Source organism: Monodelphis domestica, chromosome 2 (assembly GCF_027887165.1).
Source record: "Monodelphis domestica isolate mMonDom1 chromosome 2, mMonDom1.pri, whole genome shotgun sequence".
NCBI lineage: Eukaryota > Metazoa > Chordata > Mammalia > Didelphimorphia > Didelphidae > Monodelphis > Monodelphis domestica.
This window is the reverse complement of record NC_077228.1, coordinates 224824581-224968759: the sequence shown is the minus strand read 5'-3', so window position 1 is coordinate 224968759 and position 144179 is coordinate 224824581. Positions and strand designations below refer to the sequence as shown.

The 144179-nt window shown below is 36.8% G+C and overlaps 1 protein-coding gene across 1 annotated transcript; it reads right to left on the bottom strand.

Annotated features, from left to right (window-relative positions):
• Positions 1-45376: 45376 nt before the first annotated feature.
• On the bottom strand, positions 45377-140579 carry RGS9 (regulator of G protein signaling 9). The gene is made up of 17 exons (XM_007482755.2): positions 140224-140579; positions 127860-127956; positions 116433-116483; positions 114080-114189; positions 113165-113216; positions 111947-112005; positions 110991-111067; positions 105192-105273; positions 102649-102711; positions 86450-86479; positions 85571-85632; positions 73830-73943; positions 69772-69887; positions 66557-66644; positions 63522-63660; positions 56293-56378; positions 45377-52533 (listed from the first exon to the last, which is right to left on the bottom strand). Exons 1-17 carry the CDS (start codon positions 140278-140280, stop codon positions 52362-52364), a joined length of 1455 nt encoding a protein of 484 aa, XP_007482817.2. The 5' UTR covers positions 140281-140579; the 3' UTR covers positions 45377-52361.
• Positions 140580-144179: the final 3600 nt, after the last annotated feature.

Sequence of the window (144179 nt, the reverse complement as noted above, 5' to 3'; positions counted from 1 at the left end):
TGAACCCAATATTCTGTCCCATACTTCCATGCATTTACACAAGTCATTTCCCATACTTGAAATATATCGTATCTTCATTTTCATCTTGTAATAATTAAAATGTTTTGGGAGCAAGGGAAATATATAACAATTATGACCGCTGAAATATGTTTTCTACTGTGTCTTGGTTTTATATAAATATAAGATGGTCGCCAGGGAATATATTCCCAATTTATGAATATGCCCAAGCCAACTGGGTTTTATAGAGAAATTTAATTTATAATACACTGATTAATCAATAGAAAAAGAGAGAAAGTAAGAAAGGAATCAGAATGAATAAATCAGTCAGTTGGTTTATCACTCACCCAAGATCTCTCTAGGTAAGGCTTCTCATGCCAACCTCAGGCTCCACCTTCAAGAGAGCCTCCTTTCAAGAAATGTTTCCAGAGAATTCTCCTCCTTCAGAGCCAGCCTTCTCTCCTGGTCCTCCAACAGAGCAACCTCCTCAGTCCTCCTTCAGAGCAAAACTTCTCAGAGCAAAACCTCTGGAACCCTCTCCTCAGACCCCGCTATCTTTAAGGAAACCATCTAAGTCCCCTCCCCTCAGTTCTCACATCTACCAATCACTGCCGATGTCTCCCCTGTGCCAATGGTGGCTCTAGCTTAACCCAGGACCACCCAGAGGTCTGTTTCCTTTGCACATGTCTGTTGAAAGTCATATTCTCAAATAATTAAATCTTGATCTTTGCTGCAGCCCTTCCTAAATCCTGTTATTCTGAGTAGGGTGGGGATTGTAAGTTCCAAGCCCTGGTTCTGTCATTCCAAGTATCTCTATTGTATCAATTCTAAAATCAATCATGACTCAAAGAACTTCCTGTTCTATGCTTAAGCATAGGTCAAAGCCCTTTCCATTGTTTAGCAAAAGGTTTCTGTCCTAAAGTAGTCTTAAGTAGGGAGGAGAAGGACCCTCCCATGCCAAGGGTTTTCACATTCCAATAGAGTTCTTACTATCAGTAGGAAATTTTTCAAGTATGAAATTTCCCAATGGTGAAATTTCCAACATTCATAAGTCTAAGAAATTTTAAGGTTTACAATCTTTCAGTATCCTTTACTTACTTAAAGGCTTAGCTCAGAGGCTGTCTCTTCCATGAAGCCTTCCATAATGTCTTATTATTAGTATTCTCTCTCATCCAAGCATTCTTAGAATTCTTTGTCTTATTTCCTCTTACCCCACTTATTACCTGTATTATTTAAATCCACTTTAAATGTAGGCTCTTTGAAGGAAAATGACTACTTCATTTTTGTCTTTGTAACTCTCCTAGTACCTAGAGCAGAGTATGTAAGGATTGGGATTGGTCTTGTGATTTCTTTAGTATAGTGAACTCTCAGGAGAGGAAATACCCTGCATCAATGCAAACTGGCATCTTTGTAGTAACTTTCCACTAATCTCTTTGTTCCCAAATTCAGTGGCCTTTTCTCAATCCTCATTCTCTTCAAGATCACTGCTGATCAGTCTCCTTCATCTATTCTTCAAAGTTTTTTCTCTCTAGTTTTTCACTCTCCTGATTCTCCTCCTACCTATCTGACCACTCCTCAGTCTTTTTTCCTAGATCCTTAAACTGAGTATATCCTCTAATCATAGGTATCCCACAAGGTTCTGTCCTGGGCCCTTTTTTCTTTTCTTTCTATACTACTTTACTCTGTGATTTCATCAGCTTCCATGCATTTAATTGCCACCTCTAAGTTAATGGTTCTCAAATCTACCAATCTTGTTCCAATCTCTTTGCTGACCTCCAATCTCATATCTACAACTGCTTTTCAGACATCTTGAAGTAGAAGCCCAATAGATATTTTTTAAATTTTATTTAATTGATTAATTAGGAAAATTTTCCATGGTTACATGATTCATGTTTTTCCCCTCTCTTCCTACCAGCCCCCTCCTGTAGCCAATGCACAATTCCACTGGGTTTTACATGTGTCATCCAATAGATTTTTTAAGCTCAATATATCCAAAACTAAATTCATTTTATTTCCCCCTAACATTTCCCTCCCCTATGTGATATGGAAATCACTTTAAAAGACTGATATATATTAATTTAAGGTTGCCAAGGAATTCAGCTATGTAATTCCTAAATGAAAACTCAAGTCAGCAGTCAACCTTTTATGGAGTTTTTAATTACAAACAGGAGGAAGAAAGGTATTAGAGAGAGAGAGAGAGAGAGAGAGAGAGAGAGAGAGAGAGAGAGAGAGAGAGAGAGAGAGAAAGGGGAGAGAAGGGAATAGGGCTTAAATACCCCCTCTGCTTAGGCTGGGCCAAAGGCCCAAGCCCTTAGATAGCTGAGACAAAGAAAAGAGATCAGTCCCTATCACTCACGTGACCAAAATGAAGAAACAGTCTCAGGGGCCTCCACCTCCAGCCTCCTTCAGAGCAAGCCCTCCTCTCAGATCTCTCCAGGAGCTCTCCCTCCAGGATCTCTCTCTTCTCAGACTCCTTCAGAGCAAAACCTCTCAGAGCAAAACCTCCTCCCCTGTCCTCAGCCCCCGCTATCTTAAAGGCAACCATCTAAGTCCCCTCCCCTCAGTTCTCACATCTACCAATCACTATCAATGTCTCCCCTGTGCCAATGGTGGCTCTAGCTTAACCCAGGACCACCCAGAGGTCTGTTTCCTTTGCACATGTCTGTTGAAAGTCATATTCTCAAATAATTAAATCTTGATCTTTGCTGCAGCCCTTCCTAAATCCTGTTATTCTGAGTAGGGTGGGGATTGTAAGTTCCAAGCCCTGGTTCTGTCATTCCAAGTATCTCTATTGTATCAATTCTAAAATCAATCATGACTCAAAGAACTTCCTGTTCTATGCTTAAGCATAGGTCAAAGCCCTTTCCATTGTTTAGCAAAAGGTTTCTGTCCTAAAGTAGTCTTAAGTAGGGAGGAGAAGGATCCTCCCATGCCAAGGAGTTTCACATTCCAATAGAGTTCTTACTATCAGTAGAAAAAATTTTTTTCAAGTATGAAATTTCCCAATGGGGAATTTTCCAACATTCATAAGTCTAAGAAATTTTAAGGTTTACACCTACTCCTTACTTCCCATATTACCATAGATGGCAACATCATATTCCCAGTCCCTCAGGCTCATGACCTAGGTGTCATCTTCACCTCATCACTACATTTTACCCTTCATATCCAAAGCCTTTCAATTTCACTTTTGCCATTTCTCTCAAATACACTACCTTCTCTCCTCTGACACTGCCACCATTCTAGTGCAGAATTTCATCATCTCATTCCTGCTGGTGAGTCTGCCTGCCTCAAGTCTCTCATCACTCAAATCCATCTTCCATTTAGCCATTAAGGTGGTCAAGTAAAAAATGGCAATTCAACCCAATCCATACATAACAGCTATTGCCTGATTTCTTTAATACCCATTCTAAATTGGACAAACTAAAAAATGACTATATGAAAATATAATATTAACATCTCAGAGGTTCACATTTATGTAGTTCTTTATAGTTACAAAAGCCTTGATTGATCCTTATGTAACAGAATTCTGAAGATTAATATTCACTAGTAGAAAGAAATTCACCAATGTTAGTTTAAGTGACCATCTGGGGAGTTATAGAGATTGTAACTGGAAATTTAGTCTCTCTCCTCTCATCTTAAGGGAGAATGAGAACAAAGAACAGACAAGATGGGTACAGGCAGAGTGGAGTTGTGGAAATGGAGCTGCGACCACCACAAGTTATGCCTATTCTAGGTGAAAGACTAGACATTGGGGCCCTGGAAACAGCCTTGCCAAAGATCAGGAAAAGAAAATCAAGAGGCATCACTTCAGAAACAGAAGAGTATTTATCATGGAACTGGGAGAAGAGGCTCCGTGGCCACCAAGGTCAATCTTGATTTTACTGAACTCCCTCAAAATGGCAGATACGAAGAAATAATTCCATTTCCTTTCTTTCTGGGAGAGTATGTGTTTGTTCCAAAAGTTAATCTGTAATTCTTTAAAGTCCATTTAAATTTTTATTTATCTCTTTTTTGAAGTCATTATTAAGATAAAGTCACACTAAACCATTATATTGTTAATTTGTCTATGTTTCATTGTTTAAAAGCAGATGAGGAAAAGCCAATAGGTAATGAAGTACATAGTGGGAGGAGAAAGAAATAGACAGAGAGAAATATTTTATAAATTTTGGTATTCCTGGACCTTTCCTGACAAAATGGGAGCCCAGAACTGAAAAGAAATTTTACTGATTCATATTTTTATAATTACCCAAAAGCAAGGGATGGCTAGACAGAGGAGTTTAGAAATCTTTGGTGGGAAAAGTTTGTAAGCAAGATGGGAACTACTATCACACATGTGGTCATCTCAAGCATTTCTTTCCCTTATATTATCACAGGAGATTTGAAAAGAAATCTATTCTCCAGAAAGACTGAACCAAGGGAGTTAACTAGAAAGTCATTTTTCTCGGGTAGGAGCCAGAAAGAGAGAACAACTACCTCTGTCCTTAAAGCCCAACAGCATCTACCATGCACATTTATCTCAGCATTATTAGACTCACAATAACTATTTAAGTATTATTATTTCCATTTTACAGGTGAAGAAACAGAATATCAGAGTGATTGTTACTTATTTAAGGTCCCAGAAATACTAAAATTGTGAAACTGGGACTTGAAGCCAAGTCATCAAGCATTTAAGCTCCTGCTATGTCCCAGGCACAATGTTAGGTACCAAGGATACAACAAAAGGCCAAAACAATCTCTATTCTCAAGGAACTCATGAACTAATGATGGAATTATTTGCAATTAACTATAAAACAAGATATATACTACATAAATTAGAGATAATCTCAGAAGGAAGGCCTTAGTATTAAAGGAGATCAAGAAACTTGGTCTTCATATCACAAATTCTGTGCAATTTCCACCCCATAGAGTCTTTCACTAATGGGACAATGTGCCCTCTTTGCTTTGCCTAAAGATTTGACTTCTTATATACACAAACCCCAAATGCTTTAATCCGTACTATAGCAAGAGAGAGAGATGCATTGTGATATCATCATCATCATCATCATAATGTTGTTCAGTTGTTTTCAGTTGGGTCTGCCTCTGTCATTCCACTTGGGGTTTTCTTGGCAAAGATGAGTCTATCCACTGTGCCACCTAGCTGAAGAATAATTTTAATTTTGTCAAATACTTCGGATAGTTTTGAACTATTAAAGCTCAAAACTACTCTAGACCATGTACATCTAATGCCTTTTAAAATATAATAATATTTGCAAGGGACTTTAATGAATAACTGAAATGCTCATTCTTAAGAAATCATATGCTGGTCAAATCTGGTCACCCAGATTTTTTCTGTTACATGTCATGAAAATCAAAAAATCATTTACTGAAATACAGAGTAATAGATCCAAATCAGACCCATTTCTATGAATAATAAAGACTTAGGAAAGTGTATGTAGAAAGAGTCTTCAGTGAACCTGATATTTCAAAAGGCAAGAAACTGTTTCTTTGAAATAAGCCATTATTTCTGGATTTCCACCTCTCTAATGGGGCTGGAATCCAGGTCTCTGAGATAAAGAGAATTCATCCAGCAAGTGAACTGCAGAACTTGAAGAAGGCAGCTTAAAAATGAGCCCTTGCTAGAGACATAAACCCAGATTAGGAATTACCTCAATTGGGGAACCAATGAAGTTTTAAATTCATTTCTTCTCTTACTTAGTCATGACTCCAGAGTTCTCTCTTAACTTCTTCCCTGTGCCTCAGTTACTCCAAATAGAAAATAAAAATAAAAATAATCTGCCCTAAATAATTTCAAAAGGCAAATGACAATAGCAAAGTGCCTGAACTGATTATGAATTTGGAACTCTCTGGAAGGAATGAGTACTATGATCAGAAGAATTGTATCTTGCCAAATGATTGAACTATTTATTGGATCTGCATATAGCCTTTCCGGAGATACAATTAAACAACCACTATCTTACTGTTGAATAACAAATTTATTGCCATCATTGCCTAAATCTAGACTCTGATGAATCCCAGGAATTCTGTCAAGACAAGCTTGGTCTTAGTGGCAAATAAGATCACCCAGAGGCAAAATTGCAAAGCAAAAGCTCATAGGATTCAAAGATAAAGAGGACTTTAGTGTTTATCTAGGCTAGTATAATACTTTCATTTTACAAATGAGGAGGCTAAGACCTAGCAAAGCTAAACAACTCTCCAAAGGTCACACAGGAGGAGGAAGCAGCAGAGCCAAGTCAGCTGGCTACAAATCTGATGTTCTTTCCATAATGCCATTCTATTTTCTATCCCATTTCCCTCCTAGATTTAGGGGTGAGGGCAGAGGGGAGGTTGGGTATACCATTTCAATAAATGCCTTTGCTTTAAGCTAATTGGGTCATTTGGTTGACTATTAAAGGTGAATGCCCTGGTTAGAACTTGTGAACTATATATAATATATATGTATATAATGTATATAAATGTTCTCATATAGATAAAACATTTCCCAAAAACTTTATTGTAGTATTAAGCAGTGGTGGCTTGAAACAAGCTGTCCCTGTCTCATATGATATATACTTCAGAATACCTTGAACCTAGAGTAATCATCCCCTAAAAGACTCAACATGTGTGAGCTGGGTGGTAGAATGGGAGCTATGATAATTTAAGGAATTTAATAGCTGAGAGGGATCATGAAAGTCTTCATGATCCATACCAAATAATTGGTATCTGATTTAAACTTTGATGAAAGCTCAAGATTCTAAGAGATCAAAATGTAAGGATGTACTTCAGGCACAGGGAAAGCCTATGAAAAGGCATAGAGTCAGGAGATATGACAGGAATGCATGAAGAGGAGAACATGAAAAGGTCTTGAAAGACCAAGTTAATTATATATTGTTTTAAATACCAGACTGAAGAATTTGTATTTCAACCTAGTAGCAAAAATACTCAATCAAAACTTATTAATGATTTAAATTAAAATAATTATTAATTTATTACATTTAAAGTAATTTATTTATTAATTTTTTTATTTATAAAACAATGTGGTTAGAACTGTCTTAGGAAAATTAGATGCCAGATGTGTGGAGGATGGGTTGAAGTAGGTGTTATAATTAACATTCTCAGGAGGCTATATCTTAATTTTATAATTATTTATTAAATAATCAAAATCAGACCAGAAAAAGGGAAAGAAAGAGGTATGTGCTGCTTGGATGGTTAACTGGGAGTGTGAGAGCCTGGAGCTGCCCAATGTGAAGATAGGATTAACTCTCTCCTTGCCTATTTTTAGCTAATCAAATCAAGAACTTAAAGTACCCCTACTTAACACTAAGTAAGAGAGTTCAGGATTCACTTACTAGAGTAAGCTCATACCTCCAAAGGCTACTGCCCCCCCCCTTGGGCAGTGCTAGGCAAAATGAAAGACTGTCATTGGTTTCTGTGAAGAAGGGGGAGTGACAGGAAGTGACATGGAAAAGAGGATGGTCTTGCATTCATTCCTTTCCTGGCTTCTGGAGAGATTGGTCTGAAAGAGTCATTTCTTCCTGGAGTTTGGAGTGAGTGACTGAGATCCCTGCCTTGGCTTGGAGGAGACTGCATTGGTGGAACTTTGGCTGAAGATACCACAGGACCTCTGGCTAAGGATTACCAGGAAATCCACATGGAGATCAGACTTAGGGAAGCACTTAGGGGGTAGACTAGACAATTCTCTACCTTCTCCTTACATTTTTCCACTTTCATTCTTTCTACCTCTTTGTAAATAAAGCTGCTAAAAGTCATTTTGACTTAAGCTATAACATTTTTAAATTGGTGACCACAATATTACTTTAGAATTATCATATTTAGTTAAAACCCCTAAATTTAACTCTTAAACCAGCCAGCCAACACTTCTAGCCACATGAGCAGCTGAGCAAGCACAGAGCTTGATCACATACCTCCTAAGTCTACGGTTGCAGGAAAAACGACCTACTTGCTGTCATGTCCATCAATTTATGCACTTCATAATGTACCTTTCCAGAGCCTCTTTGATTAAAGGACTCAGACATAAATCAAGACAAGAGGTGGATTTTCTGGACTCCAAGAGCATCATGTAGGAATCCAGGATGGCTACACAGGCATGCACACTTTCCCCCACATGAGTCTGCCTAGCTCACTTAATTATTTTACCATCCAAAAGACTTCTTATTTACAGATAAACACCTTGCCAATCTTTGCCAAACAAAAAGATGTAGACAAAAGAAGTGAGGATTCTGCCTATGGCCTCAGGGAGATACAGTTCAAGCGTTAGCCCTAAAATCAAACTGAGCTTTAAAATCAAAAAGTATGTTTTTGGGGGACAAAAAGGGGTAAAAATTAATATTAACTTTCCATATTTCCCCCACCTATGACTCATTGGGAAGACAAACTAGTCTCAGTGGATCGTTCCATGTATGATATCTATACATTTCAGAATGGTTTTATCAGGATACATAAGAGTCCAAAGGTATATATTTCATGGAGGGTCTAACTATGGTTGGATGTTTCTTAATATGTTAAAAATGATTGATAGATGCATTGATGGGGATTCATTAAGAGACATTCCCCTTTTTTGGCACAAGGATTTTACAATCAAAATATCAGGGAATGGGGGGGGGGAACCAAAGGGGGTAGGTGACTCAACCCCCCATAGTTTAGTTCATTATATCCAAGAACTCAATCAGGTCTTATGATGCAAGGTCTTGTTTTTGAGGCATCTTCTGTTGCTATCTTCTTGGGCTGTCTTTCAATAATGAGGGTCCTTTCAGCATTTTCTCCATCAGATCTGTTTTCCCAGTCCAGGTCATTGATAACATCTTTCTCTAAAATTGCTTACAAAATGGATCTCAATACAAAGAATCTATGAACCTTTAGCTAGCTTCTTATAGGAACAGATTACGAGTAGACTGGCCATCTTGGAGGGTTTTGCAATAGTCCAGGCAAAAGGTAATAAGGAACTGAATTGGGGGAGTGGCCATGAAGGTTGAGGGTTGGGGACAAATCTGAGATATATTGTGCAGGTAAAATCAGCAAAAATTAACAACCGATTCCCAAATAAACTTGCTTTTATAGTAGATAACACTTATATACTGCATTTACATAGGCTTGCAGAGAACTATATAAATATTTTCTCATATTCTCCTTAGTCTTCAAAACTAAAGGATAATTGCTGGTATCATTAAACTGACCAACCCTTATCACTAGTAGGAGTATACTTCATTTTTTTTTACTTTATATTTTTTCCAGATTACATATAGATACAGTTTTACAATTGTTTCCAATGTTTTGTGATCCACATTGTAACATATTTCATTTAAATGGGGGACATGAAAAACCACTGAATATCTTAGTAAATAGGTGACACAATGATAATGGTATATTAGAAAACTTGCCTAGGCATAGATATGAAAATAGATGGGAAGGGAAAGATAATAAGGGGAAGAGACTAATTAGAAAGCTATGACAAAAGTGAACAATGACAAAGATACAAAGAATCACAGTCAGAATCACACAAGGCCTGGCAGCCACAACTAAAAAATATGATATTCCCAAAGGCTAGTAACTAAATTTTAAAACCAAGAATATCTTACCTTGTAAAACCATGCTTCAGCTTATAGACCAGCCCACTTAACTCACTCTATCTATTGGCTGGATTTAGACCTAGTACCCTACTTCAGTGTCACATTCCATCTAACCTTCCACTCAAGTCATCTCACCTGTTATCATCCCCCCACTGTCTTCCCACAAACCTCTATGCCCAGATCCTCCTGAATCCATGTCCTAGACCCTATTCTTTCTTTTCTGTTCATCTTTGGACCTTCTACTCTATGGCCAAGCCAGATGATTGATAACTGGGCATGTACAAATGAACTCACTTAGACTATTAGATTTTCTGGTTGGTCCTAGACACCAGACCATGTACTGGTTTCACATTCCATCCAAACATCTACCCTGATCAGCTGCCTGTGGCTATTGATCTGCCCCTTCCTACTTCCTACCTCTCAGAATTATCTTCCCCAAACCCCTCTCCATTTTTGAACTCCCCAAAACAAAACTTCCACTCCAGATTACCTTCCCACTCATATGTATTGTCTTTTCTTATTAAAATGTAAGTTCATTGAAAGAAAACACAGGAGTAAAAAAAAACAAACTTCAAAGAATAAATATATTTGAGCAATTGGAAGGGACTATACAATGAAATGTTTACATTCAAATACAGAGATAAACATGTGTTCCTTCAGAAATCTAATGTTTTCAAGGGCCATAAAGGGAGTTAAATAAGACAAAGAGAGGGAATGACTATATTCTATTTGTATGGTCTTAGGAAAATATAAAAAGGGAAGAAACAAGATATACATTAGGGAAGAAAGGAGATGGAAGCAGGGTGGAACTTACTATCTCATATAATCAAGGTTCATAAAATATATTTTTATTTATTTACATATATATTATAATGAAAGTATGAAGTATGCAGATACAAACTTGGAAGAAGGGGAGAGGTCAGGAATTCCATGAACTTCACTTTCATCTGAATCAAAGAGTTGAATACACAAACACACACAGAGTTTGATGTGGAAAAACAAGGAAATGGGGGCAGGGATTAAGGGAGAGGGTACAATTGCAGTAGTATCAGGCAGAAGCAAAACAAACCAACTCTGGAGGAAAGATTATTAAGTAAGGAAAAAAGGGAAGGTAGGAAGAAAGAATGACAGCAACTTGTCACCTATCTGAATTTTAAAGGGATTAAAAGGATCTGGTAATTCACAGAATGCATCTTGAGTGGATCCTTCTAAGCCCATGCCAGTATGACTATTCTACAGCCTCTTTTACTGTGGACTTTAGGGATTTTACAATATTCTCAGCTCTGAATCTAGTCTATTCCAAATATCAGTAATGAATATTAATGCATATAAAATGACAGGACTTTTCAAGTTACTCATCTTTTCACAATATTGATCTATAATGCCAATCTTTGACCATCAAAGGAAATTGTACTAACTGATCCATTTTATATTATATAGAATCTTAAGCAAGCAACAATAAGATTCATATGGAAATTAGAGTCAATAAGCACATTGATAGGCAGTTCAATAATCATATCATGCTTGGCACCATTCATTAAAAACAACATAAGGATGCAGTAGGCAAGCACACAGAAAACAAAAAACAAAAACAAAACAGAACCAAAATAAATTCAAAAATAGAAACTGTATTCTAAACAAAAATCCAACTGAAAACTTCAGTGAGAGAGAAAAGAAAATAAACTATACTTCAAAAAGAGACAAAATTATTTCTTGCCATAATAAATCCAACAGAAACAATTTATGTATTTTCATCAATGAATAATAATTCATACACAAAGAAGTAGCAAAATGTTAAACTAAATTCAACTTCATTTCTAAAGCTATAAAGGAAAAAATGGAATGAAGTAAAAGAAAGAAATGAAAATTCAGAATAAAGTTAGTTCCATTTTTGCAATCTCTGATGCAACAATGCAGGAAATTCTGCTTTTAAAAAATCAGGAAGGGAGAATTTATATGTATTTAAATCCTCCAAAGCAAAAAATAAAATGAAAGATTTTAAAAAATCCCAAAAATAATTTCCACATGGAGTCAGGTATTAATCAGGTGTGTTTGCCCAACTCCATCTCCTCTGATCCTTATCCTTGGAAATGGACATCAACAATTTTATCCAGTCACTCTTTGTCCAGTTACCCTCTTGCCAGGATTGACCTACTCCTACAAAGGGTTTTCTCTGTGTATGCACAGAGAATGCAGAAGGCAAGGTGACCACAATAATGTACAGAGCCCCACCATCTCACCAACCAGGAAATCAAATGCTGTTTTTAGCTCTTAAGGCAGAAGATCCAAATCTGTGCTTATTCCTCTTCTCGAGTTTTGTAAAAAATAATTTAGTGTGGGGCAGCTAGGTGTCACAGGGAAATATATTGCCAAGTTTGGAGTCAAGAGGACCTAGGTGCATCCCTGAACTCAGAACAATTCCTAGCATTATAATCCTGGGCAAGTCCCTTCACTCTGATTGCCTAGCCCTTGCCACTCTTCTATCTTAGAACTGATACTAAAACAGAAGGTTAAGGTTTAAAATAATAATAATAATAATAATTTAGTGCTACTCAGGACTCATTCTCCAAGAACAAGACCAGCTACATTTCCCCTCAGGATTTTAGGAGCACCCCTGAAGGGTTAGGAGGTTTCTTTCTCTAATGCCATGGGTTCAAGCCCCCATTCTGATATGTTCCATATTATTACCTGTCAGTTATTGGAACCCAATTCAATTTAACAAGTTCACATCAATTTGCTTTTATAAAGAGATATTTACTTTTAAGGTATAACAAAAAAAAAAACAGAAGTGTAAATATCACTCCCAATTCTGCTTACATCAGAAGAGAAACTGTGCTCAAACTTAATGTAGTTTTTACAAAGCATTTGCCCCACTAGTTTTACTTCTAAATTTATCATGATCAAGTGGGCGGCTGAATCTGCCTCACTACTATTAGATTGGACAGGTACATCAGGACTTTGATCCTCACTATTTGACCTCAGGAAAATCTATATTTGTCTTTGGGAAAATCCATGCATGGACTCTGCCCAAAGACTTCTGGTGACTTGATTTTCCAACCTTTCATATCTCATAAGCTTACAACTATTCCTTATTTCCTTCACCTAAAACAAGAAAGAAAAACACAAATTGAGGCAAAGAAAGAGGTCTATATTCATGTGCCTTATATTGGCCAACAGCGAGGCGGCCCTGAGGCTTCTCCCCTTTTAGGTTGGCCTCTTACCACATGTTACATCTGGGCAGGAAAAAACACCCACCAGATCCTAGCTGGTTGGGGCTTTTTAAAATATACCTTAGTACTACCTCTCCAGCCAATCAAGAATCTATCTTCATCACATAGTTAGCAGATTGGAACCAGCTATAAAGCATCTGGAAATACTCCAATACAAATACTTGGGGAGCAAGACATGTCTATTACACATCATCAAGCAGCCTTCCCAGCCTATTCCATGTGAAGGATTATAACAATCTCCCCATTACAATAGGAAATCAATGTCAATAAGATTTTCTCTCTTTCATCTCCTGAGCCCCCAGTTAAGGAGTGAGGGAATAGAAGGCAAGGCAAGGAAAAAAACTCAGATCATCTGTTCTCTGTCTTTCTTTGTAAATACTTGCCCCTCTTCCTTCCTCTTTTCCAGCTCCCTGGTCACAAATAATAATGCATGGCACCTAAGCAGCCATGATCAGTCAATTCTTTGTCTAAGTCACCGGTAGTACCAATTAAAATAGGAAGCATAAATCAACTTTAAAGAACAGGAAAATCTCGAACTCAACCTCCACCCTCTCAGAAAGAGAAAGGGAGAAAGTAGACACTTAAACTATCTGATACCTATTTTCCTAATTGGAAATCCAGCCACCTGAGTAGCTGAGACAATCCCTTTTGGGGGCCTCAGGCTGGCCCATCTGGTCACTGAAGGTGGCACATGAAGCTGCAGTAGTGACCTCACCAAGTTCCCTTTCAACCTATGTTCTCAGCCCAAAGTAAAACCTAAACTGGTCCTGCATGCATTTTCTATTTCTGCCACATGGAGGAACTCTGACCAATGCTCTGTGCCTATAAGTATGCACCTCTTGAGAGCTCCTCCGACTTTTGCAGGGTAGGGAGAAAAGCCACATTATTCCTTTAAGGCACAGATCCTCTCCATTCCTTGGTCCTAACATGCTAAAGAATTCCATTCCTCCAGGAGAACCTGATTCTACAGTGCAAATTACTATGTCAAGTAAGTGCCAGACTATATTAAAAAAAAATACTATACAACATATCAACCTGTACTTTCAAATATAATCCTCTCTTTCTATTTTTCCTTGGGTATGGAAATGAATTTGTTTGCCCAATTCATAATAACATAAAACAAGATTTTTAAAATAATCATTTGGTCATGAGAGCTGTGAAAAACTAAGCAGGTGAACAGTCCACCCAAGCTAATAAGACAAATGGGAAGTTCTGGCCAAGGTAGCATTGCTCTAGGAGGAGACCCAACTGAGGAGGAAGAAAATATAAATTGGGAGTTTGGAGGACAAAGTGACTGGGCATGATCAGAATTGAATATGGAGGTATAGAAAGCTAGAGTTCACAGGATTACTATAAACAGACTCAGCTAATGCAGGTCTATGTGTCCAACAAGTAACTCAGTGATTAGCACCCTGCCTGGTGGTTTGTATAGTTGAAGGGGAAAGAAAGAAAGAAAGAAAGAAAGAAAGAAAGAAAGAAAGAAAGAAAGAAAGAAAGAAAGAAAGAAAGAAAGAAAGAAAGAAAGAAAGAAAGAAAGAAAGAAAGAAAGAAAGAAAGAAAGAAAGAAAGAAAGAAAGAAAGAAAGAAAGAAAGAAAGAAAGAAAGAAAGAAAGAAAGAAAGAAAGAAAGAAAGAAAGAAAGAAAGAAAGAAAGAAAGAAAGAAAGAAAGAAAGAAAGAAAGAAAGAATCAAGCACCTGGTACCACCTTTGGGTTGATAAGCCAATATCTTTAATCTTTTTTTTTTCTTGATGACTGAAGTCCCCACTCTGTGTGCCCTTCGGCTCAAGCCAGCCACACTGGTAATAGTGATGAGACTTTGATGTCCCCCTCATTCAACAGACTGTTGTTTAGTTCAAAGGGAAGAACAGAAGCAATTCTTTGCTCTTAAATTATTAGCTGCCTAAGTCTTCTGTAATGGTATAGTTTGACTGAAGTGTGCAGTTTATTAACTACATAAAGACGATATTATTAGAGCAAGAGAAAAAGTGATTGGAAGCTTTGCCTTTCAGCTCCCCAGCAGGGGTTTTCTGATACTTTGATCTCCATCAATACTAAATGTCTTTGTGAGGCAGAGGGAGAAGTAGAAATTACCTTTGGCATGGTGGCTCCATCAATTATGCAGGCCCTTTTCTTGCTAAATTAAAGTATTCTTCAACTTTTACCCCACCTGGGAGTTCTGGGTTTAAGAGGATTTGGGAGTGTGTTTTTTTCCTGTCACGAGAAAGGCACTTGGAAAAAAATCTCCCCACACTAATGGTAAATCAGCTGACCTTATACAAATCTGTCCTTCCCATCCCCTCTCACATGTACCTTCCTCTGCCCTCAAGCTCATGTCTTCTCCCAGCTGACATAAAGGATTAACCAGAAAGAAAGGGGGCATTGTTCGAATTTGTCTACTGGCCAAAATGATCAGCAGAGGATAATGAAGTGGCCCTTAAAGAAATTTTGGTTTTTAAACATAGATGAACAGAGGGAATATGCAAGTCATGGCAGAAATTGGTCATTGTGTTTTTAGAGGTGTGGTTTGATTAGCAAGTTGACCTTCTAAAAATGAAATAACATTTGCAAAGTGCTTGGCACTGTTCCTGGTATGTAGTAGGTGCTTAATAAGTGTTTCTTTCTCTTCTCTCCTTCTAAATCAAGTCCCCTTTCTTCTCTTCATCCAAGTTCCCCTTTATTCTCTTTTCCACTTCTCATATATTCATTGTCTAATAAAGTGTAACATTTAAAAGAGTGGGAGCCATAAACTGTAAGAGTTAAAATGGTTGAAGGCTTAAATTGTGGTAGATTAAAATAGTGGATGAGTAAATTGTGACTGCAGAAATATGTTTTCACTACAGTGTCTTGTTTCAAATCAAATATAAGGTGGTCAGCAGGGAAATATTCCCAATTATTCAAATATACCCAAGTTAGCTGGGTTTTATAGAGATTTTAATTAATACAAATGAGGAATTAAAGAAAGAGAGAAAGAGAGAAAAAGAGGGAATAATGAGAAAGGGATAAGCCGGCCCTGGCCAGTCCTGGCCAACCCAGGCCTAAGCCCTAAGAGAAAAGATCAGTCAGTCCTTAATCACTCACCACAAGATCTGTCCAAGAAAGGATTCTAGTGACACCAGGTCAGCTCCATCTCAGCTGCCTTCACCAGCTCAATCCTCAATCTGAAATGTCCCCGAGAGAGTCTTGAGAGAGACCCTTCAAGGCAGCCTTTCCCAGCTGACTGTTTTTAGAAAGAGCTTTTCCTCTCCTTTTAAAGGGCATTTTCTCCTATGTCACCTCTCCTAAGTTCTTCCATCTACCAATCACAGTAGACGTTTTCCAAAGGACAGCCCATTCTGAATTCACACCTGAGTAGACTAAACTTTTGAGTAATCCACACCTGAGTAGACTAAAATCTCTGAGTAAGTTCTCACCTCTTTGTTCCTTGTAAGTTCACAAGTTGCCTGACCTTTATAGGTACTTAGCACCCCTTTGTATTAGTTCTAAAAATAGGCATGGCTTAAGTATGGGTTTAAGTATTTTTCATTGTTCAGCAAGGAGTTTTCTCCCCTAAAGCAGGCTTAAGTACGGGTGGAGTAGAGGTCTTCCCATTTCTGATCTAAGTAGAGTTCACTGCCCAAATGGGGAATGGTCTTAATTCAATCTTATGAAGTAGGGTCTGGGAATTTTTAAGGTTCACAAAAGGGAGAGATAAAAGTTATCCCCACCTTGACATATTCTATAAGGACTTGAAGGAAGTGCCCATATTTGAGGAGCATGTGCTATAGTGGATAGAGTGTTAGACTTGGAGTTAAGAAGACAGGCTTTCAAGTTTCTGATATTATTGGTGTGACCCTGAGCAAGTCACTTAAACTCATCTATAAAATGAAGGGATAGACCCTTAGTAAATCACCTAACTTCAGCTTCCTCATCTATTAAATGAAGAGTTGAGTGAAGTCATCAAAAAGTCATCAAAAACCTGGTGTATTGACTGAACATGGGCAAGAGAAATCAGAATATAGGGATTTTGCATTAGAATGACAGTGAGATTGAATAAATATAAATTCTTAATTTTATATTTAAAATAAATGTTTAGTGATTAAAAAAAAAAAAGACCTCCTCCCTTCCTGAACCTTGTGACTATATTCACACATATTGTCCAAATCATTCACTGGCTTTGCTCCCCATGTTGTATGCTGCTCAGAGGGATCCCATTCTTTCCCTAAGGAAAACACTATTGCTCAAGAAAATCAATTCCCTTTTCCCTCTAGCAGGTTCAATGATCAAATTTTTCAACTTGGGAAATATCAAATATATGGTTACCCCCAGACCTTTCTTGAGCTAAGCATACACACACACACACACACACACACACACACACACACACACACACACACACACACACACACTTCTGCCATTTACTTCTGCTGTATCTCTTTCAGGATCTAGACGCCACCATCTCTTGCACTGGGAAAGTCATTTCTCAGATCTCTCCACTCTGAGTACATATACGCACATCAGTTCTCCAACTTTTGTATGCCTGTGCCCCAAGGCAACTATTTCCAATTCCCGGTAGGCAGGAAACTGCAAATAGATTGCTCTGCCACCCCACATTCAGAATGCAGAATAGAGTCTATTTTGTGTTGGCCTGTCTTCTGAACCCTGGAAGACAAAACAAACAAATTCAAAAGAGACAGAGAGTTGGTACCTCTGTTTTTAAATCAGAGGATAGCTTCTCCCACAAGAGTCCATCCTCATGAATCCCAGGCAGTTGGTTACCTTAGAGGAAGCACTAGTCTCTGACACCTATTTGTAATTCTATATCCTCTCATTAAAGAACCAATAGGCAGAGTATGGTCATATTCCTTTGGGAAGTGCTCTTCAGATCACTCCCCTCAATGTCCCACATCTCCTTGTAATCTCATCAAGTTCATTGGAGAACCCATCAAAGATTCTCAGGGCTGGGGGGGGGGGGGTGCATCTGGGTATCTCAGTGGATTGAGAGCCAGGTCTAGAGACAGAAGGTCCTAGGTTCAAATCTGACCTCAGATACCTCCCAGCTGTGTGACCCGGGGCTAGTCACCCCCATTGCCTAGCCCTTACCACTCTTCTGCCTTGAAACCAATACATAGTATTGATTCCAAGACCGAAGGTAAGGGTTTAAAAAATAAAATAACAAAAAGATTCTCGTGATCAACACTTTTTTATTTAAATATACTACCTCTATAGGAATGATGCTCCTTGAGGGTAGGGACTATTTAATTTTGTCTTTTGTCCCAAGCACCTAGCACAGTATCTTGAAATTCAACAAATACTTATTGTTGTTTCTTGTGAACCTACTTTGTGACCTTCGGTGTGGTAGGAGCTTTGAAAAAATATATATGTATATACTGTGAATTTCAAAACTATTCCACCCTAATCAGACCATTCTTTAGAAGATCTGATTTAGCTATTTCCTGATCAATAACAATAGAGATACTTGGAATAACAGAATCAGGTCTTGGAAACTATATTTCTCCTCCCTTCTTAGTTTAACAAGATTAGGAAGGTCTGCATTAAACTCAAGATTTAATTATCTGAGAAAATGGCCTTCAACAGACATGTGCAATAAAAAGGACAGACCTCTGGACTGTCCTAAATCAAGCTTGAGCCACCATTGGCACATGTGAGACGCAGGAAGTAAGGTAGAGAACAGCCTTTGGAGTTCTCGGGACTTCCTGTGGAGAGGGCTAGAGTTCAGTTCGATCCTGGAGCTTGAGCTTGGAAGAGCCCGTCAGACAGCTTTCCTTCAGACCTGTCACGGGAGTGATAAGGACTGACCCCTTTCTCTGCCTTGGTTTTCCAAGGCCTTAATGACCGCTTTGGCTCAGCCTGAGCCAGAGTGGTTCTGAGTTAAACTCCTTTCCTTCTCTCCCTCTTTCCTTCTCTCCGTCTCTCTCTCTCTCTCTCCTTCTAATATTTTTTTCCTCCTGTTGTAATCAAATCACTATAAGAATTTGGCAGCTGACTTGGGTATTTTATTATTTGGGATCTCCCTTGGCAACCATTTAAATTTAGATTTTTTTCAGTCTCAACCATAATATTCACCCTTTACAATACACATACGTCTGTATGTGTATTATATAGATATATATGTATATACTTTGAGGTATACATATATAATTTGAATAAACATATATCAATAAAATAAATAGCACAATAAAGCAAGTCATACATTTTTTTGTTTCTTGTTACATATAAAAATTATGTTTACACTATACTAAAGTCTATTAAGTATGCAACTATTATATTTTTTTAAACCACATACATGCCTTAATTTTAAAACAATTTATTGCTAAAAAATCTAACCATCATCTGAGCTTTCAGTGAGTCATAATCTTTTTGCTGGTGAAGAGTCAGAGTGGCTGTTGTAATATCTTAAATTAAGACATAATTGAAGTTTGCTGATTTGATTGACTCTTCCTTTCCCTTGAACACTTAGAAGACATAGTAGTATTATTAAATAGTCTAATTTCAATATTGTTGTGTCTCAAGGAATAGGGAAGCCAGTGAAGAGAGAGGGAGAGGGAGGAAATAGCACAGTTTTTCAGCAAAGTAGTCAGAACACATACAACATTTATTGATTAAGTTTGACTAATGTGCTCAGTTCACGGCACCCCAAAACAATAGTAATATCAAAGATCATTGATCATAGATCACTAAAGCGGATATAAAAATAATGAAAATATTTAAAATATTTTGAGAATTACCAAAATGCACTGCAGACATGATATGAGCAGATGCTTTCGAGGAAATGGTCCCTATAAACTTGCTTGTCACATGGTTGTCACAAACCTTCAATTTGTAAAAAAGGCAATACTTGTGAAGCACAACAAAATGAGGTATGCCTGTATATATAATAACTGTGTTTCAAGGATTCAAGCAAGAATCCTTGTTTTAAGAAATTTATAAACTGATGGGTCAAGATACATGGACCAAGACTATATAGCATTGACTGCTACAATGTATAAGCATAATAAAATGTTCTAGTAAAAAGACAGGAGAGATTCATATAAATTGGCATAGGATCATATGGTATAGATGGAAGTTACATTACAAATCATTTAGTCTAACCCTTTTACTTTATAGAATACTTGTAAGGGTTACATTAGTCTCCTCTACAAAAGCCCTCAGGGAAGTTCAAAACAAAACAAATTTTTAAAAAACCTTGAGTTACCTTATTAGAGTAAAACCAGTAATTAATGGCCCAAAGATCCCTTCAGTTTGCTCTAAAATTCCCAGGAGTCTTCCTTTCTCACAACCAGTGTAAATCATCACCAGTCCACAGGCCCCTTCCCCTGTGACTGGGCTGGCTAAATACAGAAGAGAACCTTATAAAAAAAACCCACTAGACTTTACTGGTCTGCAGGGAGAGAGTATGCCATTCCCTTCTGGGATATGTGTTGATTGATAGCAGGGTCTCTAATTCCATTTAGGAGATCCAGAATACCTGACCTGTTTCCATCATTCTCTCTTGACTACTGTAGCAAGGGAATTGTGCAAGGCTGACTGGCAGCCTTCAAACCAAGATTTCACAGAGCTGGCTGGGTCAGTATTCTAAGGCAGTTGGGGAACTGGCAACTGGGACTCTCAATCTGGGATGCAGACAGAGGCTGTGTGGAAGTGTCTCCAGGAAGGAAACTAACTTTGGAGTTGCCAGAGACTTGGATCATCTTTAAGGAGAGATTGAGTGAGTGTTCCCTTTCACACTGGTGGACAGTGTGAGTGGGTGTGAACCTCCCCCCTTCCTGAACCTTGTGAGGACTATTCATCTTGATACTACAGTTTGACCCAACCAAGGCTAAGATTTTAATATCTGGGTTGGCAAGAAATAAGTCATTCCCTGATTCCCCTTCCAAATCCCTTGTCCCGTTAGGTAATAAACCTGGTTTTATATATTTTGTTAGTGATCCCTTCTGTTTAACCTTCCTTACAAATCTCACTATAACACTTTTTGTTTCTTATTGTTTCTTCCTTCAATAAAGTTGACTAAGTTGCCTTACTATTTTTTTTTGGTGAGTTCTGTATTTTCTCATTGAAGACTTTCATATTCCAAACTTTTTAAAGTCTGTATTAAGGTAGGAGTAAATAAGGTCCAAAGAGGGGAAGCAATTTGTTCAAAACAACATGGTGAATAAGCAACAAAGATTTGAAAGCCAAGCATTTTATCTCTATCACACCACATTGAGGCTTCAGTGAGATAACAGAATTTGAGCTGAATCCTTAGGAATGAATGAATTTGAGGTTAACAGAAACATAAGGGAGAAAGCAGTAGTAAAATATTGCTCAAATGATCTGGGATTTCTGGAAAGAAATCTGGAGAGGGTTTGACCTGACTGACACAGGTTGACAAATAATGGGACATAAAGTTAGATCAGATTATGAAGAGATTATATTTTGTCTGTTCTACTTAGTAGACGTCAGGATAACTGGATTATGACAATATTATTGTCATTCTTTCATTTGTTAAATTTATGATTGGACTGAATATTTAATTGGTCACCAGAGATTTAATTTTTAAATGCCAAAAATGAATTACTAAAGTAAAATGGAATTTATGGTAGTTTATTTTTACAAAGAGGGAATATATTAAGGAAGAGAGAAAAGGAGAGAGAGAGAGAGAGAGAGAGAGAGAAATAGAGAGAGAGAGAGAGAGAGAGAGAGAGAGAGCTCCATCTTCCATTGAGCAAGGTAGAAATTCTAAGGCCCCAGCCAGGGGAAAGGAGTCTCCAGACAATGGGCCTTTCCCAGAGGCTCACGCCTCCAGAAAGGGAAAGGAAGGAAGTCAGCCTTTACATGTTCAATCAGCAAATTCTTTTATCAGCAGGCTCCACTCCAAGTGTATATCTTTCAAATTTCAAGTGTCCCTCTTCACTCCAAGTGACTCTCTTCCCTCCAACTGTCTTCACTCCAAGTGACTCCCTTCAAGTGTCTCTGTGTCTCTCTTCACTCCAAGTGTCTCTCACTCCAAGTGACTCTTCTTCCCCAAGTATCTGTGTTCACTCCAAGTGTCTCCCTTCAAGTGTCTGTATGTGTCTCTGTTTCCACTTTTAAAGACCTTTTTCTCTTGTGTCACTTCCCCTAAATTTTTACATTTACCAATCACAGCTAATGCTCCACTCTAGGACTGCCCACTCTTTCACACATGGGTCACAGACCTCCCACTCAATGTATGAAATGGGTGTTCACATCTTTTTGTGGTAAAAATTCAAAATGGGTACAACCTTAAGTACTATGCTTTACACTTTGGGGATTAAAATCTAAAAATAGGCAGGGGATTACAATTTAATCTTCACAATCAAGGAAGAGCTAATTACCTTCATTGTTACAATCCAGAGAGAGCCAAATCCAATATTCACACATACTATTTGTTTTAACTCTTCCAATAGTTTAGGATTACCCTGTCAGTTCTCTATTTGAGGGCAGAGGCTTCCACCATTAATAGGGTGGATGAGGCAATAAAAATTTATTCAGCACCTGCTATATACCACCCCAGGTACTGTGCTAAGCCATGAGGATTCAAAAAGAGGCAACAGGAAGTCAAAAGTCAGGACTTGATAATAGGATCCAGGTCATTTGAATCTCTCACAATCCATCTGACAAAATTAAAGAGTGACAACAAGGTTTTAAGAGTTGGCATATCTTGTGAACATAGAATAGTCTACCTGTTAAATCTATGGAGAAGGGAAGAATTTAAGGCTAAAAAAGAGATAGAGAACATTACAAGATGTAAAATGAATAATTTCAATTATATTAAATAAAAGATTTTATACAAACAAAACTAATGCAACCAAGATTAAAAGGGAAACAACACACTGGGGAAAATTTTTTATAACACATTTCTCTGATAAAGGTCTCATTTCTCAAATATATAAAGAACTAAGTCAAATTTATAAGAATGCAAGACATTCCCCAGTTGACAAATGCTCAAGGGATATGAATATGAATACCTCAGAGGAAGAAATAAAAGCTATCAATAATCATATGAAAAATTGTTCTAAATTCCTCCTGATTTGAGAAATTCAAATCATTATATTGAGTTGTCGACCCCTGGTGAACTAAGGCTTTGCTCACCTAGCATGTGAAGACTGCTTCGGCGGAACAGACCGAAGAAACCAATAAGAAGGTTCAATGGCTGAGAGGGCGATGCAGCAAAGCACTGTGGAGTGCTTAGGGCATGTTGGAGCACAAAAGACAACATGGCCATCCAATGCAGCTGAGGAAGTCTCCAGGTGTAATGATTTTTCATGCCAATTGACCCAGGCTTCCAACACCAAGAGAGTGGGACTGTCTCTGTGCATCGACTTTTCCACTAATGCAATGCTGGTTAAGTTGTAAATTGATCCAACCATTCTGGAAGACAATTTGGAATTATGTCCAAAGGGTTTTAAAAGAATACATGCCTTTTGATCCAGCTATACCACTACTAGGTCTATGTTGCAAAGAGGAAAAAAAATGGGAATGGACATGTTTGTACAAAAATATTCATAGCTTCCCTTTTTTGTGGTGGCAAAAAATTGAAAACAGGATGTCCCTCAATTGGGGAATGGTCAAGCAAATTGTAGTATATGATGGTGCTGGAATACTATTATGCTATAAAAAATGATGAAATTATTGATTTCTATAAGAACTGGAAAGACCTACATGAACTGATGTGGAGTGAAATAAGTAGAACTAGGAGAGCATTATACACAGTAACTGAAACATTGTGGGATGATCAAATGTAACAGACTTTACTACTAACAGCAATACAATGATCAAGGACAATTCTGAGGGACTTATGAAAAAAATGCTTTCCATATATAGAGAAAACTGTTGGAATAGAAATGCAGAAGAAAACATATGATTTCTCATTTGTTTATTTGGGTATGTGATTTGGTTTTAAAAGATTACTCTATTACAAAAATGAACAGTTTGGAAATGGATTTTGAGTACATGTAAAAAAAGAATTGCTTGTCAACTACCAGAGAAGATAGGAAAGAGAGGAGGGAGACAACATGAATCATGTAACCTTGGAAAACATGTGTAGATTTGTTACTGGAATCAAATAAAGAATTTTTTTTAATTTTAAACATTATTTTATTTGGTCATTTCCAAACATTATTCACTGGAAACAAAGATCATTTTCTTTTCCTCCCCGCCCCCTCAACCACCACCTTTTCCTCTCCCATAGCTGACGCACGATTCCACTGGTTATCACATGTGTTCTTGACTCGAACCCATTTCCCTATTGTTGGTATTTGCATTGGAGTGTTCATTTAGAGTCTCTCCTCAGTCATATCCCCTCAACCCCTGTAGTCAAGCAGTTGCTTTTCATTGGTGTTTTTACTCCCACAGTTTATCCTCTGCTTGTGGATAGTATTTTTTAGATCCCTGCAGATTGTTCAGGGACATTGCATTGCCACTAATGGAGAAGTCCATCACCTTCGATTGTACCACAATGTATCAGTCTCTGTGTACAATGTTCTCCTGGTTCTGCTCCTTTCGCTCTGCATCACTTCCTGGAGGTTGTTCCAGTCTCCATGGAATTCCTCTACTTTGTTATTCCTTTTAGCACAATAGTATTCCATCACCAACATATACCACAATTTGTTCAGCCATTCCCCAATTGATGGGCATCCCCTCGTTTTCCAATTTTTGGCCACCACAAAGAGTGCAGCTATGAATATTCGTGTACAAATCTTTTTCCTTATTATCTCTTTGGGGTACAAACCCAGCAGTGCTATAGCTGGATCAAAGGACAGACAGTCTTTTATCACCCTTTGGGCATAGTTCCAAAAAGAATATTTTTTTAAAAAATTTTGCACCTCTGTAAAAAACAGTCTATATATTTCATATCACTTCCTCTCTCCATTCTCTTTTGGCAGAGAGGTGGCTGGTGGCAGCATGCTGGGCATCTTGGCATCTTAGCGTGGCTGCAGCTATTGTCTGGGTTGGGTGGTAAGCATCCTTGATACAGTAACTGGGGGAAGCTTAATATTGTGGGTCAGGTGAGGCATCTTCCCTGAGCTCTCTCAGAATTTAGGCTGATTCCTTTTTTTCTTTACCTTTCCTAAAAACGCCATCCTCCTAGGAGGCCCCTCATCTTGGAGGAAGCCTGGTGGCTGGAAAGTCTCTGAATTCCACTTGGCTCAGGCTAGGCTGGAGAAATCTTATACCCTTTTCCCTCTCTCTTCTTAATTCCTTCCCTTTATATTAATTAAATCACCATAAAATTCCCAAAGTGACTTGAGTATATTTTATTGGGTTTTGAATTAATCCCTGGAGAGCAACTAAATTTATATTTTAGTCAAAAACCCCTAAATTTACCCCTTACACCTCTCGGACCCAGAGAGGTTGTATCCTTTTCTTTAATTAAGAAAAATCAATATTTTTATCTTGAAGTAAGAAAGTTGATGCAATTAATTCAAAACAAAGACATTAAATATAGTAGTAACAAAACATTTTCTCCCTAAACCTAGGATTCACTCTCCCACAAATATATACATAGGCAATGGGGAAGTGGACACTCACTAGTAGAGAGATGTGTAGGGAATGTATATGGGTAAAGTAACTCATACCTCTGGCATTATAGGGCCCTTATATCTTTTACTCTTTTATGAACAAAATGTTCTATTGGGCATATCTCTCTGCTGGACTTCTTAAACCTGTTACTTGTCACAGTTCAACAGATTTTCTTAGCTAACACTCTTTTCCATTCATCATAGAGCTTTCCAACTTGCATTTTAAAGGTCACCAATGATGTGGCTGACCTTTCTGCAAGCCACAGGCTAGCCACCCTATAATTCCATCAAGTCTGATTGGGGAACCTCTTCATACCTCCTAAAAGAAAAAAGAAATATTTATACTTCCTTTACAAGCCACAAATGTACCACTTCCAATTTCTCATTTTTTAGAATCTATGTTTATAGGTCACTTAGGGCTGCCATTCAATGATTGAAACAGAAGGAAGTCTAAAATGGGCTTTGCCTCAAAGACTCACATAACCGCTTAGCATAGACAAGCTTCTGGAGAAAATTAATCTCTTAAAAAATATCTTGTAGTAAAATAAAGATTGTAAGTTATTTAGGTATATCTTCATAGGAAGATTTCTCTTTTGGAGGCTATTATGACCCAGTTTGGTCTTCAACTTTTCTGATTCATAAGCTTGATTGTTTCTAATATCCCCAGAAATGGGTAGGTTTATTTGGAACCTTTTTGCTAAACCATCCCTATTGGTATCACAAAATTTTAGAGTTAGAAAGCCACCTGTTTCAATTAATTCCTTAAGAATAATTCCCCCAACAATAAATCTGACAAATGATCAGCAAATGTGACCTACTCCTTCCCAAGGCAGACTATTGCACTTTTGCATACCTCTAATTGTAGGAAGTTTGGTTTGTTCTTCCTTGGTTTGTTTATTTCTTAGATCAAGGATAAACTTACTTCTTTGCAACTTATACCTGTTTTGTCCCTTGAGGCCAAGGAGAGCAAATTGGGTGCAGGGGACAGCCTTTTAGTACTTGAAGATAATCATCATGTGCCCAGCCTCCTCTCAACCAAGTCTTTTTCAAGTTGAACATTCTCAGTTCCTTCAACTGACACTTGTTTAAGAATTGACTGGCATCCTGAGATACATAGTTCAGAGGAATCAGAATTCCCTCTCAGTCCTTGAGAGGTATTGAGGGATTATCAGAATAATCAAAATCTTTGAGGCAAAAGGCAAGACAAGTCCCAATTGGGAATTTTTAAAGAAGCACACCGAGTCTACAAGAGACCAACTGAGAGGAAGGAGTGGGAACTTAGTCAAGTCCACTTTGCCAGATCCAGGTTCTCCTCCTTCCTCTGTCATTCAGTAACCTTTCTTCCTTTGAAATTCATGCTATTCATATTTATCACCACCCAATCAAAATCCTGGTAATTGTTGTCTATAGACTCCCCAGGATGCTCCCTTACCCAGGGTCACATAGCTAGAAACTATCTGAGGTCAGATCGGAACTCAGATCCTTCCAACTCCAGGACTAGCACTGCATCCATTGGGCCACCTACCTGTTTTAATCTACTCACCTCTGATAAGATTTTCCTCCACTCCACCTCAACCACACATGAATATGGTCATACCTTTGATCTTGTCATCACCTGCAAATGTACCACCTCTTTGTTCAGGAAGTCTATAATCATCTTATGCAACCATAATATATTGACTTTTTTCTTCTCCCTCTGCCTTCCCTTACCAAGCATCACCCTTCCCTTTTACATGTAAAAAATAGACTCGAATACAGGACTACAATCCCCATGAGCCTTTGCTCCACTTCCCCAGGATGCCTTGTAATCTCACCTGGGCCGAGATCGAGAAGGTATTTAAGTGGATTCAAAGGCTTTTGAAAGGGGGCTTGGCTTTTCTTTTGGACTTCCGTTTTGGAGCAGAGGCTCTCTTCCATGATGTGAGGTTATTTTGTCTAGGCCTCTGGCCTAGGCACATGTTTCTTACTTGTATATTCTTAATCTTTAACCTTTAATAAACCTCTAAAAAATATAATACTCCTTGCAGAGAGAAACTAATTTCTACCTGTCTCAGATGCCTCAGTCTCTCCGTCTCCCCTAAATTTTAATCTTTACAGTTGGCGACCTAATGGAAAAAAGAACTTTCAGTCTTCTGATTTCTTTTCTGATCTTAAATTCAGTTTTAATATCTAGTACCTAGAAAAAAAAAATTTTTTTTTTTGAGCCATATCTCTCTGGCCAAGGTTTTCTACCCTCAAAAAGCTGCTACAGGCTCCGGACCTGCCCCGCCACTTCCTGCCTGCAGCCTGCAGCCCTGATCGTCCTCACCTGGTACCTGGTCCCGGCCTTGACCACCCCCGCAGCCGCTCCTGCTCCTGGCCTCTCACCAGCCCGCTGCCTGCCTATTTCTGCGCCCCAGACCCAAGAGCACAACCCCAGCGGGCTCATCACCCAGATCCTTGGAGCAGATCGCTCAGGACTCATTGCGACCAGCTGGTAACAGTGTTGGCCACGTGGGCGGAGAGGAGAGACTAGAGGGAAAGGAGAACGGGCAATTTTCCCTTAGGCTAAGCCTCCACGTGGCTGGGGGTATTGGCCACAGGGGTATCAGAGAGGGGAAAGACAGAAAAGACTAGAGAGAAGAAACAGATCTTTTCAAACAGAAACTTAATAGCAATGGGCTGTTTAAAAGGATTTTTGACTCTTCTGGCAATTTCATTGATTTTGCCTGCCTGTCAGGGAGCAGACTCAGCCAAAAGATTCAACTTTAACTTTGGGGAGGAAAATGGGTGGCCCAGCGAACTGGAAGCCAGGCCCAGAGACAGGAGGTCTCTAGTTAAAATCTGGCCTCCGATGCTTCCCAGCTATGGGACCCTGGACAGATCCCTTGAACCCCATAGCCTAGCCTTTACTACTCTACCTTCGGACAATAGACATTTAAATGGATAATTAAAAACAAACAAAGAAACAAAAAACCCCAAGGAACTTTGAAGAGACTAAAGGCTATATTCTAAGGCATTTCAGACTCCAGTGGTTTATAAAAATCTCTGTATTCTATTGCATTTTTTGTTTAAGATAACTTTGTGATTTTAAGTTCATATATTACTGGATTGAATATTATTCTGTGAACTGAAGGTTGATTGAATTTATTTTGAATGTACTGAGTTTTGAAATTCTGTTGTTTTCCCCCTATAACTGTTGAACAAATATTATTGTGAATAAGCCCATATATGAAAAAACAGCTTTTTTCTATTTTGCTGAGGATAGATGGACTTCAGAACTGGTTAAAATTGTATTAACAACCTTTGGAATTTTAATGTGCTAAATACCTCAAATGATTTGATTTTAAGGGTTTTTTAAATATGATTTTTGGAATTTTTTTTAACAATCTGGTTATTTTTGCCTGCCCCTACCACGAGGTAAGGCCCATTACAGTAGCTGAAGTGAAATGTATTTTATAACCCCCAGCCTTCCCACATGTGAATGGAAGTTGGGCAGTTAATCTCAGGGCATTTGTATCCCTATAAGCCTCCAAGAAAAAGGAGCACCCCTTTATTTATACTCTTCAGCTCACTACTTTACTTGCACCAGAATGATATATAGATTCTTGATTATGTTCTAAACCCAAGATGAGTTTTACTTTGTTTAAAAAAAAATATGTTTAAATACCAAGGTTGAAAGATTGCTACGTTTGTAAAAATTGTGACAAATGTCCATCAATTCATAGGTTTTAAAAATGTCATACAGCAACTTATGTGAAATATGAAAGTGTTTGTTTGCTATTGTAATTAATTGGGCTATTGAGAATTTTGGGGATTTTGATATCTACATATTTGTACTACTGTATTTTTAAAGATGAAAAAAAAATTGTTAACCTTGTTCAATTCATTTGCCTTCTACTCACAGTGATCATGGCCAGATACAAAGAGGAAATGGATCTCATTTTTTGGTGAGAAAGCCTTGTATTTTATATTTTCTTAACTGACACAGAGTGTCAATGGTTATAAGCTATATTTTTGAATTTTTTAAAGCTCTTTTATTGTTATATTTTTCTTGCATGTGCAATATACTTTTTCAGTTTTTTTAATTATTTTTTCTCTCCTTTTTATATTTGAAGCACATGTCACCAGTATTAAGATTTTCTTTAACCTTTTGATTTTTCAGTACTACAAGTGTAAGATACATTTGTCAGCATGCCCAAAAAGCTTGTGACTGTGAAAATGATTCCACTAATTATTTAAATAAATTATGGGACTTTGCTTAATGATTCTGTCTGATTCCAGGACAAGAGCTACACACAAGAGCCATTTCATAGGGCCAAAGAAAGTCCAATCTAGGATGGATTGATGCACTTCTAAGCCAATACAAAGGTCTTGAACCTAGAGTGAAGACTCGAGGTTACTATGTTTAACATGTGTTAAGACATAGGCTTTCCTTGTATCTACACTCACTCTGAAGATACTCACAGATGAGTATCCCCAAAACCTTGGCTCCTACTTGGCTTCTATAATCTGGTCCCTTTCTTTTCTGCCTCTCATAGTGTGGTACCTTTCTGTAGTCCTGGCACTGATTGGGTAAATGCATCATTACTTAGATCATTTTGATTGGGCCCTGATTGAAGGACCTGTTATAGATTTATTTTTCTTCTACTTGGAATTTTTACACATAAGACTTTGATAGTCTATATTTTCATCCAGAAATTTTTCTTTCCTTTTGATTTTTCTGATGTCTTTTTAATATCTCTTGCCAATTGATTCATATACCTCATACCTCAGCCATGCATCCCTAACTGATTCTGAATCTTTCAATCACCCACAACACGGGGGAATATAAAAAAAAAATCATTATTTAAATTGCAAGTTTAAATTCCTTTTGAGAAGCATTTTAGGTAAAGAAGATGCTACCTCTCTGAATCCAGAACTGAACTGTTGGAGAAGCCATCATGAAGAAGCCTCCAGACCACGAACTGCACAAAATGAACTTTGGGTGTGGTTAATGAACATTTATTTGTATGTATACTTTTATGCCAAAGGGGACTGCCCCCTAATGGCTTTTTGTCAATGTGTTCAGCAATTATTGGTTTTATTCTTTTTTCTCTTATCCTCACATTATTGTAATCTTTAAATTGATTATGTTTTCATGATCCTTTGGAAAAAAATTAATTTTTTTGCAAATGATCACACGGGGGAATGTAAAAAATAGACTCGAATACAGGACTACAATCCCCATGAGCCTTTGCTCCACTTCCCCAGGATGCCTTGTAATCTCACCTGGGCCGAGATCGAGAAGGTATTTAAGTGGATTCAAAGGCTTTTGAAAGGGGGCTTGGCTTTTCTTTTGGACTTCCGTTTTGGAGCAGAGGCTCTCTTCCATGATGTGAGGTTATTTTGTCTAGGCCTCTGGCCTAGGCACATGTTTCTTACTTGTATATTCTTAATCTTTAACCTTTAATAAACCTCTAAAAAATATAATACTCCTTGCAGAGAGAAACTAATTTCTACCTGTCTCAGATGCCTCAGTCTCCCCATCTCCCCTAAATTTTAATCTTTACATACAACACCATGACCTTCAGTCCCTTGACCCCTCAATTGTCTCTTGAATTAGCCAATCTATTCTCTTTTCCCTCTCTCAATCCCTTGGTGAGACAATTCATCTCCATATTGTCTTCTCTTCTCTAGCCCCCTTATGATATTGCTGATTACACCCAGCCAAGCCTCTGCCTTGATCCTTCCCACCACTTACTACCTTTACTCTTAGAAACATGCTATTGAACAAAGATGAAGATATTCAATTTGGTCCAGGTCAATTACCAAAAAAAAAAAAATTATTACAAAACCTCACCTGCTGCTATGCAATCCTACTATACCTCACTAATCAACTCACTAACTCACTCTTCACAGTGGCTCTTCCAAACCTTTTCAACCCTCTTTAAGCCTCCCATAATTTCTCTCTCCACCCCACTCTCTCAACTGAGAACCTTGTCTCATATTTTACAGGAAGAAAAAAAATGATACCATTTCCTTTGAGGTCCCTCTTTTCCCCATTTCTTTATCTCCTGTCACTCAGATACCTTCTGTCACTATGTCACTATCTCCTCCTATTGTAAAAATGGAGACTTGAATCCAGGACTCCAGTCTCCAGAAGTCCTTGCTCACTTCCCAGAATGCTTTGTAATCGCACTGAATTCTTACCTGGGCGAGAACACGAATTATTATTTAAAGAAGTTCTCCACCTACTGAGGGTCTTCCTTTTCTACTTCCGCTTCGGAGCAGACGCGTCTCTCATGACATAAGTGAAATTGAATTGGGCCTCTTGGCCCACCTAGCACATGCCTTTCTTACTTGTATTTTCTTTATATTTTAATCTTCAATAAACCTCTAAAAATATAATACTCCTTGCAGAGAGAAAACCAATTTCTACCCTGCCTCAGTTTCCCCCTAATTTTTAATCTTTACACTATACCTCTGTCTTACAAGATAAAGTGACCTTACTTTTTATTAAGCCTAACTCCTCTATTTATTCAAGCAATCACATTTCATCCCATCTTTTCTAACAGATTGCCTCCTCTGTCATCTCCACTCTTTCACCTATTTTTCAATCTTCCGGACTACTGGTTCATTCCCTGCTGCCTACAAACATGCCCATGTCTCCTCTCTTCTGAAAAAGCCTTCACTTAATCCTTCCATCCAAGGATCATCCTATGTCTCCTCTGTCTTTTGGTCACTAAACTCCTTGAAAATGCCATCTATTATAAGTGCCTCTACTTTTCTCTCAGTTCCATCTTAACCCTTCTCAATCTGGCTTCTGACCTTATCATCACACCAAAACTACTCTCTCTAAAGTTAGTTGTCAAATCCAATCACTTTGTCTCAGTCCTCATTTTCCTTGACCTCTTGGAAACCTTTGACACTATTGATCATTCTTTCCTCCTTGATACTTTCCTCCTTCCAAATTTTCTGGGCACCATTCTCTTCTGTTTCTACTCCTACCTATCTGACTGCTCATTCTCTATATATTCTTTGCTGGATTTCCTTCTAAATTACTCCCTCTAACTATAGGTGGTTCTGTCCTGGACCTTCTCTTTTGCATCTACACTACTTCATTTGGTGATCTCATCAGTTCCCATGAAGTTAATAATCATCTCTATGCTGATGATTCTTAAATGTACTTTTTCTGTTCCAAACTCTTAGCTGACCTCCAACTGCCTTTCAGACACCTCAAATTGGATGTCCAGTAGATATTTTAAACTAAACACCTCCAAAATAGAACTTATTATATTTCCCCCTAAACCTTCTTCTATTCTTACCTTCCCTGTTACTGTAGGGGTCAAGAACATTCCCCAGTAGTCCCTTAGGCTCACAACTTATTAATCATCCTGGATTTCTCTTACCTCCCATATCTTATCTGTAATCAAAGCCTATTGATTTTACTTTTGTGAAATCTCTCAAATATTCCTTTCTCTTCTCTGACACTGCCACCACTTTGGTACAGGTTCTTATCACCTCACCCTTGGACTATCACAATGGGCTGCTGGTGAGTCTGCCTATCTCAAGTCTCTCCCCACCACAATCCATCCTCCATTCAGCCACTAAGGTGATTTTCCTAAAGTGAAATTTATGTGTGCAATAAAGTATGATTATGTCACACACACACACACACACACATGACTCAACAAACTCTAATGACTCCCTATTGCCTCAAGGATAGACTACAGAATCTCCTTTTTCAAAGCCCTTTATAACCTAGCTCCCTTCTACTTTTTCAGTCTTCTTACTTCTCCAACAGGTACTCTTCAATCCAGTGACACTGGCTCTGTAGGAGCCACTAACAAGACCCTTGTAAAAGTGGGTTGCAAAAGGGAAAAAAAGATGGAATTTTGCAAGAAGAGTTGAGTAACAGCAATGATGGTTGGAAGCAAAGAGAAAGAAAAGAGACTAGGCAAAGATCCATGGAGAATTCTGGGTTTTTGGAGCAGAGACCACAAACAAGCCCGAAGCCTTTTCCTTGCTGGGGACCTCGCCAAGAGCCATAAAAGGATTTATCAATTCATTGTCCAGAAATTACTTCTGAGGAATCATTTCATCTATCTGATACCTCAAGGACCATCTCAGTAGAGGATCAGACTCTTGAGAATCGAGAGGGTCGAGGACTCTATGCCAGAGCGCCTGGCTCTCTCCTTTAGCCTCTTTGCACCTGTTCTGTTTATTCCTTAGCCCTATAATACTGTAAATAGTTTGATAGATTTTGTTGGGACGGGATGGAGAAACTCAAGTTGGCTGGACTGCTACTTGAGTGATAGACTGTATTTAGGGGGACAAATCAGGGACCCAACTCCCTCTTTCCAACTCCATTTACTGGCCTTATTACCATAGTCCATTAAACATTTTATTTAGCAGTCAGCTATCCTGGTTTATTCTCAGAACTTAGGGAAGATAACTTGTTGGAATAATAAATCAGCCTTAAGAGAGAGCAACCAAGACCCTTCCCCTGCTGAGTCAAGGACTCAGGGGAGGTTTGTCTCCCACATTTCCTCTTGCCAGGAAATTTGGGGATACCCCTCATCCATCTGATAGGGGAGAGACCTTCCTTCAACTCCCTATCTCCCTCTCACAATAGGGGATCCCCTTTTACCTGTGTTGTCAGCCTCACTCAGGGGAAGTGAAGGAGAGTAGGAGCCAGCTCATTAAGGGTCCTTTCTCACTACACTCTGCTGCCTTTCACAACAAGCTCTCTTTAGGACTTCACTATAATAACAACTAAAGTAAAGTAAATATACAATCTTTACACCCTCCATCTCAGGTCCAGGCATTTTCTCTTACTGTTCCCCCAGTCTGGGAATGCTCTCCTTCCTCATCTCCACCTAATGACCTCCCTGACTTACAACTAAAATCTCATCTTCAACATGAAGCCTTTTACAACCCATCTTAATGTTAGTGTCTTCCCTCTCTTAATTACTTTCTATTTATCCTATATATTAGCTTGCTTTGTATGTACTTGTTTGCACATTGACTTCCCTAATAAACTGTAAACAACTTGAGGACTGATACTGTCTTTTGCCTTTTTGTATCCCAATGTTTAGCACAATACTGTGTACAAAGTAGGTGGTTAATAAACCATTAGAGACTTTGACACACCATTTTTACAATCAAGATGCAATATGACATTTTCCAGATTTATCAGTCTATTGTGACTTGATGGCCCCACTGTGATGGTCAAAATTGGTTAACTAGCTGGCTGGAGTATTTTGTTCCTTTCTCCCTTGTGGGAACAGGAGTCAAATCCTCTCAGATCATTCCTGTCTCTACCTACCTGACAGGTTGATTCTACTTTTACTAAAGTGGAATTTGAAAGGAAAGGTCCCTAAAGACTGGTTACTCTGAGTTGTTGTTTAGTTGTTCAGTTGTTTCTGACAATGTGATTACTTTGTCCATGGGGCTTTTTTGGCAGGACTTTCTCTTCTGGTTCCATCCTTCTCTTTGTCTCTCATCCTCCCTTCTGGGAAAGGGGTGGAAATCTTGCCTAAGGGGATCATGCATCACATTCTCTTCTGCTTTCCTTTCTCCCATTAGAATTCTGTAGGTTCTATCATCTGCACATTATTACAAGCAAGGTGTAGAAACAAAAGAAAAATACTTAATTCAGATTAAAATTCTGCCTGTTAGATTATAATAAAAATGAATAGTTTATCATAGTCCCAGGTAAAGGTCTTGGAATCTCTGCCCTATCTTGTGTAAATTATAGGTAGTCCATGTATTTCCCCTTAACTCTCTAATTCAGCACACAAACATGCAAACACAGCTTCCATTGTCAACCATAATTTAATGTGAAAAGGAAAACACAATCAGAGCAAAGGAATAACTTCAAGCATTTCAAAGAAATACCTCAGGAATGGACACCAGGCAATGCCTAAGGGGAGAGTTGGAGAGAGAGAAACCTTGTTGACCTATCTCAGTTTCTTGCAGAGAGGAAAGTCATTTCCTGGCAACAAATATTCTGAATTCCTTTTGTTTTCTGATCAATTCATAATTGTGGTCAGCATAGCAGCTACTAAACTCCATAGTTCCCTAGCTCCTTTGCAGTTGCCACTACTCTGTTTTCATTCTGTTTCATCCTTTATTTTATTTTTTTTAAACCTTACCTTCTGTCTTGAAATCAATACTGTGTAGGCAATGAAGGTCAAGTGACTTGCCCAAGGTCACATAGCTGGGAAGTGTCTGAGACCAGATTTGAACCTAGGACCTCCCATTTCTAGGCCTGGCTCTCAATCCACTGAGCTACCCAGCTGCCCCCTCTCTTGCTCCTTTAGAAGAACTCAAAGCTTCCTAATGGCAGCACATCCCTGTTCCAGACTAGTCAAAATTGCTCAAATTGTAATCTTCTCCTGGCATAAGAGCAGAGAAGAGGTCTGCAAATTCCAGAGTTTTCAACATGGATTTAAATTAATTCATCTGAAACTATCCAAACATCTTTTTACATTTTTAAAGAAAAGAAATTAAATTGATTCATAAATTTATTCAATATTATTAGGATTCTAATATGCACCCATAAATACCCATGCAACCCTCTGGTGTGAAGACTTGCTAAACCCTTTTCAGGGCTGCTTATCCTTCTTTGGTGTTCATCTTTTATCCAACTCTTGCCTGTGACTCCACAAGCTGTGGCACATGCAGCAGCCACATCCCAGTATACCATCTTGGCAGATGGTCCAAAAACATGATGAGGGAAACCAATGGGTCACAAACCAGTCAGTCAGTTAGGGGTGCATCTACCCCAAGAATGTGAAGACTTTTGTGTGAATTTATTATAAAATTCTTCATTCTGTTTGAAAATCATGAGTCCTTTGGAATAGTTTTGGATCATTGTATTGCAGAGAATAGTTGTTATTCACAATAATTAATTGTAAAGTATTCCTATCATTGTACAATGTTCTCCTGGTTCTGTTTATTTGATTCTGCTTCAGTTCATGCAAGTCTTTTCTGATTTTTCTGAGCTCTTTCTGCTTCTCATTTATTATAGCAGAATAGTATTCCATTACAATCATAACTTAGTCATCCCCAGTTGATGGGTGTCCCTTCACTTTCCAGTTCTTTGTCCCTCTAAAAGGAGCTGCTTTGCACTGCGGGGTTTGTACCCCAAAGAGATAATAAGGAAAAAAACATGTACAAGAATATTCATAGCTATGCACTTTGTGGTGACAAAAAATTGGAAAATAAGGGAATGCCCTTCAATTGGGGAATGGCTGAGCAAATTGTGGTATATGTTGGTGATGGAATACTATTGTGCTCAAAGGAATAATAAAGTGGAGGAATTCCATGGAGTCTGGAACAACCTCCAGGAAGTGATGCAGAGCGAAAGGAGCAGAACCAGGAGGACATTGTACACAGAGACTGATACACTGTGATACAATCGAATATCGACTTCTCTATTAGTGGCAATGAAGAGATCCTGAACAACTCTGAGGGATTTACGAGAAAGAACACTATCCACATTCAGATAAAAAACTGTGGGAGTAGAAACACCAAAGAAAAACAACTGCTTGATTACATGGATCGAGGGGGATATGACTGGGGATATAGTTTCTAAATGATCATCCTAGTGTAAACATCAACATGGAAATAGGTTTTGATCAAGGACACATGTAATACCCAACGGAATTGCGCATCGGCTACAGGAAAGATGGGTGGAGGGGAGGGAGGGAAGGAATATGATTCTCATAACCAAACAATAATGTTCTAAATTGATGAAATAAAATTAAAATTAAAAAAATTAAAAAATTAAAGGAGCTGCTTTAAATATTTTTGAACATGTAGGTCCTTCCCCTTTCTGTTGTTGTTGTTGTTGTTGTTGTTGTTTTTATCTCTTTGGATACAAACCTAGCAATGGTATTGTTGGGTCAAAGTACATATGATGTTTTATAGCCCTTCAGACTTGGATCCAAATTGCTTTCTTAAATGATTGAATCAGTTCACAGTTCCCCCAACAAAGCATTCATGTCCCAGTTTTCCCATATCCCCTCCAACTTTTGTCATTTTCCTTTTCTCATAATAGCCAATCTGATAGATGTGGGGTGGTACCTCAAAGTTGTTTTAATTTACTTTTCTCTAAATAATAGTGACTAAGAGCATTTTTTACATGACTACAGAAAACTTTAATTACCCTTTATTTGAAAAATGCCTACTCATAGCCTTTGGCCATTTATGACTTGTATTCGGATATATTCAATTCATTTCTCTATGTATTTGAAAAATAAAGTCTTTATTAGAGAGGTAAAAAAATTGCACCATTGTAATTAGTGTATTACTTTCATTCCTATTTAGACCTGGTTAGTTTCTGACCTCCACCTCCTCCAGCATGCCCCTTTTTCTATCAATTCCATCCCCCTTCTCTTATTCCCTTCCCTTCCTATTTTCCTGTGGGGCAAGAGAGATTTCTACACCCAATTGATTGTGTATGTTCTTGCCTCATTGAACCAAATCTGATGAAAGTAAGGTTCATTTGCTCCCCTCCCCACCTCCCCCATCTTCCCCTACACTGTGAACACTTTCGATTCACAATTTCTCCTTCTACCTGACTGCTCCTTTTTTATATCCTTTGCTTCTAAATTACTCCCACTAGAAGCAGTGAGGTGGCTCAGTGGCCAGCCCCAGGGATTGGAGTTCCTGGGTTCAAATCTGGCCTCAGACCCTTCCTAACTGTGTGATCCTGAGCAAGTAATCTAACCCTCATTGCCTAGCCCTTACTCTTCTACCTTGGAACCAACACTCAGTATTGATTCTAAGATGAAAGATAAGGGTTTAAATAAATAAATACATTATTCCCTCTAACTGTAGGTGTCTCTCAGGGTTCTGTCCTGGGCCTTCTTTTTTTCATCTATACTACTTCATTTGGTGATCTTATCAGTTCATGCCTCTTTTATGTGCAATAATTTACCTCATTCTATTTTTCGCTCCCCCCCTTCCCAATTCATTACATTTTCTCATGCCTTAATTTAATTTTTATATCATCCCATAAAATTCAACTCACAGCCTTGACTCTCTATATGTATACTCCTTCTAACTGCCCCAATAATGACAAAGTTCTTTGACATTACAAGAATCATCTCTCCATGTAAGGATATATACAATTTAACCTTATTGAATTTTTTATCTTCTTTCATATCTATCTTTTTATGATCCTCTTGAGTCTTGTATTTGAGAGTCAAATTTTCCTTTCAGTTCTGCTCTTTTCATCAGGAATGTTTAAAATCCCGTATTTCATTAAATACTATTTTTCCCCTAAAGGATTATGCTCAGTTTCACTAGGTAAGTGATTCTTGAGTGAAATTCTAGCTCCTTTGCCTTCTGGAACATCATTTTCCAGTCTCTCCCATCCTTTAATGTAGAAGCTGCTGTATCTTATATATCCAGATTGTGGTTCCATGACATATGAATTGTTTCTTTTTGGTTGCTTGCAATATTTTCTCCTTGACCTGGGAGTTTTGGAAATTGGCCATAATATTGCCGGGAGTTATCCTTTTGGGATCACTTTCAGGTGGTGTTTGGTGAATTCTTTCAATTTCTATTTTGTTCTCTGGTTCTAGAATATCAGGGCAATTTTCCTTGATTTCTTCAAAGATGATTTCTAAGTTCTTTTCTTGATCATGACTTTTAAGTAGTTCAATAATTCCTAAATTATATCTCCTGGATTTATTTTTCAGGTCAGTTGTTTTTTCCCAAGAGATATTTCACATTTTCTTCTATTTTTTCATTCTTTTGACTTCAATTGTTTCTTGATGTCTCACTGAGCCATTAGCTTCCAGTCACTGTGTGTGTGTATGAGTATGAATTTTAGTCTGACTCTGTCTTTCTCTCCTTTTCTCTCTTTCTCCCCCTCTACTTTCTTATCTTTAGTGTTTGCCTACATTTACTGTAGCTATCTTACTTCTGGTTTTCTGTTCCTTTAACCATATCTGTCTATTCTCCCTTAAAGGCTCAGTTCAAAAGTAAAATTCATATCTGTATCACCATTACTTAATTATACTCAGTGTGTTATCAGTGGCTCTGACAAACTCAAAAGTTTTCACTCCCATAAAGATGGCATAACCAAAACCCCCAGATATATGATGTCAATGTTGATGTTTGTACTTATCAAAAAGACAAAAAATAAGAACTAAAGTATCAAAAAGACAAAAAATAAGAACTAAAGTCTCAATTTTTAATCTTGCCAGGCTACCTCTGGTCTCTACACTATTTTTATTAAGCATTGATAGTAGAATTATCTTAATCATAACCATCTTGCGCCTCAAGTTGGTATTGTATTAAGGATAAGGTCATTTTTTTCTACCTTTAGGATCCAAAACAACCCTTGTCTTCACCCCAACTCCATTTTCCGAAATTAATTCTTTGGAATTCATCTTTCCACATACTAAAGTTGCATTATAGCACATGAATCATTCAAATGCCCATCATCTGTCCTGGGCTAATCTTCCATAATGCTTTTTGGTTCTTTAGTCTCTGGTGAAAAATTCTGGTCTGCTATTCCACTGTGATGTAATATTATAAATAATGGTGTGGAGAAAGCATATTCATATCTGTAGCTATTTCTAGTATTTCAAATGGCTTTTTATTCCAAGATAATTTATCTCCATTTATATCCTTCTCGATCAACATCAACTTAACACTATGAAATGTCTTCACCTCTGTGAAAAGTTAGCAATCAGACTTCAATTACTTTATGAGACTCTTATTTTACTAGGAATTTTAAGAGCTCCTACATCCATAGACAATTCTTGGGAAATTGGGCATCATTGCCTTTTTTTTTAATTCTCTTAAAACTTCAAATTTCCCTCCATGTTCAATAGAATCTTATAAAATATCCTCAGATATCTTTATTTCTTAGGTCAGGTAATATTCCCTTCTGTGTGATTCTATCTGCATAACTAAATCCTTGTGCTCTAGACATACTATATCTGGATAATTCATATTAATATCCTTACCTAATACTATCAATAGGTATTAGTACTTAACCTTTCAAATAATCAAAATTATATCACAGAAAATGACCTGATTAGTGAAAGGAAAAAGTATTCTAAATAAGCAATTTTAAAAAATATTTCCTTCTAACATATCCTTATGACACTAGGATATTCTCAAAATCTCAGAGAACCTCTCCAATGAAGGCTTGTCCATGCAAAATGAACTCCCAATGAATCCCTGATGAGACACCAGGATAGAGGCCAAGTAGGACCACTAGCCCATTTGTGTTGGTAGTGAAGCCTTTGGTATGGGATTTAATATGGCATCTATATTCCCTTTCTTTCTCTCTGAAATGGCTTATGTACCTCCATTTGTGTTCATGTTGACACATCTGGGGGTCCCACACTTTAAAGGTAATGGTAGTGAATCACACATGTAAAAACAACATATGGCAAGCTCCCTGCTATAGATTCATGGCTTCATATAAAATTCTATTTTTATGTGCTTATATAGAAAAGTTCATGATTGTTGAAGACTATCAAGTTTATGATTTTTAAAAATATTTTTAAAATATTGCATCCCTACAGACAATATAGACACATTGTGTATTTTCTTCCTCTTCTCTTTCTAGTCAATTTCTAAATACAATTTCTTCAGTTACAGGCCTATCAGATTCTCTGAAATCTAGAGAGGAGAAATCTCTTTCCTTTGTTGTTTAATGTAGGAATTAGAAAATTTTTTTCTCTAAAGGGCTAGATAGTATATATTTAGACTTTCTCAGTTAAGTAGCAAAATAAAAAATATTTAGATATGAGAGAGAACAAATTTCCACAAATACTTTATTGATAAAATTCAACATATAATAATAATAATAATAATAATAATAATTGAGTATGTTTCTGTATCATACAGGTTGACTAATGAAAAAAATGGAGTTCTTCAGGAGAATCACATTTCACTTAAATGTGGTTCAGAATTAGTATTCTCTGTTATCAAAATCAATTGCAAATATTCATTTGTTAATACTAATCTGTATTGGGATTTAACATAATTCATCTCTGAAATGTCATTTCACACAAATAGGTACTGCCAAATACTGATATCAGTCTATGCTGTTGTTTTGTGGTTTGAGTCAGTCTGACTCCTCATGATACCATGTGGGTATTTCTTGGTAAAGATATTGGAGTCATTTGCCATTTCCTTCTCACTCATTTTATAGATTAGTGATATTTCCTCATTATCTAAAGTCCCTTTTAACAGAATGTAATTACCTTCCCTATCCCTTTTGATCAGGTCTATTTTTGCTTTGGCTTTATCAGATATCATGATTGCAACTCCTGCCTTTTTTCTGTCAGTTGAGGCCCAGAAGGTCTTACTCCATCCTTTAATTCTTACCTTTTGGGTGTCTACCTGCCTTATGTGTGTTTCTTGGAGACAACATATGGTAGGATTTTGGGTTCTAATCCATTCTGCTATTCGTCTACGTTTTATGGGTGAGTTCATCCCATTCACGTTCAAAGTTATGATTGTCACTTGTGGACTCCTTGGCATTTTGATATCCTTCCCTAATTCTAACCTTTCTTCTTCAGCTCTAACTTTTTAATCCAGTGATTTATTTTAAATCAGTCCCCCTTGTCCCCTCCCTTGATATATTTCCCTTTCTAGCCCCTCCCTTTTTGTTCCCTCCCCCACCCCCCTCTTCTTCCCTCCATTTTTATGTTCCCTCCCCCCTACCCCCTTGGTTTTCCCTTCTCCCTACCCTTGTTGGGTAAGATAGAATTCAAGATCCCAATGGATCTGGATGTAGTAAGGTTTAAGTAAAAACTCTCTTCCTCTCCTTCTTATAGGAGTTTTCTTCCCTTCCCCTTCCCGTGTGAATCTTTGTGTGAGAAAGATTATTCTATTTGGTCTTTCTTTTCCCCCTATTTACACATTACATTTTTCCCAAATGTTAATGTACATAGATTGATATAAATATAGTCCTTATAGAAGAGAGTTTGAATAAAAGAAAAAGATAACATTTTTCTCCTTTTCCCTTTCCTTTGTATTTCCCTTTTCAGGTATCCCATGATCTTTGTTTTTCGATATCGAACTTTCCACAGAGCTCTGGTCTTTTCTTTGCAAAAACTTGGAAATCTTCTATTTTGTTGAATGCCCATACTTTCCCTTGGAAGTATATAGTCAGTTTTGATGGGTAGCTGATTCTTCGTTGAAGGCCCAGCTCTCTTGCCTTTCTGAAAATCATGTTCCATGCCTTACGGTCATTCAGAGTGGAACTTGCAAGGTATTGTGTGACCCTGATTGGCATTCCTTTATATCTAAATTGTCTTTTTCTGACTTCTTGTAAGATTTTTTCTTTTGCTCGAAAGCTTTGGAATTTGGCGATTACATTCCTGGGAGTTGTCTTTTGGGGATTTAGTGTAGAGGGTGTTCTGTGAGCTCTTTCAGGGGCTGTATTGCCCCCTTGTTCTAAAATCTCTGGGCAATTTTCTTTGATTATCTCGTGTATTACGATGTCAAGTTTGCTGTTTATTTCTGTCTTTTCTGGAAGTCCAATTATTCTTAAATTGTCTCTTCTCCTTGTTGGTGAGATATTTTATGTTCTCTTCTAATTTCTTGGTGTTTTGGCTTTGCTTTATTAATTCTTGCTCATTTTCTTCCAGTTGGCTGATTCTTACTTTTAAAGCCTGGTTTTCCTTTTCAGTTTGGTCAAACTGGTTTTGTAGATGCATGAATTTCTTTTGCATTATTTCCTACTTTTCCTCCCAGAAGGCTTCCATCTTTTTTATCATTTCTGATTCAAATTCTTCATGGGTTTGTGGAGAATTTCTGTTTCCTTTGGAAGATTTCGGAGCATTTGCTTGTGTTTCCTCTTCTATTTCCTCTGTATTTTGTATTTTTGCTCCATAAAATGAAGTCGCCCCCTTCTTCTTGTTTTTATTGAAGTGCTGTGGTTTTTCTGTGCTGTTTGCCATCTCTATCTGAGTGGGGAGGTCTAGCTTTTCTTATCTCCGTCTGGTGTTCAGAGGCTTTAGCCCCAGGCAAATTGTCCGTTCATGGGTGTTACTGCTCTCAGTTCCCTCCCGATGCTTCTTTGTTGCCTTACTCCCACACTCTGAGCCTGGCTTTGCACTGTCCCTGAGATATCTCAGAGCCTTTGTGGGCCAGAGAGGCCTGCACTCTGAGGGGGGAGGGGCCAAGGCTTCCCAGTGCTCTGAGGGCTCCTGATAGGATTAACTTCAGTTGGGTTGGATTGAGTGTGTCTTAAAGCAGGGACCTTCCCTGAGACTCAAATGGAAGGATCCAGCCAGGGGGCTACAGGCTCCCCTTTGTCTCTCTCTGTTTCCCGGCTTTCTGGGTGCCTCTGTGACTGGCTGAGGTTGTTTTCAGGATGTGGCCTTCTGAAAGGACCCAGCCCTGGGGTCCTTTTGCTGGCTCTTAGGTTCCCGCTGCTGCCTTGGACTCAGCGCTCTGGGTTGGGGGGGATGGGTCCTGGGACCTTCCTTCTGCCTATCCCTTAGATCCAAGTGATCTTGGGTTCTGGCTTTTGGGGGGCCGTACCTTTTGATCCAGGTCCAGGAGGAGGGTTCCCTGGATCTATCCTGTTGTTTGTTTTGAACTTCGGTGTCCTAGGAGCATACAGTTTGAGATCGGTAAGGAAGGGGTTTCCGGAGATCTGAACTTTAGCTCTCTCTAAGCCGCCATCTTGACCGGAACTCCAAAATGTTCTTAATTATTTCTTATTCTAATATTATTATTGATTGGAATTTGTTGTCCAGAGCACCAAAATTGCTAGTTCTAGTTCTGTCTTACTGGGAAGGAAGGCACATAGGAAATTAGAGAATGGAGGGAATCTGTCCATGGGGTTTTCCTGAAAAAGATATTAGAGTAGTTTACCATTTCCTTCTCCAGTTTTATGCAGGCAGGGGTAAAGTGAGTTGCTCAGGGTCAACACAGTTGATAAGTATCTGAGGAATATTTGAACTCTGATCTTTCTATCTCTAGGTCCAATGCTCTATCCACTCTATCACCTATTTGAATGATGCAAGGATATAAAAGTTCAAAAGCACTGAATTTTTAGTTGAACTAACATAGCCCCCTTCTAATATGAATTAGCCCCACTAATATTAATTCATATTCATCCCATCAGGTATCAAGCTGAAGGTTACCTCTGTATGGGTCAGTGGAAGAAAAAAATGGATTTGAGAAGGAAACTTAATCAAAGACGATTACAGGTAAGTTATTATTTGATTTGAGAAAGTAGATTTTTTTAGATACTTAAAACTAGTTTTGAAACAAGTCTGAAAAGAATTCAAATAATTCATTAGCCAATACAAGTTACTATATATATGAAAGGAGAAAAATTGCTTTTCTTGCTCCCTTCCTCCCACCAAATCTATAATTCCAATTATTAATTCAGACTCTTTTTTTCTTCACCATCCTCTGATTATCAGGTTGAATAATCCTCCCCCTACAAACACACACACACACACACACACACACACACACACACACACACACACACACACACACATACACACACACACTCAGCACTTCAATGAAAGACTAATTGCTCAGTCATTTCAGTTGTGACCCTATTTGGGTTTTTCTTCACAGCTGTACCGGAATGGTTTGTCATTTCCTTCTGCTCATTTTACAGATGAGGAAACTGAGGCAAATGGGGTTAAGTGACTTGCCCAGCATCACACAGGTTATCAGTATCTGATAACAGATTTGAACTCAGAAGATGAATCTTCCTAACTCCAGACCCAGCATTCTAATCTCTGAACCACTTAGCTGCCCAAGGAAAGACTACAAAGAGTTTAATTAAATTAATAATCACTCTTCTCCATTTATCTAACCTCAATTGTTTCTTCCTCTTTGATGATTATTATTAGCCCAGTTGGCCATGAAAACTCTATGCTGGGTAAAATTCCCATACTCCTTCTGCTAGGGCATCTGATGATCCCTAGCTTTGAGCACAACTTGATTCTATGTTGTGAGACTGAATATACCAAGTTTCTCCCTCCAGCAGCAAGGCAGTGATTTTAAAAAAAAAACATGCATAGCAACAAAAAACAGCAGAATGGAAGAATAGGAAAAAGCATTAAAACAAACCAGAAAAGGACCTTGTTTCTTGACTGAATTCAGTTTTATTGTACAAGCAGTGCAAAAAAGAAAAAAAAGGAGCATGATATAGAGAAGGTAAAATGACATTAGAAGACTTTAATGTTTAGACACAAATTCACATGGAAGGTAAAGTATATTGATACCTTGAAAATGCTTTATTTAATTTCCCAAGATGTAACTTTGCCTATAAAGCTGAACTCATCTTTGGAGCAACCTGAGACCCCAGCTCCAATTCTATGCCCAGCTGCCAGGGCAGCAGTACAAGTAGACTCCCCACTTTAGTCCCCATCCCACTCCATTCCCTCACACCACAGAATCCCCCAATAAACAGACAGATGGGAGGTAAAGTCTCAACTGAAGCTGATCCCTACTTGTGAATATTTCTTTCCTCCTACCAGTGGCTCTTATTTCATCACCTCTCCTATAGCCTCTTTTCCCAACTAGGGTTTTCCTAGCCAAAAATGACCCTCAGCACTTTATTTTTTCAAAGACATGAATATGAAGAACTGGATTGACCAACCATGACACCAGCCTCTCAGACTACCCTTTCATAAGGAAGTCCTGAGTGAATGAATGAATGATTGAAAAAAATTATTCAGCATTTACTATGTTCCAAGTACTAGGTTAAGTGCTAAGAGTAGAAAAAGAAAAACTGGGATAGCCCTTTCTCTTAAGAGGCTTAAACTCAAATTGAGGAAAAGAACATATAAAAGAAAGTTCAGCTGGAGGACTGATGGCAAAACCCAGGAATCCTTAGGTTTATATATCTAAGTAGGTCAGATGAAGTATTAGGGGATGTAAATGATAATGGTGTCCTGCCTTCACCTCAAATATTTCTTTATTCTAGTAAAAGTAGAAATGGTAACTCTTTGCTAGGCTTTAAGAAAAGATAGCCATTTCAGTCAACTTAGGGAAGTGGAGAAATGGCAAATGCTTCATACATAACAGAGGGAATATCACAGGGGGCTAGATGATGTGAGAATAAGAGACTGACCCAAAATCCATTTGTAATGGGTTTGAAAATTCTGTATAAACACCTGAAAGAAAACTTCCATATATTGAAATAGTATATGGGATGAACTAGATGACCTCTAAAGCCCCTTATAACATTACACAGTTACTGGCTTCCTTTTAAGCACATAGTGTGTGCTTAAAAAGTGCTTGTTAATTAAAATTCTATAATTCTTTTATTTTAGTGAGGAAGCTGTATAACTGGAGGAGAAAAAAGTATAATAAAGCACTGGTGTATTGAACAGTGAAAGAAAGAATATGACAAGTATATCTTGTGTGATTCAGCATTCCCACCATAAAGTGAACCCTCAAGTATCTACACTAATATAGAATAGTCTTTCCAAAAATACAGGTAACCCCAAAACAATTTCTTTTTAACTATGGAATGTGTTATAGACATTCCTTGTTTTCCAGAAAAGCAATGTCAAAAACAAATCTATTTTAAAGCAAATTTGACTGTAAAATAAGATTAAGTATATTCTATTTTCCTATTGACTTTCATTTTAAAATGTGGTATATATTGCCATAGACTGGAAAATCTCCCTTAAACCAATTAAAATGGCAGTAAGACCCATGGAATCTTGGAGATTCCCTGGTATGGGGTATGATTTTCTAGCATTTTTTTGGTTCTGAAGTACCTTCTTATCATTGCCAACCTAACACTTGTTTTTTCATAAGTCATTTCTTCCTGCCCATATATACCTGACTTCACACTTCCAATTCCTCTAATTTTTCTCCTCTCATTGCCCTTTAATAAAGAGGTAATAATTCTTCAATTAGGTCACAATACTTCTCCCATGGATGCTACATTGTATTCTGGCAGTCCTTTAGTCAGAGGTTTCTATTTCTACAAAAAAAAAAAAAGTGTGCCTCCATTTATTATGTACATTTGAAATTCCATCATATGAGATTACTAAAAATAATGGATATCTAAGGTTTGGGGGATTTCTTTTCCTTTCTCTCATAATAGCATAGAATCGCTGAATGCAGAATCCTAGGCATCTAAGGAAAGAACTTCAGACTGCATCTAATCCAACTTTTTTGTTTTCCAGATAAGGAAACTAAGATTAAGAGAAAGAAAATCACTTGTATATGTTTTCATAGCTAGTGAGTGAAATAACTAAGACCCAAAAGCCTTTTGGTTCCAAGTCCAGTGCTTTTTCTTTTTTCTTTTTCTTCCCCAATATTCTTTCCTCTTTATTCTATGACCTCTCAAAATCTGAACTATGGTTCTAGTTTTCCATTGGAGTGAGAGGGCAGGACAGAGAAGGGTATCCAGATCTATGATTTTATAAGTTTAGGTAACTCCTAGTGTTTGAACTTCCCTCTACTAATGCAAATCAGCATTTTCCTTAACCTATAGTTTTGAAGAGTTGCCTGGGAATATTGAGAAATTAAGTTATTTGCCTAGGATCACACAGCTAGTATTTTCTCAAAGAAAAGCTTAAACCTAGTGGGGCAGTTAGGTGGTTCAGTGGATAAAGAGCCAGGCCTGGAGACAGGAGGTCCTGGGTTAAGAACTGGCCTCAGACACTCCTTAGCTGTGTGGCCCTGATCAAGTCACTTAACTCCCTTGCCTAGCCCTTACTGATCTTCTGCCTTGGAACCAATACTTCATATTAATTCTAAAACAGAAGGTAAGGGTTCATCTAAGAAAAAAATGATAGTAATAAAAAAGACTTGAACCCAGCTTTTCCTTTACCTTATCAACCTCACCATACTAACTTTCTCTCTCTCAATTTAAATCAAGGTCTAAAATCAAGATCAGTTTTCATTTCTGAATATGCATTGGCTCTGCAAACTAGGGTCTCAAACTAGGTTTATAAGAATAGCTCCCCTTAATTCTGTACATAGGATTTCACAGGTGAAATTCCCTGTGCTGAAAATGGCAGCAATCTAGGTCTGTGTCTACATAGACAAAGCAAAATAGATAATAGAGAGTGTGATTCAAATAATCCTTAAAATGATAAGAAAAGAGCTGGAGTAAACATTGTGAATGATCATGGCTGATCATTGATCACGCCCATCTTCTACAAACAATTGCTGAACTGTCTACCACTGTCTTGGTCCCTGGTTGAGAGTAGCTGAACAGAAGAGATGGGTATTGATGCCCGAAGACCTATAATTAGTGGTCAAATCTCCTGTAAAGTCCTGCCAAAGAAAACTGAATCATGATCCCTGCAAGCTAGAAATCTAACACTGAGAGTGAAAAATGACAGGGGACTTAGGAGTAAAGATTAGTTCCAATTCTTGTTCCTTGTAATTACAATAGTATTAAAGTGGAGATCATGTTTGTGCTTTTGGTCTGTGTAATTACAATATCTTCATATAATTTTTCATGTATGTATGTGTGTATTTTTATGTGTAAATATGTGTATATTTATTTTAATATTATACGTACATATTGTTTCATTGGTCCTACTCCAAATAAAATTTAAGTCCCTTGAGGGCAGGGAGTAATTTTGGTGTTGATTTTATTTCTCCACAAGCATACATAGTGTTTTGTTTTTAAGAGGTATTTAATAAATGCTAGAAGATAGTGACAGAGAATAAACTGACCAGAAGGTGACAGATAGTGTATTTCTAAAAGCACAGCATCAAAAACAGCATTCAGAGACCTTCCCCATATCTCCATGGAAACTTCCAAGTCTCTCAGTGATACAATTGGTTAGAATTTCAATGACTGCTTTAAAATGGTTGCTTGACCTAGAAACAGAATTCATAGGATTGGCCATCCATTCCTTCTGGGCATAGATTCCCATCCTTACCCTCACCAAAAAAATAAGAAAGAGAAAAGAAAAAAATCCTTAGATTACAAGAATACCAATAGAGGGATAGTATTCTATCTCTCTTCTTTCATACTATCCCAAACCCCAGCCAGCCCACTCTTCTCATATATTTCTGGTGTTTAGAAAATATGCTTCATTCTCCCCTATTTTGCCAGATGTATACATTCAGGACGCAGAATTGTCTGGAGCTAAAATTGTGATGAGAAGCAACATGGAACATGCTAACCTTAGAGTCAGGAATCCTTGAATTTGAATTACTTTACCCTGGACATCCAGGTTGTGTGAACCCTCTTGGTGCTCCCCAAACAACTCATTAAGACTATAACTGCAGAATAATTTTAGCAGTATAATACCATCCCATATCTTTCCATACTATACCAAGCCATATCATAACACACATATCATACCATACTACCAGTTGGAATTGGCATAGGGAATTTTTTCCCCTAGAAGTTTCTTATACATATAAAATCACAAGTCCAAAAGTTTGTAAATGAGTACAATGTCAGTTTGCATGAGAACTTTCACATCTTTTAGAGTAAAGGAAAATAGAGCTTGTCTAGCTATATTTTTTAGAGTATTTTTCTTTTTTTTTTTTAATTTCCCCACTTTGCCCAGGTTGAAAGTCCAGAGGCCACTCACAGACCCAGTTTCACTATTTACTTATAAGAGCTTTAGCCCATTGCATTTTCAGATCTGGCCAACTCCTCCATGAGCAACTCCCAATTTGAGGGAGTTCACCCATATTGGAGCTGGATTTATTCCCAGATTCCAATCAGTTTAGCACACTAAAGCTCAGAATTCCCAAGCTCAATCTATTAGGCTCAGTATTCTCAGTGGCAGGAATTACTGGTGTGCCCCACCATGCCCACACATCATATTTTCTAAGAAAGTAATACTTTGATAAAAGTGGAATGAACAAAAAAAAGGAATAAACAAGTGTTTAAGGTCATCTCATCTCCATGAATCCAATGGCCACACATATAAAAAGGTTGGTCCCATATTTGCTTCTTTCATTTGCCTTCTTGGTGTCATAGAAATGATTAGCTCATCCTTGACATTAGCCTCCCAGTCATAATTGTTGGGTCACTCTCCTGCCTCAATTGACAATTATCATAAGCACTAAAGCTATAGCAGGGGAAAAGCCAGAAGGATCAAGTAATAGTTAAGCTGGAAAAAATCAGAATTACCTATATCTTGGTTTGGCTGCTGCTAGCCTGTTGGGATTATCACTAACTCTAATTATAGATCAATCAACCTACTTTTTTCATGTCATCCATCCACTTTAGAAAAGACATAGCTGCATAGCCCCGGCCAGTATCAGTTGGCAAGAAGACTTTAAAGATACTTTCTTATGATAATATATGTATAACCCCTTGAAATTGTTTGTCAATTCCAGGAGTGGGGAGGGAAAGGGGGAGAAAGACAGCATGAATCATGTAATCATGGGGAAAAAATTAAAAGTAAAATTTTAAAAAAAATTAAAGATATTTGCTTAATTGTTTTTAAACCCTTAACTTCTTTCTTAGAATCAATACTAAGTATTATTTCTAAGGCAGAAGAGCAGTAAGGGTTAAGCTATGTGGGGGTTAAGTGACTTGCCCAGGGTCACACAGCTAGAAAGTGTCTGAGGCCAGTTTTGACCCTAGAATCTCCCAACTCCAGGTTTGGGTATGTATCCACTGAGTCACCTACCTGTCCCTATTTCCTGATTTGATGTTTGTGTTCATTTCATTTTTTACTCTCTGACTGCTTATACTAAATATGGACCCATAGGATGTTCCTATCCTAAAGAAAAGTTCATTGTAAAAATTACTGGAATTCTTATGCTTGAACAAGAAGATAAAAATATGCCCTAGTTCATTGGCTTTGAAAGTGTTACTAAATACAAAAAGGGGGTTTAATTTAACTTTGACAACTACGATACTTCATACAATCTTTTGTGAGTTGGAAACAAACTACTAATAGCCCCTTAAAGATGATTTTGACCATAAGAATGTGACCAGTAGAATAAAAGCTCCTTGAGAGCAATTGTCTTTGTATCCCCAGCATTTAGCACAATATCTTGCACTATGAGGCAGCTAGGTGTCACAGTGGATAAAATGTTGGACCTGGAGTCAGGAAGACCTGAATTCAAATCTAGCCTCAGATACTGCCTAACTGTGTGACCAGGGGCAAGCCATTTAACCTCTGTTTGCCTCATTTTCTTCAGTTGTCAAATGGAGATAATAACAGCACCAATCTTGCAGGGTTGTTGTGAGGATCAAATGAGATAATATTTGTAAAGCACCTAGCACTGTGCCTGGCATATAGCAGGCTCTATATAAATGCCTTCTCTCCTTTGCACATGGTAGACCTTTAATAGATGCTTGTTGAAATGAATTAAGAGCATCATGGAAAAAGAATGGCCCATCTAGACCTGGAGGGGTTAGATAGCCTGGGACAGGTGAGAGCAAAAAAAAAAAAAGCAACTACTGAACCCCTCAAATAGTCCCATCCTTCCTTCTAAACTATTAAAAATCTCTTTCAAGTTGTATATCAAGTAAAATAATAGCAGTAAAGAACATTTCAGATTTACTTTTTAAAAAACCCTTATTTTTTTTGTCTTAGTAATACTCTAAGAAAGAAGGGGGAAAGTTAGATAAATCAGGTTAAATGTCTTGCCTAGGGTCACACAGATCAGAAGTGACTGAGGCCAAATATGAACCCAGGTTCTCCAGACTCCAGACCTGGTGCTCTATCCACTATGCTACCTAGTTGCCCCTCAGATTTACTTCTTAATTAATGTGGTTAAGATAGCTAAGCTTGAGAGAAGGAAGCATTCCATTTCTAGGTTTCTCTCATTGAAATACTACTCACAAGTATCCTATTTTTCTTACTTCCTACATCCCAGACCTTAACATAAGCTGTTATATGGTGATTATGAGTCAGATGTCTCCTCTATCCCCAAGCTTTTCATCTTCTACTTCTGCTACTTTATGAAGTCAGGATGGGGAAATTAGCCTTGGTTGCCCTAGTGATACTAGTGGTGGGAGCCAATGGAAGAAGGACCTGGAAAGGAAGGGTGCTCATTAAAAGGATGGAGAATGTGCACAAGGATTTCAGTTCAGTGACTCTCTTTACTTTCCCTGCCTCTTTGAAAACCCTTTCCCCACAACCATTCCTTCACCCTGCCAGGGCGCCTTAGTTTATTTAGGAGGGATTTCCTTTTTGAGTTGGCTCCTCCGGTCCAGTTTGCTCATGACCTGGGTGATGTCCACAGTATTGGCTGCTTCTCGAGCTTTGGCCTCTTCCTCCAGCTGCCGAAGGATGACAGGACTTGGGCTGGACCGGAGATGACGCCGCATGAATGGGAGACTGCTATTGAAAATGAAAGACAGTGAGAGAGGCAGGGTACAGAATTAATTTCAGTGGTGCACAAGGGAAAGCACATTGCTGCTGAGGAGAGAAAAAAAGATCTGGATGTGTTCAGTTCATTCTTCAAGTGACTTCCACTCCAATCATAGCTCCTTTGTTTCCCACCCAAAACAACTACCCTACTCCTACTTCAGACTCTCAAGACTCACCCAAACCATTTTAATAGCCTCCTAAATGGTCTCCCTACAACCTGCCAATCTCCACTACACAGGATCCTTCGTAAAGTTTTGTTCTTGTTGAGTCCTTCAGTTTCATCAGATCAAGACCACGTATAAGATTTTCTTGGCAGATACTGGAGTGGTTCATAATTTGTTCCTCAAGTGGATTAAGGCTAACAGAGGATAGTGACTTGTCCAGGGCTCATACAACTAATGAATGATAAGACTGAATTTGAATTCCAGCCTTCCTGGAATTCAAATTCAGTCTCATCTAGCATCAGACAGCTCCCAAGTACTATTCTTTTAAATGCAGGTCTGAATATGACACTACCTGCTCAAGAAGCATCAAGGACTCCTCATTGCCTGTAGAAAATTATCACATAACAAAGACCATTTGGTCTTTAAAACCCTTCACTGTCTAGCTTGAGCCTATCTTCCCAAGATGATAACATATGACTGTCCTCTACATGCTCTGTTGGTCAAACTGACCTACTTGCTATTTCCTACACATCACATCCTCTCCTCCTCCTCCTCTTCCTTTTCTTTTTCCTCTTTCTTCTCCTTCCTTTCTCTCTCTCTTTCTGTCTCTCTGTCTCCTTGTCTCCATCTCCATCTCTGTTTGTCCATTTGTCCCTCTCTATCTCCTTCTTTCTTTCTCTGTCTCTCTGTCTCTGTCTCTGTCTTTCTGTCTTCATCTCTATCTCTGTCCATCTCTCTCTCCTCTTTCTCTCACTCTCTTTTTTCTCTCCCCCTTTTTGTCTCTGTCTCTGCCTGTCTCTCTGTCTTTCTCTTTCTATCTCTGTCTCTGCATCTCTGTCTCTGTATGTCTCTTTCTCTCTCTGTTTCTGTCTCTGTGTGAACTCAAGAAGTTGAGTCAGGTTCCTGAATGGAAATGGTTTTGATCAATGACACATAAAACCCTGTGGAATTGAGCATTAGCTACAGGAAGGGTTTGGGAGGAGGGGAGGGAAAGAACATGAATCATATAACCATGGAAAATTTTTCTTAATTAAATGAATTAAATGAAAATTTAAAAATCAATTAAATTAAATTAATATTTTTTTTTAAAAAAAGAAATAGTTATGAGGCAGCTAGGTGGCTCAATGGTCGGGGAACCAGGTCTACAGACGAGAGGTCCTGGGTCCAAGTCTGGCCTCAGATACTTCCTAGCTATGTGACCCTGGGCAAGTCACTTAATCTCATTTGCTTCATACTTGCTACTCTTCTGCGTTGGAATCAATACTTAGTATCAATTCTAAAACAGAAGATAAGAGTTTAAAAAAGAAAAGGAATACATAGAATTGTCCCAAGAGTAGACTAAATGGAATCCTGATGGTGGTCATGTGTAACAGCCTCAGCATTTCCCACTTTAGTCAAGTAAAAGACTCGTTGAAGGGTTTGGGCTCTGTCTTCATGTCTTAGAATCCAGTGTTATGAAGCACCCTGTGTGGAAGCCATCTACTCTGCTTTATGGACTCAGAAGAAGCCTAAGCAAATTCCTACAAGGCTATGACCTGCTTCCAATCTAGAGGCTATCTCCAGGGTTACTGCCAACATGACTAGGAATTCTAGATGCCCAGGCAGAGCCATGACTAGATTTTTTACATACTTGCACACAAATGCACATACACCAAGTTCCTTCAGTGGAGAAGTAAACACTACCATGTCCTAGGGGAGACAGAAATCCTGGGATACTGGCTTAAGGTCACTGCTAAAGAAGCTGCCCCAGGAACTGGGGGAAATAGGAAATAAATTCACCTCAATGCTGTACTGTAAATGCTATTAGTGCCCTTGCAATATGGTACCCCCTAATTTGTCACCACAAGGAAAAACTCTGGTCAACCCACCCTCATTACAGCTCTGCACTCCATGAAGCCTAATAATTATTTGGCAAAAGTCAAGCTTGTCCTCTGATCAAAGAATGCAGTTAGATCTCTGACAAGGAACTACACCCAGCCACCCTAGGAATAAATGTCCTTCTCTAACTAAATGGCCCCATGATGCTTCGGATAGGGGCAAAACTTGAGAGAGGGGAAGAGGATGGGCAGAAATATGAATAGATGCTTTGGGAAGAGTTGGAGCCCCTTACCAAATGCTCTGACAGCTACTGCTTTATATTTGCATTATTATCTTATATTATATGCATGTTGTGACAGTATGGTGTCCCTATCAGTCTCCCAACTGAAAGAAAATAGATGTATCTCCCTCTCTCTTTCAATTTCTTCATCTTCTTCTCTCTCTTGCTTTCTTCCTCCTCACACTTTCCAAACAGCACTTTCTGAGAACTGCTCTTTTATGCCCATAAGACCCTAAACTATATTATACTTATCTGATGACAGGGACTATTTATTTCAGTTTTGTCTTTGCAGCTCCCTTGCCTAGCACAGAGTAATCATATAAAGTATTTATGAGAGGAAAAATTTTTAATAACAAAGTTCATGGAATTGGATTAAAAATAGTAGTCAATACTAGTTCTGATTAATCAGGAGATTAGAGGTACCTTCCTGATTCCTTAATTTACCTCTTAATTCTTCCCACCAATCAAATATTGCTATGTGGGGAAAAAAATCATCTAGGACACAAATGGTCAGAGAGCTAATTACCTTTAATTATCTTTGTTACCCAAAGATCTTAACCATTCTGTCACACCAGCACCAAGTCACAAGTGATTCAAAGGTATTGGTTCCTTTCCTCCTACTCTATTGGCAGAGTGTGTAAAACTATCAAGGTCCTTTCTTGCTGCCTTCAGAAAAGGCTTTCCTGTCCTTTGCATGTTCCTTGCTTTAGGAGTGAACAGGGTAGAAGAAACACAAAGACTTCCTTCTTCCTCTTTTTTTATTACAGGCCCATTATCTTTAACAATGAAACCAAGTTTGGTTTTGTTTTTGAGCCTTCTTTGATGTGTAGCTCTGATCTCTTTTCCTCTCTCTCCTTGGGTTGCCTAACGATGCATTCTAGTAAAGAGACTGTTATGAGATGAACTAACTACCTGCAAATGTAAATTTATTTGTCAGTGCTAAAAATAATTGTGTTGGCAGGTGTAGAAGAGTTGGTGGCTGTTCCAAAGACCTATTTGGTCTTGGAAAGGTTCTCACCAAAGTCCTGCATCTACTTTCTTTTAAGTTACTCAATCACTTCTTAGAACATTAATAAAGTCTTTGATTTCCACTTCCGATGAGTTCAAAACATTCTCCCATGCATCATTAACAAAAGCTTTAACTAAAGAAGGCCACTGAAAAGCAAAGGCACATTAATTCCTAAGCAATGCACCAATTGTTTGGAATAAGAAATATTGATTTAAATCCAATGAGATGCTATTTTTCTTGCTATGAAAATTACTGCATCAAAATATAACCAAATCCTTCTAAAATAACATCAGGGAGAAAAACTTACTTAAAGTGGTTACTTAGTAATATCTTGATGGAATCATGAGTTCTGAAGTATCTCAAAGTGGGGAAAAAAATACTACCTTATCCTCCTTTGTGCCATCTATACAATTAAAAGTTGGTTGCTTACAACCAGCAGTTAGAGCAATTCCACTTGCCTTCTTTTGGATGTCTCCCGAGGTTCAATGGCTTTAGCCAACATTTCCTTGTAGATTGGAGACTTTAGGTATCGAGCATAAGAATCCTGATGGGAACAAAAGAAAAAATAGCAATTACAAGAGGGAATGAGCTAAATCAAAAGAAAGATGCTTGTGCTTTTCAAGTTCTTCCAAGATAGAAAACAACAAAGCTGAAGGATTATTTTCTTCCACATCCAATGTATAAATCTTCCTACTAAGGTGGCAGTCAAAATCAAAGAGATTTTGCCCCAACAGACAATCTTCTCTACACAATGCATCCTCTAGAAGAAAAGTACTAGAAATGAGCCCTGAACATAATCTTCTATGTCCTTTCACAAATAGCCCTTAAATTTCAGGTTCAGGTTATAGGAGAAAGAACAAAAAATGAGCCATAAAGGAACAATTACCAAGTTCCATTTCTGTGAATGTTTCTCAGAATTTCAGGAAAGGTTCAAGGAAATTCCTCTAGCTTAGAGTGGTCAGGGTTTGAGACTTTATAATAAAACCAAAAAAATAGAAATGATAAATGATAAAGCATATACACCTGTAAATTTATGAAGATAGTTTAGGATCCTATGAATTAAGAGTAGGAAAGTTCATCAGAGGCAACCTAGTCCAACTCTCTCTTTTTTTTAAAAAAGAATAGAGGCTTTGAGATTTGACTAAGGTCACATAGATAAGTAGTAAAATTAGGATTTGAATCCAAGTCCCTTGATTTGGACTCAGATCCAGCACCCTTCCTATGCTGTAATGTACCATATTGCCATCACATCAAATCTTATGACAACAAATTCCAAAGGTCAGTCCACATGATTTATGGCACCGAAAATGAGATGTGCTAATGACTGAGTGATAGTATTTGAAAAGTCACACAAGGAGTAAGCATCAGACCAGTTCAAATACCCCCCTCTAATGTTTCCTAGCTATGTGATCTTGGGCAAGTACTGTTTCATCTTTGAAGGCATTCCAGTGCCTTGTGCATAGTCACTTAATGGGATCCTAGAATTAGAACTGGAAGGAAAAGAGAGACCCTTTATTTCAACCTTATCACTTGGCAGATGAAGAAATTGAGGCTCAGAGAAATCACTTGCCTGCAATCAGAAGTAAGCATCAGAATTTGAATTTGAATCAAGATTTGAATTGCAGGTCCCCAGGCTCCAAAGACAATATTTATTTCACTGTATCAAACTGCCTCCAAGTAGAATAAGTTCTGAATGTGGAGCCAAAAGAGCTGGATTTAAATTTCAACTCTGCTACTTAAACCCTATAAGAACCTGGGTCAGACTCTTAACTTCTTTGTGTCTTTATTTCCTCCTCTATAAAATGGGGATAATACTACTTACACTACCTAAATTTCAGGGTTGTTATCATAAAATGAGATCACGGATGTGAAAGCTTTTTGTAACCATAAAATTATAATGAATGTCAACTATAATCTTAACCCATGCTGTTAAACTTGGTTATAACAACTTTGATCCAATCAGAGCCATAACTAGCAATTTTGGTATCTGAAACAAACTAGAGAAAATACATTCAAAGCAAGCTGTACAAATTATTGTCGTTGAGTTGTTGCAAGGCTTGTCTGACTCTTCTCAACCCCATTTGGGATTTTCTTGGCAAAGACACTGGAGCAATTTGCCATTTTCTTCTCCAGCTTATTTTACAGAGCATGTAAACAAGATTAAGTGACAGAATCACAAAGCTAGCAAGTGTCTAAGGCCAGATTTGAATTCAGAAAGGTAACTCTTCCTGATTCCAAGCCTAGAACTTTATCCATTGTGCTGCCCAGGTATACAAGGCATCAAGTAAACTTTATTTTTTAAATTTTTTTAAAGCCCTTACCTTCCATCTTGGAGTCAATACTGTATATCGGCTCCACGGAATAAGAGTGGTAAGGGCTAGGCAATGGGGGTTGAGTGACTTGCCCAGGGTCACATAGCTGGGAAGTGTCTGAGACCAGGTTTGAACCTAGGACCTCCCGTCTCTAGGCTTGGCTCTCAATCCACTGAGCTACCCAGCTGCCCCCTCATCAAGTAAATTTTTAAGAGATTTAGTGGGGAAAGAGAAAAGATCCTGGGACACCAACCCCCTGAGGGGAGAGAGACTCACGAAACATTTTAGCTTCCATGGAATAATAATATTAATGATAACAAAAATGAGAGCTCGCATGCATAGAGGGCTTTAAGGTTTTAAAAGTGCTCTATATATGCCATCTTATTTTATTCTTACAACAATCCTATCAGGTAGATTTTATAATTATCCTATTTTATAGATAAGGAAACTGAGGCAGACAGAAAGCTAAGTGACTTGTCCAAGGTCACACAGCTGGGAAATGTCTGAGGCAGGATTCAAACTCAAGTATTATGGACTAAATCTACCATTTGAATCTCTAGGTCATCTACTGAAGAGCTCAATTGAGATAGAGCAGTTGGAGAAGGGAGAGAAAGGAAGAGAATGGATAGCAAGTACTTAGGGAAAATGGGCCATCTAGTGATTTCTGATCATTCTTGCTAACTAGAAGCTAAACTCAGAATAGTCTATGCTACTATAAGAGTGTAAGTGCTGTCAAGGCTCTAATCTCAATGCCCTGAAGGCAAAGCCCTGGTTATTCATCCTCTGACCATAAATGGTTCTTGCTGACATGGGATTTGCCTTAGGAAAAGAGTTGAAAATGTCTCTATATTATAAAGTTAGTTGTAAATGGTGAATTCTTAATTGTAAACTGAACTGATCCATTACTAAAATTAAAGGTTTTTACTCTTTTTAGCTGAAAACTTGTGTGTAGATGGAATTTTTCATAAACGAAATAATATTTTAATACACTAGGGATAGTTGCTATTTAAAGAAACCCTGCTATAAAATCCTTCTGTAAGATGAATCTAGTTAAATTTCACTATTTTTTATGAGCTATTGAAGAGAGGAACACCAATCTTGACCAGTGAAAAATTGATAGAATGTTTTAAAGGAATTGAATTTTATTACTGTAACAAGAGTTGGATTGAGAGCCCATTGCATAGAGCATGTGGGTCCATTTCATGAACCATTTGTGGAGCTAAGCTTGTACGTGGGCCACTTCTAGTGAGATGGGACCCTTTCTTAGCACTGAATGACTTAGCCCTTGGGAATCAACAATCCTTCATTAGTCCCATGGTTCCCCCAGAAGGAGGAATGGGGAGTGGAGAAGGCATCAGTGCAGTCATTTTAGTGATATAACTAAAAAAGGAAATGAAATATAAATATCAAATCTGAAACTGTAAACAAAAGTATGGTTCTAATATAGATCAATTATAGAGGAGAAAAACCCACAAAATTGCACTAAAGAGAGCTATTTAAGCTCTTAAAGAACTCTCAGTGTCTCAGTGTCTTTCTAATCTCTATCTATCGGTCTCTCTCTCTCTCTCTCTCTCTCTCTCCATATATATATATATACATATATATATATATATATATATATATCTTTCCATCCCTCAAGCATGTCAGAACCCTTCAAGCTTTCTTCCAGTAAGAGAAAGAGCTTTTTCTCTTCTTCCCATTCCTGAAGCAATGGCCAATTCTTGCATGTGGCAGCTTGTACAAGATGAGATTGGACTTTGAGTCTCTGGTGATTTCTTCTGAGATGGATGTTTCTAGCATCTCATGAGTTCAAGAGGTCCAAAGCTGGTGGTAGGTTCAGGTGCTGATTCCACTGCAAGAAGTGCTTTCTAATACTTTTCAGAGGAAAAGATAACCAACTAGAGGATGAGCTTTGCAGTTTACCAAAAACTATGGAGCTTCAGTGATTTGCATGGACAGTATGCCAGGTCAAAGTGAAATAAATGCCTATCTAGAAGTTTCTTAAAATGTTTTGTGTTATAAGAATTAATCTCCTGGGAAGAATATAATATGTAACTATATCATGTGTTAAGTATTTGTCAATATGTTTGTGAGATTTTTTGTGTTTTAGACATTTTTTTTTTGTGGGAGGGGAAATAAATTGTTGTGCAGCCCTTGATCTACTTTGTACATTAGGTCCTTTTCCAGAAGAGACTAGAGATTCTTGTCTCTAGGGAGATTCTAGACATGAGCTCTATTTAAGTGATTTCCACTGGGGTGTGGGTGTAATGAACAACAGTTGTGGTTTTTTTTTAAGCCTGATATCTTCTTTTAGGGATCACCCCACCACCACCACCAAATCCAGTCCACATGAGCCCAGAGCTAGAGTCCCTTGGGGTCAGACATACACCTGACTTTGGGTCATGGGTTTTATATTATCTTCAAATAAAATATATATGATCAAACTAAAATATAGTGTAAATAAGCAAAATGAGATGAGCTAATGATTTTTCCAGTCCAGCACCTAAATTGTATAATATATTGATATAATTAAAACATTTAAACCTTTATTCAAATTCTTATATCAAATTCTTCTTGCTTATATCACCTTGAAAATCCATAGAAAAATAAATTTCCTGCTTTATTCACAAAAAAAAAGAGAGACAATCTAGTGTAGTGCAAATAGTACTGGAATTAGAGTAAAAATACTTGGGATCAAGTTCCAGCTCTATAAATCCCTTGTCAGAATAATATCTGTTACCTGCATGTTAAATTTCATTTAAAGGTTAATATAATATATAACAATACATATAATATATCATATATAATAAGGGGTAAATTTTTTCACCTCCTAAAATCTCTCCACAGATCCCTTAGGAATCCATGAATCCCAGGTTAGGAACCCCTGGACTAAACCGCCTCTACAGTCACTGATCATAGATTGAGACATAAGAGATGGGCATTTGGGTAGCTCAGTGGATTGAGAGTCAGGCCTAGAGACAGGAGGTCCTAGGTTCAAACCTGGCCTCAGACACTTCCCAGCTGTGTGACCCTGGGCAAGTCACTTGACCCCCATTGCCTAGCCCTTACCACTCTTCTGCCTTGGAGCCAAAACACAGTATTGACTCCAAGATGGAAGGTAAGGGTTTAAAAAAAAAAGACATGAGAGACCCCCAGGGTTATCTAATACATCATTTTGCAATTGAGGGAACTGAATTAAATTCCTCCTAGATCATACTCTCTGATTCTGGGACCTCACTTCAAGTTCTGGTCCTACCACTTAACTATCTAGATAACTTCAGTCAAAATATAAGATCACAGGCAGAGCTTCAAGGGACCAGTTCCAATACCCTTATTTACAAATGAGGAAATCTGAGTTTTAGTAGCAATTCAGGGCTTTAACCTAGAACCTCTGATTCCAAATTCATTGTTTTTCCCTCTGAGCCTTAATGTCCTCACCTGTAAAATAGGAATACTTGTATGAATTTTCCAAGGATTATACAAGAAAAGTAATTTGTAAATTGTAAGCTGCCTTAGAATATGAATAATTAATTAGGATCAAGCAAACTGTCAAAAGTATCATAAACTGAATGTATGACCCAAATTAGTGACATTTTATTTAATTTGTTCAAATTTATTTGTTTTATAAGCTTCTCTTTTTATAGATAGAATTTTCTCAAAGAAGGTGTTTTTTAGTTGACATTTTATTCATGCCTTTTAATTTTACATTTCCGTATACCACCATTATAGCCATTTCTCCTAATCTGTCTCCTTTTAATATAGTTAAGCCAACTGACTAATATAGGAATCACCACTGACTGCATATGAAGTATTCTGCATCTCTAGTACCCCACCTCTCCAACAAAAATAGGAAGGAGGCACAGGTATAAAAGAGTGTAATTTAATGAGGTAATTAAGCTGGCATTTGGGGGGGGGGGCAGTCTTTGGATCTCCAGTATCTAGAAGGGATCTAGCAAATATAGAAGGCATTTAAATGATTATTGAATCGACTTGTACCTTATTAGCCTGAAAGAGTAGTTTCCAAAAGGGCCTCACATATAGCAATTTAGATCCTATAGATATAGATAGAAATAGAGATGTAGAAATAGATATAGATATAGATATAGATGTAGATATATATAGATAGAGATAGAGACAGAGATAGAAATGTAGATAGATATAGATATAGATATAGATATAGATATAGATATAGATATAGATATAGATATAGATATAGATATAGATATAGATATAGATATAGATATAGATATAGATATAGATATAGATATAGATATAGATATAGATATAGATATAGATATAGAGAGAAGCCCTATCTCTGTGGGTACAGAATTACTCATATAGTGTCTGCCTCAAACAAAATCAAATTGTTAGTCAAACAAAAACTTTCTTTTTCTTTCCAGATTCATACATTCTCCATCTATCTCTAGGAAGAAATGAGATCCTTTGTACATACAAACAAAAATTTAACTCAACAAGCATTTATTAACATCTACTACATGCAAGTCATATGCTAGTTTGTTTGTTTTCAAACATGGATATTCCCTACCCTCAAGGAACTTACATTCCACTAGGGGATACAGTAGAGGATTATAAGATCATAGGTTTTGAGCTAGAAGAGAACTTTTAAGTTGGCAGGTAATTCCTTCATTTTAAAGATGAGGGTTCCAGAAAGGAGATGCAACTTGCCTAATATCACACTTCCACATGGCAAAAACAGGATTTCAGCTTGGATCCTGACTTTAAAAGTCCATCACTCTACACTACACCACAGGGTCCTCACCAGATAAGTACTACAAATATAAGTCAGTTTGATAAGGGAGATAATGCTGACAACTTCCAGGGATCTAGAAAGACTTATCTTCTTTTTTCCTCAGGGGTCAGAACTTACTGAGCCTTGAAGGAAACTAAGAGGTGGAGGTGAAGAGAGAATACATTTGAGAAATGAGGAACAGTCCATATATAGGCATGGAGTTTAGAGACAGAATGTTAAATCTAGGGAATAGCTATCTGGACAATTAACACAGATAATGATCATGGGTACATATATGGTCTTGGTCTGTCCACTTTAATATGAAGTTAATTTGGAAGGAAAAAAGGAAGGGAGGGAGGAAGTTGGAAGAAAGGAAGAGAGGGAGGGAGGGAGGAAAGACAAGGGAGGAAGGAAGGAATGAAGGAAGGAAGGAAGGAAGGAAGGAAGGAAGGAAGGAAGGAAGGAAGGAAGGAAGGAAGGGAGGGAGGGAGGAAGGAAGGGAGGGAGGAAGGAAGGGAGGAAGGAAGGAGGGAGGGAGGGAGGAAGGGAGGGAGGAAGAGAGGAAGGAAGCAAGGAAACAAGGAAGCAAGGAAATAAGAAAGCAAGGAAGGAAAGAAAAATAAACCTTTTTCATGAGCATATAGATGTGAGTTTGAGCAGCATCAAGAACATAACGATGAGGATGTTTCAGTCCCTTGACCGTGATGTCCATGGTTTTGCCATCTATATTAATCCACCTCCTTGCTCCTGGAGCCAGGAAAAGCCTAGAGAGTTAATGAGAAATTATTAGAATGAAGTATTAAACCCTCTGGGTCAAACTGATTTGGACTAAGGGTCTATAACTCAGCCTTCATCTACAGAATCTGTAGCCCTAAATAGAAACTAGGGCAAGGAGACCATAATCACTATCCAGCATGGCCAATATTCTCTCTTTTGCAGTCTAGATTTGTGTTTGGTGAGAGCCCAAGACAATTCAGAGCTGAAATACTCTTATAACACTCAAAGTCTATAAATGATCAGACAAATATCTGTCTCTCTTTAGACTTGGAAGTAAATCATAAGCCAAAAAGACCCATTACCTGGCACTAAAAACAGGTAGTTTGTGCCCTCAGTTGTCTCTTCTGCTTTCACTTTTTTTAAAGGATATTTTTGGGGGAGGAGGTTGCTTAGTACTGAGCTGAGGGGGGCAGGAGTGGGGAGAGAGAATATATATATATATATATATATATAGTCAGTAAGGTTTTGGCCATTCATGGTAGGTTTTGGAACAAATTCTCCACCCTACTCTGTGTGTGTGTGTGTGTGTGTGTGTGTGTTCCATGCATGTGTATAGATTACTTAAAATCATCCATTTTATTTCTACTCATGCTATCTCTCCATTAGACTATAAGCACCCTGAGGGCAGGGACTACTGCTTTTCTCTGTGTATCCTCAATATCTGGCACTCTTTCTGATACTAAGTGCCTAATCAATGCTTGTTTGTTGGTTAATTGATTGATTCCAAAACCTTAGCTGGCTGACTAGAAATTCAAACCCATGAAATTCAATGTCGTTTTACTTGAGTCTGTTTCATTTTTGCCCCTTATCACTCCCCCACCCATTGATGGACTGTTCCAGAAATACTCTTCTTTTCATTAATCCACAAATACCTCAGAGTCTACTTGGGAAGTAAGTTTATCCATATCCAGGCTACCCTTCCTTCACTCTACTCATTTCCCATGTTTATTTCTCAACAGATCTGTTGTTGGTCTTAAACTAGAACAAAAATAGGATACCCAGGGGCAGCTGGGTAGCTCAGTGAATTGAGAACCAGCCTAGAGACAAGAGGTCCTGGGTTCAAATGTGACCTCAGATACTTTCTAGCTATGTGACCCTGAGCAAGTCACTTAATCCCCATTGCCTAGCCTTTATTACTCTTCTGCCTTAGAACCAACACACAGTATCAATTCCAAGATAGTAAGTAAACATTAAAAAAAAAAGCTGTCAGATTAATGAACAAAAAAATTTTAAGCTGCTAAATTCATTCTTTTTTTAAAAAATAGAATTCTATGGTTTTTTTTTTTTGCTTTTACATCACCCTTCAATATAACCAAGCCCAATGTCTCCCAGAGAACTACCCCTGATAACAGAATAGAAAAGAAGGGTGGGAAGAGGTAAACATTGCAGCAAAACTCACCAATATGTCAAAAAAAAAAAAGGCTCAATATGTACAGTATTCCATATAAATACTCTCTTATCTCTACCAAAAAAAAAATGGGGTAAATACTTTCTCATAACTCCTCTTTGGAACCAGGCTTGGACATTATCATTTCACAGAACTAAGTTTCAACCATTTTGTTGTTCTTTCCATTTACATTGCTATAGTCCTTATATACATTGTTTTCCTAGTTATGCTTAATTTGTTTGGCATCAGTCCATGTCTTTCCATACTTCCCTCCATTCATCACATCCATTGCTTCTTTTACAATGCAGTCATATTCCATTACATTCATTCTTTCAGTCTTTCATTTTATTGCCTTGTTTAATCCATTCATTTGAAGTTATGTGTTACAAAAGGACCAATATGGAAAAATGTTTTACGTGATTGCACATGTAAAATCTATATGAAATTGCTTACCATCTCAAGACAGGGTGGAAAGGAAGGGAGGCAAAGAATTTAAGACTCAATATTCTTTGAAAAATGTTGGAAACTGTTTTTACATGTAGTTGGGGGAAAATAAAACAGTCAAAATTGAAAAAATAAAGGTATGTATTAGATTTATATTTTTCTCTATTTAATATTGCTATAAGATTTTTCTTCTTCCTCTTTCAAGTTTTACAATTAGTTTTGCTTAAATTAATTTGATACTAATCTAATCTCAAAAATTCTCTTATTCCCCTCTCATTTGCCAATCCTTCTCTTGGTTTGATAGTTTCACTCAAATTAATAATTTATTTTTCTTTATTAATTATCTCTTTCTTACCCTCATTGCTACAAGGAGGCTGAATTGGGAGGAGTGCTAAATCAGTATTTTAAGTATTAGTCCTTTGGTGTTAATCCATAAGGATGTTATGATATGGAAGTGAGGCATCTTCTTTCTCTTATAGATCAAGTTGTGATTAATCTACTATGGAGCAAAACTCCTTTTTATGGAGAGTTGGAGAGTTGAAGTGGACTAAAGAAAAAACTAATCTGTCACCATCACTGGTTTTAAATATTGAGGAAGAAGTTACATAGACGTTCCTCATAGGAGCCTCAGGGGGAAAAATATCCCAAGAAGGGATGAAATATTGTAGTTACTTGGAGTGACAAGAGAAATATGCAAACTCAGCATACATGCATACAAATAACACACCTACACTTCTTCAATGAAGCAAAAATACACAACTGGAGAGATGAGCTTTTGATTTATGGACCTCCATTGTGTACTTTTAACTGAATGGCTTTAGATAGACAAGGAATCTAAAGACATTGCAAATTTTCCGGTCAGGAAAAGCATGGTCTCCCTAGTTTCTTGTCAATACATGGGACCATACCCAATTTGTAGGCAATCCAGGCAATCTAACTTCATACAAGTCAGATTTGCTCAGCTATTCATGAACGGATGGTAATGCACAAATTGGTGGAAGAAGAGACTAAGGAAAAGATTTTCACAAAACATCAATCTTTCCATTGCTCACTTGTAAATTTCCTGGGCCTTCTCTTTGACCTTGGACTGATCTCCATACTTCAAATCTTCACAAGCTTCCCAGAATCCCAGATTCTCCCCTGAAGAAGTTAAGAGGAACCAAACAGACAAGAACCAAAAGAAAAATGAGTTGCAAGAAAAGAGAAGAAAAAAAGAATAGGACAGCAGAGGTCGATCAAAATTTCATTCATTATTTACTACCTCCTTATAAATTCATTGGGCTGCTACTTGCTTTCTGAATTCTGCAAAATACTCCTATCTTCAAATGGCTCCTAGTGAATAATTACCCTGGGCTTAGTGCCAGGCTTTCCATCTATTGAAGTACACAGATCAAATCCCATTACAACAAATTCCATGGGATCATCTGCTGTTCCTTTATTATATTAGAAATTCACTTTAGCAAATATTGCTTGAAACAAACTGACCTATAACTAGGGCGCAGAAATCTTTTTTTCTTATTTAAATTTAATTAATCTGCCTTTTTGGCAGTTTGTAATAGGATTTATCATCATGAGTTATTCCAAGGGACATATTTGTATATGTGCATGAATGTGCATGTGTATATATCTCAACTCCCCAATTGGATATGGGTAGGAAAAGTACTTTCTATGTCTTTTGTATCCTTCTTCCCTTTTATCCCAAAATGCACAATGTATAATAAAATAATAAAAAATAAAAGCCTCATTTAATAGTTTTGATGAGTTGACTGATAGAGTGATTAATATTCAACTAAGTGAACTTTTTTTAAAAAAGTCCTTAGTATCTATCTTAGAATCAATACTATATATTGGTTCAAAGACAGAAGACAGTCAATGGAGTTAACTGACTTGCCCAAGTCACAAAGCTAGGAAGTATCTGAGATCACATTTGAACCCAGGACCTCCTATCTCTGGTCCTGGCTCCTAAGTGGTTTGTTGTTTTTTATTTGTTTTGGTTTGGTTTGGTTTTGCATGGCAAAGATGAACTACTTAATTTTTTTTTCAGGTTTATTTATTTTACCATTGGCATATAATAACAAAATTCCACATTAGTTTTTCAAAGTTATGTGATCCAAATTGAAAGTCTGTCAACTTTTGACGTGATGTAAGGTAAAGATCAATACTTTTTTTTTGGAGAAAGAGACAAAAACCAAAACTCAAAAATCATTCATTTCTTTTGCAACTGAATTAGTGCCTCATCACATTATGGTGTACCATAGGTTTCTTCATCCCACCATTCTGCAGTTCAAAAATAAGTGGACAGTAGAAGCGGAATTACTAGGGGAAAGGGGTCATATAAATAATGTGGCAATAGGAGTACAGAATGGAGGGTGATGAGTATGGGTTGGAAGGTGGCTAAATGGGAGGAATGTCCCTCTTCATCCTTCTGGATGTAGGCAAGTTCTTGGACATGTTACAGATAGAAAAAAGAAGTGGGAAAGAGGAGACACTAGTCTAGTAGGCAATTCAAGTCCAAACATAACCAAGGAAAAATATATTCTATTCAATAGAAGCTCCAGAAAGGCAAAATTTTAAGAGTTGGAAAGGATCCTAGAGATATTCTAGGCATACTGATAATTAGGAATATTGGTTGTCATTATAGGTGTGGGAGCCTGTGTGGGAGCCAGGCTACAGAAACCTAGATTTTGAACATGACTATATTAGATGAAGAACAATAGAAATGAAGTATCTTTTGAATGGGGGAGGCAATTAAATTAGGTAGGTAAGGTTAAATTGAAGAGCTAACAGTTTATTCACCTAATTCATGCCTGAAGCCTACATGTTGCCTAAAGGAGGGAATAAGCAGCAGATAGCACAGAAAAGACAAAAGGATTGTTACAGAGAATTATTCTTATAGTTAATAGATCTGTGGGTGTGATGTACTGAGTGAATTGTCACCGCTGTATTTTGTCCCTTGGACCACTAGATGGAACTGCAATTCATCTGATCACTTGGTTCTCGGGATTCAATGCATTTTTATTTGTCTGAGGTTTGTCACTATAATTAGTAAACAGAATAATTTTTAATAATTTATATTATAAAATAATAGTTTCTAAGAAGCAGTCATAAAAAATTATAATTTAAAAAAATTTTTAAAGAAGTAATCAGACATGTTAATGGTATGTCCATGAGAATTAGATTATGGATCCTACAGATGAGTTGGAATCATTTGGAAGAAAAATCAAGGACCATCTTGTTGTTCTCATGTATGGAACTTGAGTACCAGACCTCCAATAATTAGCTCTCCCTGAAGCATGGGTTTGGGGACAGGGAATGAGAAAGAGATCCCTTTTATCTAAGCTCTCACATCCAGTTTGACTCTCTGCTCAAGGAAGGAAGTGTGTGTGTGTGTGTGTGTGTGTGTGTGTGTGTGTGTGTGTTTGTTGTCTTTGCCCTCTGACTTAGCTTCCTGATTTGCCCAGCTATTTCTCAGACATCATTTTGTTTTTGTGGATGCAGTAGTGAATACCTTGAGGAGACTTTTATTTTCCTGAGATTGTACATCAAAGTTGATCTGCCTAGTCAGGACAAAAAAACACATGACAAAGAAAAAAAATAGCTAAAGGGAACTCAGGAAGTGGGACATTAAAGAAGTTAATACACTTGGCTTCTCTTTCCATTCCCTTTCTATGTTTGTCTCGGAATTTATGTTTAAGAAGAAAGAAGAAACATCAAGGCTACATATCACAGTAGACTCCTTTGCCTGATGAGCAAGGGAAGGGTTGTAGGCAAAGGAAAAAGGTAAAAGGAGCCCTGGGACATGAGATTTTGTGAGCTAGTGAACACTAGAATCCTCTCTCCAAGGATTATTTGGCATGAGATCCAGCATGGTTTGAAAAAAGGAAGACCTGGGCTCAGACAGCCTCTGTCACTTGCTAGTTATATAACTACCACTCATTTAACCTCCCTGAACCTCAGTTTTCTCACTGGTAAAATATAGGTAATAATTCCTGTCGCACCTACTCCACAGTGTTGTTTTGAAGTCAAAATGAGATGAATTATGCAAAGCACTCTGTAAACTTAAAAGCTCCATATAAATAAATGTCAGCTATTACCAGGGACTGGCAAATATTTCTGAAAGCTTTAAAAGGAGGAACAGTTGGAGGAAGAGCACAAAACAAATAAAACTGTGAGAAGATCCAGGAAATTGCTTCTACTTTCCTAAAAGCCTCCCAAGATCCATGCCTGGCATAAAAAGATGTATAAGGGAGATAAAAGTCATACATACCACTGAATTCTTTCTTCAGAAAAAACTGGAAACTCTGACGTCCCTTGGGATCTCGAATCAGTTCACTGAAGTTAAAAGCCCATCGTTCCACCCTCATTTTGGTTGGGATGTCCACCCTGAAAGAGGAATAGCATAGACATAAAGACTCAGAAATAGATAAAGTGCTATAGCCTCCAATTTTGATGCTCCTTTCTTCCTACCTTTTCCACAACATTCACAAAAAAAAAAACAAAAAACAGAAACCCTGTGGGATAGTAGAAATAAGTAAGAAGACTAGGATTCAAACCTGCCTCAGTTGCTTACTATTCATGAGACCTCAGGCAAATTACAGCCTCTCTGAGACTCAGTTTCTTTCTCTGGAAAATGACAGGGTTGAACTAGATCATCTCTAAGCATCACTCTATTTCTAAATCAATGGTCTTGTGATCTCATCCTAGAGAAAGTTTCTCCCTGTCCCAAAATAAATTTGACCCAAAAGTATGAGAACCTGAAAGCAAATAGTGGCATTGGCATACAGTGTTTCACACACCTTTTTTTTTTTTACCCAACCCTTTCTGTTCTTTGGCTCCTCACAGCTTTATCAAATAATGCTTCCAGTTTTTCCATACCTATCCACCCAAAATTATGCAGACTTTATCCTCAGTCCGTTTTTTTAACCCTTACCTTCCATCTTAGAATTAATAGTGTGTTTTAATATTGATTATACTATATATACTGTATATATATACATATATATATTTATATACAAATTTCCACTTCAGTTTTCCAAAGTTATATGAACCAAATTGAAAGACAGACTACTTTGATTTAATGTAAGGGAGGATATGTATATTTTACATTTATATCAGTACATTATTATATATATATGTATTTCAGTATATATATTTATAAATATATATTATAGTATTTAGTATTAGATGAGCAATAAGGGTTAAGCAGTGGGGGAGAGGGGGTGGGGTGTCCAGAGTCACACAGCTAGGAAGTATATGAAGTCCAATTTGAACCCAGGTCTCTAGACTTGGCTCTCAACTCATGGATCCAACTAGCTATCCCCTAGCCTCAGTCTTTCCATGAAAATCTCTCTCTACTACTCTGAGAAGCTAAGGACTCCATGCCAAACTAAGCAGACTAAATATATATATTATATATACTTAGTATATATATATATAAACTAAGTGTATATCGCTATATACTGCATTGTGAATGATCATCCTCATTCCCCCTTATCTTAGAGCTTTTCAAATAACTTGCAATTGGCCAGATAAGTTGCAAAATTGAATTTCCAAGGAACTGAAACCAGGAGAAATGGGAGAAACTCTGTGGAGATATGTAGATTTCCTTTGGGGTTTTTCAGGGTCCCTATTATATCTCAGCACTTTCTTAATATGATTAGTCATTTTATGTTCACCTACTAAGAAGGCATTTTAATTTTTCCCTCAACTCCTAACTTGCACCAAAGGCAATGTTCAATTAAATCCAATTCAATAAATATTTATTAAGCACTGTGCTAGATGCTTGAAGCACAAAAATAAAAAGTATCTCCATCCTCAGGAATTCCACAGGTTCTACAATTTCAACGTAGGAAAAGTTTTCAAAAAGTGTGTTGCCTACTATTTTCCCATGGATTTCAGTTGCCCCCAAAGCTTCACCCAATTGAAAGCAAAGTGCTTGGCCAGCCTGATGTCATACAGCTATTTATTATAGAGGTAGATGCTGTTATCATGTCCCAGTTACAAGCCCTATTAAATGACCATTCCCGAAATAACACTGAACAGTGTTTTTCACAATACAATTTCCTTTTGATGGCTGAAGAGCTCAGGAGATACATAATAGCCCTTAGGAGACTGAAATATTTAACATCAAAGTATCTCTGTGTTCATAGGAGTTGGGACTAGAAGGGACTTTGGAAATAATCTAATCCAGCCCCCTCTTTTTGTAGATAATTCCATCTATAAATCCCATCACTGAAAAATGCTCTAATTGGGCTTTAAGGTACCTATAACAGATGAACCTTTATTTTCACCTGTGAATTTCTACCCTAATCTCTTATTAATGCTTCATGTTGACTTCTAAGTTTCATTTTGTTTTGTTTTAACCAGTATCAAATCTTTTTATAAATATCTTATCTTCCTATAAGGCTGTAAGGTCCTTAGGAGTAGAGATTATTGCCTAGAACAATATATTGTGTGCAGCAGACACTTAATAGAAAGGTGGCATAGTGGATAGAGTGCTAATCCTGGAGACTCATCCATCTTCCTAAATTCAAATCTGGCCTCAGACACTTCCTAGTTATGTGACCCTGGGCAAGTCACTTAATACCAATTACCTAGTCTTTGCTGTTCTTCTGTTTTAGAATTGATGCTAAGACTAAATATAAGGGTGGTTTATTGTTTATTATTATTATTTATTTAAATAATATATTATATTTATGTCTATTAATATATTATTTTAATAATAGTACTGTGCTACTATATCATACCAATTTTAAATTCACTAATTTAAAATACCAATAGAACCACAAGAACTACCAGTGTGATCTTGGGTAAATCACAACTTTTCTAAGTGGAATAAGTGGCGAGTCTTCTGAGGTTCCTTCCAGTTCTAAATCTATGGAACTATGAACACCATGTTGGAAGCAAATTTCTCTCTCCATTATATCGTCTTTTTTAACATCGTCTCTCAGTCAAAGACCACTGAGTAAATTCTGGTATAGATAAGCCCTCAGAGAAAGGAAGTTAAAGAACAAAGTAGCCAACAAGACATGAAACTGATTCCATAGGCACTGCACCCTGGGCAGCCCAGGCAAATTAAAAACCTATGGTTGACTCCTGAGATGTGACATGTGAGAACTAGTGGGTGAAGAAAAGAGCTTGTAAGTGAAGACCAGGTGGTCTTTGGGGTCTTCTGGCTGTAGTGTGGAGGCTGGAGGAACCCTTGTCAGAAGCCCAGCATGGGGGCCAATAGATTAGAAAGCTAAGTATCTCTCTCCCTCTTTTCTACCTTTCCCTCTCTTTACCACTCCTATTACTTTGATTTAATAAAGTTATTAAGCTACTATTAGCCTCATAATTTTAATTATTACAACCATAAACTGATTAGTAAAATTATTAAAGCAAGGGAGTCCATGATTTTCAGAAGGTTATAAATTTTTGGTTAAAAAAAATCTTACTTTCAATCTTAGTAACAACTCTAAAAAAAGAAGGGCAACAGTTAGGCAAATAAGTTTAAGTGATTTGCCCAGGGTTACACAGATAGAAAGTGTCTGAGGCCAGATTTGAACCTCAGTTCTCCCCACTCCAAGCCTAGTAGAAGTTGATAGTCTAAACCTTCGTTTCCAAACTGTGCAACCTGGTGCTCTGGAGTAGGCAATGTACAAGTGGAAATTTTCTACCTTTGAACTACATTCCCCAGAATTCCTTTTGTATTTCCCAGCATCCTTTCCCCTTCATTTACATGCCTCTTTACTTGATTGTTTATAACTTTCTTGGATTCCTCCTTCTTTTTCTTCTTTCTTGAGATCATCACTTGAGTTAGGTCCTTTTTAACTCTAGTTTTTATTTTAATATATTTTATAAATATAATATTTAAGTTATTTTATATTAATTTTAATTCTCATAGCAGCAATATCATAGCAGCATGAAGGAATATTTTAAATTTTCAACCTAGTTACTTAATAAATGGAAGTGTTAATATTTCTTTTGGCCTAAGGGTTCCATAAAAAAAAAATCACTGAGATACTGAGATATTAATGAACCATTAGCTGAAAAAGTTTGGGAACTTCTGTTCTTAATAATATATGAAGTAGAGGGCAGCTGGGTAGTTCAGTAAATTGAGAGCCAGGCCAAGAAATGCGAGGTCCTGGGTCCAAATCTGGTCTAGTTGTGTGACTCTGGGCAAGTCCTTTAACTCCCATTGCCTAGCCTTTACCAGTCTTCTGCCTTGGAACCAATACATAGCACTGATTCCAAGACAGAAGGTAGGGCTTTAAAAAAATAATAATATATGAAGTACACAAGAATATTTGAGTTTTGCTTGTCAAAATAATGTCTAGTACATACAATTTGGCATTTAGTTCCCAGAACTGGGTATCATCTGTTATCCAAGGGTTGCTAGGGAGACATCCTGACATGATGGGATCATTGGAAGAGAATTGTTCACTGTACTTCACAATTCTGAAAAGAAAATGAAAAGAAAATTGATCAATGTAGTGACTCTGCTTGACTCTAAAAAATCAACAGTGAAATATCTCTCCCTTCTCTTAGCAGAGTTGGTGGACTCTAGGTATGGAATGAAGCATACACCATAGCAGATGTGACCAAAATGCTATTTTGCTTAACAATACTTCTTTATTCCCAGGGAGGGTTTTATTGGTCACGGGGTGGGTGGAAGGAGGTAATAGAGGAGATGACATTAATTTAAGAAAACAACAATAAAACCATTATTTTTAAGTGTGTTACACTTTAAAAAGAAAATAATCCTGTTTTCTTAAAAGTTCACCATTCATGTGGTTCCATCAATACTTTGACAAAGTGTAGGTTACTATAAGCAAGACACTCCTTCACTTTGCTCTGGGAATTTTTTCTGGCTGTCCCCCAGGTCTGGAATGCCCTCTCTCTTCAACTCTGCCTTCTTGAATCCTTGGTTTCCTTTAAGTCTCAACTAAAATCTCATATTTTGCAGGAAACTTTCTCAACCCCTATTAACTCTTTCCCCTTTCCACTATTAATTATTTCTTACTTATCCAATAAATAACTTGCTTTGTTATATTTTTCCCCATTAGATTGTGAGCTTCTTAAAAGCAAGGTTTTTCTTTTGCCTCTTTTTTATATCCTCAGTCCTTAGCACAGTGCTGTGTACATAGTAGGCACTTAATAATTGTTTACTACTTTTCTTTCCCCTTTATCAATATAAACTCACAATAAGACTGTCACAGGACCTGTGAATGGCTTTCTCAATAGTTAGTGTCAGAGGTATGCTGGACCCAGCTGGAACTATCTTTTGATAGCTAAAAGATAGCTACATTTTCACTGAGAGCACTTTTATATCTCAGAAATGAACAAATAGTACAAATCAAGACTTGATGCATTGTTTTGATTGTTTAGATTTTAAGAAATTGGCATAGAAAATATTAATGATGCAGATCAAGTTTACAACTGTGTCATGGATACATTTTTTTTTTTCAGAACCAGCTGTTAAACATTTACCAATACACTTTAAGTCACTATACTAAGGAATTTGAAATCATCTTTTCAAGGGTCAGTAAACTTCATACAAAGAACTTTCCTCCATGGTCTTGGATGATATCCCTGATGCAGTCAACTACCTGGAAAATGTCTGCCATTTGTCACCAGAGGAACCAAGATCTTAAGACTTGATTCCAATCTATGCATGAAAAAGTAACTTGAAGTTCACATGTCCTGGCCTGAATCATTACAAGTATCACCTCTAAAGCAGTCTTTAGGGTTGGTAACCACAGAACTGATAGCGTGGTTACAATGTTCTCCCCCGAATTTAATAACTTCAGGTGTACATAACATACAACAGTTGAAATCAATAGTATTTAATTGTTTTTAACCTTCAACATAACTGCCATCTACTTGTGATACATTTTCCAAACCAATTTTCAGTTGCTACTCAATAATTTCATGAATTGCTTTTGTAGAAAGATGTTTTAAAAAGGATATTTTTGGTAATTTTGTAATTTTTTTGTAAATTTTTGTAAATTAAAAATTTTTTAATTAAAAAAAATTTAGGGGGCAGGTCAGTGGATTGAGAGTCAGGCCTAGAGATGGGAGGTCCTAGGTTCAAATCTGGCCTCAGACACTTCCCAGTTGTGTGACCCTGGGCAAGTCATTTGACCCCCATTGCCTAGCCCTTACCACTCTTCTGCCTTGGAACCAATACACAGTATTGATTCCAAGATGGAAGGTAAGGGTTTTTTTTTTTAAATAAAAATTAAAAAAAATAAATTTTAATGTAATTTTTGTAAAAAAAAAAAAAAGGATTAGTATCTTAAATGGTCAACACTAATATATTCAGACTTAAAGAATTAACTTTTTATATGATTGCTATGGTACATTATTGTGCTATAAAAAATGGCCAGGGGAATGGTTTCAGAAAATATAGAAAGACTATGAAGTGATGCAAAGTGAAGTGATCACAACCAGGAGAACATTGTACAGAGTAACAGCAATATTGTTAAGGATGATCAACTGTGAAAGATTTAATTACTTCAGTCAATATAATGATCCCAGACAATTCAAAGGACTCAAGATGGAAAATGCCATCTACCTTAAGAGAGAGAAGCAATGAACTCAGTGCAGATGAAAGCATTTTTTTTTGCTTTATTTTTTCTTGCTTTTTTTTTCCAACCTGGCTAATATGGAAATAACGAGGATTATATTGCTTGCTTTCTCAATGAATAAGAGAGGAAAAGAATTTGGAAGTCAATTTTTTAAAAAATTAATATTACCCCAAAATTTTTTTAATAAACTTCCATTTTTAGATGGCATTTGGAGTGTTCTTCTATCGCTTTTATATCTAAGGTTGCTAAAGATTAACAATGCGCACAGACTTTAGAAACAACCTATATAGTTCCCTTTCATAAAAATGTTCTCTCTTCCCTTCTCTCTCAACCTGTGCTATTAAATGGTAATACTGACTTAAACACAGTTGATTTTGTGCCATATAAGTGAACCTCAAGTTAACAATGGCCCTGGTTGCTTAGCCAAATGAAAAGGTTAATTATATTACCATTTCTGGTAACAACTCTCAGCACAATTTTAGGAATTGTGTGGGAAGAAGTTCAATTAAACCTTGTTGAATGAGTAAAGTTGCTGTGCCCTGACTTCAGTTCCTACCCATTATAAACAGAGCAGTGAAAGATCAGCTAGACCTCAGAGGATAGCTTATTTCTTGATACTGTGATTTGAAGTTCTTTGAGTTTGCCAATTATTATAAGAAATGAGTCTGTTATCTTTAAAGCAGAGGAGAAGATGATGAGCCACCTTCCCACACCAGTCCTTTTTGCAAATATTTTATAAGTATTTTTAAACATTTTCCTCCCTTGGAAAAAATAAATCTCTGGTATTTGAAATTCACAGCTGGCTAAACTCAATTTTTCATTCCTTTTTATTTTTATAAACTTGTAATACATCAACAAATAGGAACATTTTCCTATGCACATAAAAGATGGGGGAGAAAGGAGACTGTATGTGAAAACTTTAATCTTCACAATGTATGGCCTAGGATTAGGTTCGGGGATTTTCTTTTTCTGGAGGAGGGTATATTTCAAATATGATATAGTCGTTCTGGCATTTTTCTTGCTTATCTTTTTCACAACTTTCTTCTGCTCACCTCTCTATTTTTAGTGATTCACTAATAAGGTTTTCTTTCTTTTCTTCCCCTTTTTTTACACATACCTTTCTTCCCCTCCTGCAGTATTAGGCATATTACTTGAGATGAACAATAACATTGACATGGTTTCATCTTGTGACAGCAGTGGTCATGTATGAGTGCTTCTGCTGACACCAGACCGGTACAGGTATTTGATCTTAACCAGATGAAATTAAATAAAGCTTATTTCTCCATTTTTAATTAGCTCTCTATCAATTAAGTATTCAGAAGTCAACCTGAGCTGACTCCAATATACCTCTGCTTAAATACTATTGAAAATCTTATTGGGGGCAGCAGGGTGGCTCAGTGGATTGAGAGCCAGGCCTAGAGATGGGAGGTTCTGGGTTCAAATCTCACCTCAGACTCTTCCTAGCTGTATGACCCTGGACAAGTCACTTAACCCTCATTGTCTCACCCTTACACTTTTCTGCCTTGGAACCAATACACAGTATTGATTCTAAGGTGGAAGGTCAGGTTTTTTTTTTAATCTTATCATTGATGATTAGTTATAATAAAGGCTAGATTTAGAGAAATGAACTGTTTATTAAAGGTACACTTAATATCAAATGGTGTATATTTTCATAATGAAGGATGAAAAAATATTGTAAAAAGCTTGTGAATTCATAACAAATCATGGAAAATATATGACTAAAACCAAGAGGAGCATACTGAATATTATAATAATACTGAATATTAGCTTATAAATGTGCATATAAGTGAAAAACTATGAGGTTTTTTTGTTCAGACATTTTCAGTTGTGTCTGATTCTTCATGACCCCATTTTGGGTTTTTCTTGGCAAAGATACTGGAATGGTTTGCCATTTCCTGTTCCAGCTCACTTTATAAATGAGAAACAGAGGTAACCCAGAGTTAAGTGACTTGCCCTAGGTCACACAGCTAGGGTCTGAGGCCAAATTTGACCTAGGAAAATGAGTCTTCTTGATTCCAAGTTCAGTGCTCTAACCATTGCACCACCAAACTGCTTCAATATTTATTATATATGAATAAATTTCACTGCAACTCTCTTCCCCCACAAATAAATGCCCTGCCTTATAAGATATTAGCATTCTGGGTTTAATGCCAATTTATGTAAAATTTATTATTATAGAAAATGGAAATACTGTAAATTTTTAAGGATTTAAAAATTTTAAGGTTTATTATATAAATAAAATTCATTATTTTACTTGTTTTAGTTACTTTTATGGCATTATAATCCTCTATCTCTTCCCCCAAAAGTAAAAGCCCTTCCATATGAGTCTAGTAAAACAAATCCATATGTTGTCTGTCAGAAAATGTATGCCACATTCTGTACCTCTAGTACATCAGTTCTTTGCCAAAGGGAAGAGAGTATGTTTCATCATTAGTGTTTTGGAGTTGTGACTGGTCATTTCACTGATCATAGTTAAGTCTTTCACAAGGGTTTTCCTTTACAGTATTGTAATTATTTTGGTTCTGCTTATTTAACTCTTCATCATTTCATACAAATCTTCCCAGGTTTCTCCAAATACTTCATTACATTAATATGCTAGAATTTTTTCAGCTGTTCCCCAAAGGGCACTCACTTTTTCTATTTCTTGGCTGCAACAAAATTGATTATTATAGATATTTTTTGCACATATAAGTCCTTTTTCTTATTCTCTGATCATTTTCAGGGAGAAGGCAGTGAGGCAATGAATGGTAAATGCATACCAGGAAATAGTATCGCTGGCTCAAAAGGTATGGGCAATTTAGTGATTTGTAGGGCATGGTTCCAAATTGCTTTTCAGACTGGTTGGACTACTTCATAACTCTACCAACAGAACATTAATGTGTTTGTCCTCTTAGAAAAGTCTCTTCAAAAATGTCATTTTCTGTTTTTGTCAGGTTTGCCAATCCCCTATTATTAATGATTTAGAGTTGTTTTTTTCATATCATTGATGATGGCTTGCCTTTCTTCTTTTGCCTCTTGGGGAATGACTCTTGGTCTTATATCAATTCACCATACATAGTCAGTCTTCAACATTCCCACATTTAACTTTTGTGACTCAAAGCATTCATGTGATTTTATGAATAACAGAATTTTTATTTTTGCATTGGCAACTGTACACATTCGTGGCTATGAGCAGTAGAGGTTAAAAATGAGCAGTACAATGCACACAGGTTTGTGGAATAGCTTGCATCCTATAGACACTGCACTGGTCTTGTTCACCCTGTGCTGTAAGAACTCCCCATGCATGTGTTGCATGTTTTCTTTTCTTGCCTTTAAAACTCAAGTTTTGTGTTGTAATGATGTGCCCAAAGTAGAATGCAAGTCCTTTAAGTCCCAAGTCCAACTTAGCTTAGAGCGAAAAAGAAAATCAGATAAACTTCCTGCTAAAATGTCTGTGACCACTGCTGGCTTCAAGTTTGGTGTTAACTAATCATTCAATATATCCACAAAAAGAAGAAAAGTACTTATGGTACTGTAGATTTCATTAATTTTTTTTTGAGATGTTAGCACAAAAGGTCACAGAATTCTAGAGAATTACCAGTGAGAAAAACTGTTTTGCATGTTACCAACTTTATTATTTTTTATTATGGTTTTCCAAATATTAAATCTTTTCATATCTAGTATAAATATTTGATCATACTATCTAAACTTTTAAAAATTATGCTGCTATAGCCTCTTTGTTATTTTATTCATATTTTAGCATCAATATTCATTAGACATTATGTCTGTAGTTTTCTTTCTCTGCTTTATATTTTCCTGCTTAAATATTAGGACCATATTTATTTGGTGGTAGAAGTTTGGCAGGACCCCTTCATTTCCTATTTCTCACAATTTATATAATATGAAAACTAATTGTTTTTTGATATTTGATATCATTCACTTAAAAATCATCTGGTCTTATAGTTTTTCCCCCTCTTTGGGAGTTTCTTTATGAATTATTCAAACTGCTTTGGGATTGAGCTATTTAAAGTTTCTATTTCTTATTCTCTTAATATTAGTATTTTATAACTATGTAAGTATTTACTAATTGTATTTGTCATCAGTTGAGCTAGCATATAATTAAAAAGAATAGTTTCTAATAATGTAATTTCTTTATTTGTTCTGAGTTCTTAATTTTTTGCTATTAATCAATATAATTTTTAAAAAGAAAAAGCTGAAAATAGCTTATTTCATTTGGGTTTCCTTTTTTAACTCCTTTATTGATAATTTCAAATTTAATTTTTGTTTTTTATTTTCTTTATCCCTTTTTTGAAAAAACTGGCTTCTCCTTGTATGATCTCTAATGAGGAGCTGGAAGCTGGTTACTCTGCTGTCGCCCTAAAAGTCCCCATTTGGATTCTGGACATCAAGCTAGTCACAGGCTTTGTGTATAGCACCCTCTTGCACTGGCACGGGTCACAGGTCTGACTTGTATCCTACTATGGCTCTCAGTGCTCCAAAGAGTACAGAGCCTTGGCCCTGCCTCCCTCTGTAATGACATATAATTACTGTCCTTCAATTCTATTTTAAATAGTCCAGGGTCAAGATCTAGCTTCATATCTCCACAAGCTCACGGAGGCTTGTGACCCCTTTGCTCAGTTGGTTTGGGGTCCCTTTGTAGAAGCTCCTTTCCTCATGTGGTTCCTTTACTTATACCAGCTTCTTATGACCCATTCATTAGAGTTTATGCTGGCTTCCCTGGTCTGACTCCTCTACCAGCCACTACTGGCAACTTGTCATGCAGTTCTTAACTGGGGGAAGGAGCTTACTTCCATTTAGTTTAGGTTCCCTTTCTATTGGTCTTTCTGGAGCAATTTTCAGATTTGTGCTGGAATTTATGTGAATGAAATCAGTTTCTCTACAATTCTCCATATAACCATCTTCACTGGAAGTCTCAGCTCATCTTTCAAACATTCTGGACTAAGATCAGTTTTTAATAACTTGGTCATTAGCAGGCACCAATGGCAATCAACTATTAACAAGAAGCAATGGCAATGCTTGTCGACTAACCAGCACCAATGGCAACCATACAATAGGAGTAGATAGACTAAGGCTCAAACAGCACATTGAAGAATGCCTAGATCTAGGCACTTTGACCATTCATATAAACACTGTGACTTAATTGAGATATAAACTCAACCCCAAGATTTTGTGCAAAAACAAATTTTCTCAAGATGAAGTCGGTGGTTTTGAGTCAACACATTTTCAGGCAGCTAGGTCATGTGGAAAAAATTATTTTTTAGGTCCCTAACCTAAGGGTGAGCACCCTGCCTGCAAAGAGCTTAAAACCGCATTGCATATTCCGTGAGTCATGAGAGAGTCATCTGTACTTTCAATGTGGTATGATGGAAAGAAGACACAGAAGATCTAAGTTCAAATCTCATTTCCAACTTTTCCAAACTATGATTGCTTAAGCTGGTGGTACTTCACTTTCCTCCTTTATAAAATTTGGATAATAATATTTATATTACCTAGCCCATGGAGATGTTGTGAGGACAGCACTTATGAAGCTTCAAATAAATCTGAGTCATCATGATTACCCTGGAGATCAGTGCTAATGTTTAACCAAAGTCACAGAATTGTAATCAACAGGATGTGGCTTAGAAGTAAAGGCATGTGACCACACTAAAGAAGATATCAAAAAAATATCTACTATGAGATTATGATTTGGTTAAGGCCTTTTCATTTAATTGAACATTATCTAGGGAATCACATATGCTATTTTATTTAAATACTGGTCCTGGGGGGAGGATAGAGAAGTAAATCCCATCAATGAGTAGCCAGTCTCTTTGGCTTTAAAAATCCTCTTAGTACCTCATTATTCAATTTCAGATATCAATATCTGACATTTAGGCAGTGCCTTACCCTAGACCCTCCATTATATAGATGTTATCATTTTCAATTTGCACATAAATAAACAAGGATTCAGAGAATGTAAGTGCTTTGCCTAAGGTCACACATCTTTGAAGTGGCTGGGCCAAGATTCAAACCTTTGTCTTCAGGCTCCAAAGCCAATATTCTTTCCACTTAACAGCTAGAAAATAAGAACTAAATTACTACCCAAGATCTAATGAAATCAAGTAGAATCTAATGGAAATAAACTGCAACCTTAACTTTTTTTTCAAAGCAGACACTGGGCCTAAAAACTATTTACAAGTTTCTCTTTTGCCCATTTGTTTTCTGTTTAGTGCTACTGAACAGTGTTAAGAAAGGCTACAGTGGAAGGTTATGTAGATGACTGTTATTCTTAGCCAGATAAGATTTTCCAGAAAGAAAGCATCACCATTTTCCATCCTAATAATGTTGTGATATTGAGAAGATTCATGGAGTAGTAGAAAAGAGCCTTAGATTCAGGAAGACCTAGATTCTACTGACTGGGACTCACTACTGTTTCTGTGATAATAGTCATCATTGATCTCTCAGCACCTAGGAAACTCTTTAAAACCAGAAGTCATAAGGGGTGGCTAGATTGCTCAATGGATAGAGCACCAGGTATGGTGTTAGGAGGACCTGGGTTCAAACCTGGCCTCAGGCTATGTGACCCTGGGTAAGTCACTTAACCCCAACTGCTCAGCCTTGGAACTGATATTTGTATGAATTCTAAGACAGAAGATAATGGTTAAAAAAAAAAGTTATAGATGAGTTTCTGATCTTCAAGAGCAGAGAGATGTTCCAAGAGGAAATTTAAATCATAGTTTACACCTCCCCCAAAAATGTTAACATGCTATGAGTACTTGATTAGTCACTTTATGACTGGCTCTACAGGAGTTAATCAAATCTGTTCTTATCTGACCAGAAAACTTCCAGAGCTGAGAAGTCTGTTGAGTAGAATACTTTTTTCCTTTAATTACTTATCCTCTGGAAATCATGATGTCCCTCAGAAGGACATGAAAGGAACTCTGGAGATTATGACAAAGAAAGATTCAGTCATATCAAAGAGCGCCTATCAGCACTATGAGATTGAGGGTCAAAGGTTTAGCTGTGATCATTTAAATGTAAAGCAGACCTATAATAGCATCATAAATATGCCGAGGTAAAAATCTTCCCCTTTTGATAGTTACTAGTTGTGGGACCATAGACAAATCATTTCATCTCTCTGAGTTTCTAGTTCCTAATCTATAAAATGGGGATAATATATAGTATCTAATCACAGATCTATTATCAAAATCAAATAAGATAATGAATGTAAATTGTTATAAACCTGAAAGTAGCAGAAGATAAGCTCTGGAAATAGCCTCATGGGAAAATGACGTAGGTATAAGAATTAGATAATCTTCATACAGAAACATACAGAAACAAGGTAAGGATAGTGAACATAGGTTACTGCAGTGATTCCAGGAAAAGTTTTCTATATGCAATGGATCAATATGTCAATATATGATTGCCCAGTTGGGTTCAGTAATTCAGTGGGTGTCTCCCTAGCTAGACTCTTCATGAAATTCTTGCCCTGGTGGTTTCTGGGCAGGACATCTGGTAACTTGAAGAGGAGTATAGGTTTGGTTCAAGCTAAGGGGAAAGACTACTTTTTTTGTCTTACTGCTTCTAAGTTAATGGCTGCCCAGAGGCCTTGCATTCTGGGGTGTTCTGGGCTTATTTCCACAGCTTTGCTGAATGGAAAGCCCCTGACATCCTATCTACCCAAAAGTTTTATATCCTAGGGTTCTTTGTGCATGGAAGCCCCTGGTCTTCTTGTACTGCTCCCACAGAAAGTTATATGGGCTGCCACAGGAGACAGTGGGTTTTTCAAAACTAGAAGTCTACAAGAAAAAGTTAGAAGACCATTTTCCAAGTATGTTGTAGAGAATTTTCCATTTTAGTTATGGGTTGACCTAGAGGTCTCTTTCTTTTTTTTTTAAATTTGGAAACTTTTATTTAATTAATTAATTTAGAATATTTTTCCATGGTTACAAGATTCATGTTCTTTCCTCCCCTCCTCACACCCCCCTCCCATAGCCAATGCTCAATTCTACTGAGTTTTACATGTGTCATTGATCAAGACCTATTTCCATATTATTGATATTTACACTAGGAGGGTGATCATTTTGAGTCTACATCCCCAATCATATCCCCATCAGCCCATGTGATCAAGCAGTTGTTTTTCTTTTGTGTTTTTGCTCCTACAGTTCTTTCTCTGGATGAGAATAGTGTTCTTTCTCATAAGTCCCTCAGAATTGTCCTGAATTATTGCATTGCTGCTAGTAGAGAAGTCCATTACATTCGATTGTACCACAGTGTATCTGTTAGAGGTTTCTTTCAACTCTGATGTTCTGTGATTCTGAAATGTCTACAATTATTATCAGCACCTTTTGCAAATGCTTGATGACAGTAGTCAATAGCTTATCTTGATGAGCCACTCTAAAATGAAAACTGGAAATATAGATGGACTCCAAAGACATTTTGGAATTTCCTTAAAACATTTGACCTGGCCCAGTACAGTTCTGATTACGAGGGATAAACACTGGATAAGAGTTGGAAACTGAATTATCAAGGTTCTGACCCATGGTTTCAAGATGATCAATCTCAGAGTTGCCTAATCCGTCACTAGTCAAGTAGAACCAATTTCTTATCTCCCTTCAACCTTATTGTAATACTTCTTCCCATTCAGGTTGGGCGATTCCTTTAAAACCATCCCTGTGACCATGTATGTATTGTGGTTCATGACTCCTGGTTTTCTAAGAGAACACTACTCAGTAACTGGGATGGTATATGCCTACATGAGTAAAAAAAAAAAAAGTACTTTTTCAGATGGTTGGAGGACTTCAAAAGCGACAATTGTTAAAGGCAAAAGCCGACTTTTGAAGGGTGGCAAGACATCTCCTATCCCACCAAACATGTAGCTCTTGACCATGTCCTTTGACTTCTAGCACCTTCAATTCTGGAGACTGTTAAGAGAGTGCTCCTCTTGATGAAATTATTTCCTTTATCTTTGGTTGAGCTGAGATCTGATTTCACTATTAGTTAAAAAGTTCATTTACTCTCTTGCATATTCTTTGATCTATTTTAAAATGTATTACTTCCCCAATTCCCAGAAAGGGATTTTTACTTTTAATGAAGGGATATTCTAGCTATTCATGATGGTTTTTTGTAACTAGCATTTGGTAGAAGAGGGCTAAGCTGGCAACAGTGATCTATGGGAGCAGGAAAAGTACCTTTTATTCTAAAATGTTTTCCATCAAACCTCTAGACTACAAATTCCTCAGGTATAGTAGATATAATTCTAACCCATTACCCCCTCTTTGAGATAGCTGAAAGGAGCTTGCAGTCAGCCAAGGCTCTCCTCTTGTTCCTCACAGAACTTTAAATTGTAATTTCCCTTGGAGAAAAGGTGGAATAGATCCCAGATCAGATATCGATCCATGCCACACATGGATCAGTCATATCTTTACATATATACAGCCAACCCACTTATATTTAACACTTATTTAAGACTTCACCTGAATGATTATAGTAACATACCCTCCAAGGGAGACTGATGATTTCACTGTAGACCTCATTAAAGCCTGTTGGTAGTACATGATCTGTAAAGGACAAAGAAATTAAAAGATGTCCAACCACCACCATTCCCATCTCTCTGGACAGTATTTGATCCCAAATCACCTCTAATGGACTAGCAGTTCCCTCCCAAATCATAGGCTCATATACTCATATTTTCCCCTTTCACCAAGATGGCCTCATCAATACCAGAAGGTAGTCTTCATTGGTTGATGAGTGACTCCCAATTCCAGGATAAGTGGTTCTTATCAATCTTAAAAAACAAGACACTGAATAAAAAATGCTCTAGAAATTCTTAAACAGAGAGATGGGAAAATAAATTCTGAAGCACTGTTTTCTTTCATATATTATTGGTAAACTCCAATGATGAACAAAAACAGAAGTAGTAATGCCTGAAACAGATACCTTCACCACTTCCTGGTTCTAAAGGTGTTATTAAACTATCTCTGTCTTCATTCCCTTCTCTACTCCACCCCATCAGCACAATCTGCTTCTCCAGTCAACATTGCCCAGGAACAAAAAAAGTGTGATATTCCCCTAGAGGAAGTACTTCAAATCTAGGGATGACCATTAATAATTTTCTACCCTGGACAGACTATGAAAAAGTCTATGGAGGCAGGTGTGGGGAAGAAGTGTTGAAAAACAAGAACCACCATAAAATAAACAAAATGCAAGGCCCAGTCCTAGGTCTATAAATAGCAGGACAGCCCAATTCAGACATGAGAAATCAAACCCATAGGAAATTCAGTGTCTTTCAGTAGATAGATATGATAGTTATTTCAAAGTCTATCAAATTTGTAACATACAAAATTAAATCTTACTGGAGTTTATTGGAATAATTACCTCTTTTCTGATCAAAGAAATTGTGTCTTTCTGTAAAACAAAAGGCAAAAATCATTAAGCAATTAACAAAACAATTTTGCTTTAAAAAGTGCTTATCTCTTCCTTACCTGAATAATGGAAGCTCTCCAACCTCCCTCCCCACCAAACTACAGCAGAGCTGGGTGACAAAAATATGATATATATCTGATCTGCCAATATTATTTTCCATTATTTTAACAGTACCATCAATGAATTTTAGGGTTATGTATGAGTTGATTTTATTCCACCACAATGTATATGGATGCATCTATAACATAAAACTGAAACAACCAATAGTAATAGCTGGTATTTATACAGTCTTTTAAACCTTGGTGATAGTATTATTAGCCCTACATTGCTGATAAGAAAATTGAGGCTCAGAAATGTTAAATATACAAATTCAATACAGCTAGTAAGTGGCAAGGTTCTTATTTAAGTTTTCTAACTCTTAAGTCTTATGCCTATACCATCCTGCCTAGTAAAAGGAACTTTGAGCTTGAGTTTTTATTATTTCTCTGTTTATGCATCCTATATGCAACTACCTATATGTATCATAAATGTATGTGTACATATTTATGTTTATACATCATATTTTTTCTATACATGCATTGTTTAATTCTATACTCAGATATATGTAAAGGTCAGTATAGTGTGAAAAAGGGTCAGCTGTGGAGTAAAAGAAATCTGGGATCAATTCCTGCCTCTGATCTATATTAATTGTGTGGTCATGGGCAAGATATTAAACCTTTTAGTATTTTAGACAACTGTCAAAAATCATAAACTACAGGGGAATTTCTCATCTAAATTGATAGAGTTTGCTAAAAGTCCTGAGAAAGAGAGAGAGAGAGATGGATGGATACATACATAAGATGTGTCCTCTATCAAATCACCCTGACATACTTATACTGAATGACATATACTGAATGAATTTATTAATGGATTTATTCCATGGAAATATGTAATGACTGGTTCTACATTGTTGAAAATTCAAGTATTTCCCCCCAAAAATTAACTATGCAATTTAAAGACTCAAAAATACATGGTATCTACAGTCAGCATTATCTTGAAGCTGTGCTAAAACTAGTTCTAGTCTCATTAAATATTATCCACAAGATGACACTATCCCCAAGAAGTAGTTCTTACCCTAAAATGACAAGCTCAACTTATGAGTACGAATAATAAGATCCTTCTGACCTGTTTCTCCCATTAAAATCAACAAAGAATTCCTGTAGTTCAACAAGAAAAGCTTTCACCCTCTTCTTTATTCCCAAAGCACTGGGTGATCCAATGCCACCCTATTCCATTAAACACAAAGTTACTTTCAGCATCATTTTTCCAGACCTAGTTTTTTGACTTTGGTATTGTTTTCTACTTTAATTCAGAAGTTCGAGGATGAGCCTCAAAATTCAGGGACTCTAAAATCTGTATTCTTAGAACTTATTTTGTTCCAACATCAAGGATCTGTGATTGTATTAGTCTGGAGACTGTTGTAACTTAATGAATAAATCCTAGAGAGCTGGCTGAGGTTGTGACTTGGCAAAATTTGAATCCATATTCCTGACATTGTCTCTCTACTTTACTACTTCACTTCTCAATTGAGTGCTTAACCAGTAATAAAGTCATAACCTGAAGAACTTTGCTGTAGTTACCCTGAATTATTTCCTCTGGCAGTCCTTAAAATGCTTACTTAGTTCATTCTGCCAACCGTGGTAATTAAGTGCTGGCTCATACCCTCAAAACCAATAAGAAATTATTTGTTTGCTATTGATTTAGGAAGATGAGGAACAGAGGAAAGAGGAAAGTCATGGGTAAAGTGAAGGCACTTCCCTGACCACCCTTTCCACCAGTGGCTGTACCATCAGTCATTTCTGTCAACTTATCAAAATGAATAATAGAGTGGAATGGATAAAAGAGTGAAATGCTTCTTGCTTCCCATTGCCACTTCTCTCCTTACCTCCATCAGTCAATAACCTCTCTTCCTTTGAGGTTATTGCTATCTACTACTGCTGGTAGCCATTACCTACACACCTTCAGGTTATCCCCTTAAAATATGAGGTATGAATACCTCAATACCTGATTCACAATTTTTCTCTCTCCCTCAACTCCTGCCCTCATACTAGAAGACTTCAACATACATATTGTCTATTCTTCAAAACCCTCATCTACTTATCCTGCCCCATCCTTTCTGCTAACTGTCACAACTCCAAATGCCTTTCAGACATCTTGAACTGAAGGTCCAGAATAGATCTTAAACTCAACATGGTCCAAAATGGAACCCATTATCTTTCCCCCTAAATGCTCCCACCCCTTACCTTCCCTATTATTATAGAGGGCAACAACCATTCTCCCAGGGCTCAGACTCACAAGCTAGAAGCCATTCTTGAACCCCCACTATCTATAATCCCCCCTATATCCAATATGTTGCCAAAGCCTGTCAATTTCACTATTGCAACAATTCTCAATTATGCTACCTTTTCCTCTCTCATGCTGCCACCATTCTTATAATATAGTCTTCAATTCAATGACACTAGCCTCCTTACTGTTACATAAACAAGACCCTCATTTTTGCTCTAAGCATTTTCTCTGGCTATCCTCCATACCTAGAATGCTTTCCCTTCTTAGCTATGCTTCCTGCCTTCTCTGGCTTCAAGACCTGAATAAAATCCCATCTTTGATAAGAAGCTCTTCCCAACCCTCTTGATTCTAGTGCAGTCCCTCTATCAACTATTTCCTATTTGTCCTGCTTATAAATCATTTGTGGCAGGGTTTTTGCCTCTGTGTATCTCTAGCACTTAGCAGAACACCTGGCACATTGGAGTATACTTAATGTATTTTTATTGATTTGATTGATTGAATGTGGGAAGAGTCAACATAAATTATTAGGTCAGATAACACTTTCTGTAGTCAGCAATTTTTTTTAAAGAATATATATTCAAATCTGGCTTCAGACTCTGGGCAAGTCACCTAACCCTAATTGTTGAGTTTTTACCACTTTTCTGCCTTGGAACTATTATTTAGTATTGATTCTAAGACAGAAGGCAAATATACATACACACAAGGCTAGCCTACACTATCTAAATAATTCAGATATTTTATTATGATTATCAGGGCCTATTATCATTACACATTGGAGATTGCATTGTTTTGCACATATTTTATCAGTCAGCACAGCACATGGTAGCTACTTAATAAATATTTGCTGACTGAAAAGAATGTAAGTCTTATAGACTTGATAGACTTACAGATATGCAATCTTAAAAGATATTGGATCTGCCTAATAAGGTATGATTGATCATATCCAGGAAAGAATTGGGGTTTATCTGCTCTTCAAAAGGAGAGATTTTTTTTTCAGATCTAGATGCCTATGCATTGGACAGATAAAATAGCAGTATAATATGCTTAAATTTCTCACCCAGTTTAGATCAACTTATATGCTAAGGTATGGAATGATTCCATTTCTCAGACTGCAATAAAATCAACAAAATATATAGAAAAAGTTAGTTCCCTAAAATCTCAAGAATCATATGAATGGCAAAAAGAGAAAATGCTTTCTCCATTTAACAGTACCATCAAGGGAGAAAGATATCATATGCTTCCAGGAGTATAAATTTCATGCATACCCCCCAAAAATGCCAAAGATAGAACTATCAGAATTATCCTTGAATGAATGAGCTATAAAGTTGTGGAAGCATATTTTTCAACCTCCTTTTTAATTTCTCCAAGAATATTAAGAAATACTATTTCTCCATACTAAAACCTTTTTCAGACCTTCCCCTTTAGGAAAACAAAATAAAGTGTACAGCCTTTCTCTGAAGCTTGAATAAAGGTGATAACCAGATTGAACCCTTGACTAGATGGAATCACTGCCTCTCATCCACCTGGAGTGATTGGTGCTAGGACCCAACTGAGAATAGTGTCTTCTTTTTTGAAACTAAAGGTTAAAATATTCATCACAGTAAATAGAGTGCCAAGACTGGAGGCAGATCTAGCCTCAGACATTTCCTAGCTGTGTAACTCTGGGCAAGTCATTTAACCCAGTTTGGCTATCCCTTTCCCTTTTGTCTTAAGAGTTGTTACTAAAGTGTGGAGCCATATTTTTTATTTGTTACTAAAAGACTTAAAGTCTAGATAGACAAATAGATAGATAGATAGATAGATAGATAGATAGATAGATAGATAGATAGATAGATAGATAGACAGATAGACAGATAGATAGTATAGACATAGAAGTAGATAGATCACAAGAAGGAACTTTCTCTTAAAAGGAATGATAAAAGGAAATGAGTGATCAGTGTCTTGGAATGGTAACTCCAAACTGTATTTTAATATAATATGATTTTTGCCTTGTTCAGGATTCCAATTCATGTTACCCAAGGTCTTCTTGGGGCAGAAAGCCATGATGGCAGGCATGGAGGACTATGGCAGTTTGAACATCTCTCACTTTCAGTTAGAAATGACTTGGAGGGTGCTAAATGAAATTGTTTCTGGAAGATTTAATTCTAAATTATAGAGAATGATGTTAATATAATATTTTTTCTCTGAAAATGATATCACCAAAAGAGAACTGCAAATATTTCCATGAATCTTCAATGTGCCTTAGTTTATATTCAGACATGTCACCCTACAGTTATACTTGTGAGCCAATAGCACTACTCTCTTAAGTGATATAAAATGAAAATAATTTTCTATTCTAGCTCATGTGGTTTTCCTTTGGCCCAATATTTTTGTTTCCATAACCATAATGATCTTAATCAGAGGCTTCTGCAAAAACAATATCTACTTCATTTACCTTTGCAATTCTGGTAGGGTTTTGTATCTGGGATTGTTTTTGGTTTGCTTTGGTGTGGGCTTTTTGGGTAATTGTGAGTAAGTGGGGTCTTTTCATGTCCTATATTAAAAAGTATCTCCTGGGTATCTCATTGCAATTTTTTACTTTGTTAAGATGTATTCATCTTTCTCAGTTTGGGTCATTGGTGTTTCTTTCCCTGCTAATTAAAAAAAAATTTTTTTAAGCCAGTCATGTTTGTATTATTAAGTTTCTGTTAACTTATGGGCAGTGAAAAGCTTTTTATCCCTTTCTAAATGACTTCATCAGAATTACCTCCTATGTAATTTAAAGCTAAAAAAAGTTGTCCCAAGAAAACCTCAGTGTTGATCAGGAAATATTCCCTTGCCTTAATTTGTATTCATCAGATGACAAGTTAAAGAAATTAAAACTTCAATTATGGGAATCAAATATTCTTCTTCATAGCATGTGACTTCCTCCCACATGCACACACCTTCTATAATGAGTCATTTTCTAGAGGCCTTTAAAAGCTCATATGTTTTCCTTTTCAAAGAGATCTCTAAAAGGTGGGATACGGCAAAGCTTCTAAAACCTCCTACCAAAATGCACCAATCTAAACAGGAAATAGTAATGCTATCTATGTACATGTGCTGACACCATCATTTTATGGCCCAAATTGTCAGGAAAGATGAGACATGCCCTCTACCAGCATAGGAATACAGCATTATCCATTTTTATATAGGTCTGGATCTGTGATTTCATTACTGCTAGGAGCTTCCAGCCTCAAATACTTCCTCCATTTTGCAAATTGACCATTCAGCTATAATTTATAATTTATAATCTTAAAGAGTTGCCCAGGATCATGAAAGGTTAAATGATTCTCCAGCGTTCATGAAACTAGTATGTGTCAAAGATCAGAATTGAACCCATATCTTCCTTTCTCCAAGATAAACTCTCTATCCACTATCCTATGTGATACTCATATTTAGGTCTTTTTGTATTATCTCATGTGTCTTAGATGTCAATCATTTAATCTTCTGGTGAATTAAACACTGAAATCAAAGCAAGGGATGTATCTAACTGGACTACTTTTCTTTCCTGCTACTCTAGACAAAAGTAAGCCCAACTAAAAAAAGGGACCCCCTGAACTATCTTGGGTGTATTTCCATTTCCAATGGCTACTTAAATCCAAGACCCAGATCATTAGGCATTCTTACTATCTACCTTAAAAACAAAAAAACAAAACAAACAAAAAAAAAAAAACAGGGACAGCTGGGTAGTTCAGTAGATGGAGATCCAGGCACAGAGACATGAGGTCCTGGGTTCAAATGTGACCTCACACACTTCCTAGCTGTGTGACCCTGGGCAAATCACTTAACCCCCATTGCCCAGCCCTTACCATTCTTCTGTCTTGGAACCAATGCACAATATTGATTCCAAAACAGAAGGTAAGAGTTTTTTAAATAATAAAATAAAAATAAAAATAATTGAGAAAACTTAGGTCCAAAGAAATTAAGTGCTTGTCTATTTTTCACAGAGATAGTTATGATTTGAACCAGGTCATATCCCCCCAAATCCAGTCATCTTTACAAATGGTTTTGAAACAATCAAACCAAATCATAGTCTAAGATAAGGTCAATAGAATGAAACATTTCATAAATCCTCATCTCCATCTCCACTTCCCTTTAGTTGCTGCTTCTGATAAAAGCATGCTGAAGTTGAGAGTGAAAAGAGGGTAGAATGCAAGGTTTCCAGGTTTATGGAAGGCACACAGCTTGGAGGAGAATTACAGTTCTTCATCCTTCTACTGCACGACAGACTGGGGCCATCACAAGAAGTCACAGTACAGAAATGAGAGAAAAATAGCTGGTGGGAAAGAGAGAGAAAATGGGTAAACAAAAAGGAAAACATACCACAAGTCAAACATTACCATAACTAATGCAGCTCTCAGCACAGAAGCTGCATTTTCTGACATTCAACTAACAATAAGCACTGTCATTTTGAAGAAAAAAATATTTAAGTGATCCTCATGCAATCTTTTCCTGAGAGTGGATGATTATCACTGAAGGATACCTCTTCAGTAGGATGAGAAAGAGAGACAGAGAGGGGAAAAAACAAGCTACATATACTGTCTTTCCAAATTTCTATGAGACTACTGATGTCTTATGTCCCAAGACAGAACATTTCAAGGTATAATATCCTTGCTGCCTTCCTACCAAAAATGCCTCGATTTCACTCTGCAATCCCCTTCAACTCTCTGGGTAAGGGATTAGATTAGTTGGCCCATTATCCAGTTCTAAGGCATGGGTTCAAGGTAATCACAGAAGAGTATTTCACTGATATAATTATAAGGGTGAGGGGGATGTAATTCCTCCCCAATTCAGTGGGTGGTCAGAGTATAATTACACATGATAAGGTTTCAGTGCATATATAAAATGTGTCCACATTCTGATTCTTTTGTGAGGTGAGAAAATCTCTCTCAGTCAAGAAAAGAAAAATTAGCTCTGTGTGCATTAAATAGCTAAGACCTAAGGAGCTTGAAGCAGTCAAAGATCAGAATAGTTGTAGGTGGCATGGAGGAAGGCAAAACTTCTCTCTCTTAGTCTCCCCTATGTCCTGGAATCTAGAAGTAGAGTGCAAAATATTCCATCCAGAGTTCAAGAGTTGGAGCAGATTATGGAAGAAGTTCTTGGACTTAAACTAGAAAATGGCAAGAAGAGGAAAGGGATTTTCCTAATCTTAATTCTCCTCCTCTCCCCCTAATGCTAAAAGTTAGTAGAATAGCAGCACAGACAGAAAATACACATGGATCTAGAAAGAAGGTCACCCAAAAGAGAAAGAAGCGTCAAGGAACCAGCCTCTGAACTAAAGAGCAATCTATGGAAAAGAATTGATCTTGGGCACTCTGTCCACCCAACAAAGATCTTGAATCCAAGGAAGGCTACATGAAAATTCTATAAAAAGAGAAAAAGAACTTCCAGGACCTATAGTGATAAGGAATGTCAATTGTCTTTGTTATTTGTCTATCCTACAGCTATGACACACTACAATCATGCGATCAGAATTGGAGCCATCTCTCCCCAGGAATACTTTGAATATTTGTGGGAGAATGAACTCCAGGCTTACATAGGGAGCATCTTTGTATCTATTTGTCTTACTAGTAGATAAATGTCTTTGGTGATAGATAACTAATAGATAGCTACTGGGGGGCAGCTAGGTGTGTGACCCTAGCTGGGTAAGTCACTTATCCCTCATTGCCTAGCCCCTACTAGTCTGTCTTAGAACCAATACCTGGTATTAATTCTAAGATGGAAGGTAAAGCTTTTATAATAATAATAAAGACTAATAGCTGATTGTTAATGGAGAATGCACCAGTATGGGGTTATTATTAGGAGCAGCCAAATAAATTGTTATATATAAAGCCCAAAGGTAGCTGTTGCCATCTTGGTTCAAGTGCAAGTTGACAGTTTCCCAAAGAAAGTATTTACATGTATTCATATATATATATATATATGAACATATATTATGTATATATAAATACATACATGTGTATATATGTTTATATATAACCTCATAGGATGACTGACTATAATTCTAGAAGTCAAAAACTCTTTGCTGTCTTATGATTGCACTTAAGAATTCCACAAGAATTGCACAAGAATCATCCATACTATTTGCAGAATACTTCTCCCTGACATTTTCTTTTCATTTCTTCTTGAGAACACTCTTACTTGTCTTCCAAGTTTTAGCTTTTGTGCATTTTTATAATATACAATGACCCAAATTTCTAGAGAACTGGGAAGCTACATGCCAGTATATATGAGTTGATAACTGATAAATATAATGATACATTGTAATTCTAAAAGATTCATGATGGAAAAAGCTATATACCTCCAGATAGAGAACTGATGATCTCAGTGTACAGAGGGAAACATTATTTTAATTCCTTTCTTTATTTTTCTTCATTTTATTTTTGTTTTGTTTTTTGGAACATGGCTAATGCAGAAATAAGTTTTTTCATGACTTCACATGTATAAGGTATATCCTATTTTTTGCTTTCTCCATGGGAGGGGAAAAGGATGGAGAGAGAGAAAACTTGGGACTGAAAAATAAAATTAAATTAAATTAATCAAAATGAAATAAAATGAGAAATGAACTTGGGCACAGGTTTTACTATACCTGAGGCCAGAATTCTATATAGTATTCCATGCACTATCCCAATCATAGCAAAATAATAATATTATGTAATTTATATAATATATTATATGTATCATGTAACAAATATTATATAATAATAATAACTCACATTTTTCCGAGACCTTAGGATTCACAAAGCATTTTCCTAATGTCAAGGAGCATTTGGGGATCAGCTTCTTTGGGTAGAAGTAAAGTCTCAATATCTATCTGCAAAACTCTAGAAATGACCAGAGGGTTCCTGCCCTAGGAAACAGGTATCCACTCCTCTATCATCCCAAAGAAAGGAGAGAAGGACAGTCTTTCAAGGAGGAACAAGAAATGCCCAGAAACTTGAACTGAGCAAAGCAGCATAACAGACAGTTTCGTTTTGGGGTTTTGCTTTTGGTTTAGCATTAGAGAAAAGGTGATGGCTTAGAATATAAGACTCCCAGATATCATCAAGTTTTTCTAAGATTATTTTAGACTATTTTACATTGTATTGTTGGAAACCATACGATGTAAAGGAAAATTCAATTCCTTTCAATTTGACCCTCAAGCTTGAGTTGCCAACATCTGAACTGTTTGAGCATCATGGATGTTCTCTTATCCTTTTCCCTTGAACCTCTTTATAGCACCAAGTCAAAAGCAAAACCTGAACTCATACTGTTTTCTCTATGCCAAGCAAATACTCAGAACAAACCTCCATAAGCTTGTCCACTGCTTGCCCCTTCTAATGAGGTTTCTCCTCTTCCTTTTCTTCAAGAAAAGCTTAATTTTAAAAAAAAACAGAGCAAGCAAATTGTCTTTTTCTGGATCATTGACAGACTCACTATATTCAGAAGTTCAAGTAGACATAAAAACCTTAACTTCCTACAGAATCTAGTCTACAAATGTCCCTACTACTCTTGTAGTTCTATAAGGTAGGTAATGTAAATATTATATCCCCATTTTACAGTTGGGAAGTCTGAGACTCAGGAAAGATGAAATGACTCATGAAACCTCCAAATGTCAGAACCAGGAACTGAACCCAGGTCTTCTCTGTCTCTATCTCTAGAAACATAACCATACACCACACTGCCTGCATATATAAAATGCAAAATAATCTTGGAAAAGCTCTGTTACAACAGAGACTGTCTTTTATCTAAAACTTGCATCTCTTCAAGTGCCTTGCACAGCACATACTGTAGATGCTTAATAAATAAATCTTCATTTAATTGCATCATAGACACAGATTATTATTGTACTTGACCTTTTTTATTTTATCTCTTCATCCTCAGATCTCATTCCTCTTATTGGAAGGAGCATTGTGATGGCTGCCTCCTGACCTCCCCCTCCTCAAAACCAGAGAGAACTTCAGAGCTGTCAGATATCTATGAAAAAGCAAAGCTCAACCCCAGCACAGCATTTTATTCAGTAATTCAGTTTCCATAGCAACAAAGCTTACAAGGACACAGCAATTACCTGCTATCTGACAAGGAACACTGACAAGGGCTGCTATGAAAACAGAATTTGAAATAGTGAGAGGGTTTGGGGTAGCAAAGAAATGATCATCTTTGGATCCTGAGACCAAAAGATTTCTACTACACTCTTCCTTCTCAGATTCAATTCCCATCTTATCGAATCTGTGGAAGTAACTGGTCTATCCATATGTCTCCACTCTAATTCAAGGAGAGCGCCGTTTGTTTGTAAGGTGAAAAAAGGATCATTCAGGGCATCTATGTGGCACAGTAGATAGAGAGCCAAGTCTGAAGTCAGGAGGACCTGGGTTCAAATCTGATCTCAGACACTGTCTAGCTGTGTGATCCTGGACAAACCGCTTAACCCCATTTGCCTAGTCCTTGCCTTTCTATCTTAGAGTTATTACTAAGACAGGAAGTAAGGGCATTCATTTGGGTTTTTTAAAATAATTTTTTAAAACTACATTTAAATTTTAAATAAAGAAATGTTAAATAAACTCTACTACTTTAATAAACACTATTTCATGAGCAGGCTGAATATTATAGTTGGGGTTACCAAAATCCAGTCCCAATTCAATTTTATATATTTTTTTAATTTAAATATATATGCATAGAAAGCATGGAAAAATATGGCAGCTGGATGGCACAGTGGACAGAATGCTATACTTGGAGTCAGGAAAACCTGAGTTCAAATCCAAGTCTCGAACTAGAGACTTTATGAACAGTTTTTTCTAATTTGTAAAATGAGGGTAATAATAGTACCTACTTCCCAAGGTTGCTGTGAGAATAAAATGAGATAATATTTGCAAACTGCTTTGTAATATATATACATATAAATGCTAGCTATTAAATTCTAGCTAAGGAAACAACCAAGTGACATGGTGGTTAGAGTGCTAAACTTGGACTCAAGAAGTCTTAAATAGGAAACCTGCCTTGATATTTACTAGCTCTGTGACCCTAGTAAATCACTTATTCTCTTTCAGCCTCAGTTTCCTTATCTGTAAAATAGAGATAATTTCACTTCATTCACAGGGTTGTTAATGAGTTCAAAATGAAATAAAATATATAAAATATTTTTCAAATCTCAAACACTATATAAGTGCTCTAAATAACATTACTATTAAAACTACTACTACTAGAGAAAGAGACCCATACCCTCCATAACTGTATATCTTGAAAATAGAACCAGGATTGGATGTTAGTAACCAATAAGTCTATTCAGCCTGCTCATGAGACAGTGTCCACTGAAATAATGGCCCTATTTGTACCTAAGAGGCTCCTGGCCAGAGACAGAGTGTGCCTAACAAGATCTAGCAAGAATGTATTTGCTGGGTATTTTGCAAAGACAATCAAAAGGGCTTTAAATTAAAATGGGTAAAGGAGGAATAAGACTGGTTATGTATATGCTCCAAGTTAGATACCCTAGGAAGGACCTGTAAAGAATCAATCAACATTTATAAAATGTGTACTATGTGCCAAGCACTGTGCTGAGTCAAGAAAGAAGTATACCAGTTGAGAAAGTCAAATTTCACAGAAGAAAAAATTCTAAGAAAGTATCCAGTAGTAAAACCCATGGCCTCAAATACCTATTCATAGATGCCCAAAGAGTAGGCAATACAAAAGAAGAAGCAGAAGTCAGATTGCAAAGAGGCAAATTTCACTCTCTACCTCTGTTCTCTGCCAAAGAGACTGCCCTGATTCTTCAGCCCATGAGCCCATGATCCTTCTGATCAACCCAGTGGACCTCTCCTACTTCCCCCCAGGACTTCTTCAAGGATCTCTGGCAAGTCCAGGTTTCCTAGGCCCCATCTCCAGTTTGGATTTTGATGCATGGGAAGGGAACCCAAGGGTTTAGAGATTGAAAGGACTTCAGAGCGGGTCTGGAGAGGACTTTTTAGAAAACCCATGTACTTCAGTGACAGACCAAAAATGACTAACGGGGAATTGGTACCTAATAAAAATAAGAGAGGTCCCAGAATTCAAGAGAGATGACCCAGTCAAACTATAGTCTCAGATCCTAAAAGGACTGCCAGATATGACTACTGCTCTATAAAATAGGAGGGAAAGTATTTTCCCAGTTTTGAAAAGCACATCTACAAACTATGGACTAGAAAAACTTGATTTTGATGCCTAGAAAAATTCTAGGAGGGATCACTAAAGAAATGGTTGGTGAACAACCAGAAGGAGAAATATTGATCACAAAGAGCTAGCATGGCTTCATCAAAAACAGGTCACAGATCATGCCAATGTACTCTCATTTCTTTTGACAGGACTAGTAAACTAGAAAATGGGAGGAATATTGAGGATATGGTTTGCTGATATTTTAGCAAAACTTTTATAAAACATCTCATACTAATTCATACAGAGAAATGTGGGTTAGATAATCATGAATTAGCAGGACTCCAAATTGGTCGCATGGCCAGACTGAGTACTTGTAAATGGTTCAGTGTCAATGTGGCAGGATATCTCTAGTAAAGTACCCCTGGGATCTCTGCCAGACCCTATGCTGTTTAACATTTTGACCAATGACTTGGGATAAAGGGATAGATGGCATGCTCATCAAACTGACAGACGGCACAAAGATAGGAGAGATAGCTAAGACAGGGGATCACAGGGTCAGGTTTCAAAAGAATCTCTCTTGACAAGCTAGAGTACTGAGATGAATCTAATAAGATGAGATTCAGTAGAGGAAAATGTCAAGGCTTACACTTGGGTACAAAATAATTAGCATTAAAATTACAAGATCCAGGAGGCATTGATAGATAGCAGTTTGTCTAGAAAAGAAAATGGATCTCATTATCCTTCCCTCCTCCTACCCAAGCCAGCCAGCTTACCAAAAAAAAACAAAACAAAAAAAAAACAACTTCTCTTCCTAATTTCCCTATTTCTGTTGAGGGGACCACCACCTTCCCAGTTACCCAGGCTTGCAGTCTAGGAATTATCCTAGACTTCTCTCTTACCCCAACCCTTACATCCAATCCTGTCTATTCATAAAATCTCTAGCATACATCCCCTTTCCTCCTCTGACATTGTCATAACCTTAGTACAAACCCTTATTAACTCAAACCTGGACTATCACAATAAACTGCTGGTTGGTCCCCCTGCTTTGTTTCTTCTTACTCCAGTCCATTTTCCATTCAGCTACCAAAGTGATTTACCTAAAACACAGGTCTGTCCATGTTACCTCCTACTTAGCAAACTCTAATAACTCCCTATTATCTTTAGTATCAAATATAAAATCCTCTGGCTTTTAAATCCCTTCATAACCCAGTCCTTTCCTACCTTTCCAGTCTTCTTACATTTTATTCCTTCTGTATATTCTACAAGCAAGTGACACTGGCATCCTTATTCTTTACAAAATGCATTTTCATTGGTCATCCCCTATGCCTGTAATTTCCTCCATCTTCATCTCTGTCTTCTGGTCCCTTTGGTTTCCTTCAAATCTCAGCTATAAGCCTACCAACTACAAGAAGCCTTTCTCAATCTCCCTTAATGCCAGTGCATTTCCTCTGAGATCATCTGGAATTCATCTTATCTATATCTTGTTTTTATAGTTGTTTGCATGTTATCTCCCCCACCCCAACCCATTAAAATGCGAGCTCCTCCAAATTAAGGACTGAGTTTTCTTTGTATCCCTGGAGCTTAGCAGAATGCCTGGCACACAGGAGGTGCTTACTAAATACTTGCTGAAAACTCACAAAGATGAGTCAGCAATGTGATATGATCCCAGAAAAGCTAATTTGATCTTGAACTTCATTAAAAGAGAAATAACTTCCAGAAATAGGGAGGAAACAGTTGTACTGTAACTACTCTACTTAAACAAGGTCTCATCTAAGTATTGTGTTCATCTCTGAACACCACAATGTAAAAAAGACTTAAGAAAAGCAACTAGGATGTTGAAAAGCATTGAGTTCTTGTTATATCAGGATCAGTTAAAGGAATTGAGCATATTTAGCCTAGAGAAGAAGGGGGACATGATAGATGAATGTCTTCAAGCATTTGAAGGAATGTCATGTGGAGAAAGAATTCATTTTGCTCTGTTTGAATCCATAAGTCAGAACCAGGAATAATAGATAGATGTTGCAAATAGATCAATTTAGTCTAGATGTCAAGAAAAATGTCCTAATAACTACATCTGTCCAAAAGTGGAATGAGTGTACTCAAGAGGAGAGACTAGACGACCACTTTTCAAGTATGTTATAAATATATTTCTTTGTTTATGTGTTATATTATGTGCCCTCTCAGGTCCCTTCTAACACTCAAGTTCTTTAATATGTGCCTACTCTTTCTTTAAATTAGAGGGAAAAAAACAATGATTTTTTAAAGTATAAAATTGTTTAGTTAATTTGCCATTAGTCAAGAAGGTCTCATAAGATAAGCCTTAAATTGAACAAAATGTTGCATATGATGGTGATGGAATACTATGGTGCTATAAGGAATGATAAACAGGATGATTTCAGAAAAAACTAGAAAGACCCATGGGAACTGATGCAGAGATCATTATATACAGTAACTAAAATATTGTGGGACAATAAAATGTGATGGACTTTGCTACTAACAGCAATACAATCATGGAACATAATTCTGAGAAACTTATGAAAAAGAATGTTGACCACCTCCAGAGAAAGAACTGTTGGGAGTATAAATGCAGATGAAAATATATGATTTATCAGTTGTTTATTTGGGTATATGATTTGGAGTTTTGGTTTTATAAGATTATTCTCTTACAAAAATGAATAATGTGGAAATATGTTTTGAGTGATAATACATATATCTATAACCCAGTGGAATTGCTTGTCAACTCTGGGAGGGATGAATGAATGAAACAACATGAATCATGTAACTTTGGAAAACTTATGTGTAAGTTTGTTATTGGAATAAAACAAGATAAGTCTTAGAGCTGGAAGGGACTTTATATGTCAGTTAGTCTATCCCTCTCATTTTTCAGAGGAAATCCATGACTTGTCCACAAACACAAATGTATTAAGTATCAGATCCAGAATTGGAATTCAGGTCCTCTGATCCCATATCCAACACTCTTTCCATTACATTTCCATCTCCATGCTGCTTTCTAAAGAAGAATAAAGAATAAGATCTCAGACTCAGATTCCAAAGAAAGCATGGAAATTGTGGTTTAGATTCAAATTTGGCCAAATGATTGGTTTAGGTATATCTTAATTTGCTTCTCACTTCCTGTTCCCTTTCATCAACACAGAAACTCTCCAGTAATTTAGTCATTCTCTTCTCCTAACTCTGAACATGGAACCTTGTAGCTATAAACTTAAAAATTAATATCCAATAACTCCAAGTATTATATTTTATAATATTTATTAATAATAACTCAAAGTAAAGAAAGTGATAGCCTGAGAAAAGAGGAGCTGCCTGGACTGCAAAAAGTGGGAAGAAAGAAAGAGAGCAAGGAGAGCACCAGAAGAGAGAATGTGAGAAGAGAGAAAAGGCAGGGTTACAGCAAACTTTTACTCAATAGAACGGAAGGGTGCAATAGTGGGGAGGACAGGAAAGGGATACTGGGAAATGAGGTCCAGGGGTACAAAATTCTATTTACACAGCCCTTCTTTTGTAGTTAGTATCCAAGGCTGAGCTAAGAAGAAGGTATTTATTCCTGGTTTTACATACTGACTTACCCCTCTACAAAATACATTAGGTACAGAAAGTGTTTTGTGAACCTCAAGGCAATATGTAAATATTTGTTATGGTTCTCAAAACCTCCTTGGGCAAAGCCTAGAAACATACCTGTTTACCTTAACTTCATTTGGATTGGTCACTCGATTTAGGCCATAGTCGAGGATATTGTCTGCTCCTGGCTAAAGAAAAAAAATCAAGAATAACTTCAATTAGCATTCCTTTTTGTTAGTAGGAATAAATTACCTGTCCCTTACCCAATTCATTTTGTACTTTGAATAGATTTATTATTCCTTCTCTTCTGAGGAACCTTAGACTTATGAGTCATAACCTCATTTGCCATAATTAGGATTATCCCAGGACACTAAGGTAGGGAGCCAATGAGTCTAAATAAAAGGGTTCCCCTTCTTATTAGAGGCTAGGACTAAACCTAGTTAAGATTAATGGTTAGGCACAGGACAGGGAGATAGATGCCAATGCCCCATCCCTGATGGACTTGGCTGAGCAACTGGTAAACTAGTCTTTTAAAGAGTGGTTATTTTTTTAACTATTTAGGAAGAGGACCATACTTAAAAACATCTACAGAATTCTTTTTAAAAAGGCAAACTTCCCCAAAACATCAGCAATTCTACTTGTCCATTACTAATACATTTCTTTCTGAAAAGACCTTTTCTAGGAGAAATATGTCTTCCTGATTGTTTCCTGATTCTAAAGGCAAAATAAAATAAACATCATCAAAAGTCACAATTCTATATATAAGAAAGGGAGTTCTATAACTCTAAGGAGAGTTTGGTTTTAATTCCAATTATTCCATTTGCAATAAAAGTTTCAGTTTGCATTCAAGAGTTGGAGGAAACTGTGTAAGGACATCCCCAATGTTGTGCTAGAGAGTAGCAAGAAAAGGGAGAGAATTCTCTCTTCTTCCCCTCTCCCCACTATGTCCTCAGCTATTGGACAAGTAGGAGACCCTACATACAGCAAGAAGCAGAGATATAAACTTCAAACAAATAGAGAGATCACCACCCAAGATAGGAAACAGCTGCACCCAGGGGGGTGTCACTGAGGACTCTGCAAAAAGTTTCCAGATCCTAAAGTAACAAGTACTTTTCACACATGTATAACCTACACATGTCTCACCATTGGGTTTTAAGTTTAAACCTACTTTTTCCATGAAAATTGTGTATTTGCAGCAGGGTGAGATCCAAGTAGAGAATATTTCTTGCCTATTTTTCTTACTATCCTTTTTAGTAAATGCCTTTGCTAAGAACAATTACATATCCTGGATGATTGTTAACAGGAAGCATATTAGGCTATGAGTAGCCAACCACAGGGTTGTGCCTAAAATCCAAGGATGGTAGTGACTCCTTGACCAAGGACCTAACCTTAAAGTCTGAGGGCAAGTTGGAGTAGTCCAGACAGGGTGCTATGTATAGAGCCTCATATGATAGCTTTTAATTAAAATTCTAAAACACTTTACTTCCTTTGAAGTACTCAAGCATTGCTCCATGTTATTTACAGAACAGCTCTCCACTAATACCTTCTTGCATTCTCTTTGTGACAACATACTTATGTGTCTTCTAAGGCTTTTTAGCCTTTGTGAATGTTTATAAAACAATATGGCCTGAATTTCTACTTTTATTACTGGACATAAAAATACATCCTATAATATCCCAAGCTATCTAAGTTTCCTGCTCATAGTAGAAGAAATTACAGCATCAGTCTATGATGGAAAGATTGTTGAAAAACAATCCTAAATGCATCAAAAATGTCTGCTACCTGCCAGACACATCACAATGCTTTTTGCATGTATTCCTTTCTGTTCTACCAAAAAAAAACAAAAAAAAAACAAAAAAACCCTGAAAACTACTTATTCCCTAATATTGGGAAAGAGAGAAGGTACTTAGAGTTTATTCCAGAAAAGTAGGAAAAAATGCTGATTTCATTTATTTTTTTCATTTGGTTACTCTCTCCAGACTCATAGACTTCATTCTTCCAAAAAGTAGAGGAAGCCTGGATAAAGTACACCAAGAGACATGTTTATAATGGTTTCATAAATAATAACCAATAGTAGTATCTGGGTTCTCTGTCCTATGGGTCACAAACTTATAGAATCAGAGCAGTCTATGCAAGACTTTTCTTGTAATCAAGTCTATTAGTTCACAATATCAAAATATATATCATTCTGAGAGTTATAGTCAAAAAACAAAAGAGATATTTGGATACTCAAATGTTACAAGAAACTCTCCTAGTTGGCCTAAGACTAGCACCAGAGTTAGGTTGGCAGTAGGCTTGAAGAAGAATCAATATAGAAGAATGAGAAAAATGGTGGAGTCCATGGATGGACTCACAGGCAGAGACATAACTAGCACAGGATGAATGGAACTTTGCCTTAGGACACTAATCTAGAGCATTTCTTGATTAGGGGACTACTATCCCATCAACTCATTGGGAAGTTCACTAGAGGTTCATGCTACCATATAACCCAGCTACCATCCCCAGGTTCTTATCATCGTGGCATCCCTCCCCTAGGTCTGTGTTTCTCCTCAAGTCCCTATTCTGATCCAACCATAGGCTATCAGATTGTCTTTCATGTCACCTCTGCTTGCTCTTCCTGTCCCCTTTTGCCCCAAGTAAAATAGTTTCTAGTTATGGCTCTACTCACAGGGCATCGGTGGACCAGCCAATAAGCTTTTTCTTGACAATCCAAGGCATATCTGTCTGCTTTCTTCCTTTCCTTTCCAGTTCTGTAAAGCCAAAAACATAGTAAAAGGCCACTTTGTTCATTTAGGATAAGGTTGGGTCACCCTCCCTGATAATCTACCTCCTCCTTCCCTTCCCCATCTTTCCTGTCCAGGAAAAGTAGCTTACATTAACATTTATGCAATTGTGGTGCTGGGAATTGAATAAATGAATGAATGAATGAATGAGACAACATGGATTAAGCCCTTAAAGAAAAAAAGAACATCTACTCTCAGGCATCTCACATTCTAATAGAGGGAGGCTTCAGCGGCAAATCAGATTGAAACGGCCAGGGGTCCTTTGAGGAAGTATCAAATGGTAAGGCATCATCATTTTTGATTTCCATAGATTAAAACCTCTCTTTCTGGCATTGAGTCATTTGATGGTGTCACTCTAATGGCCAGAATTTCTATTTGGGGTCTACAGAGTAAGTGTAGTACTTACTATAAAACTCACAATAACTGCAGAAACAGTTGCTAAGTCATATCTCCACAATGGTTACTTCAAGAAGGCAGCTATGTGACTCAATGGATTAAGAGCCAGGCCTGGAAATGAGAGGCCCTGGGTTCAGATCTGAACTCAGACACTTCCTAGCTGTATGTGACCCTGGGAAAGTCACTGATCCTCATTGCCGAGCCCTTGCTCCAAGGCAAGGGATTCTGCCTTGGAACCAAAACTTAGTATTAATTCTAAGACAAAAGGCAAGGGATAAAAAAAATTTTTTTTAAAAAGGTAATGACTTAAGAACCAGAGCCAGTGACCTGCACAGTCTCACTGTTCCAAGATATATTGGGAGCTATTTTCACCTGGGTCAAAGTTGAAGTGATGACAATGATTTGACTCCCTGCTTTCCCCAGCACATTCTGTCCTCTAGCACTCCCTCATGACACCTTGATGCTCTAGCCAAGGTGGCTTGACTCCCCATTGGTGACAGTAAGTAGGCAGTTGGTGATGATAGTGGAAGGGAGGACAGGCCCCTTCTCCACAAAGGTTGGTTCTCTAGTTGATGGATTTGGAGAAGAGAGACATTCTGGAAATAGGCCAGAGGGCTTGACTGACCCATATTCAACTCGGCTTTCGCAGCAAGTTCCAGATGAAATCAAATTCTCTGGCACCTTAATTTTTCCCTGTTGTCTCACTATATGCTTATGGAAATCACAAGATCAATATCTAAGTAATATTGACAGTAAGACTATATGAACACAACTACAAAACACTCTCCACACAACTAAAACTAGACTTGAGCAATTGGAAAAAACATTAATTGCTCATGGGTAGGATGAGCTAAAATAATAAAAATGACCATCCTACCCAAACTTATCTATCTATTTAGTGCCATGCCCATTGAACTTCCAAAAAACTTTTTTATTGAATTAGAAAAAACCATAACAAAGTTCATTTGGAAGAACAAAGGTTCAAGGATATCCAGGGAAATAATGAAAAAAAAAATACAAAGGAAGGTGGCCTTGCAGTCCCAGATCTCAAACTTTATTATAAAGCAGTGGTCATCAAAACAATTTGGTACTGGCTAAGAGACAGAAAGGAGGATCAGTGGAATAGACTTGGGGTAAGTGACCTCAGCAAGATAGGCTATGACAAACCCAAAGACCCCAGCTTTTGGGACAAAAATCCACTATTTGATAAAAACTGCTGGGAAAATTGGAAGACAGTGTGGGAGAGATTAGGTTTGGATCAACACCAAAATAAACTCAGAATGGGTGAATGACTTGAACATAAAGAAGGAAACAATAAGTAAATTATGTGAACACAGAATAGTATACATGTCAGACCTTTGGGAAAGGAAAGATTTTAAAACCAAGCAAGACTTAGAAAGAGTCACAAAATGTAAAATAAATAATTTTGACTACATCAAATTAATAAGATTTTGTACAAACAAAAGCAATGTAACTAAAATCAGAAGGGAAGCAACAAATTGGGAAACAATCTTCATAACAAAAACCTCTGATAAAGGTTTAATTACTCAAATTTACAAAGAGCTAAATCAATTGTACAAAAAATCAAGCCATTCTCCAATTGATAAATGGGCTAGGGACATGAATAGGCAGTTTTCAGTTAAAGAAATCAAAACTATTAATAAGCACATGAAAAAGTGTTCTAAATCTCTTCTAATCAGAGAGATGCAAATCAAAACAACTCTGAGGTATCATCTCACACCTAGCAAATTGGCTAACATGACAGCAAAGGAAAGTAATGAATGCTGGAGGGGATGTGGCAAAGTTGGGACATTAATTCATTGCTGGTGGAGTTGTGAATTGATCCAACCATTCTGGGGGCAATTTGGAACTATACCCAAAGGGCAATAAAAGGCTGTCTGCCCTTTGATCCAGCCATAGCACTGCTGGGTTTATACCTCAAAGAGATAAGGAAAAAGACTTGTACAAGAATATTCATAGCTGCACTCTTTATGGTGGCAAAAAATTAGAAAATGAGGGGATGTCCTTCAATTGGGGAATGGCTGAACAAATTGTGGTATATGTTGGTGATGGAATACTATTGTGCTCAAAGGAATAATAAAGTGGAGGAATTCCACGGGGACTGAAACAACCTCCAGGAAGTGTTGCAGAGTGAGAGGAGTAGAACCAGGAGAACATTGTACACAGAGACTAATACACTGTGGTACAATCATATGTAATGGACTTCTCCATTAGTGTCAATGCAATGTCCCTGAACAATCTGCAGGGATCTATGAGAAAAAACACTATCCACAAACAGAGGACAAACTGTGGGAGTAAAAACACCAAGGAGAGGCAACTGCTTGACTACAGGGGTTGAGGAGATATGATTGAGGAGAGACTCTAAATGAACACCCTAATGCAAATACCAACAACATGGAAATGGATTCCGATCAAGGACACATGTGATACCCAGTGGAATCACGCATCGGCTATGGGTGGGGTGGTGGGAGGGGGGTAGGGGAGGAAAAGAAAATGATCATTTTTTTCCAATGAATAATGTTTGAAAATGACCAAACAAAATAATGTTTAAAAGAAAAAAAAGACTGGCAGTAAGAGATCAAGGCTGACATTCTGATGGAGGAGAGTAATCTCTGGGAATCTGCAACCCTTCCTGCCTGTCAGTTCTGTTCTATCACATTGGTTTGTGCTCCCTGAGACAGGCATTTTTCAAAGCCTTGTTTTATTTTGAAAGGATTTTCATTCTTGTCTTCCTTATGTCCATCATGTATCAATATCAGAAAATTATGTTGGGCTTTTCCTGATATAGGGAAATGAAAACTACTTAAATCCACAAGACTGGTTGATCAATGTTGCTATTTCAAAATTCAGAAGCAATCACCAAGAATAGCACGATACCATTTGGCTCATACTCTGTAATGTATATTTTCACAGACAAGCCAAAAGCACAACATGCAATGACGATTGTATGCTATGAAAAGCAGAGCCAGTGGATTTATATCCCAAAAAACTCATTATGAATAATACACACAAAGCCAGATCGGGTAAATAACTTCAACTATATGCTGGATTGTTGTTTGGTTTTTGTTTTTTTTTTTTAAGACAACTGTTGACACCAACATAAATGAGCCAAGCTAATTATATTTCCCACTGGGTATGCTTGTTGGTGCATGCTGAAGGTTGAATGGGTAATAGATGCTTCTGAAGAATAATAGGGTTTCTATTATTCAAGACAGCCTTGCAAATATCCTGTTTTCAATTTTCTGTGCCACTGAAGGGGAAGCAGTGATGTGGAAGAATCCAAAATGGGAAATAATCAGAAAATCATTTTTGTACAACATGTTCTGATTTTTTTACAACAGGTTTTCTTCTTAATTATATCTTGCTAATAGTTAATATTAAACAAGTTTGCATTTCCTGAATAACTGGTAGTTACCAGGAAGAGAACTATCTAAGAGCAAGCTAGGTAAGAGAAATAAGGTAACCTGGGCTTTTTCCCATGAAAAATTCACTAAAGGGATTCATTTTAGTAGAATATAAGTTCTTTGAGGACAGAGAACATTTCATTTTTGTCTGTATCCTCAGTGCCTCACACTCTGCCTTACACAAAGCAAGCATTCAATAAATGTTTGTTGATTTATAAATGGATAATGCATTGCTGGAAAATTGAGAACAGGTACCAAAATAAGCACCCACTCCTCACCAATATTCATCTTTGTAGCATATCCTTCCCACTGGAGGTGGTGCTCTAGGAATAAGAGACCTAAACTCATTTCTCTTTCTCACATGATCCATATAAAATGTCACTCAGCCAATGACTCAATTTATTTAATACCTCCTACATGCTGAGTACTGTGCAAGGCTACTTATAGCACTCAAGTGCATTATGCAAAAGGTGGAACTCACTGTCTAATATAATCCAGCAAATGTAATATTTTATGGTCCTACCATTCATAGTCTGTGTGCAAAACACTTAAGTCGATCTTTGACTACTTACTCTGTCTTACTGCTCCTATTCAGCTATTCATCAATATTTCTCGTATTCAAACAGTTATCAAGTCCTTTTGATTCTATCACTCATTATTTCTAGCACTGGTTTCCTCATTTTCCATTCCCACTGCTAATACTCCAGCACAGATAGTCATCACCTACATGTACTATAATAGTTGACTTCTAACAGGTCTTTCTGCCTTAATTCCATCCTCCTTCTAATCCAATCTGTAAACACTTGCCAGATTAATTTCTCTTGCCCAGGAATCTGGTTATATCCCTCTTCTGCCTCATATTCATAAATAAGCCCCTACTGCCTAGAAATGGTAGGTGGTTGCACCTAGGTAACAATGGATAAAGCACTGGGACTAGAGTCAGAAAGTTCTGGGTTCAAATATGGCCTCAGACATTTACTAGCTGTGGGACCCTGAGAAAGTCACTTAACTTCTGTCTACCTCAGTTTCCTCAACTTTAAAAAGGGAATGATAATAGCACCTACCTCTCCAAGTTGTTGTGGGGAGCAAATATATTTATATTTATTTACAAGATAATATATTTAAAGCAATATCAGAAATCTGTCATATAATAGGTGCTTAATAAATACTTGTATTCTTCTTTCTCTCCTTCCTTCTTAATAGAATTAAAATTCTTCCACAGTCTAACTCACCTTTCAATTCCAACCTTTTCATACTCCTCCTCTCCAGATTTTCTATCCTCTAAACCAACTGGATTCCTCACTATCTCCTATCTAGACCCTGTAATTTCCCACTTCTGTGATTTTTTTTCATACTGTTCCCTCTCCTTGAAATGACTTCTTCATTCTTCTCATTGCCCATATTTCTCCTCATCAACCTCTTGAATTCCTACCTAAGCTATGAAACTCAACTCAAATTCTACTTCTGCTCCTACAGTCCATTTGGTAATGACCCTTCCTGCATTGAGCTTCAAAAAGTATTTTTCACTTACTATGTATTATTTTGTACCATGGTTATTTATGTTTACATCATATTCCCTATTAGATTATAGTCTCTCTCCACGAAGCCAGGCATTATGCTTTATCTAATCTTTCTCTTTCTCTTTGCCTGAATGCTCTGCATCTGATAAACATTTGATAAATGTTTAATGAATTTTAGGATGTAAAACTTTTGGGATAACTGAGACTGAAGAACTTGGATCTCTCCTTTGCTTCCCTTTTCCCAATAATCTAGCTCTTTCTTTTACAGAGTTCTCCAAAACCAGACAGCAACAGAAGAGGAGGAAATGGAAACAGGGTAAGAAAATTATTTTTCTTTACTCACTTGTACTGTTCTTTTGCCTGCATAATGATGAAGTCCCATTTATGGTTAATCTTTTTGTTCAAAAAGCTGTAATTTTCCTAGATCAGAAGGAACAAAATGAAAACTAAGAACACATGTTGCTGTAAGTTGCATAGGACAAGACTGAAAGACACTCACTCTCCTGAGTCAGATAAACTAAGGAGTGTTCAGACTAGGGATTGCTTACCCTAAGTTTGTGGCACAAGGTGTTTTAAGAGAAATCTTCCCTCAAGGAGGGAATTGCTAAATTCTCCAAAATGCATCAGGACAAACTTTTACCTACTTCTTAAAAATAAAAATATGCTCAAAAGTATGTTGAGGATGGGAGGAAGCAGTAGCCGCAAATAACAGTCATTCAACATGATTGGTTATCACTTACCTAGAACATTTAGATGAAAGTACCTGTGTGACTTTGTACAAATTACTAAAACCTCCTAAGATCTCAGTCACCTTTTCTACAAAAGGATTGAACTACAGAGTTTCTAAGGTCCCTGGTAGTTTTAAGTCTGACTTTTTTTTTTTTGCATTGACTTATCTTTTAAAATATAGACACAACAGCAGTATCTTTAATATCTAAAATTCCAACCTTTCAAGGGTTAAATTATGTTCATTTGGAAATCTGGACAGATCAGTAAAGTCTCCCAATAACTCTGAAATCATACCACATAGACCACTGAGTAACACATGGGTGCAAAGCAGGACCTAAAGCAAAGCTTCCTACTCACAAAACAGCTGCTGATAAAACGTTGCTGATTCTCTAACCTCACTTCATACCAGCTGCAGACAGAACATCTGGGGGATGAATTATAAATTTTAGCAGATTCTTTGGGGGACATAAATAGTATCTACAAGGCACTGAGATGTAGGAGTTTGAGGGACAAGAAAAGCAAATCAACGTTCAACCAACAAAAACACACAGTTCTAAAGTATCTCTGTACCTTTTCGTATTCTTCTAAAATTCCTTTCTTCTTGATATTTCTCTTGGCTAGATAGATGGCTAAAAAAGGAAATGGATTATATTCCATCATCTGAAAGTAGCTTTTCATCCCCTTTCTGGAGACTGATATGCTGATATCTAAGATAATGTACTAGGACTACAAAAAAGAATTTTAAATAGACATAAATCTTATTTTCTGAGAGCTGACCTCCTAAAACTAATACTAGCAAAGGGACCAAACAGAAACAATATAAAAATAACAAGACAAATATCAAGTCAATGAAGAAATAAAATGTTGTAGTAGGGCTTAATAAATGTTATGGGACTCTAAAGAAATCCTTCTTTTAAAACTACTATCAGTTTATCTTGTACACATCTCTTCCACATCACCCATTCTCCATCACAATTTCAATATATTGTAGGTTGGCATAAGAAACTAAATGGGAATTTTGGGAAAGATTTTGGAAGCTGCAAACAACATACAAAGGCCAGCAGACGACACAGAAAAAGTTTAGAAACTCAGAATTCCACAAAATAGATGTATAGGATTATATTATATCAGTACATTTTTCTTTTAATACTATAAATATGCACAATTTCTTTTTTAAGTTAAAATAAGTAAAAAGCTAAAATTTGAAAAAAGAATGCAAAAGCCAAAAAATTTTATGCAGATTTTTCAGATCACAAGGATGCTGTGCCCCTCACTCCCAGGATGGAGAAAGGATACATACATACATACATACATACATACATATATATATATATATATATATATAGTTTGTACATAGTTGTCTGCACATTGTCTTCCCTATTTCATTGAGTTCCTTGGGAGTAGAGTCTGTTTTTTGCCTTTCTTTATACCCCATGTGCTTAAGGGAATGCCTGAAACATAGTAGATATTTAATAAATATTAGTTTTTGTTAGTTAACTGATTGACTGATACAGGGCCAACATTCAAGAAGACCTATGTTCAAGTCTTGCCTATATATGGGCTATATGCCATGAGCAAGTCATTTAACCTCTCATTGCCCAATGCTCCTCTCTAAGATTATAAGTCAATAGAAGAATCACAAATCTGCATCTGTGGAGAGAATTCCCCAAACCAATGAAATCAGAGGTCAAATTTCTCCCAGAAGAAAAGGAAGCAGTAATATATTAAGCATTAGCAAAGGAATACTTGCCAATAGTGGAGGGAAAGGGGGTGAGGAAAAGTGTTTACCATAGTCTGTGTCTTCAGCTGACCACTGCTGAGTGGGCCAGAAATAGGGTGTCTGTAAAAGGAATCAGAGAAATTATGCTTGATGATTCATCAGGGTCTTCTTAAATGTGGAAGAAAGAAATTATAAGGCATGCAAAAGGACAGAAGCAATGGCTGAGTGATGACCTGACTGTCAATCAAAGGAAGATTCCATTTGGAATGTTATCAGGAAACAATTAAAGGCAAGAGCCAACTGCTGACTAATTTCTGGGCTTCTTGGCTGATGGTGGTGACTTTGAAGGAAGAAGCTGGGTTTATCTCTGGGACTTGGGATAATCAAACTGGAGGTGGCTTGGCTGATTTGAAGGCAGAAGAAGAAGGACAATAGTCCATATATCTCTCTCTGACTTGCTCTGCTTCATAATAGTGACTGAATTGCCATTTCTCTCAATATCCTCCAACCTAAGACTCATTGTAGATAATAGGGAAAGCCCCCAACCCTCTTACCTCCATTCTCTACCCTTTCCTGTTTTCCCCAATAAACTCTTCCTTGAGATAAATAAGAGAAAAGGGTGATTCCTCTGAAACATCATAGCTCACCCTGAGTGACTTAGAAGGAGGCTAAAGAAGAAGTGGGGAGGGGAAGAAGAGAGAGGCTGAAAAAGAGGCTAGAAGAGGGAGGAAGGGAGATATAGAGGGAGGAGGGTAGGCAAAAGAAGATAACTACCTGATCCATTAGTTATCATTTACCCACCAAATATACCCCCTCCAATATTATCTATTACACACATAAGTCCAAAAAGTTGCCAGCCACCATTTCCTTCCACCTCGGCATTTAAGTCCCAATGATGGTGACTTGTAAAGATATGGAATCAATCTCTTCCTTAAGAAAGAATAGAATGGCATCAGGTGGGGTTATCCACAGATACAACTCACCTGAAATCGATAAAGACTGCTGTTATCAGGTTTCAGGTTGAGATTCTTGGGATCCTGAAGGGGGTAAACGTAGCCATACTTGACAACGAAATTCCCCAAGTTCTGTGCCTCTAAAAAGAAGCAGGTCAGGCCCAGAAACAGATCAGGTGAGTGCTCAGAAATCCTACTGCCAAATTCCCACCCTCTGCTCCTCTACCACCACCAAAACTGTGAGAGAATTGAACTTATCCTAAAGACCCCTCTATTTTTCCAGCACTATCAAAAGATGATAAAGTGGTGGAATACTATTGTGCTATAAAGAGGATGATTTCAGAAAGAACTAGAAAAATCCATGGGAACTGATACAGAGTGAAATAAATAGAACCAGGAGAATATTAGGCACAATAAATGAAATATTGTGGGATGATCAAATATGATAGACTTTGCTACTAACAGCAGTACAATGATCCAGGACAATTCTGAGGGATTTTTGAAAAGGAATGCTATCCACCTCTAGAGAAAGAACTGTTAGAATAGAAATACAAATGAAAAACATATGATTTATCATTTCTTTATATGGGCATATGATTTGAGATTTTGGTTTTATAAGATTATTATTCACTTACAAAAATGAATAATATGGAATTGTGTTTTGAGTGATAACATGTTGAATTGTTTGTCAGTTCCAGGAGGGGAGTAGGAAGAGAGTGGGGAGACCAAACGAATCATGTAACTTTGGGAAATGTATGTGTAAATTTATTTTTGGAATAAAATAAAAATAAACTTTTTTTTAAAAGATGAAAAAGTCTAGTTAGGCCATAAGGATTTATATGGTGAAATAGAAATCAATCAACAAACAAGAAGCATTCATCAAGTGCCTACTCCTACCAGGCATTGTGCTAGGAGCTAAAATACAAGAAAAAGATGATATAATTCCAGCCCTCAAGGTGCTTATTCTATTGGGAAGACAACATGCTATATAGAAATACACACACACACACACATATAGGTATACCTTCCACATCATGGAGTTTAGGGGTGCAGCACCCCCATGAAATGGAAAATCTTTGTAAAATTTTTGTCCCTCTTTTTGTACCAAAAAAGTCTGAATTTTTTCTTTTTCTTTTATGGAGAAAGTAGCTTATTTTAAAACCTAGGTTAAGAATTTGGTCAACATGTTGATATTATATAATACTGCACATATATTTTATGAATTTCCAAGTTTCTAAACTTTTTTCTGTGTCATCTGCTGGTCTTCGTGTGTCATCTGCAACTTCTATGAAACTTCTAAAAAATTCCCACTTAATTTCTTATACTAACCCACAATACACTGAAATTAAACTATGATAGGAGAAAATGCAATGTGGAAGGGATACCTGTATATCCTCACACACATATGACATGTGTGTATATATATGTAATATACACACCTATAGATAGATATCATGAAATGGTCATGAAGAAAATATAAACTTAAAACACCATGCAATTATAAGTTATATATATATATATATATGCATGTGTGTGTGTATATATATATATATATATATATATATATTCTTATATACAGGATTCATTAATTCAAGAGTACCTGGGCTTCCTCCACCAACACAGTTCCAAACTCATCTTTGAATTAGTAGGTAAGTCCTAGGAAGCTACCTGAGGCACAAAGGCTTTAAGCAATTTGCTCTAGGACACATAGTTAATATATGTCCTGTGTGGGATTTAAATCTAGGTTCACTAACTTCAAACCCAGTGTCCTATCCCTTTTGCCACACTATCTCTCAGAGGTATTTTTCTAATAGTTCTCTTATATTGTTCTTCTATTCTTGCTAAGTTGATCTTACCGTTCATATTTTTTGCTCACTAACAAATTCATTACTTGAATCACATTATCTGCTCCTACCAGAATATCCTTTCAGTCCCCTCCATCAATATGCATTCATCATTTCCTTCAAGACCTATATCCTGGGGCATCTAGAATACTCAGTGGGTAGAGAGGCAGGCCTGGAGTCAGACTTATGTTCAAATCTAGTCTCAAATACTTCCTAGCTATGTGACCCTGGGCAAATTACTTAACCCCATTTGCCTAGCCCTTTCCACTCTTCAGCCTCAATACTCAATACTCATATCAATTCTAAGACAAAAAGTAAGAGTTTAAAAGAACTAATCTTGAATCACTAACTTATTTTGTATTTTTTAACTAAATGTTTAATCTGCTATGTCTCTCCATCTACGGCAAATATTTCCTAAAGAGGGACCATGCCTCCTACATCTTTAATATCCACAAAAGAATTTAGAACAATGTAGGAAGGAAGGAAGGAAGGAAGGAAGGAAGGAAGGAAGGAAGGAAGGAAGGAAGGAAGGAACTCACCCATGTGGCCAATCCAAAGCCTCTGGGCAATCCATTGTAAGATGTCATTTCCTACAAGATAGAAAAAAAATTGTTGTACAAGGGATTTTCAGACTTCTTTTCTAATACCACCCAAATATACACCATTTAAGATGAAGGTGTTAGCAGAGAGAAAAAAACACAGGTGGTGCACACAATGGGAGTAATACACTATTTTTACCCATGTCAGACTGATGCTTGTAAGGAATTTTTTCCAATACTTTATTAATACATTTGTGCATACATGCATATGTATAGTTAAATTAAAATTTTAAAACATATATATATATATATATTAGTCATTTCCAAGTGATAAATAGTTTAAGTAAAACTGAAGAATATTCTAGACCCATAGTCCATCACATCTTTACCAAAGAGAGGAAGATGTATGTAGCCATGTAATTCTTTCTCAGAGAAAGAAATCCTATCAATAGTCATTTTAAAAAATAATTAGAGAAATGAAAATTAAAGCATCTTTCAGGATCTACCTCACACTAAATCAGATCTACAAAGATGATAAAAAAAAGAAAAGATAAATGTTGTAGGGGTGGTGGGAAAACAAGCATATTGATACACATAATGCCAAAAGATAGCTCCAAATGGATATATGACTAAGATATAAAGATTCACATCATAAACCACTTAGAGAAACATGAAAAAACTTAACCATAAGATTGATGACTAGAAGAGAAAAGTTCCAAGACCAAACAGAGAGGATTATAGAAGTTAAAATGAATAATTTTAATTATATACTATGAAAAAGTTTTTTGTACATAAAATAAATCCAGTAAACAATATGAAAAAATCAAAGCTCTTTTGGGAGAACATGGTTCAGTGGATAGAGAGCCAGGCTTAGAGATGGGAAGCCCTCAGTTCAAATCTGCTATCAGATACTTCTTAGTTGTGTAACTTAACTTAGCAAGTCCCTTAACCCCAAATGCCTAATCTTTGGGAACTGAGACTTAGTATGGATTATAAAACAGAAGGTAAAGGGTTGTTTGTTTGTTTGTTTGTTTGTTTGTTTCTAAAACCAGACATTCTATCTAGGAAGTCAGCTGAAGAAATGGAAAGCCCTGAAGAATGTGAACTTTTTGAGTTGAGAAAGGAATGTAGACCTTGACAAGCAAATGTTCCTCAACCTCTAAGAAGACAGTCTCTCTCCTCTTTTCCCTTAGTATTCAGAAATTGTTGTAGCAGAGACCACTGCCCCAGTACAAAACACCACCCAGAGCAAGAAGCAGGTCCAGTGAGCAAAGGTGAAAATCAAAGGATCCCTGCAAATTGATGGATACTTTGCCCTATCTGGAGATGCAATGCAAAGTTAAACTTTCACAGGGAATCTGGCTGAAAGACTTGCTCAGCAAAGACTCTACACCCAGGAGAACAACATGAAAATAATGTTCTCTCAGAAAAGACCTGGAACTCTGTAGTGCCAAAAGTCTGAATTACCCAGGCTTTGTGTATTTGAGAAGTGTCAGCCTCTCTACTAATGTATTCTATGTGTATGCCTCTTCCTACTGATGACATTTGTATTTATGGGTGAGTGTGCCCCAGGTTTATTGAAAAAAATATTTTGTAGCTACTGTTATTACTATGATATCTCGGTAAATGTCTTTGCTTTGAGTTAACTGTATCATCTTAGTGGGGGGAAATGCTGATTGGGTCTCATCCAAAGAATTGATTGATGGCTCAAACTGACTCCACTTCAAGGAAACCAGTTTTTTGTAAGAGAATATAGTAACAGAGTAGCTCGTCTAATAAGTAAGTAACTAAAATAAGGTAAAGAAGTGTGGCAAGTAAAAGGAGAGGAGAAGAGAGAGGGGGGGGAGAGAGAGACAGACAGACAGACAGAGACAAAGGGGGGGGGGGGAGAGAGTTGAGAGTTAAGAGTTAAGAGTGGGTAGGGGTTCTCAGGAATGCTTTTTATCTAAATTAGTTACTAAGGAAGGGGTCATTTGTTTGGGAAGTTGTTGCTCTGTGTCTCCAGAAAACTGTCATCATTTTACCCATGGTCCACTTTGGTCTGCGTGAAAACCCATGGTTTACTCTGTTTGCCCACTTGGGGGAGCAAAACCACAATGTAAATAGGATGTCAATAATATGTTATTAGGTCACTTTTGCTCTTTCTTTTTTTTTTTTAGTAGTCTCTAAGGAAGGCAATGAGTGTGGAAATTAAGCATTATTTTAACCCAGTCCTGTGTGGCTGGGGAACTAAACTGCCTGTGCTTGCTATCCAGAAACCCCAACCAATGACCTGGTTATGTCTAAAGACTGGTGTTTTCTAATTATTGTGAATCTAAGCAACTCCCATCCTAATCAACTACTTATCTCTATGTTCACTGTATGTAGCTACTTGGTAGGATTTGTGGGACATTTCAGCCCATAGCCCTCTATTAGAAGTAAACACCAGTAGAGACTTGTGAGTAATAGTTTTAGGAGTATAGAATCACAGTGTCTTGAACCTGGGGTAGTCCTGGAAACCCAAATTGTAAGTATGAGTTGAGAGAGTTGGAAATGTGAGCAGTCCAGTGTGAATGCAGCATATGTTTCATCCATTCTTCTCCAAAAATTGTTCATTGCAATACATCTGAGTTAACTACTTTTTAGTGTTTTTTTGTTTGTTTGTTTGTTTGCATTATCATAGTTACTGTATCTGTTGTTCTCTTGGCTCAGCTTTCTTCATTCACATTTGGAACTGAAAGGAATATTAGAGAGTGACTTGTCCACTCCCTTCATTTTACAGATAGGGAAACTGAGGCCCAGAGCAAACAAGTATCTTTCCCACGGTTGTACTAGTAGAAATTAATACAGTGAAAAATCCTCAGCCTCATATTTTAAGCCCCTCCACAATGTGATACCACCACTACCACCTCTATTTCCAGGCTTATTTTACATTCTTCTTCTTCATGTACTTTCTTTTCTAGCCAAATTTGCCTGCTGGAAGCTTTGCATGTAGGGCATTCAATCTCCTACTTCCTTGCCTTTATATAGATTTCATGTCTGATAACTAGATGGCACCATTGCTATAGTATTGGACTTAACTATCAGAAAGATAAGGAATTGCATCCTGCTTAAAGCATTCACTAGCTGTATGACCCTGGACAAGTGCCTTACCTTCTCTCAATATTAGTTTCCTCATCTGCAAAATGGAGATAATACCATCTATCTCATGGGGTTGTTGTGAAAACAAATGAGATTACACATATAAAGCACTTTGCAAACCTTAAAGCCCTATATAAATATTCTAGCCATTTGTCATTATGTTGTTGTTGTTGTTGTTATTGTCATGTCTCCCTAGTAGGAGACAAATTCCATAAGAGAATTGTTTGGCTTCTGTCTTTGTAGATGCACAGCCTAGAATAGTATATGGCCCATGTAGTGGTTTAGTCATTTCAGTCACATCCAACTCTTTGTGACCCTATTTGGCGTCTTCTTGGCAAAGAAATGGTTTGCCATTTCCTTTTCCAGCTCATTTTACAGATGAGAAAACTGAGGTAAATCAAGTTAAGTGACTTTCCCACCGTGACACAGCTAGTAAGTGTCAGACTTCAGACAGGAAAAAAGATCAGTCTTCCTGACTTCAAGCCCAGAAACTATATCCATTGCAGCACCTAACTGCCCATACATGGCACATAGCATGTACCTAATAAATGTTTGTTAAACTGAGTTATATCACTTAATGCAATACTTCCTAAGTTTTGCTGAATTCTTAATATTCATTGTTTTTGTCATAATGGGAATAATAAGGGGAGCCCTGTATCTGCTTTTTGGGGAACATGACTAAAGCTAGAATCCTTCTGATGTAATATGTGCCATTCCACCCTTCCAATAACACATTTGCACTGGTCATTTCTGATGGACCCCTTAGTTTTAAAAATGGTCACATTTTCCAGCAACCATCTAAATTTCTCAAGACTAACCCTGGCTAAATGGGAAAGAATATGCAAAAGAGCAGCAAATGCCCCCTGCCAATATAGCAGACTTAGAAGCCAAGAACTGCCAGGGATTTAATGGTATTACATAATACTTTCAATAACTGTAGTCTTGCAGTTATTTTTCGCTAAAATATTAGTTTCTTGGATCTAATGTTTCCATCTTCAGAGAAGATGAGGGGAGTGCCAAGGTTTCCTTCCAGACTTTTGAAGAGCAAAGCTACTTACTGAGTGTGATTGATTTACACATGCTCTACCTTTAGGCTGATGTACAGTTGTAGCTAGATTTGGATTAGACCATGTCTTTTCTCAGTCACATCTGAGAATTTTCATGCCTAGACCCAGCCTAGCCATTGAGATTCACTCATTTATATTTATTATGTATTATTACCAGTTGATGTCACTGTCTCTTCTTCCTCTTAGCCTTCTGCAGCCATGATCATTTTTACAAGAGAAAAACTCTTCATCTGAAATTCCTCTTAAAATACCAAGGGTCAATGATTTAGTATATCCAATCTGAGTCACTTTCTATAAATGTCACATTGCAGTATATGGACTGCTATGGTGTCCTTTGCTGACATTAGACTAATTACATCATTACTTCATGTTATCCAAGGAGCTCTAGGATTTTTCTCCCACTTGACTACTTCCTGAAATAGATCAAATTACAAGATTATCCTATCACTCACAACTGGACAGCTTGATCTGTGAACCTAGCCCAGCAGGCAGGCTCAGGTTCCCCTGGTCTGGAATGGTTTTCTGTCTACAATCTTGGCTTTTCCAATATGATTTGTTTCCCTCTCTCATGAAGGGATTCTTAACCAGGGTTTCACAAACTTGTTCCTTTGTTGAATATTCTGATAACTGTACTTCAATGTAGTTGCTTTTCTTTGTAATTTTATATGTTTTAAAACATTCTTTTGAGAAGGGGTCAATAGGCTACATCAGACTGTCTTTGAGGAGTCAGAATTTACCAAATTTGCTGATTTGGCAAAATTGGGACACTAATATACTGCTGGTGGAGTTGTGAATTGGTCCAACCATTCTGGAGGGCAATTTGGAACTATGCGCAAAAGACTTTAAAAGAATGCCTACCCTTTGACCCAGCCATAGGGTTTGTACCCCAAAGAGATAATAAGGAAAAAGACTTGTATAAGAATATTCGTAGCTGCACTCTTTGTGGTGGCAAAAAAATTGGAAAATATGGGGATGTCCATCAATTGGGGAATGGCTAAATAAATTGTGGTATATTTTGGTGATGGAATATTATTGTGCTGAAGGAATAAAGAAATGGAGGAATTCTGTGTGAACTAAAATGACCTCCAGGAATTGATGCAGAGTGAAAGGAGTAGAACCAGGAGAACATTGTACAGAGACTGATACATTATGACACAATCAAATGTAATAGACGTTTCTACTAGTAGCAATGCAGTGACCCAGGACAATCCAGAGGAACTTAGGAGAAAGAATACTATCTACTCCGGAGAAAGAACCGTGAAAACAGAAACACATTGGAAAAAATACATGATCAACCACATATTGTGATAGGGATGTGATTAGGGTTTTGATGTTAAAGAATCACTCTACTGCAAATAGGAATAACATGGAAATAAGTTTTGAACAATGATACATATATAATGCAATGGAACTGCTTGTCAGCTTTTGTGGGGGGGGGAAATGGGGGGATCATGAATCATGTAATGATGGAAAAATATTCTAAATAAAAATTTAAAAAGAAAAGGAAAAATGTCCTATGCTAATGAGGAAGAAAGAAAGAAAGAGAGGAAGGGAGGAAGGGAGGAAGGGAGGAAGGGAGGAAGGGAGGAAGGGAGGAAGGAAGGAAGGAAGGAAGAGCAGCAGTAAGCTCCAATTGTTTGGGAGAAAAGGGAAACAAATATTGAAAAAGGTATGCTGCCCAATTAACTTTTCTGCCAAGCCCATGGATTAAGTAGAAGAATGGATAAAGGAACCCTCAGACAAATTGGGGAATCATTACACTCTGGTTCCAAAGGATTTAAGTCCTTTCCTAGGAGGAGAATTACCTGACAGGAAGAGATCATAGTCAGGGAACCAAGGAATATATCAGAAAACATAATGAGGGGAAATATCTCAGGCCAAGGACAAAGTTGCAAGCAGGGGGGTTCTAAACCTTTATTTTCTGCTTCCAGGGAGTATTTTTGGCAAATGTTTTAGAGCAGAGAGACTTTTCAAGTACTACTACTGGTTGTGGTGCCTGGTTTTCTGTTCCTGGCTGCAGTCCTATTTACAAGTTTCACTGTGAATTTCATCAATTAATGACTTGGCCACACCACAGATGTTCTGACTTCAAGGTATGGTTATAGTTTTAACTGTGATTTCCTTTTTTTTCCCCTTTTGTTGGCAGTGTGCCTCACATACTGTTCTCTTTGGGTAATTTATTTGTTAATTTAGAATTAATGTCTAGATAATTTATCCCTAGACACAAAATATGGCTTCTGTCCTGATATGGTCATGCTAAGAATGTCTTAGGTATTATTTGTTCTGCTCAGGCCTTGGGTCCTGAGGGGCTGATTAGGTTGTATGGTTTTAATGATTTAAATCGCATGTATAGTTTCAGGTCATGGAGACCCAGAATAGTGATTGACTAAATACACTCAGACCTGCTTTGAAAAGAATCTTATATAAAATGGTATGAAGAAAGTAGGATAACTCTCTGGATTTCAGAAATTTTTTATTCCTATCAATAGCTTCTAGATAATAAGTAAATAAAGATACTCCAAACAACCAGAAAGACAGCATTCAAATGCCAAGAAATCAGAATCGAGATCACCCAAGACCATGCTGTAATTATTAAAAAGAAGGGGAAATTTTAGAATATAATATTCCAAAAAGAAGACTCACAGCCAAGATAGATATCCTGAAAATGTCATCCAATAGCAGAGAAATGAATTTTTTAAAACTCTTACTTTCTGACTTAGAATCAGTACTAATCGATCCATTCCAAAATAGAAGTAAGAGATAGGCAATTGGGGTTAAGTGACTTGGTCACAGAAGTAGGAAATATCTGAGGCCAGGGAAATGAATCCTTAGTAGAATAGAGAGCTTTGAAAGATTCTTTATTAAAAGTTCAGAGCTGGGGAGAAATGCTGATAAAAACAAAAGAGAAAAGAAATCTAGAAAAGTAATTCCACATGAGCCATTGAAACATTCTAAAAAATAATCAAGTGCTTACATTCTAAGAGAAGATGCAAGATTCCTACTATCTTCATAAAGAAATAAAACCATAAGGGATAAAAAAAAAAGACAAATACAGAGCAAGTGATTTTTTCTTCTAATTTTGTTGATAAGAACATAAATGAAAAAGAACTTACTACTTGTCATAATTGAGTTTCACCCAAAATAAAAGCAGAGAGAAGTAGAAAAAGAAGTAAAACGAGAGAAGAGGGGACATCACATGAAACTCACTATCACTGAAACTGGACAAAGTAGAACCAAAGACAATTATACACAGAGTTTGGTGTTGAAATACATTAAATTCAACAAGTAAACAGTCCAGAGTAGGGAAAGAGTATTTAAGAAAGTACACAGAATTTGGGAAGGAATAGACATAAGCAAAATAAGTTTCAACTTTGTAAGATAGGTTATAAAGGAGGGGTTCAGTGAAGAGGGAAAAAAAGGATATAAGAACCAATGGCAAGTCTGAGCTAGTTGAAGAGAGGAATAAGATCACACCATTTCAGTGATAGATTATTACTAGGGATGATTTCATTCCATTTCATTCTCCATGAGATTAAATTGAATTGAATTATTTTTGTTGATCCTATTTACAATGAATTGATTTTGTTCTGTAACCAATTAAGTCATAGTTCTTTGTTTTTTAATTTTAGTTTAGAATTCAGCTGACCTGTAATGTATGAAGTTTTAAAATCTTTCTGATCATTGTTCTAGTCTTATCTCAAGGAAATTTGCTGTTCTTGGGGGATTCTGGTGGACATAAGGGAATCTGGTCCTTTGTGCCACATAGCTGTCTGGTTTGCAGTCCAAAGAAGTTTGGGCCATCTTTGGCCTTAGAGGTAGACTCAAACTATAAACTTTTCTTAGTCACAGGAGGGAAGGAGGAGGTTGTTGTTAGTCTATCAATCCCAATTTCCAACCAGTCATTCCCCATACCTCAGTTATGTTGTCCTCAACCCCATGATGGCACTAACTCTTCAGTCAGTCATATTATTTCCCTATCTGTTCTGTTTTGTTCTTTATTCTAATCTTATAAAAATGAGCTGGATCACCATCTCAGGGTCTCTGGCTAATTGAGGCAGACACTTATTGTATTCTCATTGTATAGTCTACCTGTGAAGATTGGATTTAGCTATCTCCTGATTTGTAACAATGAAGATGCTTATTCTAACAAAATCAGGGAACTTTGAATTGCTCCACCCTACTTTGTCTAACAAAAATCGAGAATGTCTATAACCATGCTTGAGGATTGAGTTTTAAGAGGGTGGCCTTTGATAGAGAAATTGACAAATCAGAAACAGCTGACAGACCCTTGGGCTGTCCTATGTCAAGCTTAGGCTACCATTGGTGCAGAGGAGACACAGGAAAGTGAGGGAGAATTGTCTAAGTTTTTTCGCAGGGCTTCCTCTCATCGGTCTTTTTTCCCAGAGAGGTGGCTCTGGCTGGCATTGTGCTAAGTGTTCCAACATCTTGGCATGGTGGCAGCTATTTTTTGGGTTTTGGTGGTGAGTTTGCCCTTGAGCTAATTCAGGTTCAGGTATCTTGGCTGAACCCTCTTGGAGTTCAGGCTGATTCCTTCCTCCTTTACTCTCCAAAACTTTATCTTCCTAGAGCCTCTAATCTTCTACACCTTTTCCTTCTCCCTTCTTCTTAATTTCTTTCCACTATATTAATTAAACCACCATAAATTTCAAGTTGACTTGTGTATTTTTTTATTTGGGATATCCATGGAGACCAATAATTAATATAGTTTAGGTCACAACACTAAAATTATCCTTTACATACCCATTCTATTAGAATGTAATACCTCTGTTAATAAAATGTTATCTTAATCAGAGAAAATGTGCCTCAGTCTATCTCTGTTGACTTTCATGTACACCTACTTTATTCTTTATAACTAAGGAGGCAAAAAGAAAGAAAAAAAACTACAAGAATATGAAAGAATAAAAGACCCAATCAAGATTGTAATTGTGAATAGAATTAACTCAAACATAGAACAAAAATGGATAACAATGTATTAGAAAGCAGAATCAAACAATGTTTCTTACAAGCAACACACTTGAAACATAAAAATCCATAAAATGCTAAAATGAGAGCTTTAAGAAAAATTTATTATCTCAAGCAATTTTTCTGAACTAGAAGTAGCAACCAAGAAATCAGACAAATCAACAGTTAAGAATGATCAAGGATAAAAGAGATAAGCAGAAAAATTGCATTACAGTTAAGGAAACATAGATATTGAAATAATATTAATATTTAATGTACATATACCAAATAGATTAGTATCTAAGTACTTAAAGGAATTATGATTATAAAGAGAAATAGATAGTAAAAACAAAATAATTGAACTCCTCAATGCTTCCCCTTCAAACATAAACAAAAAAAGATAAACAAACTATGTTATTTAATAGAATTTTAGGAAAGTTAGGCATGAGAGCTCTCTAGCAATTACTGATTAAGAACCAAAGGAATATACATAGTACATGGGATCCTTTGGCACTATTACAAAAATTGACAATGTGCTAATTATATTATTATAAACATACAAATATTATAAACATACAAAAAAGAAGAAATATTAAAAATCTTTTACTGATAATAAGACAACACAAATTATAATCAGTAAAAGACAATTAAAATATTCAAATAGAATGACTAAGAAATTTATCTTGAAGAATATGTAGGTCAAAATAAAAATAAAATATGAACCAAGAAAATGACAACTAATAAGATAACATTTAAAAACTTTTGGGAAGTAGCCAAAGTAATCTTTAGGGGAAAACCTATAGCTCTAAGCATATTCATCATTAAAAAAGAAAAAAAGGGGGCAGCTGGGTTGCTCAGTGGATTGAGAGTCAGGCCTAGAGATGGGAAGTCCTAGGTTCAAATCTGGCCTCAGACACTTCCTTGCCATGTGACTCTGAGCAAGTCACTTAACCCCCATTACCTAGCCCTTACCACTTTTCTGCTTTGCAACACAGTATTAGAATCAATCAAGACAGAAAATAAGGGTTTAAAAAAATCAACAAATTGGGCAAACAAATTGAAAACTGTCAAATCAAAAAAATTCTAACTAAACATAAAATAACCTGAAAACCAAAGAAGATAAAAATAAAATTGAAAGCAAAGTATTATTGAATTAATTTTTTTAAACTAGGAGCTATGTTTTCAGTGGAGAGGGGAAATTTACAAAATAAATTAACTATTTGGGATTTTTTTTTAAAGAGAAGAAAAACAAATTGCCAATATCAAAAATTTTAAAGGAAAATTTATAACAAATTAAGAGGTAAAATATAAGCAATTCTTCACCATTGAACTTGTTAGCATAGGATTTCTTGTCCACAAATTATGCTACCAAAATTAATTCTCTGTTGGAAAGCTCTGCCTTGGAATATGTCATGGCTCTCAAAAACCATGTGCCTAAATCCTGAAATACAAAGCTACAATAGTTGATCACAGCTCACAGATGGTATGCCTTCCTACCTCAAGAAGTTAGCAACCTAACAATGAAATGTTAATCATTGTATTGATAGTGAAAGAAACAAAAAGTCCTATATAAAACAAAATATTAATTTTATTTTTTTGATTAGCAAAAGAACTAGAAATAAAGTAGGTGCTCTTCAATATGGGAATAATTGAACAATGGTTGGTGTAAGATTTTTGTGCTATAAGAAACAATGAATATGAAGAATTAACAGAAAGATAGGAAGACATCCTGAAACAAAAGCAAGAGAACAATATATGTTGTTACAATAATGATATTAAAAGTAGAAATACTAAAAGAAAACAGAACTTGGATTAAATTCAATTATCTGAATTGGTTCCAGATGTTTGCTATTTGAATATAATTATTTCAGTAAAAAAGTGGAAGACTATGAATGTAGAATGTTACATACTCTGTCAGTTGTGATCATTGCATTAGACACTTTTGTTTAACTGTTTCCCCCTTATCGTAAAAAAGAGCAAAGGAGAGGGAATTAGCAGCTTATTGGGAAATCATTTCCCCATAAAAACAAAATGCATTAAGTAAAACTATTACTTTTTAAATGGTGATCTTCTAAAAGGAATGGTTTCCAAAACTGACACATTCAAGTCATCTCTTTTCACTCCCACTACTGGGAATTACAACATCAAAACCTTATTTTAGAATGGATTTTTATCACTTCCTGTTTATGACTTAATCCAACTGGTGTGACAAGAATACATTCTGATCTAGACACAAACCTCAGCCCCAGGAGACCCCAAAGTCTTTGCCATGTCCTACCTGTCATTGCATGAGGGATGTTAGTGATCATGACCCTCTGACTTTGCATTCTGATTCCCGTCTCTGGGTTCTGCATCTCCTTAACCAAGGCTTCAATCTGAAAGGCAGAATGGAAGGAGTTCAAAGGGTAAGTCCTAACAAAGCACTTCTTGTCTATCTTCTGAGATTTTAAATTATTTTTAAACTATATATGAGAAGGGACATTAAGTCAAACGAAAAACAAATCTGATTCTGGGTATTTGGCATATTTATATGGATATTCTATTTTTGTGGTGCCAGATATCCAGAATCAAGCTTCTTTTATTTCTGGTTTTAATAAAACATAAAGTATTTATAATTTTCTTCCATGGAGTTCATCTGGTCATCAGATGACAGATATCATCTGTCAATTGAGCCATACTTGAAGACTTTCCAATTTGGAAGGACCTCTCAAAGCATATACTCTACTGTCATGGGCTTGGAGAAAACAGGGTTACCCCCTAGCATGATAAGGCATTAGAGGTGGACTTTACCAAGTCTTTCTCTAATCAGTCAACAAGTATTTATTAAGAATCTGTTTTGTGCCAGGCACTGTGCTAGGTCCTGGGGACAAATACAATGAATGAAATAATCTCTTCTCCCAAGAAACTTCAATATATAGGAGGAAACAAGCACATATATAAGAAAATGTAGAATAAATATAAAGAAAATAAATCTAAAGCAGTTAATAATTGTAATAATAGCTAGCGTTTATATAGGTTTGCAAAGCATTTTACATATGTTAATTCATTTGATTTTTACAACTCTGGGAGGTAGGTGCTATTTATAAGTATCCTTATTTTACAGATGAAGAAATTGAGGCTGAAAGAAGTTAAGGAACTTGCCTTTGATCACATAGTTGGTGTCAAAGGTAGGATTTGAGCTCATCTGCACTGAGCCTGATATAATTGCCAATTACACAATACAATGTAGTTTGAGAGGAGGATACTAGATAACTTGAGATCAGGAAAGGTTTCATGTAGCGAGCAGTGTTTGAAAGGCATCTTAAAAGCAGAGGGATTCTATAATCCCATGATACAGAGGTAAAGAGAGAGAACATTCCTCCCACTGTTTGCAAGAAGACTTTCCCAATCCTTTAAATCTTGTGCCTTCCCTCGGAGATTATTTCCAATTTATCTCACACACACACACACACACACACACACACACACACACACACACACACATACACATCTTGTTAGAACATAATTGTTTGCATTGTTTCTCCTATTAGATTGTAAACTCCCAAAGAACAAACTGTTTTTTGCCTCTTTATAGACCTAGCACTTAGAATAATGGTTAGCACATAGTGGGTATTTAATAAATCCTTCTTTACTTGATATAACTTAACCGAAATAAAAATATGTCTATGACGAGTCCCTAAATAGGGATAGCATTTCATAAAAAGGAAAGTAGTTTTGGTACATAGAGGGTAGCAATAGACTTGGAGTTTTGAGTTTGTTTTATAGGAAGCCTGAGTGCAATAAAAAGCATCTAAGCCATGTTCTTATACTAAGAGGCTTTATGATAATAGTCAGCTGAAAGTGAATATGAAGAAGAATCTACTTCAGTAGAGGAGTGAATAAAGTAGAGATGTAAAGGTTCAAAGCTCTTATAACAAGGGTTGAACAGGAAAGCTCTGATCAACTGAGTCCCCATAATTCTGAGTCAAGACAAAGAAAGCAGAATCATGGAGGCTCCTATTTATTCCAGGGTAATGGTTCCATGTCTTTCCTGAAAAATGGATAGTAGCACCCTCAACCAAGATTTCAGAGAAGCCATAAACAGGAGTCCATAGTAACTACAGTGCATCAGCACCTAGAGGAATCTGCAAGACCCAAGTCAGTGAGAGCAGCATAAGGACCTCAGCAGCCCTTGCAACATCAGAGATGTAAGCTGTTCCTCCTCAAATGAGCTTTGGTCACAGATGTCCCTCTCTATTTGTGAACTCAATGTGTGTCTACTCCTTCCACTAATGCTTTATGTATTTGTGGGAGAGATTTATCAATTAATAAATCAATAAGCATTGATTAAGAATCTACTTAATAGTAGATTAGCCAGGTACTGGGGAGACATTAAAAAAATGAAACAATTTCTACTCTCAAGAACTGACATTCTATTGGTAAAACTAACATGTGTCTGTAGGCCTATGTGTATACTGAAAAAAATAAAATAAAACAAAATAAATATGAGGTAGCTAAATACAAAGTAGATGAGAAGAGGGTCAGGAGGCTTCACGTAGGTCATTTTTTTTTAAACCCTTACCTTCCATCTTGGAGTCAATACTGTGTATTGACTCCAAGGCAGAAGAGTGGTAAGGGCTAGGCAATGGGGGTCAAGTGACTTGCCCAGGGTCACATAGCTGGGAAGTGTCTGAGGCCAAATTTGAACCTAGGACCTCCCATCTCTAGGCCTGGCTCTCAATCCATTGAGCTATCCAGCTGCCCCAGGTAATTATTTTATGAGACAAAAATGGAAGCGAGAGTGTGAGTGTGTTCTAGGCAAAGGGAACAGCTATAGCAAAAACATGGAAATGGTAGATGATATATTATGCATGGAGAACACATGACAGATTAAAGGCCAACTTGGCTAGTTCTCAGAGTTTGAGAAAGATATTTTCTTTATGTGGTGCCAAATATTCAGAATCAGATTTCTTTTACTTGTGGCTTTAATAAAAGATAAGTTTGTTTTTATTTAATTTAAGCCTGACAGGGAAATCCTAGTTTACAACAACTTCTCATATTTATATATAGTATTTTAGAGTTTGAAAGGTTATTTATGTACATTATTGCATTAAATCATCACAATCCAATGTGGGAGATGCTATTATTAGTCCCATTTTGTTGTTGTTTTTCAGTTTTTCAGTCATATCTGATTCTTCATGACACTATTTGGTGTTTTCTTGGAAAAGATACCAAAGTGGTTTTCCATTTCCATCTCCACCTTATTTTAAAAATGAAGAAACTGAGTTAAACAGGGTTAAGTGACTTGCCCAGGGCCACACAGCTAGGAAGCATTTAAGGCCAGATTTGAACTCAAAAAGTTGTCTTTCTATCTCCAGGCCCAGCACTCTATCTACTATACCACATAGCCACCCTATTTTACAGATGATGAAACTAGCTCAAGAGAAGTTACTTGCTATTTCAACTGTCAACCAGTTATAGCCTTAGGATCTTAATCTATAAAATGAGGGGGAATTGAACAATCTCTGAAGGGACAATCCCTAATATCCCTTCTGGGTGACCCTGGGCAAGTAACTTGACCCCTATTGCCTAGCCCTTATCATTCTTCTGTCTTGAAACCATTACATAGTATTGATTCCAAGATGGAAGGTAAGGGTTTAAAAAAAAATGCTTGAGAATAAAATGTATTATTTTAATCTCTGAAGCCAAATCAAGAGGCATACACATGATTACACAATTTTAGGAATTCTGCCACTGTAATTGGATGTGTAAACAAATGCTAGCAAAGACATCCCTTCTGTCTCAGTCTCATCACTCTCTGGATAACAGCTACAGACAGTTAGCTAATATGTAAACAGTCACTCTTGGCTCCCAGACAACTCCCCTTGGCTCCTAATTTAGAAATGTATTTTGTTTTCATCAGAGCCTCAGGGGTGGGGGAAAGGATGGGGAAATTGGAACAGAAAACTATTCATTTAATTCCATTTAAAACTGTTGTTCCTTGACTTTCCTCAATGACATGGTCTGGCAGACTTTCAGGCCACTGGGTCAATGACACATCCACAGGGAAAAAAGGCAAATTGATAATACCCATATGGGAGAGTAGGCTACAAGACAGCACCAGCTTCTAGTCTAAGATATTATGTAATTTTTATTCAGAAACTTCAAAAACTCCTCTTTGCCAATAGATTTTTCTTTATTTGACATCTAAAGTCCTTCACCAACTAATCTTCCCAGGCTGATTGTATATCATTACCCCCTCTCATGCTTTATAGCCTGTCCATCTAAACTGTCCTTCTTTTTGTTGTTTACACATTCCATCTTCCTTCTCTGTATCTTTTCCTAATCTGTTCCATATACCTACAGTGCTCTCTCTTTTCACGTCTCCCACAACCCCTAGTTCCAGACTTCAAGACTGAGCTTAAGTGTGACCTTCTACAAGAGGCCCTTTCTGCACAAGAAGCACACCCGAGTAATTAATGCTTCCTCTACTGAAATTACTTCATGTTTAGTTGTTGCTGTCATCATTTCAACTCTGAAAATAACTTTTTTTAGTGTATTTAGGGAAGTTTCAAGGGGAGCTAGAACTAAGAATTTGGTCACTGTAGGAAAAAAGATTCAATTGGTTGAGTTTCCCCTCATTTCTCTGGAGTCAGTGAAAATAATTAGCAAAGATGGTAGTGAAAGAGGAAGTGGCCAGGACCATTTCAGTTTTATAGAAGAGTTGTTAATACAGATATAGTTGGAGAGGTAGACATAGATGTATATACATAGATATTATATTTACTTATTTGTGTGCATGCTGTTTCTGACTAGTAACCTTCTTGAAGTCAGTGACTACTTGATTTTTGCCTTTGTATCACAAGCACCTAGTACATATTGGATGTTTAACAAAAGCCTTTTAGACTGAATTGAAGATACAAGATGCATTCTTACTGGGAGAAGCCACCTGTTCAACCTCCCCAGATTAAGTTGAAGAGGGGGACAGCTGGATAGCTCAGTGGATTGAGAGTCAGACCTAGAGACAGGATGTCCTGGTTTAAATCCAGCCTCAGACACTTCCTAGCTCTGTGACTCTGGGTAAGTCACTTAACACCCATTGCCTGCCCATAACACTCTTCTGCCTTGGAACCAATACATAGTATTAATTTTACATAATAATAATAATACATAGTATTAATTTTAAGGCAGAAGGTAAGAGAAGAAAAAGAAAGAAAGAAAAGAAAAAAGAAAGAGAGAGAGAGAGAAAGGGAGAAAGGGAGAAAGAGAGAGAGAGAGAGAGAGAGAGAGAGAGAGAAAGAGAGAAAGAGAGAAAGAAAGAAAGAAAGAAAGAAAGAGAGAGAGAGAGAGAGAGAGAGAGAGAGAGACAGAGGAAGGAAGGGTTTTTTTAATAAATAAAAATGAAAACACTAGGGGTCAAGTCATTTTTCCTAGCTATTAAATATGTTAATGTGTGTATACACACATATATGTATGTATATAATATACTCATATATAGTACATATATACATATATTTTAATATATAGTAGGAAATGGACACTCAGAAGACTGAGCTGGAAAGGACCTTAGAGTCCTTCTAGTTCAATCCCCTTATGTTAACTAAATATAAAATAAATAAATAAATCTCCTCAGTTTCTAAATATATAAATTGAGACACAGAAGGTGAAGTGTGTGCTCAAGGTCACACAAGTAATAAGTGGCAAAGCCAGGATTTGAACAAGGTTTTCTGATTCCAAATCCAGTTCACTTTTCCATCCCATGAAGTCCATACCAATGTGAGCCTTCCATATCTATCTCTACTTCCCACTATATACTGTAGCTATACAGATAAGAAATTCCATTTTTAAAAATGTAATTAGAGGCAGCTTAGGTGGCTTAGAGACCCAGGCCTAGAAATAAGAGATCCTGAGTTCAAATTTGACCTCATCCCTTCCTAGCTGTGTGACCCTGGGCAAGTCATTTAACCCCAGTTGCCTAGCCCTTATTGCTTTTCTGCCTTGAAATTCATACTTGGTATTGATTCTAAAACAGAAGATAAGGGTTTTTAAATTTTTTTAAATATTAATAATACTTAGATTCGCTTTTAGAAGGGCCCCATCTGAGCTGGGGATTCAGAGTATGTTATTTAAGCTTAAAAAGGTGTCCAGTTTTTCTCTTAGTACATCTGTTCCTAATATGCCAACCTTCTGAAGTTTAAAATGTCTAAGAATTAGTGTAAATCTAAATTAAATAAAAGAAAAATCAAAGGGTATCTTGCTGCTTTCCATGAGTTTAAATCACCAGACTTGGATAAATTAAATTTTAGATTAATGAAAAACTGGCAGATGTAATTACTGAGCTATTATTGGTCACCTCTGAAAGATGTGGGGAAACAGTGAAAGAACTATAGAAGTCAAATGATGTCACAATTTTAAAAAAAGAAAAATTTGAATCAGCAAATAATATAACAGTGAACTTGTCTTCTATTCTTGACAAAATTCTAGCACACACAGATTCACCAATAACAAGTTATGCTAGACTATTCTCGTTTTCTTTCCTGAGAGAGTATCAACATGGTATATCATGGCAATGTTTTTGCAGTGTATATTTAGGTTTTAACAAACTACTTGACAAAATCTTTCATTATACATTATGGGTGAGATGGCAAGATATGGGCTATATAATAGCAGAGTTATGTGTGTTTGGAAGTAGTCAAATGACTGAACTTAAAGACTTGTCAATGTCATTGTCAACTTGGAGAATTATTCTCTAACGGAGCATCCCATAAACCCCATTCAACATTTTTGTCAAAGATTTGAATAGAAGTCCTGATGTCATCAGATTTACAGGTAATACAGCTTAAAGAAATAATGACAATGCTGCATAACAGAATCTATACTCATAAACAAATTACACAAGCAAGAACAGTGATGAATTGAATAAACTCAAATATAATAAGAATAAATGTTCTAGGCTTAAATTCCACACAAAATACTTCACAAATAAATGTCAAGACAATCATGATTAGACAGAAGTTCTTATAAAAATATATCCAAAGGATTTAGTGAACTTCACAGTCAAAATGAGTCAATAGTTTAATATGGAAGTCCCTAAAATTTCATGTTATTCTAAAATACATTAAGAGAGGCACAGTATACAGGGTAGAGGAATTGTTCTTTGGCCACCTCCTTATTCTATAAAACCTAAAATAGAATCATAAGGTATTAACAAACCAAAAATCAAGTGGTCAAAACATTATCACAGAGTCTATCTAGTACTTCATCACCTACAATGATAGTATTAAAAAAGAATACATAGATACGAATGGTTATATACATAGTCGTGTGTGTGTGTGTGTGTGTGTGTGTGTGTGTGTGTGTGTGTGTGTGTGTATATATATATAGTATATAACTACCAGATTTTGCACAAAAGGACTAAAGTGTACTAGTGTATCATCACATTAGTTCAAGATACTCTAGAAAGTTAGGCAATGTTTAGCAGTTTTGAATTTCAAGAGTGAGTGCAAGAAGATTACTATGGCAGAGTAATAATAAATTTAAAATACCAATGAAATGTCAAAATAGAAATATTAAAATTCAAAGAAGAAATGAACAAAATTAAAAGCAAAATAATAATTAATAAAAGTAGGAGCTGAGTTATTTGAAATAAATAAGCCACTAGCTCATTTGATTTTTAATAAAAGAATAAAAATCAAACTACCAGTATTCAAAAATGAAAAAGGTGAATTTACAAGAAAGGAAGAAATAAGGGAAATTATTAGAAATTATGTTGCCCAATTATATGCCAATAAGACTGACAATTGAAACAAAATTGATGAATATGCACAAAAATACAAAATTCACAGATTAACAGGACCAGAAATAGAGTACTTAAATATTTCAATCTCAGAAAAAGAAATTGAACAAGTCATGAATTAGTTCCAAGGATTGAGGGAGGGGGATTACTACAAACAGACTGATTTCTAAAATAAATCTATCAAACATTTAAAAAACAATTTATTCTCATATTTTTTTAAAAATTTGGAAAAATAGGAAAACAACATGGTTCTACTAAGTTCCTCTAATGATACACATATATTCTTGATACTTTAACCAGGAAGAGTTAAAGTAGAAAAAGAAAATGAGGGGCCAATATGCCTACTGAATATTTAATGCAAAAATTTTAAATAAGATATTAGCAAAAAGACCATAGAAATCTACCATAAAGATTATACACTATGACCAAGTTAGTGAAATGCAAGGCTGATTCAATATTAGAGAAACTATAACAATATGAATACATTAATCATGAGTGGGTGGGGAAATCATGTTTCTATCAACAGATGCCTATGCTTTTGATAAGGTTCCATACCCATTTCTGTTGGGGGGGGGGGGGAATCAGAAAGCATAGAGACAATTCTTTCCCTAATACAATAAGTAGTATCTGTCAAAAACCAAGGGCTAAATATAGCAACCAGGCCAAAAAAAGAAATCTAGGGAACAAAAAGGAACAAAATCATGACTTTTTGCAGATGAACATTATGATGGTTCACTCAGAGATTTCTATAAAATCAGCTAAAAACTTAAACAAAAAATTAACAGCCTCAACAAAATTATAAGATATAAAACAAACCCACACAAATTATCATTTCAGTATATTACCAATAAGAGATAGAATGAGAAATTCCATTTTTAAAAAGCTACAAAATATGTAAAATACTTGGAAGTTTATCTGCCAAAAGTTACATAGAAACTATATAAATACAGGGGGCAGCTGGGTGGCTCAGTAGATTGAGAGTTAGACCTAGAGACGGGAGGTCCTAGGTTCAAGTCAGGCCTCAGACACTTCCCAGATGTGTGACCCTGGGCAAGTCACTTAACCCACCATTGCCTAGCCCTTACCGCTCTTCTGCCTTGGAGCCAAAACTCAGTATTGACTCCAAGAGGGAAGGTAAGGGTTTAAAAAAAAAAAACCTATATGAATACAAATAAAGATACTGTCTACATAAATAAAAACAGATGTAAATAATTGGAGAAATACTGATTACTAGTAAGATGATCCAATATGATAAAAAAATGTGAATACTCTCTAAATTAATTTACTTTTCTAGTTCTATATCAATCCAACTTCCAAAGAATTGCCTTTAAAAGCTGGGGGGGGAAATAACTAAATTAATCTAAAAGGGATTTTTAAAAAGTCAAGAATCTCAGATGAAATTTAAAAAAGAAAGGAATGGAATCTGGTAGCACCTACCAGACCTCAAACAATATTACAAAGCGGTAATCATCAATGACATTTAGTAGATTAAAAAAAAAGATAAGATGATCAGCAGAACATATTAAGTACAAAATATTCAGAAGCAAATAAACACAGTAGTCTAGTTTTGATAAATTCAGTGAATGCTGAGCAAGAACTCACTGATAAAAAAAAATTCTAGGAATATTGAAACTAAGTATAAACCAATATCTCATACCATCTACCAAGATAAGCTCCAAATAGACATATGACTTAGGCATACAGGGTGACATCATAAACATATCTGAGGAGCATGAAGAAATTACCTGATTTATGAAGAGGGAAACAATTCATGACTAAATGAGGGATAGATTATTACAAAAGATGAAATGTAGGGGGCAGCTGGGTTTCTCAGTGGATTGAGAGCCAGTCCTAGAGATGGGAGGTCCTAGGTTCAAATTTGGCCTCAGACACTTCCCAGCTGTGTGACCCTGGGTAAGTCACTTGACCCCCATTGCCTAGCCCTTACCACTCTTCTGCCTTGGAGCCAATACACAGTATTGACTCCAAGATGGAAGGTAAGGGTTTAAAAAAAAAAAAAGATGAAATGCACAGTTTTGATCATGTACAATTAAAAAGGTTTTGCACAAACAACCAATTCATCTAAAGTTAGAAAAAAAAAGGGAAATGGGAGGAAATTTTTACATGAAGTTTATTTTATAAAGATCTCATTTCTAAGATATATGGGGAACATTCAAATACATAAGAATAACAGCCAATGACCACTCAAAGGATACAAATAGTTTTCAGAAGATGAAATCCAATCTATCAAATAGTCATATTTTTAAAAAAGCTACAAATCAATAATAATTAGAGAAAGGCAAATTAAGACAACTCTGAAGTACTACCTTATTATGCCCATGAAATTAAATTGACAAAAAATGGAAATGACAAATGCTAGAGAAACTGTAGGAGCTGTTGTCTGGTCTAGCCATTCTTAAAAGCAATTTGTACCCACATCCCCAAAAGTTACTAACATCTACATACCTTATAACCGAGTTTGATATCACTATTTATTGATATCACTATTAGTTCTATACTACAAAGAGATCAAAGGAAAAGGAAAATCATCTATATATACAAAAACATTTATAGTAGCTCTTTTAGTGGTGGCAAAGAACTAGAGACTAATTGGAGGCTCATTGGTTGGGAGATGGATAAACAAATTATGATATATGAATATGATGATATACTATTGCAATATAAAAAATTATGAATGGGAAAATTTCAGAGAAACCTGGGAAGGCTTACATGAACTGATGCAAAGTACAGCGAGCAAAACCAGAAAACAAGATTAACAGTATATGTATTCATAAAAACTTTGAAAGACTCTAATTAACGAGATGGCCAACTAATATTTCAGAAGACTGAAACATTCTACCCACCTTCTGTCAGAGAGACAATGGACTCAGATTTCAGACTGATACAAATTGTTTTTGTGCATAGACAAGGGAGAGAATTTTCTTTGCTATAGTATGCATATATTAAAACTAGGTTTTTAAGTTTCTTTTTTGCTATTGCTCAGTTGAGAGTGGGAGTGAAAGGAGAAAAAATAAGTGTTTGTTAGTTGAAAAATAATAATAATAGTTAAATTTTAAATTGTTGACCTCCTTTCCATGCTTTGTAAGGATTATTTGACAATGATAATTTGGCTAAACTGTAAAAAAAAATGACAACTTAAGAAACAAGGACAGGAACTAAGGACCAGAAAACAAATGAGATTATACTGTTCCCAGTATAATCCCATCAAAAGGTTTCAAAAGAAAAAATCCTCTAAGTCAAGAATTAAAGAATCTCAGGTTTTAAAGGAACCATAAAAGGCAACTAGACCAATTTGTTCTCATATAAGAATCATATAGGAATCACCTCTGAAATATTCCCAACAAGTGGTCATCCAATTATCCCTAAAAGCCTTTCAGTCAGGGGAGACTCACAACTTCCTAAAGCAGCTTTTCCATTTTTAGACAGCTTTAACCTCTAAGTAGATTTTCTTTACATAGTGCATAGGTAGATTTAGCCTTTTTTACAACCCTGAACTATAGCCCCTCATTCTATTTTTTGTGGCCAAACATACTAAATCTAATCTGTCTTCCATGTGACAGTTTTTCAATAACTTACTGACAGCTAAAATGTGCCTGTTAGAATTAAATATGTCTTGATAATTAGTTTGAGGTTTCAGTATAAGAATTGGATGATGCTCTTGAGTTTCAATTTGGAAGTGGGGTTGGGAGAAGACATTTTCAATTAGAAGGAAATAAAATAAAGATAATAAAAACAAATATAAAGCCCTCCAAAAATGGTTTCAAAAATATGACTGGTAACTGGTCTCCTTCTGCAATGAAAATGCTAATATGTAAAATGTAATATGTAAAAAATGTAAAGATCTCTGAAATGTAAACTAAATAGACAAATGCTCTGGTCTTCTTGCTTCATTATTGAATTGATTCCTGAGTTGTTGGGGTTTTTTTTAATTAGCTGGACATATTTGCTAACTGACTATTTGGGGAGCTGGAACTCTATCATCCATATAAAGCAATCACATCCATCACAGCAGATATTGCTCAGAAAAATAAGCCCAAGAAGATGAACTTCGCTCACAGATAAAGTCATGGGGAGGGAGGAAGTGGAGAAAGAGTGGATTAATGCCTAATCCCCTTCAAGTATTTCCACCATGACTTTCTTAAATCCCTCTCTAACAGAACTGAAATAAAATGAGGCCAAGCACAACACTTCCCCCTTAACTGGGGCTCAACAAACCCCAAGTATACAACAGGACAATGCTTAGTTTTCTGGGTTGCTAAGTCTCACAAACCTTTGTAGTAAGTCATTGTTGACACAAAAGAACAAACATATACAGATTCAAATATGACTAATGCTTCTATGGAATGCCTTATTACAATGTTCTATAAAGGGTATTACAAATAAAACTGTATTTCAGCTCAGGGAACAACCAAATTCAGTAGAGAATATATTTGGTAGCCAAGTATCTCTTACACAAGGAGGGGAAAACCTAGACCAGATACAGATCTGCTGAGATGCTCCCAGTTTTCTCATCTAACAGGTTGTTTTCATCCATATACTGCTCTAAGCAAGAGCTCTTTATGCTTGATTTTTCTGTATACCCAATCAGTTTGGAACCTAAATAGCTTTTCCTTTAAACTCATACACACACATACACCATTTCACAATACATTGACCAAAAATCAATGGTGGTAGCAATTAAAAAGAAAATGCCTTTTTACTGGGATTCTATGTGCTCTTCACTCTCCCCCTCCCACAACTTCTAAACCTGTAGATATTGTCCAGGCTTTGCCTCCTAAGAAAAAGTTGATTTGTTTGGTTTTTCCCCCCACCTATTTCCCACCAGGCTAGGAGAGGCAGAGGTTACCTTTCTGAGGAATGCCATTCTTGGCCTGTACTGCTGGCCTTGATGTCTGATTGTCATCCTGAAAACTGAACAGTCTCAGAACCAATAAATAAGTGATGGTGTGATGGTTTAAAATAAATGTAAAAGATCAAAAAAAATTTAGAAGGCAAGCAATCTTATGGTCTAGGGATAAGGAGAGGTGATGCTAAGGAGTGGGATGGTAAATGGTGCTGGCTGCTGCTGCTGCTGCTGTTGCTGTGATTTGGTCTCGCTCTGAAAGCTGCTTGAAAAGCAGCTGTGGAATAAGGCACTCACCCAATCAGCAAGTGGTTCTGTGTTCATTAGCATCCGCTGTACTTATGGCATCTGGCCACAAGGGGGAGACAGTGCACCCGACCAAGACGACATCAGCATTCCAATGAGGTAATGAGAGAGCCGAGGATACTAGAGGATTTGTGGGAGGCAATCAACTCTGTCCTCGTCTTGAGTAGATAAAGACAAGGCTGAAGTGCCTCATTCCAGTGATGCTGTCCAATATACACAGTTGGTAAGAATGATGGCAAATGTGTACCATAACATAAAAAAAAAAAACAATGAATCTGGAATAGGAACATTTGGATTCAAGCCCGGCATCTACAAGTTATAATAGTAGTAGCTAGCATTTATATAGTGATTTAGGGTTTGCAAATCACTGTGCAAATATTCTCTCATTTGATCCTTGGAACAACCCTGGAAGGTAAGTGTTATTATTTACTACCCCTCATTTTGCAAATGAGGAAACTGAGGCAGACAGAGGCTAAGTGATTTACCTAGGATCCCACTAGCAAGGATGACAACTACTAAGTGTCTAAGGTAGGATTTGAATTCAAGCATTCCTGGCTCCAGGTTTAGGCTCTATCCTCTGTACCACATCAGTGCCTCTTAATTAACTGGGTGCTCTTAAGCAAGTCATCTTCTCTTTCAGCTTTTTATTTCCTTATCAATAAAATGAGAGATTTAGATTAGAGGATTTCTAAAATCCCTTCAACTCTGGGATTCTGTGGCTCACCATGATCACACAGAAGATTCTCACTTTTCTTCTACCCCCTTTTTATAGGTGTCAAGGAGCTGGGGATGGAGTGGGAAGTATGGAATTATATAAGAAGAAAAAGATGGAGAGACTTCCCTCAAGATGACATAGTCATGCATAGTATATCATATTAGAACTGCAAGAGATCTCAGAGATTGTTTATTACAATCCCTTCATTCTAAAGGAAACTGAGGCTCACAGAGATGAACTGAATTACTCAAGACCTTGCAAAAAATTAATGGCTGAATGAGACTAGAAACCAAAGTCTCCAGAATCCTAATCCACTTCACACCACTGCAATGACTCTCAACTCAGGATGGTTTAGAGAATCTGGTTTCTTTCCAATATGATCAGATTCCCCACCAAGATAATTTGACAACCAATATTAATGTTCCTGAGGTTATCTTAGCCCCAGGAAAAGGTACTAGGCTGACAGCCCTGGAAACCTAGTTAGTGTTGTGTTTGAGATCTGAAAGAATGAGTTTCTCATATCAACTCTGCCACTGAATTGCTATATAATGTAAGACATGTCATTCTGGTCCTTTGGTATAAAATCATAGTACCATCAACCATTAAAGCTAAAAAGATCCTTGGAAATCATTTAACTCATTCCTCATTTTACAGAAAAAGAAACTAAAACCCAGAACCATGAAAAGCAATGTCCCAACTTGTCCCAACTCTTCCTTAGAAAAAATAATGTGATTTAAAAAGTTGAACTCTGTCATTATAATGACCAACCTGGGCTCTAGAGAAAAGATGATGGAATGCCGCACCCTCCTTTTGTCATATAGTTATAGGAGGAGAGATTATGATGTAAATATGTCTCTAAATTGATTGGTTTTTCTTCACTATTTTTCTTTGTTATGAAAAAAAGGCTTTTTGGAAGAAGAAGTGGAATGTTCTGGAAATGTTATGTACACAGGGCATGCTGTGATCAACAAAAGGATTCAGCAGAGACAGGACCCTATTCATCCTCTATCCCATCCTCAGATAAGTGGACTAAGATCAGCAAAAGCACAATTTCTCTGGATGAAATAAAAGAATTTCAAGAAACAACAATGCATCAATGGATAATCTTTGTACATACCAAGAACTGACGCCATGTATGCCTTTATTTGTCCTTTAACCAAAGGAAATATGGCTTTAAATTTCTGTAGTCACAATATCATAATGGGCCACAAGATGGCAACATTACTCAAAAAATATCCTATTCTATATAAAATTAGACTGAATTCAAATTATTTTAATAAACAATTTATGAGGCAGTGTACTAAGGCCCTATAGACACAAATACCCAAGAAAGAGTCCCTACCAACTAGGATTTTACATTTTACTAGTATATACAAATAAATAAATACCAATTAACTTTAAAATTAATGACTAAACAGGCATTTATAAATTTTTTACTCCCTTTATTGAAATATAATCTCTTTGGGGGGCAGCTGGGTAGCTCAGTGGATTGAGAGTCAGACCTAGAGACGGGAGATCCTTGGTTCAAATCTGGCCTCAAACACTTCCCAGCTGTGTGACCCTGGACATGTCACTTGAGCCCCATTGCCTAGCCCTTACCACTCTTTTGCCTTGGAACCAATACACAGTATTGATTCCAAGACTGAAGGTAAGGGTTTTAAATATATGTGTGTATATATATATATATATATATATATATATATATATATATATATACATATGCACCCTGTGGAGTTCTTTCTACCCTGACATCCAGTATTTCATATTAGAGTAGCATGAGAGGGGGCTTCAAGGAGATTATATTCTAATAGGGGGAGATCATATATATTGGGTGCCAATTGCTAGAAAAGGGTGTTTTAGTCTGGAAAGTTACAGGGATGGACAATGGAGCCATAGGACAGTTGATTATATGTACTTTCTAGAAGTAATGATAGTATGGATTTGATTGCTTATTTTGAAGCATGAAGTAAAAGGGTTAGGGGTAAGGGAACAAGGAAGAAATAAAAGTGGGGTTAAGCATGCCTGGGAATCTGAGATCTAGTAAATAAAATGGACTATCAATCAGACCAGCACAATCAGAGAGCAGAATTTCCAATACAGTCTAATTTGGCCCCTCTCAGGCATGGTCTCTGGAGGTCTGATTTGAGGATACTGAAGCAGAGGCAGAGCTATAGGACAGTATAGCAAGATAATTTCCCTGATGAAATATGTTTGGTGAGCTGAGAGGTCTAGCCATTGCAGGCTCTCACCAATCAGGATAGCAGGAATAACATGCACACATAGTTAGATATAGAAACCCAGTTTATCCTACAGGAAAGTAAGGGGGGGGACACAAGAAAAAGGTTGATGGACAAAAAGGAAGGTAAACTTGAGGAGGTGGTAGTCAGAAATAAAAAGATTTGTGAAAAGGAAAAGACTGAAAGGAGAGAAGAGATGTATAAACAGGGGGTAAATAAGATGGAAGGAAATACACAGTAATCATAATTGTGAATTTGAACTCACCCATAAACCCACCCATAAAATGGAAGAGGATGGTGAGGGGATTAAAAGTCTGAATCTCACAATATGTTGTCTACAAGAAACACATGTAAAGCAGGGAGATACATATGGAGTAAAAAGTAAAGGGCTGAAACAGAATCTACCATGATTGAGGCAAAGCTAAGAAAAATTATGACCTCATATTGATAGTAATGGAATATTATTATACCATAAGAAATTGCAAATAAGATGATAAAAAAACTGGAATAACTTACATGAAGTAATACAAAGCAAAGTGAGAAGAACCAGGAAAATGTACACATAGCAATAAAGTATGATGATCAACTGTGAATGACAACTATTATCAGCAATGTAAGGATCTAGAACAATTTCAAGGTATTGATGACAAAAAAGGTTCTCTACTGCCATAGAAGGAACTGACAGAGTCTAAATGCATACT

Bases quoted from the DNA above. Each gene is read 5' to 3' on its own strand.
- RGS9 (XM_007482755.2), bottom strand. From the start codon at position 140,280: ATGACAATCAGACATCAAGGCCAGCAGTACAGGCCAAGAATGGCATTC. The intron at 127,957-140,223 runs GTAACCTCTGCC...TCTGCCTTTCAG, and splicing joins GAATGGCATTCCTCAGAAAG to ATTGAAGCCTTGGTTAAGGA. The intron at 85,633-86,449 runs GTAATTATTCCA...TGTCCTTTACAG, and splicing joins TTTCTTTGATCAGAAAAGAG to ATCATGTACTACCAACAGGC.